This window comes from Kogia breviceps, chromosome X, assembly GCF_026419965.1.
Source record: "Kogia breviceps isolate mKogBre1 chromosome X, mKogBre1 haplotype 1, whole genome shotgun sequence".
Lineage (NCBI taxonomy): Eukaryota > Metazoa > Chordata > Mammalia > Artiodactyla > Physeteridae > Kogia > Kogia breviceps.
Window position 1 is genome coordinate 53,963,533 of NC_081330.1, and position 144,179 is coordinate 54,107,711.

The following is a 144,179-nucleotide window of genomic DNA, read 5'->3' on the forward strand; positions in this document are numbered from 1 at the left end:
GATCACTTCATTATTAAGTAGTGTATTGTTTAGCCTCCATGTGTTTGTATTTTTTACAGATCTTTTCCTGTAATTGATATCTAGTCTCATAGCGTTGTGGTCAGAAAAGATACTTGATATGATTTCAATTTTCTTAAATTTGCCAAGGCTAGATTTGTGACCCAATATATGATCAATCCTGGAGAATGTTCCATGAGCACTTGAGAAAAATGTGTATTCTGTTGTTTTTGGATGGAATGTCCGATAAATATCAATTAAGTCCATCTTGTGTAATGTATCATTTAAATCTTGTGTTTCCTTATTTATTTTCATTTTGGATGATCTGTCCATTGGTGAAAGTGGGGTGTTAAAGTCCCCTACTATAATTGTGTTACTGTCGATTTCCCCTTTTAAGGTTGTTTGTATTTGCCTTATGTATTGAGGTGCTCCTATGTTGGGTGCATAAATATTTTCAATTGTTATATCTTCTTCACGGATCGATCCCTTGATCATTATATAGTGTCCTTTGTTTCTTGTAATATTTTTTATTTTAAAGTCTACTTTGTCTGATATGAGAATTGCCATCCAGCTTTCTTCTGATTTCCATTTGCATGGAATATCTTTTTCCATCCCCTTACTTTCAGTCTGTATGTGTCCCTAGGTTTGAAGTGGGTCTCTTGTAGACAGCATATATATGGTTCTTGTTTTTGTATCCATTCAGCCAGTCTGTGTCTTTTGGTGGGAGCGTTTAATCCATTTACATTTAAGGTAATTATCAATATGTATGTTCCTATTACCATTTACTTAATTGTTTTGGGTTGTTTTTGTCGGTCTTTTCCTTCTCTTCTGTTTCTTGCCTAGAGAAGTTCCTTTAGCATTTGTTGTAAAGCTGGTTTGGTGGTGCTGAACTCTCTCAGCTTTTGCTTGTCTGTAAAGGTTTTAATTTCTCCATCAAATCTGAATGAGATCCTTGCTGGGTAGAGTAATCTTGGTTGTAGTTTTTTTTTCCTTCATCACTTTAAATATGTCCTGCCACTCCCTTCTGGCTTGTATAGTTTCTGCTGAAAGATCAGATGATTACCTTATGGGGATTCCCCTGTGTGTTATTTGTTGATTTTCCCTTGCTGCTTTTAATATGTTTTCTTTGTATTTAAATTTTGACAGTTTGATTATTATGTGTCTTGGCGTGTTTCTCTTTGGGTTTATTCTTTATGGGACTGTATGTGCTTCCTGGACTTGATTGACTATTTCCTTTCCTATATTAGGGACGTTTTCAACTATAATCTCTTCAAATATTTTCTCAGTCCCTTTCTTTTTCTCTTCTTCTTCTGGGACCCCTATAATTTGAATGTTGGTGCATTTAATGTTGTTCCAGAAGTCTCTGAGACTGTCCTCAGTTCTTTTCATTCTTTTTTCTTTCTTCTGCTCTGCAGTAGTTATTTCCACTATTTTATCTTCCAGGTCACTTATCCGTCCTTCTGCCTCAGTTATTCTGCTATTGATCCCATCTAGAGTATTTTTCATTTCATTTATTGTGTTGCTTATCATTGCTTGCTTCCTCTTTATTTAATCTAGGTTCCTGTTAAATGTTAGTTTCATTTTGTTTTTTCTATTTCCAAGATTTTGGATCATCTTTACTATCATTATTCTGAATTCTTTTTCAGGTAGACTGCCTATTTCCTCTTGATTTGTTAGGTCTGGTGTGTTTTTATCTTGCTACTTCATCTGCTGTGTGTTTTTCTGTCTTCTCATTTCACTTATCTTACTGTGTTTGGGGTCTCCTTTTTATAGGCTGCAGGTTCGTAGTTCCCATTGTTTTTGGTGGTTGTCCCCAGTGGCTAAGGTTGATTCAGTGGGTTGAGTAGATTCCCTGGTTCGGGGGACTAGTGCCTCTGTTCTGGTGGATGAGGCTGGATCTTGTCTTTCTCGTGGGCAGGTCCACATCTGGTGGTGTGTTTGGGGATGTTGGTAGCCTTATTGTGATTTTAGGCAACCTCTCTGCTAATGGATGAGGCTGTAGACCTGTCTTGCTCTTTGTTGGGGATAGGGTTTCCAGCAATGTTTGTTGTTGGTCCTTGAGTGAAGCTGGGTCTTGGTGTTGAGATGGAGTTCTCTGCGAGATTTTCGCCATTTGATATTGTGTGGAGCTGGGAGGTCTCTTGTGGACTAGTGTCTTGAGGTTGGTTCTCCCCCCTCAGAGACACAGCCCTGGTGCCGGGCTGGGGTGCCAAGAGTCTTTAATCCACATGGCTCAAAATAAAAGGGAGAAAAAATAGAAAGGAAAGAAAAGGAAGGAAGTAAGGAAGGAAGGACAGAGGGAGGAAAGGAAGGAAGGAAGAAATGAAGGAAGGAAGAAAGCAAGAAAGGAAGGAAGGAAGGTGGAGAGGAAGAAAGGGAGGAAGGAAGATAGGAAGGGAGGAAGGAAGGCAGGACAGAAGGGGGAAGGAAGGAAGAAAGGAGGGAAGGAGGGAAGAAAGGAAGGACGAAAGGAAGAAAGAAAGCGAGAAGACAGAATAAAGTAGGATAAAGTATAGTTATTAAAATAAAAAATAATTATTAAGAAGAAAAATTTCTATTAAAAAAAAAAACAGAAAAATGGGTCGGTCTAACCCTAAGACAAATAGTGAAAGCAAAGCTATACAGACAAAATCTCACACAGCAGCACACACACACACACTCACAAAAAGAAAAAAAAAGGGGAAAATAATAGTATATCTTGCTCCCAAAGTCCACCTCCTCAACTTTGGATGGTTCGTTATCTATTCAGGTTTTCCACAGATGCAGGGCACTTTAAATTGATTGTGGAGCTTTAATCTGCTGCTTCTGAGGCTGCTGGGAGAGACCTCCCCCTCTCCTCTTTGTTCTCACAGCTCCTGGGGTTCAGCTTTGGACTTGGCCCTGCCTCTGCCTGTAGGTCATCCGAGGGCGTCTGCCCTTTGCTCAGACAGGACGGGGTTAAAGGAGCAGTTGATTTGGGGGCTCCGGCTCACTCAGGCTGCGGGGAGGGAGTGGCATGGGTGCCTGGCGAGTCCGCTGCGGCAGAGGCCAACGTGACGCTGCACAGGCCCAAGGTGCGCCGTGCTTTCTCCCGGGGAAGCTCTCCCTGAATCCCGGGACCCCGGCAGCGGCGGGCTGCACAGGCTCCCGGGAGGGGCCGTGTGGAGAGTGACCTGTGCTGACACACAGGCCTCTTGGTGGCGGCAGCAGCAACCCTAGCGTCCCACACCCGTCTCTACTGTCTGTGCCAACAGCTGCGGCTGGCGCCCGTTTCTGGAGCTCCTTTAAGTGGCACGCTTAATCCCCTCTCCTCGCGCCCAGGAAGCAAAGAGGGAAGAAAAGGTCTCTTGCCTCTTCCACAGCTCCAGACTTCAACCGGACTCCCCCCGGGCTAGCCATGATGCACTAACACCTTCAGGCTGTTTTCACTCTGCCAACTCCAGACCTTTCCCTGGGATCCGACTGAAGCTCGAGCCTCAGCTCCCGGCCCCCACCCACTCCGGCTGGGGAGCAGACAAGCTGCTCGGGCTTGTGAGTGCCGGTCGGCACCAATCCTCTGCGGGAATCTCTCTGCTTTTCCCTCCACACCCTGTGGCTGGGCTGTCCTCCGCAGCTCCAGAGCTTCCGCCTCCACCACCCACAGTCTCCGCCCGCGAAGGGGCTTCTAGTGTGTGGGAATCTTTCCTCCTTCATGGCTCCCTCCCACTGGTGTAGGTTCCATCCCTATTCTTTGTCTCTGTTTATTCTTTTTTCTTTTGCCCTACCCAGGTATGTGGGGAGTTTCTTGCCTTTTGGGAGGTCTGAGGTCTTCTGCCAGCGTTTGGTGGGTGTTCTATAGGAGAAGTTCCACATGTAGATGTATTTCTGATGTCTCTGTGAGGAGGAAGGAGATCTCCGCGTCTTACTCTTCCGTCATCTTTAAGCTGTCTCCGGAATTTCTTTATTAATATTGGTTTACGTGAATTCTGAAGAGGTTTAGATCATTTCTAAAAGATTCTGTTTTTCTTCGTCTTTCACTTTCTTGACTTATTCTTTGAATTGGATCTTGATTAATCTGTCTGCTCTTCCTACTTACCCACAGTTCATATATGAATGATTCTTTTTTAACATATATTAAAAACAAATACTATAAAACGTATACATCAGACACAGTTAGAAGCAATTTACATATATTAGCTCATGCAAAATGCAGTCCTCAAAATTATTTTATCATGTGGGTACCATTACTATTATCCCCTTTGTACAAATAAGAAAATTGAAGCCTTAAGAGGTTGAGTAACTTGCCCAAGGTCACACAGCTAATAAATGGCAGAGGTAGGATTTGAACGCAAGCAGGCAACAGAGTAGAGTCTCTTAATTTAAATACTTTACTTTTAAAATATGCTTTAATCTGTTATATATGGCTAAGTAAATATAACCTAAAAAAGTTGTAAGCAGAGCAAAAAAAAATTGGTAAACAAATCTACTAACTAATTATGTATTTACCACTAACTTTTACTTTACTTCAATTTGATAATAATTAGTTGAATACTTGATACATACAATACACTCTACTCATCTTAGTAGAGGGATTCATAGATGGATAAGTAATGACTCCTATATGAAAGTATCTCACACTATTATATAAAAATAATATAAATGGAGAAGCTGAGGAGGTCTAAGGATGTTCTGTTTAGGAAGAAAAGAGATGGAAAGTTAAAAGCAGTTGCATGGTATTTTAAGCTGTTGGTAAGTGGCAGTATCTAAATTAAACCAAATGCATTTTAGACACGATTTTTTATTAAATAGGTGAATTTATTTTTCTTATTATTTTATAAGGTTCCATGCTAATTTTGTGGTTATTTATATTTTGTCTCAATTTTTTATTTATCATCAAATACAATGACAAAAATTCTTTATTTAGAAATAAAGCTTTACATTTGTCTGAGCAAATGTGTGAGCATATATACACAATGACATACATTGGCTAATAAATCACTATGTAAAATAATAACATCACTCTAATATCTGTGATATACTCATTATTAGCTTTATATTTAATGTGAACTGATAATCAAATGAGAAATATCTTTCTCCTGAGAAAATTAAGCAATGTTGAATAGAGATATGTTTGATTTTTCCAGTTTTTCTATTGATTAAAGATAAAACTATCCTAGCCAGTTGAAGTGCTGAGAAGAAAAACAGTCATCATAAGTCATTTATATTCAAAATACTCTTTTATATTTTCCAAATCTTGAGTAGAGAAAATAATTTACACTGTGTCTGGCTTAGCATTCAACACTTGAGTTGGGCAATATGAATAACTCTCTACTGAATAAGAAACACAAAACTCTATTGAAAATCATGGTGACTTAAAATATTTAAAATAATACCTCTTGTGTTAACTGAATTATGTACTTAGCATTCTTCTATTTAATTTAACCAAAGTCTCATAAGAATTTGTTTGCATCCTTTATTTTTTAATTACAGGAGCAACAAATGCTTATTGCAAAAGGAAAGTTAAAAAAATATGGGAGAGTACAGTGCAAAAAATGAAAAACTTCTCATGACCCTGCCTCATCCCAACCTTCAGAAAGAATCACATTGAAGAGTTGGTATATGTTCTTCAAGATTTCTTTTCTATCTATATACAGGAAGTATTTTTTAAATGGCATCTTATAGCATGATACATATAGTTCTACAATTTTTTTCACTTAATATATTGTGAACACTTTTAAGCATATTTATACATAGCCATTTTTATAAATGTTGATAGAATTCTACTGCATGTATGTACCAACTTTTCTTTTACTAACACTCCACTGATTGACATCAAGGTTGCCTCCAATTCCCCATTTTTGCCAGCAATGCTGTAATAAATTTTCTGCATCTGTATGCATAGTTACACATTTTATCCCATAACATAGGTTATCAGAAGTGTAAATGCTGATCCAAGGCACTTGCATTTTACATTTTAATAGATACTGTCATATTCCCTCCAGAAAAGGGGTCATGATATAGCTTTACAGAGAATGGATAAGACCATTTCTTTTTACACTCTTGCCAACACTGGATATAATGAATATTTTTAACCTTTGCTAATCTGACACATAAAAATTGTTTTTGATTTACATTTCTGAATTTTTATTTATTCAACACATATTTAATGACAGCTTATATATCTTATATTCTAAGAAGTCTTGTAGGCACTGGATAAATCAGTGAAAAAACAGAACAATATCCTTGTCCTCATGAAGCTTACAATCTAATGTGGTACCTACAATGTTTATTTTTCCATTAATTCATTATCTAAAATAAAAATTTGAAATTACATGTGACATATGTAAGGTCACATGGTATATCTATACAATGGAATATTATGGAGTCATTAAAAACAAGATTTCAATGTACATTTAATGACATGAAAATATATTCATAATATATTTTAAGTTAAAAAAACAAATGTTGGAGAATTTTTTTAAAACACAATATCATGATTCTTAGGCAAATATAAAATGAAAATGTGTCAAAGATTTTATATAACATCAATGAATTTGAGTTAGCAGTAAGTAATTGTAACTAGTTCAAAGGAGAATTTGAAAAATACTTATATCTATATAGGCCTTAAGTAATATTGAAATTGATTTACAAATGTATTTAAAAAGTTGGTCCATATCTACAGTGCAATAATCAATAGCAAATCTGGTGGATCAGAAGGATCAGAGTTCTCCAGAGAAGCAGAAACAATATGATAAATACAGACAAAGGTACAGATATATAGATATAAAGTACAATAACCTGCTGTCTGTAAGCTGGAGACCCAGAAAAGCTAGTAGTGTAGATTTTAGTCAGAGTCCAAGGGCCTGAGAACAAGGAGCACTGACAAAAACACCTTCACAGACATAAACAGAAATAACTTTTAACCAAATTTCTGGGCACTTTCTGGCGTCATCAAGTTTACATAGAAAGTTAGCCATCGCAAATGTCCCATTTTCTACTTGGCTCCCATATACATCCTTTTTTTAAATCATCTTTATTGGAGTATAATTGTTTTACAATGGTGTGTTAGTTTCTGCTTTATAACAAAGTGAATCAGTTATACATATAGATATGTTCCCATATCTCTTCCTTCTTGCATCTCCCTCCCTCCCACCCTCCATATCCCAACCCTCTAGGTGGTCACAAACCACCTAGCTGATCTCCCTGTGCCATGTGGCTGTTTCCCACTAGCTATGCACCCTAGGTTTGGTACTGTATATATGTCCATGCCACTCTCTCACTTTGTCACAGCTTACCTTTCCCCCTCCCCATATCCTCAAGTCCATGCTCTAGTAGGTCTAAGTCTTTACTCCCATCCTACCCCTAGGCTCTTCATGACATTTTTTTTTCTAAGATTCCATATATATGTGTTAGCATACGGTATTTGTTTTTCTCCTTCTGACTAACTTCACTCTGTATGACAGACTCCAGGTCAATCCACCTCACCACAAATAACTCAATTTCGTTTCTTTTTATGGCTGAGGAATATTCTATTCCATTGTATATATGTGCCACATCTTCTTTATCCATTCATCCGTTGATGGACACTTAGGTTGCTTACATGTCCTGGCTATTGTAAATAGAGCTGCAATGAACATTTTGGTACATGACTCTTTTTGAATTATAGTCTTCTCATGGTATATGCCCAGGAGTGGGATTCTGGGGTCATATGGTAGTTCTATTTGTACATTTTTAAGGAACCTCCATACTGTTCTCCACAGTGGCTGTATCAATTTACATTCCCACCAGCACTGCAAGAGTGTTCCTTTTTCTCCACACCTCCAGCATTTATTGTTTGTAGAATTTTTGATGATGGCCATTCTGACTGATGTGAGATGATATCTCATTGTAGTTATGATTTGAATTTCTCTAATGATTAATGATGTTGAACATTCTTTCATGTGCTTGTTGGCAATCTATGCATCCTCTTTGAAGAAATGTCTATTTAGGTCTTCAGCCCATTTTTGGACTGGGTTGTTTGCTTTTTGTTATTGAGCTGCATGAGCTGCTTGTAAACTTTGCAGATTACGCCTTTGTCACCTGCTTAATTTGCATGTATTTTCTCCAATTCTGTGGGTTGAATTTTAGTCTTGTTTATGTTTTTTCCTTTGCTGTACAAAAGCTTTTAAGTTTCATTAGGTCCATTTGTTTATTTTTGTTTTTATTTCCATTTCTCTAGGAGGTGGGTCAAAAAGGGTCTTGCTGTGATTTATGTCATAGAGTGTTCTGCCTATGTTTTCTTCTAAGAGTTTGATAGTGTCTGGCCTTACATTTAGGTCTTTAATCCATTTTGAATTTATTTTTGTGTATGGTGCTAGGGAGTGTTCTAATTTCATACTTTTAAATGTACCTGTCCAGTTTTCCCAGCAACACTTAATGAAGAGGCTGTCATTTCACCACTGTATATTCTTGCCTCCTTTATCAAAGATAAGGTGACCCTATGTGTGTGGGTTTATCTCTGGGATTTCTTTCCTGTTCCATTGATCTATATTTCTGTTTTTGTGCCAGTACCATACAGTCTTGATTACTGAAGCTTTGTAGTATTGTCTGAATTTGGGGAACCTGATTCCTCCAGCTCCATTTTTTGTTCTCAAGCTTGCTTTGGCTATTCGGGGTCTTTTGTATTTCCATACAAATTGTGAAATGTTTTGTTTTACTTCTGTAAAAATGCCCATGGTAATTTGATAGGAATTGCATTGAATCTGTAGATTGCTTTGGATAGTAGAGTCATTTTCATTTTCACAACATTGATTCTTCCAATCTAAGAACATGGTATATCTCTCCATCTATTTGTATCATCTTTAATTTCTGCATACAGGTCTTTTGTCTCCTTCAGTAGGTTTATTCTCGGATATTTTATTATTTATGTTGCAATAGTAATTGGGAGAGTTTTCTTAATTTCACTTTCAGTTTTTTCATCATTAGTGTATAGGAATGCAAGAGATTTCTGTGCATTAATTTTGTAATGTGCTACTTTACCAAATTCATTGATTAGCTCTACTAGTTTTCTGTTAGCATCTTTAGAATTCTCTATGTATAGTATCATGTCATCTGCAAACAGTGACACCTTTACTTCTTCTTTTCCTATTTGGATTCCTATTATTTCTTTTCTTCTCGCATCACTGTGGCTAGAACTTCCAAAACTATGTTGAATAAGATAAGAGTCATGAGAGTGGGCAAACTTGTCTTGTTCCTGATCTTAGTGGAAATGGTTTCAGTTTTTCACTATTGAGGACGATATTGGCTGTGGGTTTATCATATATGGCCTTTATTATGTTGAGGAAATTTCCCTCTAGACCTACATTCTGCAGGGATTTTATCATAAATGGGTGTTGAACTTTGTCAAAAGCTTTCTCTGCCTCAATTGAGAAGATCATATGGTTTTTCTCCTTCAATTTGTTAATATGGTGTATCACGTTGACTGATTTGTGTATATTGAAGAATTCTTGCATTCCTGGAATAAACCCCATTTGTCGTGGTTTATGAGCCTTTAATGTGCCGTCAGATTCTGTTTGCTAGTATTTTGTTGAGGATTTTTGCATCTATGTTAATCAGGGATATTGACCTGTACTTTTCTTTCTTTGTGATATCTTTCTCTGGTTTTGGTAACAGGGTGATGTTGGCCTCATAAAATGAGTTTGGGAGTGTTCCTCCCTCTGCTATATTTTGGAAGAGTTTGAGAACGATAGGTGTTAGCTCTTCTCTAAGTGTTTGATTGAATTCACCTGTGAATCCTCTGGTCCTGGACTTTGGTTTCTTGGAAGATTTTTAATCACAGTTTCAATATCTGTGCTTGTGATTGGTTTGTACGTATTTTCTATTTTTTCCTGGTTTAGTCTCGGCAGGTTGTGCATTTCTAAAAATTTGTCCATTTCTTCCAGTTGTCCATTTTATTGGCATAGAGTTGATTGTAGTTATCTTTCATGATCTTTCATATTTCTGCAGTGTCAGTTGTTGCTTCTCCTATTTTGTTTCTAATTTTATTGTTTTGAGTCTTCTCCTTTTTTTTCTTGAAGAGTTTGACTAATGGTTTATCAATTTTGTTTATCATATCAACAACCAGCTTTTAGTTTTATTGATCTGTGCTATCGTTTCTGTCATTTTTTTTCATTTATTTCTGATCTGATATTTATGATTTCTCTCCTTCTGCTAAATTAATTTGAGAAGACTCAAATAAATAGAATAAGAAATGAAAAAGGAGAAGTAACAACTGTCACTGCAGAAATACAAAGGATCATGAGATTACTACAAGTAACTCTATTCCTATAAAATGGACAATGTGGAAGAAATGGACAAATTCTTAGAAATGCACAACCTGCCAAGAATGAACCAGGGAGAACTAGAAAATATGAAGAAAACAATCACAAGCACTGAAATTGAAGCTGTGATTAAACAAATTACAACAAACAAAGGCCCAGGAGCAGACGACTTCACAAGGGAATTCTATCAAACATTTAGAGAAGAGGTAACACCTATCCTCCTCAAATTATTCCAAAATATACCAGAGGGAGGAACACTCCCAAACTCATTCTATGAGGTCAGCATCACTCTGATACCAAAACCAGACAAAGATGTCACAAAGAAATTGAACTGCAGGCCAATATCACTGTTGAACATAGATGCAAAATCCTCACCAAAATACTAGCAAGCAAAATCCAACAGCATATTTAAAGGATCATACACCATGATCAAGGGGAGTTTTTTCCTGAAATGCAAGGAATCTTCAATATATGCAAATCAATCAATGTGATACACCATATTAACAAATTAAAGAGATAAACCATATAATCATCTCAATAGATCCAGAGAAAGCTTTGACAAAATTCAAAACCCATTTATGGTAAAACCCTTGCAGAATGTAGGCATAGAGGGAACTTTCCTCAACAAAATAAAGGCCATATATGACAAACCCACAGCCAAAATTATCCTCAATGGTGAAAAACTGAAATCATTTCCCATAAGATCAGGAACAAGACAAGGTTACCCACTCTCACCACTATTATTCTACATAGTTTTGGAAGTTTTATCCACAGAAATCAGAGAGAAAAAGAAATAAAAGGAATCCAGATCAGAAAAGGAGAATTAAAGCTGTCACTGTTTGCAGATGACATGATGCTATACATAGAAAATCCTAAAGATGCAACCAGAAAACTACTAGGACTAATCAATGAATTTGGTAAAATAGCAGGATACAAAATTAATGCACAGAAATCTCGGGCCTTGCTATACACTAATGATGAAAAATCTGAAAGTGAAATTAAGAAGAGACTCCCATTTGCCATTGCTACAAAAAGAATAAAATATCTAGGAATAAACCTACAGAGTAGACAAAAGAACTCTATGAAGAAATTTATGAGACTGATGAAAGAAATTAAAGATGATACTAATAGTTGGGAGGATATACCATGTTCTTGGATTGGAAGAATCAACACTGTGAAAATGACTCTACTATCCAAAACAATCTACAGATTGAATGCAATCCCTATCAAACTACCACTGGCATTTTTCACAGAACTAGAACAAAAAATTTCACAATTTGTATGGAAACAGAAAAGTCCCCAAATAGCCAAAGCAATCTTGAGAATGAAAAACTGAGCCAGAGGAATCAGGCTCCCTGACTTCAGACTATACTATAAAACTACAGTAATCAAGACACTATGGTACTGGCACAAAAACAAAAATATAAATCAATGGAAAAGGATAGAAAGCCCAGAGATTACCCATGCCCATATGGTCACCTTATTATTGATAAAGGAGGCAAGAAAATACAGCGGAGAAAAGACAGTCTTTTCAATATGTGGTTCTGGGAAAACTGGACAAGTACATGTAAAAGTGTGAAACTACAACACTCCCTAACACCATACACAAAAATAAAGTCAAAATGGATTAAAGACCTAAATGTAAGGCCAGACACTATCAAACTCTTAGAGGAAAACATAGGCAGAACACTATATGACATAAATCACAGCAAGATCCTTTTTGACCCATCTCCTAGAGAAATGGAAATTAAAATAAACAAATGGAACCTAATGAAACTTAAAAGCTTTTGCACAACAAAGGAAAAGGTAAACACGACCAAAAGACAATACTCAGAATGGGAGAAAATATTTGCAAATGAAGCAACTGACAAAGGATTAATCTCCAAGATTTACAAGCAGCTCCTGCAGCTCAATAACAGAAAAACAAACAACCAAATTCAAAAATGGGCCAACAAACTAAATAGAAATTCCTCCAAAGAAGATATTCAGATTGCCAACAAACACATGAAAGAATGCTCAACATGATTAATCATTAGAGAAATGCAAATCAAAACTACAATGAGATATCATCTCACACCAGTCAGAATGGCCATCATCAAAAAATTTAGAAAAAATAAATGCTGGAAAGGGTGTGGAGAAAAGGGAATAATCTTGCACTGTTGGTGGGAATGTAAATTGATACAGCCACTATGGAGAACAGCATGGAGATTCCTTAAAATCTAAAAATAGAACTACCATACAAACCAGCAATCCCACTACTGGGCATATACCGTGAGAAAACCATAATTCAGAAAGAGTCATGTACCAAAATGCTCATTTCAACTATATTTACAATAGCCAGGAGATGGAAGCAACCTAAGTGTCCATCATCAGATGAATGAATGAAGAAGATGTGGCCCATATATACAATTGGATATTACTCAGTCATTAAAAGAAACAAAATTGAGGTATTTGTAGTGAGTTGAATGGACCTATAATCTGTCATACAGAGTGAAGTAAGTCAGAAAGGGAAAAACAAATACCTTATGCTAACACATATATATATGGAATCTAAGAAAAAAAAAGTTCATGAAGAACCTAGGCTAAGATGGGAATAAAGGCACAGAACTAGGAGAGAATGGACTTGAGGATATGGGGAGGGGGAAGGGTAAGCTGGGATAAAGTGAGAGAGTGTGCTTTGTGACCACCTAGAGTGTTCACTTAGGGAGGGTGGGAGGGAGGGAGACAGAAGAGGGAAGAGATATTGGAGCAGATGTATATGTATAACTGATTCACTTTGTTATAAAGCAGAAACTAACACACCATTGTAAAGTCATTATAGTCCAATAAAATATTTTTTTAAAGAAGAGTGAATTTGGCAAATAGAAATGAGTACCAATTTTGATGCTAGCATCCTTCAAGGAATTGATAACTAATGAACAAATCCATACTTATATGGACAGAAGAAGCTAAACAAAACAAAAACAAAAAGACAGACAAAATATCCTCTACTAGTGATAGATGCTGGTAACAGCCTGAAACTACTAAGTTTCTACTAAGTTACTAAACTTCTTGTTTGTTTAGAAGATGCTTTTAGATTTGACCCAATTCCTTGGCTTTCCCTACTCTGTACAAAGCTAATTTTGGGCAAGCTATGATTCCTGAGAAGGCACTCATATTGTAACCATGAATAACCACATTCAACCCAAAGAAGTGTTTACAATAATTGAGCCAATGTTGGGAGATCAGGAGATATGAAGGAGACTTTTAACAGAAATGCCTTAAGCAGTGGTGGTGGATGGATATCCTGAAAAAGAATGTGGATAGATGGAGTGATGAATAACTATTTTAAGTTTATTTTATTTAACAGTGAATATAAAATCAATGTAGACCTATACAATATAAGATTGGACGGGTTAAGTTACAATAAGATGTTAAGCAAGAGAGTTTGACACATGATTTATCATTTAAAATATAATAGCTCTTTAACTAAAAGTTGAATTTCTATAAATTTCTCTATGATAAGTTCTTAATCAACTTTAAATAATTACTGTATCTCTTATTTTAAAATATTTTTTCTGTGTAGTGATCCTGACAAAATTTTTAAAATTACAAATTACATGACCATATTACAATATTTCTTATTTCTCTTACAACCTCAAATATAACTTTAGTTATGGAATGATTGTGACCTAAGTGTAGGAAAATCTTGCAAATTCTTAAAGTCTTAAATATGCTTGATATATTTAATATCTAGCAAAAATATTTGAATAATTTTTAATTCTAGATCTAGGCAAAAAAATTCAGACAGAAAAGACTCAACTGGCTTCTTTATAGGAGAAACTAGTGAGAATTAATTTAGAGCAGTGTTTCTAAAGTTTGGCCCACCTGCCATCTGTACCAGAACTACTTATTAAATATTCAGAGTGCTTATTAAATATTCAGATTCCTGGACTTCTTCTCAGAATTACTAAACCAGAGCCTCTGGAGTATGCCAAGGGGATCTGAGTTGTTTAAAAATTCTACAGGTGATTTATTTGAAAAATTTTTTAATGTGAGGACAACTGCCCTAACTAATGATCTTTGGCTCTGGCCCAAACTATCTCCAAGTCAAACCTCTATTGATGTCTTTGCTACAGGAGTTTACAAAAGTTAGAGAAAAAGGTGGTCATGGTTGTATGAATAGAGAAAATAGTGAGAATAGTCTGCCTTGAAAATATGTTAACAGGTTGGACTCTGCTTTAATAAATATAAATATTTCATAGCTAATTAGCATGCATTTCATAGTTTGATCATCACAAACTTGAACAGATTTTATTAATGAAAAGTAAGCCCATATTTATGTTATACTTTACAAAATAATCTATCTATCTGGAATCTATAGATTTTTTTTTATATTTTTTGAGTTTAAGCACACATGAGATTGGGGATGAGTTTGAAGGATATTAAATTATTATTATATCTGTTAGCAATATTTGTAAAAGACACATATCAGAAGATAGTCACTAAATTTTGACTCTTTATGGTTTATATCTTTTGTGTGTGTGTGTGTGTGTGGTAAGTGGGCCTCTCACTGTTGTGGCCTCTCCAGTTGCGGAGCACAGGCTCTGAAGTGCAGGCTCAGTGGCCATGGCTCACTGGCCCAGCTGCTCCACGGCATGTGGGATCTTCCCGGACCAGGGCACGAACTCGTGTCCCCTGCATCGGCAGGCAGATTCTCAACCACTGTGCCACCAGGGAAGCCCTGGTTTATTTATGATAAATAGAATTTGGAGTAATTATCTCTCTCTTTTTAAAATTTATTTATTTATTTTTTGCAATTGCTTGAGTTCCTCTTAATAAGCACTTTTTTGGAAAAAATAATTTTTTTTTCATTTTACATGAGAAAAGAAGTGCAAGTAGTGAGAGGAAAATAAGCATTCTCATCAGTATGCTCTAGTTTGGCATTATTTCTGTTTTTAAGTGATTTTCTGAAAATAGATTGATTTCAAAAATCAAAAAGTTTGATTTCATTATAAAAAATAAACAAAAATGTCTTTTGTGTTGTAATAAATTGCATTATATATTACATAAAAACACAGGATATGGAATATTTATTATTGCATTCTATATTAATTATTCCTTATCAATCTGTGTAACAAACAAGAATTTTATGCATGTTAAATCCAATATTGTTAGTGTGTTTTTAAAATGAACTCCATCATTCCATCTTCAAAGGTCATTTTTCAAGAATTACTTTACATGTCTTCTTATTAAAAAAAGATTGGGATGATGCTTTTTTACCTTGTATCTTCCTTTAAGCAGCTTAAAACTTAGACTTTTTATGTATTTAAATTCCATATTATCTTCTGCAAAGTAGGAGGCATATAGTATGTTTTCCTTTTGTACACTTCCTGAATAAAGACACAGCATGCTTCATAAAGAAATTCAGTAGGAAAGTAGAATAATGAAGTCTGGGTCTCCTAAGTCCCAGTTTTATTGCTCTGTATGATACATGAGATTTTCACTGCATACTGATTTTACTAATCATTTTTACATTTAAAGAGATATTTTCCCAAATGAGAAAAATATCATGCATTAAATAAGGGAATCAGACCTGAGTGAAATGGTAGCTAATTCCTAGACTCCATCTTCCATTCACTGATATCTGTGACAGATGCTGTTGTTTGCCTACCATACAGATGTTTTCTTCACCTTCATATTTTCTTCACTTCTTTGCTTGGGATTTTGATCTTGATTTAATGCCCACTCTATCATTCACCTAGGGAAGGTGACTCTTTCCCTTTATTTTGGGGTAAATGTGGAAAATTCTAAAACAATCATGGCATTTCCATTTCCTCGATTACTTATTGGTAGGGGCAGTGGCATGTGACAGAATCCTGACCAAAGAGACAGAAGGGCAAGATGTCTCAGAGATTTTATATAACTGCAGTAGCCATCTTATAACCATGAGAAGCTGACAAAAAGCCCTAGCATATTTGAGGCTAGACGAACTAAGCCTGAAAATGTACAACCTACAGATCTCTTCTTCTCTGAGACAATACTTGTTCTCATCTTTTGAATCATCATAATTAGTTATTTTATTTTCTGCATTCAATAACACTCAGACAGGTAAAATACCTAAAGACTGCTTAGCCCATTCTATATTGACTTCATCATCAATACTAATCCAATTTTTCCAATGCCTATACCAAAGCCTTTCTTCAGACTTATGTTTAACTGACTGCTGGAACTTTTAAAAATAAGATTCCAAACTCATATTAGCACTGCCATGCAAACCATTCCACATAGTACAGACACCAGTTTTATCAAAGTATTTGATTTTTCTTCAAATACCTATGATATCCTGAATACCTAACAGAGAAAACATAAAATAATGTTTGTTAATTTGTAAGTGCTCTATCATATTACCCTTTGTTTACTTAATTGCATTTATATTTATATGTACAACATTAATTAGGCAGTTTGACTAGTTATAACTCAGAATGATTTCATAATCATGCTTTTCCTTTTCAGATATTTATTTTTAAATAATCATGACGTTTTGGAGGTACAATTTTTTAAATGTTTAAACTCAGCCTGAGAAATTAAAAAAAAACTTGCTCAAAGTTGCACTATTTGTAATTGCCTTCAACTTTTCTATGTTCGTATTATTGGATTATTTTTTAAGAAAAAATGGAATCATATTCTATATACTGTATTTATACTGCAATTATACTGCAATTTACTTTTATGATTGTCAATATATCTTTGTGTCCTTTTGTAATCTAGTCCTCCCTTTAACTCACCATTAGGCAACAACTGATTTGCTCTCTGTCACTGGATTAGTTTAGATACTGTATATATATATTTTTTAACTTAGGAAAAGAATATACTATGGTCTCTTTTTTTGCCTGGCTCCTTTTTTTTTTTTTTTTTTTTTTTTTTTTTTTTTTTTTTTTTTTTTTTTGCCTGGCTCCTTTTAATCAGCATAAAAATTTTGAGATTCATTAACATTATTCTATGCATAAAGAGTTTATTCCTTTTTATTGCTGAGTGGTGTTTCATTGCATGATTTTGCCACCATTTGTCCATTCACCTGTTGATGGACATTTGGGATATTTTCAGCTTTTTCCTGCTATAAATAAAGCTGCTATGAATATTTGTGTAAAAGTCTTTGTGTGGACATGTTTTGTATTCTCTTGGTTAAATACCTAACAGTAGAATGGTTGGAGTAGATGTAGGTGTAAATGTTTAAGAAACTATCAAAACTGTTTTCCAAAGTGGTTGTGCCATTTTATATTCCCAACAGCAGTGAAACAGAGTCCCAACTATTCTTTGTTTTCACCAACAGTTAATAAGGTTAGGGGTGTTTTTGTTTTTTGTTTTAATTTTAGTCTTCCTAATGGGTTTATAGTGTATATTATTATAGTTTTAATTTGAATATCCTAGATGCCTAATGATTTAGAGCATATTTTCAAATGTTTATTGACAGTCAACATGTTTTCATTCATGAAGTGCTTGTTTAAATCTCTACATATTTTCTTAATGTGTTGTTTGTCATCTATTATTGATTTGTAAAAATTTATCACATATTCTTGATAGAAGACCTTTGATATATGTGTTGCATATATTTATCACAGTTTGTGACTGGTCTTTTGGGCTTCTTAATGAGATATTTTGAAGAGCAAAACCTTTCAATTTTGATGAAGTATGATTTATCATTTTTCCCCCTAATTCTTTTAAATGGCTTTGTAGTGTACTGCTGTGTGGACTGCAGCTTGTTTTAAATGTTGATTTTGTTTGCTTTAACCACCCCTTATTAATGGGGATTTGGATGGCTTCCAGATGTTCACTAATGCAAATAATGGGGTAATTAATATTTTGCTGACTTGCATAAACTTGAAGTAGTGGGAAATGCTGAGTTCAAGGGTGTGCACATTTACAATAGTCATAGATATGTCCAATTGTGTATAAATCTATTGGAAATTTCTCATCTCCTCACATCCTCACCAACAATCACAAGAATGATTGTTTTATATTTTTGCCAATATGAGAAGTAAAAATTCTTGATTTTAAATTGCATTTTCTTTACTTTTAGTGATGTTATTGAGAGAGGCTGGGACCTGGGACCCTTTGCTGCAGAGCTGCAGTGCTTGCACCTTGACAAACCTCTCCTCGAGCAACAAAATACAAAGAAACTATATGGGACTAAAAATAACTGTGTTCATGCACAGTTTGAGCAAATTCTGGACAAATTGATCCAAAAGACTTTAAAAAAACCCAACTACCACTTCTGAAGAGCCTGGAGCAAAAACAGGATGTCAGGAGCAAAACCAGGATACTACTCATGCCCCTGCATGCAACATTACCTAAGGGGTGGGCAAACCACCAAAGCCATCCCTCCAGCCCAACTCCTGGACACACCCCTACCCTCACCCAATATAAGGAACCAGCTCGCTCCCCGTCAGCGAGGGAGAGAGCAAGGGAACATGTTACTTGTTCTCACTCCTTACTGCTGCAGCAGGTTCCCCAATAAAGCCTTACCTGAATTTCTTGTCTGGCTTCTAGTAAATTTCTATTGATTGGGGAAGACCAAGAGCCCTGGCCAGTTTCATTATGACTATATGTGAATAGACCATTTGTACTTCTTTATCTTGTTGTTTGTATATGAATTATCTATTCATTTCACATTCTCATTGTTTTTTTTCTTTTTGCTTCTTTATTTTATTCAGTTTTTTTATAGAGGGAATGGGGATGGGGTGTGGGTGGCTAACAGTGAGACTCTAAGCCTCTCCACCAGCTCCAGGAAAGGCTGTTTATTTTATTCTTTACAATTACTTTCCTATTTTCCTGCATATTAATTATAAACCCATAGAAATATTAAATACTGTGAATATGTGCTATATAGAAAAAAACCAAACAGTTTTTAACATAAACTATAGTCTTTTCAATAAATGGCATTCTGCACATTTTGGATGAAACATTCATTGCAACAGTTCTTTGTAAACCTCATAAGTGACGAGTAATTATTTCATTATTAATACCATATTGTCTTGGATATATACATGAAACTATTCTAGACTAAAACACTTCACATAATAGACATGCAGACAGCTAATAGGCATTTTAAATTTGAATTTAATGGAAGAGTACTAGTACATAGGAATGATGAAGATTAAATGATGATCAATCATAATGATGCCTTCGGGGATTGGTAAATTACTGCCTGAGTGCCATCCACCTGTTTTTGTAAATAAAGTTTTATTGGAATACAGGTGTCCCATTAATTTTTGTATTATCTATTGCTGCTTTCATAATACGAAGAGTTGAGAAGTTGCAACAGAGCCTATATGGCCTGCAAAATTAAAAATATTACTATCTGGACAGTTAAGAAAAAATAATTTGCTGACCAATGCCTTACATTTCAAAACATTTAACAGATTTTCAGAGTTTTCAAATATATTAAGCATCTCATCAAAAACTAATACCATTTATATGTGCAGTACCATATTTTATTGCCTAAAACTAGAATGTCTCAAGGAACAAACTGGTAAGTTAATTAATTAATAGACAAACTTTTCAGGCTGAGGTCTTCAACAAAATAATGCTTACATATAGAGACAAATGAACCACTCTTTCCTCTCTTTCATTTATCTTTCTCTCCATCTATCTATCTGTGTTACTTTAATTTTCCAGATTACTTTAGAGTTGTATCCTAAGGCAGAATTTAGCCTGCAGCATTTTACCTTACTGTATGGAGATTAACTCCTCTTAGTAGATTACTGCAGGTATAGAAAAACAGTGTGACTTTCTGTGATAATGCAAAAAAGCAGTAAGATAAAAGCCAGCTTTTTAGCATGTACAATGGAATACAGTACTTTTCATTTGGAAGACTCATAAAAATTTTTAAAATACAATGTAAAATTTGTTGGATTAATGAAAAAGGGAAAGAAAGGCTATAGGCTGGAATAAAGCACTTGTTTCAGAACACAAACCTTGAAATGCTGGATTTATTAATAGAAAATAAATATCCAAGAAAAAATAATAGGGATGATAATTGACCATAAAAGTAAAAACTAGAGGTTGTGCAATGAATATAGGTTAGTGTATATTATACTTCTAAATAACCCTTCGTATGTCAATATTAATTCTGTCTAAAATTGATGATAGTTTTTCTATTTTTGTAAGCTTTAGATTTTGATCAGTACTAGACATACTTTAGTCTATTTTACCTTTTAGCATTTCTTGTAAGATATTCTGAAAGTTCTAAATATAGAGACATAGACTTCATCATAAGAATGAACACAATCACTGGGCTGCTGTGTGAGAGCTGTATGTGGTAACTAAACACATATAAATAATTCTTGAGTCATAGCACGTGCAGTAGAATAATCAGAGAATGGGGGCATAACTGATACCAATTATCTTTAGGAATACTTGCATAATTTCCTTATGCAATACATTAGCTCAACATGGCACCTATGCTTACTTTGCTAATGTTCACATCACTTACAATGTGTCACAGAGTTGCAGTCAGTGGTTTGTCTATACTCTAGGCTATGCTCTTTTTTCATCTAGTAATGAAAGAAACACTTTTCTAGAAATGACCTACTTGTATTTTAGTGTATACCATTATTTGAACTTAGAGCTTACATAATGGTTAACTTAATTTCTGCAAGCATAACTAATTAAATGATAAAAAAAGATAATTAAAAAGCAAAAATCCTAAAATTATGGAAATGCAATTTAAAATTAGATATTGAAATTTTCCTAAGATTTTCCAGTAAACAGTACATTTGGTAGGATAAAAAAGAACTGCTACTTAGAGATATCACAAAGTGAGATCTTCATAGTTATTGTGAAAGTGCTTATTGGGACCCATTCTTGTCTCTTCAAAGGCATTGATCAATTAATTACGTTATTTTACTCTTCCATCTTTTTTTTTAACATCTTTATTGGAGTGTAATACCTTTACAATGGTGTGTTAGTTTCTCCTTTATAACAAAGTGAATCAGATATACAAATACATATGTCCCCATATCTCTTCCCTCTTGCATCTCTCTCCCTCCAACCCTCCCAATCCCACCACTCTAGGTGGTCAGAAAGCACTGAGCTGATCTCCCTGTGCTATGCTGCTGCTTCCCACTAGCTATTTTACGTTGCATAATGTATATATGTCCACGCCACTCTCGCACTTTGTCCCAGCTTACACTTACCCTTCCCCGTAACCTCAAGTCCATTCTCTAATAGATCTGCATCCTTATTCCCGTCTTGCCCTTAGGTTGTTCTGACCATATTTTTCTTTATTTTTTTAGATTCCATATATATGTGTTAGCATATGACATTTGTTTTTCTCTTTCTGACTTACTTCACTCTATATGACAGTCTCTAGGTGCATCCACCTCACTACAAATAACTCAGTTTCATTCCTTTTAATGGCTGATTAATATTCCATTGTACATATGTGCCACATCTTCTTTATCCATTCACCTGTTGATGGACACTTTGGCTGCTTCCGTGTCTTTGCTATTGTAAATAAAGCTGGGATGAATATTGTGGGACATGACTCTTTTTGAATTATGGTATTCTCAGGATATATGCCCAGTAGTGGGATTGCTGGGTCGTATGGTATTTCCATTTTTACTTTTTTAAGGAAGGTCCATATTGTTCTCCATAGTGGCTGTATCAATTTACATTCCCACAAACAGTGCAAGAGTGTACCCTTTTCTCAACACCCTCTCCAGCATTTATTGCTTGTAGATATTTTGATGATGGCCATTCTGACCAGTGTGAGGTGATACCTCATTGTAGTTTTGATTTGCATTTCTCTAATGATTAAGGATGTTGAGCATAGTTTCATGTGTTTCTGGCCAATCAGTATATCGTCTTTGGAGAAATGTCTATTTAGGTCTCCTGCTCACTTATGGATTGGATTGTTTGTTTTTCTGATATTGAGCTGCATGAGCTGCTTGAAAATTCTGGTGATAAATCCTATGTCGGTTGCTTCATTTGCAAACATATTCTCCCATTCTGAGGGTCATCTTTTCATCTTGTTTATGGGTTTCTTGGCTGTGCAAAAGCTTTAAAGTTTCATTAGGTCCCATTTGTTTATTTTTGTTTTTGTTTTCCATTGCTCTAGGAGGTGATTCAAAAAGGATCTTGCTGTGATTTATGTCATACAGTGTTCTGCCTATGTTTTCCTCTAACAGTTGGATGGTGTCTGGCCTTACATGTAGGTTTTTAATCCATTTTGAGTTTATTTTTGTGTATGGTGTTAGGGAGTGTTCTAAGTTCATTCCTTTACATGGAGCTGTCCACTTTTCCCAGCACCACTTATTAAAGAGGCTGTCTTCTCCACTGTATATTCTTGCCTCCTTTATCAAAGATAAGGTGACCATATGTGCGTGGGCAATCTCTGGGATTTCTATCCTGTTCCATTGATCTATATTTCTGTTTTTGTGCCAGTACCATACTGTCTTGATTACTTTAGCTTTGTAGTATAGTCTGAAGTCAGGGAGCTTGATTCCTCCAGCTACGTTTTTCTTTCTCAAGATTGCTTTGGCTATTTGGGGACTTTTGTGTTTCCATACAAATTGTGAAGTTTTTTGTTCCAGTTCTGTGAAAAATGCCAGTGGTAGTTTGATAGGGATTGCATTGAATCTGTAGATTGCTTTGGATAGTAGAGTCATTTTCACAATGTTGATTCTTCCAATCCAAGAATATGATATATCTCTCCATCTATCTGTATCATATATAATTTCTTTCATCAGTGTTTTATAATTTTCTTCATACAGGTCTTCTGTCTCCTTAGGTAGGTTTATTCCTAGGTATTTTATTGTTTCTGCTGCAATGGTAAATGGGAGTGTTTTTTTAAATTCACTTTCAGATTTTTCATCATTAGTGTATAAGAATGCAAGATATTTCTGTGCAATAATTTTGTACCCAGATACTTTACCAAATTCATTGATTAGTCCTAGTAGTTTTGTGGTAGCATCTTTAGGATTCTCTATGTATAGTATCACGTCATCTGCAAACAGATTTACTTCGTCTTTTCCAATTTGGAATCCTTTTATTTCTTTTTCTTCTCTGATTGCTGTGGCTAAAACTTCCAAAACTATGTTGAATAAAAGTGGAGGGAGTAGGCAACATTGACTTTTTCCTGATCTTAATGGAAATGTTTTCAGTTTTTCACCATTGAGGAAGATGTTGGCTGTGGGTTTGTCATATATTGCTTTTTTCATGTTGTGGTAAGTTCCCTCTATGCCTACTTTCTGCAGGGTTTTTTTTTTTTTTTATCATAAATAGGTGTTGAATTGTGTCAAAAGCTTTCTCTGAATCTATTGAAATGATCATATGGTTTTTATTCTTCAGTTTGTTAACAAGGTGAATCTCATTGATTTATTTACATATATGGAAGAATCCTTACATTCCTGGGCTAAACCCCACTTGATCGTGGTGTATGATTCTTTTAATGTGCTGTGGGATTCTGTTTGCTAGTATTTTGTTGAGGATTTTTGCATCTATTTTCATTAGTGGTATTGGCCTGTAGTTTTCTTTCCCTGTGACATCTTTGTTGGGTTTTGGTATCAGGGTGACAAGCAGCTCATGCAGCTCAATATTAAAAAAAACAAACAACCCAATCCAAAAATGGGCAGGAGACCTAAACAGACATTTCCCCAAAGAAGATATACAGATTGGCCACAAACATGTAAAAGAATGCTCAACATCATTAATCATTAGAGAAATGCAAATCAAAACTGCAATGAGCTATCATCTCACAACAGTCAGAATGGCCATCATCAAAAAATCTAGAAACAATAAATCCTGGAGAGGGTGTGGAGAAAAGGGAACCCTCTTGCACTGTTGGTGGGAATGTAAATTGATACAGCAACTATGGAGAACAGTATGGAGGTTCCTTAAAAACTAAAAATAGAACTACCATATGACCCATCAATCCCACTACTGGGCATATACCCTGAGAAAACCATAACTAAAAAAAAAAAAAATCATGTACCACTGTGTTCATTGCAGCAGTAATTACAATAGACAGGGCATGGAAGCAACCTAAGTGTCCATCCACAGATGAATGCATAGGGAAGATATGGCCAATATACACAATGGAATAATACTCAGCCATAAAAAGAAATGAAATTGAGTTATTTGTAGTGAGGTGGATGGACCTAGAGTCTGTCATACAGAGTGAAGTAAGTCAGAAAGAGAAAAACAAATACTGTATGCTAACAGATATATATGGAATCTAAAAAAAAGGTTCTGAAGAAGCTAGTGTCAGGACAGGAATAAAGACTCAGACATAGAGAATGTACTTAGGGACATGGGTAAAGAGAAGGATAAATTGGGATGAAGCGAGAGAGTGGCATTGACATATATACACTGCCAAATGTAAAATAGATAGCTTTTGGGAAGCAGCTACATAACATAGGGAGAGCAGCTTGGTGCTTTGTGACCACCTAGAGGGGTGGGATAGTGAATGTAGGAGGGAAATGCAAAAGGGACGGGTATGGGGATATATGTATACATATAGCTGATTCACTTTGTTATACATCAGAAACTAGCAAAAATGTAAAGCAATTATACTCCAATAAAGAAGCTAAAAAAATTAAATATTTGCCCATGCCACTCTCTCACTTTGTCACAGCTTACCCTTCCCCCTCCCCATATCCACAAGTCCATTCTCTAGTAGGTCTGTGTCTTTATTCCTGTCTTACCCCTAGGTTCCTCATGACTTTATTTTTCTTAGATTCCATAGATATGTGTTAGCATACGGTATTTGTTTTACTCTTTCTGACTTACTTCACTGTGTATGACAGATTCAAGGTACATCCACCAGACTACAAATAACTCAATTTCATTTCTTTATATGGCTGAGTAATATTCCATTGTATATATGTGCTACATATTCTTTATCCATTCATCCAATGATGGACACTTAGGTTGCTTCTATCTCCTGGCTATTGTAAATAGAGATGCAATGAACAGTTTGCTACATGACACGTTTTGAATTATAGTATTGTCAGGATATATGCCCAGTAGTGGAATTGCTGGGTCGTATGGTAGTTCTATTTTTAGTTTTTTAAGGAATCTCCATACTGTTCTCCATAGTTTTTGTATCAATTTACATTCCCACCAACAGTGCAAAAGGGTTCCCTTTTCTCCACACCCTCTCCAGGATTTATTGTTTCTAGATTTTTTGATGATGGCCATTCTGACTGGTGTGAGATGATATCTCATTGTAGTTTTGATTTGCATTTCTCTAATGATTAATGATGTTGAGCATTCTTTCATGTGTTTGTGGGTAATCTGTATATCTTCTTTGGAGGAAAGTCTATTTATGTCTTCTGCCCATTATTGGATTGAGTTGTTTGATTTTTGATATTGAGCGGCATGAGCTGCTTGTAAATTTTGGAGATTAATCCTTTGTCAGTTGCTTCATTTGCAAATATTTTCTCCCATTCTGAGGGTTGTCTTTTGGTCTGGTTTATGGTTTCCTTTGTTGTGCAAAAGATTTTAAGTTTCCTTAGGTCCCATTTGTTTATTTTTGTTTTTATTTCCATTTCTTTAGGTGGTGGGTCAAAAATAATTTTGCTTTGATTTATGTCATAGAGTGTTCTGCCTATGTTTTCGTCTAAGTGTCAGATACTTTTTGGCATTACACTTAGGTCTTTAATCCATTTTGAGCTTATTTTTGTGTATGATGTTAGGGAGTGTTCTAATCTCATACTTTTACATGTACCTGTCCAATTTTCTCATCACCACTTATTGAAGAGATTGTCTTTTTCCACTGTATATTCTTGCTTACTTTATCAAAGATAAGGTGACCATATGTGCGTGGGTAATCTCTAGGCTTTCTATCCTGTTCCATTGATCTATATTTCTGTTTTTGTGCCAATACTGTACTGTCTTGATTACTGTAGCTTTGTACTGTAGTCTGAAGTCAGGGAGCCTGTTTCCTGCAGCTCCATTTTTCCTTCTCAAGATGGCTTTGGCTATTTGGGGTCTTCTGTGTTCCCATACAAATTGTAAAGTTTTTTGTTCTAGTTCTGTGAAAAATGCCAGTGGTAGTTTGATAGGGATTGCACTGAATCTCTAGATTGCTTTGGATAGTAGAGTCATTTTCACAATGTTGATTTTCCCAATCCAAGAACATGGTATATCTCTCCATATATTTGTATCATATTTAATTTATTGTAACAGTGTTTATAATATTCCACATACAGATCTTTGCCTCATTAGGTAAGTTTATTCCTAGATATTTTATTATTTTTGTTGCATTGGTAAGTTGGAGTGTTTTCTTAACTTCACTTTCAGATTTTTCATCATTAGTGTATACAAATGCCAGAGATTTCTGTGCATTAGTTTTGTATCCTGCTGTTTTACCAAATTTATTGATTAGCTCTAGTAGTTTTCTGGTAGCATCTTTAGGATTATCTATGTTTAGCATCATGTCATCTGCAAACAGTGACAGTTTTACTTCTTTTCCAGTTTGGATTCCTTTATTTCTTTTTCTTCTCTGAATGCTTTGGCTAAAACTTCCAAATCTATGTTGAATAATAGTGCTGAGAGTGCACAACCTTGTCTTGTTCCTGATCTTAGAGAAAACGGTTTCACTTTTTCAATGTTGAGGATGATATTGGCTGTAGATTTGTCATATATGCCCTTTATTATGTTGAAGAAAGTTCCCTCTATGCCTACTTTCTGCAGGGATTTTATCATAAATGGGTGTTGAATATTGTTGAAGCTTTCTCTGCATCTTTTGAGATGATCATACGGTTTTTCTCCTTCAATTTGTTAATATGGGGTATCATGTTGATTGATTTGCATATATTGAAGTATCCTTGTACCCTGGAATAACCCCACTTGATCATGGTGTATGATCATTGTAATGTGCTGTTGGATTCTGTTTGCTAGTATTTTGTTGAGGATTTTGACATCTATGTTTATCAGTGTTGTTGGCCTGTCATTTTCTTTCTTTGTGACATCTTTCTCTGGTTTTGGTAACAGGGTGGGGTTGGCCTCATAGAATGAGTTTGGGAGTGTTCCTCCCTCTAGTGTATTTTGGAAGTGTTTGAGAAGGATAGGTGTTAGCTCTTCTCTGAACGTTTGATAGATTTCACCTGTTAAGCCATCTGTTCCTGGGTTTTTGTGTGTTAGTAGCTTTTTAATCACAGTCTTAATTTCAGTGATCATCATTGGTTTGTTCATATTCTCTATTTCTTCCTGGTTCAGTCTTGGGAGGTTTTGCATTTGTAATAATTTGTCCATTTCTTCCAGGTTCTCCATTTTATTGGCATAGTGTTGCTTGTAGTAATTTCTCATGCTCTTTTGTATTTCTTCATTGTAAGTTGTTACTTCTCCTTTTTCATTTCTAATTCTATTGATGTGAGTATTACCTCTTTATTTTCTTGATGAGTCTGGCTAATGGTTTAAATTTTTTTTTTTTATCTTCTCAAAGAACCAGCTTTTAGTTTTAGTGATCTTTGCTACTGTATCCTTCATTTTGTTTTCATTTATTTCTGATCTGATATTTATGATTTCTTTCCTTCTCCCAACATTGGTTTTTTTTTTTTTCTCTTCTTTGTCTAATTGCTTTAGGTGCAGTGTTAGGTTGTTTATTTGAGATGTTTCCTGTTTCTTAAGGTAGGATTGTATTGCTACAAACTTCTATTTTAGAACTGCTTTTGGTGCCTCCCATATGTTTTGTGTCATTGATTCTCCACTGTCATTTGTTTCTAGGTATTTTTTGATTTCCTCTTTGATTTCTTCAGTGATCACATCATTATTAAGTACTGTATTGTTTACCCTCCATGTGTTTTTAATCTTTACAGATCTTTTCCTGTAATTGATAACTAGTCTCATAGTGTAGTGGTCAGAAAAGTTACTTGATACAATTTAAATTTTCCTATATTTACCAAGGCTAGATTTGTGACCCAAGATATGATCTATCCTGGAGAATGTTCCATGAGCACTTGAGAAAAATGTGTTTTTTGTTGTTTTTGGATGGAATGTCCTATAAATATCAATTAAGTCCATCTTGTTAAATGTATCATTTAAAGATTGTGTTTTCTTATTTATTTTCATTTTGGGTGATCTGTCCATTGGTGAAAGAGGGGTGTTAAAGTCCCCTACTATGAATGTGTTACTGTTGATTTCCCCTTTTATGACTGTTAATATTTGCCTTATGTATTGAGGTGTTTCTATGTTTGGTCCATAAATATTTACAATTGTTACATCTTTATCTTGCATCGATCCCTTGTTCATTATGTAGTGTCCTTCTTTTTCTCTTGTAAGAGTCTTTATTTTTAAGTCTATTTTGACTTATTTGAGAATTGCTACTCCAGCTTTCTTTCGATTTCCATTTTCATGGAATATCTTTTTCCATCCCCTCACTATCAGTCTGTATGTGTCGCTAGGTCTGAAGTGGGTCTCTGTAGACAGCATATATATGGGTCTTGTTTTTGTATCCATTCAGCCAGTCTGTGTCTTTTGGTGGGAGCATTTAATCCCTTTACATTTAAGGGAATTATTGATATGTATGTTCCTAGTACCATTTTCTCAGTTGTTTTGTGTTTGTTATTGTAGGTCTTTTTCTTCTCTTTTATTTCTTGCTTAGAGAAGTTCCTTTAGCATTTGTTGTAAAGCTGGTTTGATGGTGCTGAACTCTCTCAGATTTTCTTGTCTCTAAAGGTTTTCATTTCTCTGTCATATCTGAATGAGATCCTTGCTGGGTAGAGTAATCTTGGTTGTAGGTTGTTCTCCTTCATCTCCTTCATCTCCTTTAATCATGTCCTGCCACTCCCTTCTGGCTTGCAGAGTTTCTGCTGAAAGTTCAGCTCTTAACCTTATGGGGATTCCCTTGTGTGTTATTTGTTGTTTTTCCCCTGTTGCTTTTAATATTTTTCTTTGTATTTAATTTTTGGTAGTTTTATTAATATGTGTCTTGGCATGTTTCTCCTTGGATTTATCCTGTATGGGACTCTCTGTGCTTCCTGGACTTGATTAGCTATTTCCTTTCCCATATTAGGGAAGTTTTCAACTATAATCTCTTCAAATATTTTCTCACTCCCTTTCTTTTTCTCTTCTTCTTCTGGGACTCCTATAATTCGAATGTTTGTGCATTTAATGTTGTACCAGAAGTCTCTGAGACTGCGATCAGTTCTTTTCATTCTTTTTTCTTTATTCTGCTCTGCAATATTTATTTCCACTCTTATCTTCCAGGTTACTTATCCGTTCTTCTGCCTCAGTTATTCTGTTATTGATCCCTTCTAGAGTATTTTTAATTTCATTTATTGTGCTGTTCATCATTGCTTGTTTCCTCTTTAGTTCTTCTAGGTCCATGTTAAGTGTTTCTTGCATTTTCTCTATTCTATTTCCAAGATTTTGGATCATCTTTACTATTATTATTTTGAACTCTTTTTCAGGTAGACTGCCTATTTCCTCTTCATTTTTTAGGTCTGGTTGGTTTTTACCTTGCTCCTTCATCTGCTGTGTGTTTTTCTGTCTTCTCATTTTGCTTAGCTTACTGTGTTTTGATGGTTGCAGGGTCATAGTTCCCATTGTTTGTGATGTCTGTCCCCAGTGGCTAAAGTTGGTTCAGTGGGTGTGTAGGCTTTCTGGTGGAGGGGACCACTGCCTGAGTTCTGGTGGATTAGGCTGTATCTTGTCTTTCTGGTGGGCAGATCCACATCTGGTGGTGTGCTTTGGGGTGTCTGTGTCCTTATTATGATTTTAGGCAGCCTCTCTGTTAATGGGTGGGGTTGTATTCCTGTCTTGCTAGTTGTTTGACATACCGTGTCCAGCACTATAGCTTGCTGGTCGTTGAGTGAAGCTGGGTCTTGATGTTGAGATGGAGATCTCTGAGATTTTCACCATTTGATATTACGTGGTGCTGTGAGGTCTCTTGTGGACCAGTGTCCTGAACTTGGCTCTCCCACATCAGAGGCACAGCACTGGCTCCTGGCTGGAGCACCAAGGGCCTTTCATCCACACCACTCAGAATAAAAGTGAGAAAAATTAGAAAGGAAGAAAGAAAAAGGATAAAATAAAATAAAGCAAGATAAAATAATTTTAGTAATGTAAAAATAATTATTAAGAAAAAAATTAATTAAATAAAAACGGACTGACAGAACCCTAGGACAAATGGTGAAAGCAAAGCTATAAAGACAAAATTTCACACAGAAGCATACACATACACACTCACAAAAAGAGGAAAAGGGGAAAAATAATATATCTTGTTCTCAAAGTCCACCTCCTCAATATGGGACGATTCATTGTGTATTCAGGTATTCCACAGGTGCAGGGTACATCAAATTGATTGTGGATCCTTAATCCATTGCTCCTGAGACTGCTGGGAGAGATTTCCGTTTATCTTCTTTGTTGGCACAGCTCCCGGGGTCAGCTTTGGATTTGGCCCCGCCTCTGCATGTAGGTCACCTGAGGGCATCTGTTCTTCGCTCAGACAGGAGGGCATCAAAGGAGCAGCTGACTTGGGGGCTCTGGCTCACTCAGACCGGGCAGAGGGAGGGGTATGGGGTGAGCCTGCAGCAGCAGAAGCCAGCGTGATGTTGCACCAGCCTGAGGTGCACCGTTCATTCTCCTAGGGACGTTTTCCCTGGATCACGGGACCCTGGCAGTGGTGGGGTGCACAGGCTCCCGGGAGGGGAGTTGTGGATAGTGATCTGTGCTCGCACACAGGGCTCTTGGTGGTTGCAGAAGCAACCTTAGCATCTGATGCCCGTCTCTGGGGTCTGCGCTGATAGCCACGGCTTGCACCCTTCTCTGGAGCTCCTTTAAGCAGTGCTCTTAATCCCCTCTCCTCGTGCACCAGGAAACAAAGAGGGAAGAAAAAGTCTCTTGCTTGTTTGGCAGGTCCAGACTTTTTCCCGGACTCCCTCCCAGCTAGTCGTGGTGCACTAACCCCTTCAGGCTGTATTCACGCCACCAGTACTCTCCCTGTGATCCTACTGAAGCCCAAGCCTCAACTCCCAGCCCCAGCCCCTTGTGGTGGGTGAGCAGGGAATCCTTTTGGGCTGGTGAGTGCTGGTCGGCACTGGTCCTCTGTGCGGGAATCTCTCTGCTTTGCCCTCCGTACCCCTGATGCTGTGCTATCCTCCTAGGCTCTGAAACTTCCCCCCTCTGCCACCCGCAGTCTCCACCCATGAAGGGGCTTCCTAGTGTTGTGGAAACCTTTCCTCCTTCACAGCTCCCTCCCACTGTTGCATGTCCCATCCCTATTCTTTTGTCTCTGTTTTTCCTTTTTCCTTTTACCTTACCCAGGTACGTGGGTAGTTTCTTGCCTTTTGGGAGTTCTGAGGTCTTATGCCAGCATTCAGTTGGTGTTCTGTAGGAGTTCTTCCACGTGTACGTGTATATCTGATGTATCTGTGGGGAGGAAGGTGATCTCAGCGTGTTGCTCTTCTGACATCTTCCTAGAGGAGCTTTGTCCCAGAAACTTTTGATGTCCTTTAAGGTGTGATATGAGATGGACAGGTAACTTATTTTATTGATTCTAAGATATTTTTCAATACTTTTATCATCTCTAAATTTAAAATGTATGTACTTATAATCAGTTACATATGAGTTTAATTGGCAATATTTTCTTGTTCTTAGGGTTACATAAAATTACAGTTGATGTTGTCTTAGAGATAATGAAATATAGTAATTCACCCCGTGTATGTCATGAGTTTTACACACACACACACACACACACACACACACACACACACACACATCTGACAGTTTGTGACTTGGGAGATAAAAAGTTTAAGTTGCTTTGAGAGTACCAGAATGTTCCTAGTGGAGCATTTTATTTGTACTTTGCCACAACTGAGATCTTTAAAAACAGCATTTAATTTAGATATTTATATTTTTGTCTTATTCACCTCATCTGTAAAACGTGTCAGCTAAAAATAAATTGCATAAATTATGTTCTGTTTCTCTATGATACACTATTTATGGTTTTTCCAAAGACAGTTAAAATGAAATATTTAAGTGTAACTGAAATATATAAAAGCATTTCTAAACAACAACAATATATTTGTCTTTCACTGGCACCGTTGGTCTGTACATGGTTGTTGCCTTAAGAACATATTACTTAAAAAACTGTGGCTCCATCTTGTTCCCTAAATGCAGACTCCATAAAATTGATAGCTTCTTCTTCAAAGGGTATAATCTCATTATTATATTATTATATTATATTATATTTGTACCATTTGTTATGACGTTTGAGATGCAATTAGAATCATATGAATTTTTTCATATACTGAATTTTCTTTCTACTCTCTTTGCTCTATTATAAAATATTTTTATCCCAGTCAATAATTTATAGTCCTTGAATTTAGTGCACAGAAATACTAGATATCTTAGATTTTGTCTCTGCTCTCCAGAAAATTAAAACCCAGATTGGAGATCCAACACTAATATAAAGTCAATTAATAAATTACATATGAAGGTATACAACCAAATGCTAATGCATGTGGCAAACATTTAAATATGGTCTATGAGTTCACAGAAGCCTGACACAGTGAGGGAGAGCTACATTAGGCATGAAAAGTGATAATTTGAAAAATGGGAAGGCTTTAAGCAGACAGAGAACAAAAGAGAAGACATTTCAGGCAATGGTAATAAGAACAAAAATGACAGTATAGCAATAACACACAAAAAGGACAGTAGCATAAAAAAACAAAAAAATATTTAATAAAATAGATAATACTTTGAACATGATTAATGTTTTCCTTCTTATCTTTCTAAATATGAAATTTTAGCTAAAGCCTGAGGCATCCATCTAGAAGGGCATAGGGTGAAATCAGACTTGATCATGGACAAAATGCAAAGATAAATTCTTAGGTAATATCTAGTGAACTTGTAACCCCATACATTAATATTCATAGAGTATAAACTATGTTCTAGGCACTCTGCTACATTCTTTACATATTTTCATTTGATCCTTGCAGCAATCCTATGGGATTATTGTCATAATTTTTCATTTTTTAAAGAGTAGGGTTATTAAATTAATTGCCCCAAGACACATAGCTTATAAGTCTTTGTGGAGTCATTGAATGTGCCTACTTGGCTAGGTTCAACTACAATTCTCAGAAATTGCTTTTATGTATGTTGCTTGATAGGATACACCACAGAGAGATTCTTGGGAAATTTAGAGAGCAGATGTGAAGTAGCAGCTATTTTGTACTTTTCACACACTGCTGCTGATCTTCTAACTCAGCTTGTTGACATGAGGTATCAGTTGGCCTGTAAGAGCTCCACTTTCTCATGGAGCAGTCTTTGGCTGTTCCAAATCCTGAGCTAGATGGTATATTTATCTCCATAACAAACAGAAATGGCTTCTATATGACATCCATATTATCAAGATCAGAGAAAACAAGAACTGACATGGGTTTCTGTCTGTCCTCATGTGATCCCTGCTGGATTCATGAGTTCCAATTTACTCTTGGTCTCCCCCATTTTACATCCATCTTCCCTTCCCAAATGCTAGCCCTATGGATTCAAGCTCCAGCATCAGCTGCAAAAACAATAGCCTGTTAACATAATTATATGTATATATATATATAATTATATTCCATATTATATATAATTTATTAAATTCCATAATAAATCTACCATTATTTATGTCTTTATATCTATTGATTCATTGATTAATCAATCTACCATCATCATCATTTATCTTTCTATCTATCCTAGTAGTTATGTTTCTCTGATAGAACCCTGACACAAAAAATCATGGATCCTGGATGTGAACACAAAAGGTCTGTTCAAGAGTTTATATTCTCCACTGCTCTTCTACCTGTGAACATAAATGTAGATATGCCTAGAAAAATAGCCTTGTATCTATCTCAAAAATATTCTTATAATTTACAATTACCTGGTTATATTCATCTACTGTATTTATGTCCTTGAGCAGGGAATTTCTCTTATTGGGCTCAGTATCCTCAGCTATGAAATGAAAATGTTAAACTAGAAAGTGTTTTAAATTGGATATGCATAGATATAGGGATGGCACTTGAACTTCCATTTTGTGTGCATGCACATATGCATGTTTGTTTTTTCTGTGGAAAGCATATATATATTTCACATATTTTTTAAAAATCTGTGATCTTAAAATGATTACTAACATGATCTAGGTATACTTTATGGTCCTTTCCTGCTCCATTATTTTGGTTTTTATATACTGTAAGATATCAGGGTGAAAGAACAAACCAGTATAAGTATTAAAATAGAGATGTTGCATTTTGACTAGGGTTTAGTCCTGGACACACATGACTAGATAATAATGAAGAGTTATTATTTCTCTTGGAAACCTTATTCATATCTAAGACTTTAGAGTAATGCGAATGACTTCCAATTTTATATCACAAGATGAATTTTTTTCTGAAATTCACTTACACATGTCCAAATATTTACTTGGCATCTCTACCTTGACATCTCAAAGACACCAAAAAGTCACCATTTCTAGAACTGAAACTGTGATCTTTTCCTTATCACCCCACTCTCTCCAAATGTTTTTAAAAAACTAATATTTGTGATTTAGTGAGAGAAATCATTTTGACTATCTTGAATAAGCCATAAATTTCAAAATCTTTCTTGATACTCTCCTCTTCATTACTCATCAGAATTTTGATAGACAATTCTCCATGGGGATTTCATTTTTTCTGTGTGACTAATGAACAATTTCACTTACAGCCTTTATTCTGGACTGTTTTTTTCAAGTATGTTTATATAGCTATCTATCTTGATGATAAAGATAACATCCTCCAGAGTGAAAAGCAAATTTGTTTATTGTCCAGTGTATTAAAGACAATGCTTCCCTCTAGGACAAAGTTTAGGCAGGCTTACTGCCCATTGTAAAGTTTTGGGTTCCCTAAAATCAGGGTTCCTCTCTTGTAATACAACTTACATTGTGTGTGGGTCTGCTTCACATTTCTGTAGGATGTGGAGGTCAGAGAAGTGGTTATTGCTACTGTCCTGATATTAAAATCCTTTGCCATAATAAAGTCATTTTTTCCTAACCCAGGAGACATGTTCTCTGCCAGCATCCATGAAACTGTGTCAGGCCATCTTGCAAAAATCATAAAATCACAGGCCGTTTACAATTTCATATTAAGTTGATGTTAAATATTAGGTACTCTTTCACCCCTCTTTATTATTGCTTTTTTACAGTAAATTTTTCTGTAAATTATCATTACGTCTAGTATGCATTATTTTAAAAGTCTTGTGATAGAATTTTCTGAACTACTTAGTAGTTTCTCCTTGCACTTGGGACAAATACACAATAATTAATGTGAAATCAAAGTTCTTGTGTAATCTGGCCCACACGTATTTTATGAGTCTCAAATCACACTTGGGATAGAAATTTAGTCTAAATGGGTCAGTAACTGTGCCCTCTGCTGTTTGAATATGACGAATATCATCCTGGTCATATTACCCTTACAAATGCTCTTGTAGTCCAACCATGATTTTTTTTTTTTTTTTTTTTTTTTTTTTTTGTACACGGGCCTCTCACTGCTGTGGCCTCTCGCATTGCAGAGCACAGGCTCCGGACGTGCAGGCTCAGCAGCCATGACTCACAGACCCAGCTGCTCCATGGCATGTGGGATCTTCCTGGACCGGGGCACGAACCCATGTCCCCTGCATCGGCAGGCGGATTCTCAACCGCTGAGCCACGAGGGAAGCCCCAACCATGATTTTTCTGTTGTTGTTGTTCAGGGAAATTTTAGCCTACCTTAACTTCAGAGTTTTTGAGTATGCAATTTAATATTCCTAACATGTTCTTTTCTCTTCATACCACTTTGCTAAATTAACATTTATTTCTCCTCAGTTCCAATTTAAAGGTCAGATCCTCAGGGATGTCTATGACCAATTCCACCCTATATATGTGTAATACATGATTTATATTTTCATAATGTCCTATACGTTTGTATTCATGGCAATTCTAATATTTTGTAATTTTGTATTTGTGTGATCTTATGTGTGGTATCTATCTCCAATTCTAAATTATAAGCTCCATGCAGACACAGACTGGGTCATTATTTTCCCCTCTTTAACATTCCGCAATTTCTGGCATGATGCCAAATATAGAGAATGCACTAAGTATGTATTTGTTGAATGGATAAATAAATGAATGAATTATGAAATAACTAATTATTCAATATATCTAATTGGGATGATTTCATTTACCATTTTTTTTAGAGATGAAGAAAACTTTTATTTATTACATGCTTACTCTAGAATGGGTAGGCTATCGTAAATGCCTGTACATATCATATATATTCAAAATATTGTTTTAAACGAAATTTCACATGACATGGGAAATTATTACCAAAATTTAATGTTTTAGTTAAACAATTCATTAAATTCCCAAAATACTGATCACTGAGAATCAAGAATGTCATACCTTTAATATTATCTAATTCAGACCACTCATTTGACACATGAAGAAATTAAAACCCAAATGATAGAGACATTGAAAATATAATGTTAAGATTAATTTTCCCTTGCAGGTTGCCAGATCTCAATGAACCATAGTGAATATTCGTATTTACTTGTTTTCATTTGGTGTGGTAAGCCTTCCAGATTAGGACTTAAGAGTCAGCCTGGCCATGCCTCAGAGTCTCACATACATAGACACAGTTAAGAATCATCCATTCTCGGATAAGGAAGATGTGGCACATATATACAATGGAATATTACTCAGCCATAAAAAGAAATGAAACTGAGTTATTTGTAATGAGGTGGATAGACCTGGAATCTGTCATACAGAGTGAAGTAAGTCAGAAGGACAAAAACAAATACCGTATGCTAACACATATATATGGAATCTAAAAAAAAAAAAAATGTCATGAAGAGATTAGTGGTAGGAGGGAATAAAACACAGACCTACTAGAGCATGGACTTGAGGATATGGGGAGGGGGAAGGGTAAGCTGTGACGATGTGAGAGAGTGGCAGGGACATATACACACTACCAAATGTAAATTAGATAGCTAGTGGGAAGCTACAGCATAGCACAGGGAGTTCACCTCTGTACTTAGTGACCACCTAGAGGGGTGGGATAGGGAGGGTGACAAAAGAGGGAAGAGTTATGGGAACATATGTATATGTATAACTGATTCACTTTGTTGTAAAAGAGAAACTAACACACTATTGTAAAACAGTTATACTCAAATAAAGATGTTAAAAAAAATAAAAAAATAAAAAAAAAAAAAAGAATCATCCATTCTCATGCATCCATGTGCTAATACTTAGAATCCATAAGAAAAAGTCTAAATTGATCTCTTAGAAACAAGACATTAATGGAGGACTATGTAGCTAGATATTCACAAACTGCTCCTCAATATTTGATGTTCACAGTTGTATTAATTTTAGCCATTTGAGTAGGTGTATAGAGGTATCTCACTTTAGTATTTATTTAATTAATAAATTAAATAAATTTAATTTTTAAAGTGTGTGTGTGTGTGTGTGTGTGTGTCACATATTCTTTTTTTTTTTAACATCTTTATTTGAGTATAACTGTTTTACAATAGTGTGTTAGTTTCTCCTTTACAACAAAGTGAATCAGTTATACATATACATATGTTCCCATAACTCTTCCCTCTTTTGTCACCCTCCCTCCCACCCTCCCTATCCCACCCCTCTAGGTGGTCACAAAGCACAGAGGTGAACTCCCTGTGCTATGCTGCAGCTGTGACGATGTGAGAGAGTGGCAGGGACATATACACACTACCAAATGTAAATTAGATAGCTAGTGGGAAGCTGCAACATATTCTTTATTCATCCATCAATGGACATTTATGTTGTTTCCATATCTTGGCTATTGTAAATAATGTTTCAATGAACATGGGGGTGCATATATATTTTCAAATTAGTGGGGTTTTTTTGTTTGTCTTTTGTTTTTATTCTTCAGATAAATACCCAGAAGTGAAATAACTGGATCTTTTGGTAGTTCTATTTTTAACCTTTTGAAAATCTCCATACTGGCTGCACCAATTTACAATCCTACCAACAGTGTATGAGGGTTTCCTTTTCTCCACATCCTCTCCAACACAAGCTATTTCTTTTCTTTTTGATAATAACCAGTTTAACAGGTGTCAGGTGATATCTCATTGTAATTTTGATTTGCATATCTCTAATAATTAGTGATGTTGAACAGATTTTTATGTGCCTGTTGGCCATACAAAGTACCATTTCTTACAGAAATTATTTTTTCTCAAAAAGATTGGGCAGTCTTAATATTTCTTCTTTGACTAGGTCACAAATATTTCTCATTATACTTCATAAATTATATTTGAAGCAATGTGAGTATTTAATCCTGAAAATATTAAATTGAGTGTCCTGAGTCATATAAAGTTATTCGCTATTTTCACTTAGTTTCAGCACTGGGACTCACTAGTAGGATGAATATTTGGGGGTCAGGAACACCCATGAGTCAAGGGATTAAAAATGATTTAAAATAGAAATTAAGCTGTGCTTAATTTGATCATTTTATATCAGATCATACCCTGTGAATGGGAGAAGTATATAAATTTAAATTGCAATTTTGTAAGTATTACTTCTTAACACCTTCACAGCAGGTGTATTTGGTTAATAATTCATTCGGGTCTATTCATTGTCTCCATTGGGGGTGGCAAAAATGGTCACATATTGTGGCTTCAACTAATACTTCTATGCTGATATCCTCATATATTTATTTGTGGCTGCAACCTCTCCAATTTTAGCTGTACTTTCATATCTCTAAATTTTGGCAATAGTATCACTTCAAAGTCTAGTTGCTACTGCACTCAATATACTGAAAATACGATTCATCATGCCCCTTCCTCTCCTAAAAATGTTGACACCTGTCTTAATTTCATGAGTTCAACCAATAGCAGTAACACTTTCTCAAATCAAGGTTACATCTCTGAAACAAACTTTTATCCTCCAGTCCTAATGATGCTCTCTTCAAAATCAGTACCCATTCATTTCTTTACTTTCCACCTACACCACCACTCCTTCACTGAAAGCAAAGACTAGAATCTGCACTATAGTTCATATTTGCTAACTGAAATATAGACAAATCTCTTTGGCACTTCCAAGTTCCTTTCTTGGGTAGTATTAATATCTACAGTTTCTTATTTTCTCTGATTCTTTTTAGCATATCCACATGTGTTTTCTTGCCATATTAATGAGGAATCTTCAAAAGAGAATGGATATGGGGAGAAAATTTATAAAAAGGTCCACATAGTGATCTTTCTTTGTATCATTTCAACTTTAGGCCACTTCTCCAAATATGGGTGGTTTGTTCTCATTTATAACTACCATTTTTACTTCCTGTAAGGATCACACATATTATTATAAAGCCTAAAACTTCTTTGACATCATGGAGTGATACAATATAATACAAGTATCAATGACAATACTATTTTGTATTTCTGAAAACAAAGCAAATGTTTGTTTTTCCATCTAAATATCTACAAAATTATTGGTTGAGGGAAACTATTTTCTCTGAAGTATCTAACTCTCTCTCTTATTGGCTTATGTTTTTACTTTCATAAATGTAAGTTTATGATGTCCTAGAATGTCTACCCAGTAGAGAAAAAGAACAAAAAAACTAGTAGAGAATTATCTATAGTCATGCATAGGGCATATGGAGCATACACAAAAATTACCAATGTAATAAATTTTCTTATTCAAAGTTTTTTCTATCTTCTCTTTTGCTTCCCTTGTTCTAGGAATAAATTTTTATTCTTAAAGTACAAACTATTTTTATGGTAGTTTATTCTGCGCAAAACACTGCTAATATTTGACTAGCTGGAAGTCCATTTAACAATGCCATGGCTAATATTTTTATTTTTCTTTTCAAAGAATAATTATTTCCTTAAAATTGTATGCTAAAAATAATTTTGTTGTAAGAAGGTACCTCTCCAATCTTTGAAAAAAAATAAACATTTTTTAGGGTATGATCTTGTGCAAGGGCAGAGAAATCAAATCATAAATTGTGAGGTCCATTTAAATTAAGAATCATTCTTTGACTTTCAAATATTGTTTGAGCTCTTCGGGTGCTTTGTTTAATAGTAAATATATTTTTCTAAGCATCTTTCAATTCTCCATACAGTAACAATCTGCCAGTATTGACTATGACCAAATAAAACACAATTTTAATTGTTTACTAAAATCTGTGTTATAGCTGCACGTTTATTTCCTATGCAGTCACCAAAACTCTAAATGGATTTATGTTTCTCTCATGCATTCTTCATTTTTCTCTATTCCACCCTTGGAATTGTACAATCTATTTGTTAATACAGTTCCATTTGTGGAGTTTACATTATTATTCTTATACTACATACTATGAAAGATGAGGATCTCCTCCTGGAAACACAACCTACACTATTAACATTTTCCATGTACTCTTTTTCCTCAAGAAAACGATATTGATCTTCTGGAACCTCAGGAAGTAAACTTATAACACACATCAATCAGATGTGTAATGCTTTAAATATAATAATATTCTTTTAATTTGCTGCATTCCACTAGAAACTTTCTGGCTGGTTTATCCAATTTTCTAAACTTTCAGAAGTTAGTATGTTGATACACCACATATCTTGCTTTTAATACTGCAACATTAAATTTAAAAAGCTTGTGATTTAATCTCCAATTTCTTTTGGTTAACAAAATCTTTTACATTTTTCATTTAATTGTAAATTAATTACTGTGTTATTATGAATGTCTAATTATTTTTCTTCTGAAATGAAGGAAAAGTCACATGTTCACCTAAAATGTTAACTTTAAGCTACTCTAGACCTGGTAATTGAACTAATAAATCCATAGTATTCTCCATGAGAGCAACATAAACCAAAGGTCCAGAAATATCAGGGCCATCTTTAGCAACATATTTATGCAAAATTGTCACTGAAGTAGCCAAATTTGATTTCCTCCTAATCATGTGTCAGATATCTGACTGCTTCAGTTATGTACTTTTTATTTCTGATAGAAATTGTTCAGTAGAATATTGAAGGTTTATTACTGCTGAAGTAATGACATTTGATCTCTGAAAGTTAAAAAACCCTATTACAAAATCAATAGTTTGAAACCAGTTAAATTTATATGGGCTTTTCTTTCTCCTCTATTTCCATTTTAAATACATATCTGGATGATGGATATACTTTCCAAACTATCTGCTGCTACAATGCCTCATAAAGTTGTTCATGTACGACTAGTGACTTGAGTCATCAGCATTTCTCAGATTTAAAAAAAAACTGTTATTGCAAACTTTCTTGTTTTTTATAGAGAGTTTATAGATTTTGATTTCCCCTTTTTTATCACACTCTGTTGAAATAAGCAATACAATATTTACAAATGGTTATAGAGTAATTACTATGTGCAAGACACTTGCTCAATGTTTTATTTGCATTACCTCTATGCCACAAAGCAAACAGGTTTCAAGACAATATAGTGTATTAGTAAGATCATGGACTCTTTTGGTTGCCATTTGCATGAAGTATGTTTTCCCATTCTTTCACTTTCAGCTTATGTGCTTCCTTAAATCTACAGTGAGTCTTTGCAGACACCATATAGTTGAATTTTGTTTTTTTATCTTCAGCCACTCTGTTTTTTTTATTGGGGAGTTTCATTCATTTAACTTGAAGTAATTATTGTTAGGAAAGGGCTTACTATTAATTGGTTTCTTTTTATCTTATACCTCTTTTCATACCACTTTTTCTCTCTGTTTCCTTTAGTGTTTTGTTGATTTTTTTGTAATGACATGCTTTGATTACTTTCTCATTTTCTTTAGTTTATCTCCTAGGTATTTTATTTGTGGTTAACATGAGGCTCACATTTTATAGTTATAACTTCAATTGCATACAAAACTCTATACTTTTATTTCACCTCTCCCTACACTTTATGTTACTGATGTCACAGATTTTATTCGTTACTCAGAGTGATGGTTATTTTAAAGAAACTAGTTGTATTAATGTTAAATAACAGAAAGAGAGGCTGTTTTGTGTTAAGAGTAAGGTTGTTTGATGTTTAAATATTCCTAAAACATAGACTTCATTTGATTGGTTGTCTCCCTGTTCACACAGCTTCTATTGGTTTCTATTGCCTACTGATTGAATACCAATATTCTTGGTTTGATTATCACAGTTATTTACTTATAATTTCAGTCTATAATTAATTTCTGTATTCCCTTCATACACTATGTGCTCTAGCCAAAGTCAACTACCCATTTTTTCCTTTGCTTGGCATGCCTATAATCCGTCACATTTGAATGACTGTATTGTGCCTTCCCCAAGCACCAACAAGCAAGAAAGAATTTCTGCTTCTGACTTCTTTCTAATTCTTTTATCTGTTGCATGCTAGACATGTTGCCAGAGTTCTGTACTGATCAATCTTTCAAAAAGTATTTGTTAAACCAATTATTTGTTCCCACACTAAGGTGTCCTTAACTATTGCTCTTTTCATCTTCTTATAATGGCCTGCTGTCTGTTCTTTAGATATCTCAGTTTCCTCTCTTTATGTCTGTGTCCTTGTGGCTTTATTTTATACACAGTAGTCTTGGTAAAAGCCTAGTTTTGATACTATTTTAGTCTTGTAGGTAGAGAAGACATTGGGGTCGAATATTGCCTCCTTTGGCTAGGTTCATAGCAGTTTTACAAACTCTTGAAATTTTTGAAAATCTGATAACTACGTAAATTAATTAATATTGTATTTTTTGTAAAAAATGCAGTCCTTTGAAGTGGATGAGTGAAGGATTGTATGATCTCTTAAAAGATCTCTTGCAGTTATAAGCTTTTTATGACTTATAAGCAGATTGCTGATATTTCTCCCCCAAAATAGAATGTAGAATCCAGCTTGTATTGATAAGATAAATAATGAAGTCTCTTTCCTTTTGGACATTTTTATTGTTAATGTATACACACACACGCACACACAAAAAATAAGAGGTGAAATGCTATTATGTGATATAATGAACAAGAATTCAGAAACCAGAATCATTAAGCTCAACCTGCAGGCACTTATAGTTGTATATCATTGAATTTGGTTTCTAATTCATCACATTTATGGAAGAATCAGTGTTTTTGTGCTATATATAGCATGGTGTTTGCAAGTCAATGGACAAAGCAAGCCAAGATTTAAGTGTAGCTTATCGAGTTGTTTTCCAGAGACTTGAAATATGCTTGCTATTTGTAGCTAATATGTGTATAGGATAGCATTCTGACATTTAGACTTAAATCAAAATTTAGATCTGCTTGCTCTTTCTTCAATGGACTCCGAAATTAATTAAGACAGGGCACATTCTGGTTTGTGTCCGGGGAAAGATTTTAGATTATAGAGGCCAAGAAAGGTCCATAGGCATGATTATTGTACAGGTAAGCTTCATTCATTTAGTTAACATTTATTGCTAAATGTGCTAAAATAAATGTGCATTTATTTTGTGCTATGTATTATTGGCTATTCAGTGCACTGAGAACCTAGCATAAGTCTAATCAATGATCTATGCTTTTCAATACTTATGAAATTCTGTAGGGCATATTCTGTATGTTTCTACATCTCTCAATACCTAAATGTTTGCTTTTCTTCTTCATTGCCTGTTCCCTGATGCTCTCCAGTCTTCACATAGACACTGATAGATGAAAATCTGAGATCTAGAGCTTACAAATGTTTCTGTCTTTTGAAATGCATAGATTTTTTTCCCATTCTTTAATAACAGTAAGGGGGAGGGACAACATTGTGATTTACAACAGTTGTCACACAGAATTTTGTATTTCTCTTACTCAACAAGATGACAGATTGGGTCATTGTCAGTACAATTGCTATCATAGTAAAACATAACCCAATTTGTCCTGTTTATAATTTGTATATCATCTCTTTTGAAATAACTGTAAAGGTGAATTATATGCTATGAGCACCTTATTTCAATTTTGATCCAATCACTGTCATTATCAGCGTTGTTGTCAACTTGAGTTAATAATCAGAGATAGTAAGATGATAGTTTAGGGTATTTATCAGCTTGCAATCTACCCCCACATTTCCTACAAGAGCAAAGACAAAAATGCAAAGATCATAATTCCTGACCATTCTGCAAATGATTCAAAGAAAGTGAAAGAATAAAAATATTAATTTGAAAAAGTAATTCTATTGTAGATGGAATAGTTGAAGATGACTTATTTACTATAAAATTCAATCTCTGTGTAAATGATCGGGCACAAATTTTCCTAATCCCAGATTAAAATATACACATACAATCATCCCTCAGTATCCACAAGGGATTGCTTCCAGGACACTCCCCAACTACAAAAATCTGTGAATGCACAAGTCCCTTATGTAAAATCCCATAGTACAGTAGGCCCTCCATATCCATGGGTTCAACATCCTCGGATTTAACCAACAAATGATCTGGTTCAAACAATTCACAGATGCAGAACCCTCCAATATGGGGTGACTTTATAGAAAATTTGACTTCCAAAGCACTAGAATGGTAGTCATTCATCAAAATAGGATTATTGAGAGCCTTTAATATAATGGTTTCTGTAGAAAATAAGGTATTTTTATGTCTGAACATATTTGGGTAGAGATAAATCTTTAACAATAGGGATGAAACTAAATCCTTAAAAGGAATATCATCTTACACCAAAGCCACTTCCTTAATTATAAGTTATGTTTTTTTTCTCATATGCATGGTTATTACCAATCTTCATGGGGAAAAGATTATTATTTTTTAAAGTTTAATGTGTGCCTTGATAAAGGGGGAAATATTTTGTATTAAATATACTCATCATACAATAAATTGCTTAAGATTTTGCAGATGAAGGACAAATATTTAGGGGATTAATTGGCTATGGAAACATGATAGGTCAGTGATCTAGTCACTTTCAAAACTTGAAACTCCAGGTTCCTATTTTTATGAGTGTAAAGACAATGGGTTAGACAATATGAGCTTTTTCAAAGCATATTGGTTTTTTTGTTATGTTTCAAAAATATATTTTACTACTCTGTTTTCTGAATTTATAACTAGAAAAAATTTTCTGAAGTTTAACTATTTTGAGTTCTCCTTGATGATTTAGTATATATATATATATATATATATATATATATATATATATATGAAATTTAGAATCTGAAGCAGTAATATTTATGATCAGTCTTAACAGTAAAACATCAGATAACTTTGTGAAGCTCTGTATATTTGGTAACAAAAAGAAATGGATATAAAGCATATTATTTTATTCAAGTTCTTGGCAGCATTCTTTTTCATTTTTATATAGAGATCATTCTTGTGGTTACATGGTTTGGAGTAGATATCTGTTTGGTTTTCTGATTACCGATAATACAAGACACTAGCCATGAGTGTTAGATTTATAAGATCTGAAAATTCTCATTTTTTAACATCTTTATTGGAGTATAATTGCTTTATAATGGTGTGTTAGTTTCTGCTTTATAACAAAGTGAATCGGTTATACGTATATATGTGTCCCCATATCTCTACTCTCTTGCGTTTCCCTCCCTCCCACTCTCCCTGTCCCACCCCTATAGGTGGTCACAAAGCACCGAGCTGATCTCCCTGTGCTATGCAGCTGTTTCCCAATAGCTATCTATTTTACATTTGGTAGTGTATATATGTCCATGCCTCTCTCTCACTTTGTCACAGCTTAACCTTCCCCCTCCCCGTATCCTCAAGTCCATTCTCTAGTAGGTCTGTGTCTTTATTTCCATCTTGCCCCTAGGTTCTTCAGGACCATTTTTTTTTTTTTAGATTATGTATATTTGTGGTAGCGTACGCTATTTGTTTTTCTCTTTCTGAATTACTTCACTCTGTATGACAGTCTCTAGGTCCATCCACCTCACTACAAATAATTCAATTTCATGAAAATTCTCATTTTATAATTTGCTATCAGACAAAGGAACTACCCATATCATATTGACTAGGCCAGAGTCAACTCTTGTAGCAGCACAGTCCTGGTGGCAGGCAGATATAGAATGATTTTCCTACTTCTATGACTACTTTGTAAGCATCTTGGATCAAAATCTCTTGACTCTTTCTTACCTTTTCTTGATCTCAGTATTCAGGAAAGGACAGAGATGACAAACAACTTGGAATGTGAGATGTGACTGTAGAATGAATCTTACCTTCTGATGGCTTAATGGGTGACCATTGTAGATTCCCAGCTTGAGTTTACCAGCTCTTCCTGCATTGAACACACCCAATTCCTTTGTCATGTAGCTCATCCCTTCCCATTACCACACACACGCAAACATACACACACACACTGATGACTGAACAAAAGAACTCTGCAATTCTGCAATTCTGATATGAGTCTGCCATTCTACCAGAAGTGAATTAACTGTAAAGCTTATGAAGCTTAACATCAGAATCACTCACTTCACTGGCCACTTCTAAGGACCTGGAAAGGGCTTACAGATGTGTTCCCATAGGTCTTGTGTTTTGGTAAATATTTTAACAGTAAAATATTTTAACCATAATTACTTAAGACTGCTGTATCTTTCCACTCTATGTTCCTCTCTGTTACACTTCCTCTCATACCAGGTGATGTTAGAAAGACCACAGATAGTTTTGGATTTAGAGAAATAAGATTTGGGGGTACATTTAGACATATTTATATGGATGGTGGTCATTTATTTATATATTTAAATTATTGCTAGTCAATGCACAATATGATCAGCTTTCAAAAATATATCTCTTTCCTACTGTGCCAATTCACTGTGGCCATGACCTGAAGTTGCAGTGTCAGAGGTCATATCGCAATATGATTCTGTCTCAAGATACTCAGTAGTGGAAGTACCTGAGTAGTGAAGGAGAAGCAAGGTTCAAATTGTGTTTACCCAGAATTTAAGCTCTGGAAACTTATTCCAAATCTTACCTTTTATGTAGGAAAGAGACTTGATAGCCGTTTTTAGAAGTTTGACTACAATCCCATAGTCTGACATTACCAACTATGAGTTGTAAAGCTGAAATAATTTTTTCTAAACTATGCTAGGGGAAAGACTGAATTGTCAGTCTCTTCTCTCTATAGAAAATGATGTCACAAAATATTTATCCTATGAAGAGATGATCAAAGAGTATGTAGCAAAAATGATATAAAAGTGATACATTAGACATTTAATTTAAAAAATATTCTGTTCTTTTTCTGGATGTTATGATGCTTGTGATACTTGTCAGCTTTTATAAATTTGCAATTTCATGTTATTTATTTTTCTCATTCTAAAGACACATTCACTTCTATATCTAATTTTTCATTCTTTTAATTAAAGAGACTTCCCACAAATTGTATAAGTTCCAAACTCTACAGCATCTGGAACTACCACTGCATCTATCTATGAGACCATGTTGCTTGCTTCTCTTGTATTTATTTTGTGTGTAGCAGATATTTCTTTTTTCACTGCTCTTTAGATCGTAATTATGCACAGCTCTGTAAGATCCTTTTATTGCTGCAGATCTGGATGGCACGATTTCCATAGGATTTTGAATCTTACACCTGGATAACACAGCACAGCGTGGCAAATTTGCACAAGCTTTTAGCATTGTTGACTCCATCAAAATGTTTAAATTATTCCCAAATGATTGGATCTGTTTCAATTATTCTGGAATATGTTTTCAATGCATGGAGTGAATAGCTAAAGCTGAAATTTTATGGTGGCATTTTTTTTTTTCTTGGCAGTTTAGAAAGTATTTGAATTTTCAACATGAGAAATCTGCTTAGCAAAATTAAAATAAAAAGAAAGAAGGAAATAAAGAAAGAAAAGGATAAATAAATGTGTTATACTAGTCTCTGTATGCTTGGTTTTGTCATTCTGTCTCAAACAATGATGGTTACTTTTTAGCAGGTAAATGATTGCCTTTGTATTATGAGAAATGTTAGATTATGACAGCTAGATAGGTACTCTATACACAGGGCACAAGCAAAGCAAGGAGATCATAAAAATGATCAAAACTCGAAATAACTTGTTAATTTGTTATATGAGTCATTTCTGTGGCAAGACTTTTCTTTTACATAGGTGCACTTTTATTTGTAAATTTCATTTACAGATTAGTGAACATAGTCTAAGGTCCACTGAGTGTTGTTAGAAAAGACTGAACTTTCAGTAACTACGTCCAATTATTACATCAATTCTATATTAAAGATTTCATGCATGGGCATGTTTCATATTTTCCCAATAAAAATTTATGTATTTAGCAGTTTCCATTGTTGGAAAATGTATACTTGAATCTAGCCTAAATTCTTCTCAGTGCAATGCCTTTTACTTTCCTACTGAGCTGTGGTTGGTGAAAAATAGTGGGCTAACAATGTTATTTTAAAATTTGAAACCATTCAGAAGAGTAATTCCTAAATATGTACAATTCTATAATATAAGTATTATAATTGGCCTCATTTGAAATGTGGACAATTTAGAAGAAGATTCACTTAGAAAAAAGTATGGTAAAGTATGAAATAACATTTCAAAAGCATGAATTAGTATGGCCAGAATTTAAAGATAAGGAATATGGTTTCCAGTTAGGGGTAATAGAGCAAAATGTTAGACTTTATGAAGGTGTGCCTCATGATTGACTGGGAAAGTTTATATTGTTGTAGAGCTTTAAAGAACAATAACAACCACGACAATACCAAGAAAAGAAACACTAACTAACTAACTAAAGAAACATCCCTTTCAGAGAATAATATAAAAAGAAAGGAAGAAACCTTTCCATAAAGTGCTTAAGAAAGCTGTCCTTTCTAACTTGCTATATTTATAAATGTCATCATCATCACTCAGTAAACCATATTTGAAACCTCAGAGTCATCGATGATTTCTCTCTGTGCTTCTTGCCCATCATCTAGTCACCAAAACACTAACTGAGCTATCATACATCTCTCACAATTGTCACATTAGAAATGAGTGTGGAGGTCATTCCAAGTTCTAATCATAGTGCTGGTTAGTTACAAGCAATGTAGCCTGATCAGTTAGTTTATAGTAATCTCTACTTTCCTTATTTGTATATATGGGGATAATATTTGTGTGTTCCTCATTTGTGTGCTAGATATTATGGGACATATATAAAGCACATGGCAGATAACATATTAAGACTTCACTAAAAATTAGTAATTTCTATTATTCCCATTACTACCCTTTAGTTCTGACCTTTATTACTTATGCTTAGTTATTCTAATAGTCTTCATATTCAACTTTTGACATTATTTCTCCACAATAATCTACTCTGCAAACTTCTGTTAGATCAATTTTCTTAAATAATATTTATTGTCATGTTTCTTCCCTTCTCACAATCCTTCAGTATATTTCAAATGTCCAAATAATGGAGTTTTCATTCATTTTGACTGCCATTAAAGCCCTTAAATACCTGACCCCATTTTATCATCCCAACTTAGCTTAAATGGAAATCTTTTATTCTGACCAGGTGGATCTATTTAGCTGTGGTCAAAAGAAATTTGCTCATTTCTAACTTCTAAAACTTTGTGTATGTTAAGGCCCCCATAACTTGCCCTCTTCCTCTCTCCCTCCCCTGATACTTTTTTTTCCCCCTTTAAGGGTTTGTTGAAATTTCATTAATGAAATCTCACCCTATTTTCATAACCCTATCTATTTCCTAAGATTATTCGTGGATACATAACTGACCTTTTTAATTAACTACTGTGCCTAGCATATTGCTATATACATAGAAGCTGTATGCAGGTGATGCTGTATGCAGGTGATTTTTTAATCAATGGGATTATTAGGGAACTACCCGTGAATAGTTGCTCTTATTTCTACTCCCTAATAAAGTCAATTTATCTCAATTTTTAAATCAGTTACTAATAAAATCTCTCCTGCCCTATCATGGGTCATATAAGAAGTTCCTGAATGCAGAAAAAGTTGGACTAAACATCACAGACTATCTTGCTTTTACTGCATAATAATTGTTACTTAGGCTTTTTGTGCTAGTTTATAAAAACGCTGAACATAAAAGTGAGGGATTTTAACTACCTTTATTAGAAAAATAAATGTCATTCACTTTTTAAAGATGTGAGGAATGGTGTGATGAAATGGTGTTTCAAGAAGATTAACATGACATCTGGAACAGGGAAAGACAGTAAATAAGACCAGCTATGAGTCTACTGCAAGACTTCAATCAGAAAGTTGTGTAGAACTGGACTAAACTAATGGTCTTAGAAAGAATAAAGATTAAAATATGGTGACAGGGCTTCCCTGGTGGCGCAGTGGTTGAGAATCCGCCTGCCGATGCAGGAGACACGGGTTCGTGCCCTGGTCCGGGAAGATCCCACATGCCGCGGAGCAACTAAGCCCGTGAGCCATGGCCGCTGAGCCTGTGCGTCCGGAGCCTGTGCTCCGCAACGGGAGAGGCCACAACAGTGAGAGGCCCGCATACCGCAAAAAAAAAAAAAAAAAAAAAAAAAAAAAAAAAAAAAAAAAAAAAAAAAATATGGTGACAGTTTAAAGGTGCATCTAGACTACTAATGACTGAATAGCTATGGGGGAGCAAAGTGAGTAAGGGAAACAAATGTTATACTTATGCTGTAAAGCGTATAGTGGAACCTATAAGAATATAAAGGATCTTCGAGGGAGAGAGCTTCAATGGAAAATAGGATAGATTTAAAGAATAAGGCACTCAATATATGTATACAATATTCTACTATTTAAAAAAAATTTCAGTCTATGCCTGTATAGCATATACACTATACATAAGAAAGGGAAATTTTCAGACAGTCACTTGTTTAGTATGAATGCTGCTTTTAACTGGAGAGAAAAAGTTGATTTTGCTCACTGCATTGCTGGATTATTTTACTGAACTAGTGTTCTACATTTTTTGGTATAATTTAGGCATGTTCTTGGTTGCATAAGCCATATTCAATACTCTTTTGAAAATGTAAACAATCCATGTTTTCTTTCCTCCATAAATTTCTCACATACATCCATCATTAAACATTTAATACCATGAAGGACTGAGGCTAGTTTTCAAAGAATCCTCTAGCTCATATAGTCAAATGATCCAAATGGAAGTTTGGAGACAAATTATTAATATGAACCTTAATAGTTTTAATGGAGTTTTTCATAAATCAGAGCTTCCACTGTAGTTACCTTGGCTAGTTCTTGGTTATTCTATCAATCAACAATTCATTAACTAAACTACTATATGCAAGCCACTGCTCCGGGTGTTATGCTAGAATAGAAATGAAAAAGACAGAGCTTTCCCCCCCTCAATTAGCTATCAGAGTAGAAGAGACAAAAAAAAGTGTCATAAATAACCACAAACAAGATAGAATTTAATAAATATCATTAGAGGAGTAAATATCAGAAAAGATCTGAATTTAGATGAGAAGGAAAGCATTTCCAGCAGGAGGAGAAGACAAGGGGTTGAAGAATGCAGAGACTGAAGAATGTGAAGCAGGGAGAAGAAATTCAGGTAGGGTAAGCAACAGCACAGTGTAAGGAAGAGCATGGAGCATGTACCTTTGCAGGGTCTATAAAATATCCAGTTGGGAATTACAAATAGGAATGATATCAAGAAGAGAAGTAGAGATATTCTTAAGAAAAGCAGAGAAGATACACTTTGAGGACTGCAGAATAGAATAAGGATGACAAAATGCTTTACTTGAAATAAAAATAGGACATGGTAAAGAAACCCTATTTGTCTTCTAAAAATGTTCTCAATAAAATATGAAGCAAGGCAATTCATTTACAGAGTATGGAGGGAGATGGTGGTAACAAGGTGCAAAAAATATTAGGCATAGGTCCTGCGAGGAATATTATACTTAAAGATAAATTAAAGTTTTGCTGAAAGCATTAAGAGCTGATCTGAGATGTAATAAAATGAATGTATGATGAGACAAATCAGCCTGCCCCAAACTGCTTGTTCGTCTCTCATACTTCTCTTTTTCAATCAATGGCATCAATCAGTTGCTCAAACCAGAAACTTGGGAGTTTTACTTGACAGGTCCCTCTTTTTCACTCCCTCACAACAGAGCCAAGTTGTTTTATTTACCCCAAATATTTTGAATCTCTTCCCTTCTGTTAATTCTCACAGTTATGACCCTAAACCAGAACATTAATAATGTTTGCCTAGTTTCAGGTTTAGCATCACTTTCCATGGGATACTTTCTTTGACCAACCTGCCTGTGTCCCTTCATAAACATTCCCTTAACACACTCCACTTGTTCTGGAAACATTGTTTCTACAGCAGTTTCAATATCATTGTTTAAGAGGTGCCAATGACTGCCCACGGAGGTTTGCGTGCTTTAAGTGGCATGCTTCCCATCATTTTGTTGGTCTGAAAATTACCATCTACACACATGCAAGGGGAATCCACAGAGCCCCTCGTCTTTCTGGTGACACCAATCTTCTGATGACCTCCATACACAAAAGTGAAGAAGAAACGCCAGAGCAAATATGTCTACCTGGAAAGAATCCTCATACATCCCTCTCCCCTAGAGACTCACAGCCTTACCACTATAGTAGGCCTCAGAAACCATCAGGATTAACCCCACCATGTCTTCCTGCCTATTTATATCAATCACTCCAAGAAGTTCAAGAATTTCAGATCTCTTCTGTCCACCCAAATCCTTATCTTCACATTTCTCTGACTTCCCCTAATCTGTCCCAAACCACTCAATGCCCAAACCCACTCACTGTGTTCTGTAGAATAATTAATTAGGATCGGTTAGTAAAATTTCTATATCCTCAATCTCTGTTGTCAATGTTTCATTCATTTATTTACTCTGAAGTCTCTCTGCTGATTATATTGATTTACTTACAAGCCTTTCAAGTTGTACTATTTTTTTCCTTTGTTTTATTCTCCCATATTCCTGAGAAGTTTTGGCCTAAAGTTGATGCTGTTGTCCTCCTTTTTCCTTATTACCAAATTCCATACCATTGTTCTTCTCTTCATAATCTCTCTGCTAACGTCAGGCCAGCAGCCTATGCAACAATTAACACCTCCTTATTTCAAATGCCCACTGCATTAATTTCCTAGGGTTACTGTAACAACATGCCATAAACTAAATGGCCTAAAATAACATAAATGTATTGTATCACAGCTCTGGAATCAAGAAGTCTAAAATCCAGGTTACACCCCACTACTGGGCATATACCCAGAGAAATCCATAATTCAAAAAGAGTCACGTACCACAATGTTCATTGCAGCTCTATTTACAATAGCCAGGACATGGAAGCAACCTAAGTGTCCATTGACAGGTGAATGGACAAAGAAGCTGTGGCACATATATACAATGGAATATTACTCAGCCATAAGAAGAAACGAAATTGATTTATTTGTAGTGAGGTGGATGGACCTAAAGTCTGTCATACAGAGTGAAGAAAGTCAAAAAGAGAAAAACAAATACCATATGTAACACATATATATGGAATCTAGAAAAAAAGGAACAGTTCTGAAGAACCTAGGGTCAGGACAGGAATAAAGACACAGACGTAGAGAATGGACTTGAGGACACAGGGAGAAGGAAGGGTAAGCTGGGGTGAAGTGAGAGAGTGGCATGGACTTATATATACACTACCAAATGTACAATAGATAGCTAGTGGAAAGCAGCCACATAGCACAGGGAGATGAGCTCAGTGATTTGTGACCACCTAGAGTGGTGGGATAGGGAGGGTGAGAGGGAGACGCAAGAGGGAAGAGATATGGAGATATATGCATATGTATAGCTGATTCGCTTTGTTATAAAACAGAAATGAACATACCATTGTAAAGCAATCATACTCCAATAAGATGTTAAAATAATGAATAAAATAAAGGTTTCAGAATGGCTTTAATAGGGGAGAATCCTTCTTCTCCTCTTCTAGTTTCTGGTGTGTTCCAGCAATACTAGATATTGCATTGTTTGTAGAAGTGTCACTCTAATCTCTGTCTTCAAATGGTTATCTTCTCCCCCATGTGTCTCTCTCCTCTTTTTATAAGGACCCTGAGCATATTGCACTAGGGGCCCACCTTACTTCACTATGACCTCACCTTTACTTAACTGATTAATCTGTAACAACCTTATTTTCAAATAAGATCACATTTTACAGTACTGTAGGTTAGGACTTACATATTTTTCAACACATAACACACTTCCCTCATCCCTTGAAATAATTTATTCTTTGTCTCTCCAGCACTACTGCTGATCCTTAATAATTTCAATATCCTTGTGGATTATCCTTTCAATGCTGTCTTAGTTCTTGACCTCCTCTTTTCCAATAAATTTTTACTTCACCTCATCTTAGTCTCTTACTCTCATTGTCAAATCAAAGACCTTGTCATTATCAATAACAATAACCCCTCCATAATCTTGACTTTATACACCCTAGGCTCTAATTACTTGATCCTGTTCTATCTCATTCTAATATTCTAGTTCTAATAATTATACAACTGTACCAGGATTTATAATCTGTTGCTATAACCAACTCTTCACTCTCATGTCTCTTCTTCCTAGGAAAAATTCATTGTCAATTACTATAATCACTTTTGAGTATATTCAGCTCCTTTCCCCCTCTCTCATTTTGTTTTACTCACGTCACAAAACAACAATCCTGGTTGAATCTATCTGCCCAAATCCATGAATTCAAAACTCAGCTGGTGGAAAACAAACAAAAACACAGGTAGAACTATTTTAAATTCCCTCATCAGTATTACCTAATGTCCCTGGTTCATAATACATTATGAAAACAGAAAAAATTCAGAGGAAAATAGTCACAAGCTCCAAATATACTATCATGCTAACTGCATGTGTACCCATCCACTCTACCTTTCTACTTTTACTGTGGATGAACTGTGTATGTATCTAGCAAATGCAATCACTTCTTGCTTGTTTACCTAATCCCAACAATCTTTTTTCTTAAATTAGTAATGATTTTTCAAATTTATTTATTTATTTATTTACATCTTTAATGGAGTATAATTAATTTACAATGCTGTGTTAGTTTCTACTGTACAGCAAAGTGAATCAGCTATATGTATACATATATCCCCATATACTCTCCCAACTCTTTCTTATTGAAGGACATCATTCCCATAATTTCTCCCTCTCCCTCCTTCATCTCATACATTTTGATTTTCTATTCATATCAACACTTAAACTATGCTATATTTATAACTGTAAAAAAAGATCTAATTTAATGTCACACTCTACCAGATAATAAGCTTTACTCTCTGTTAAAGCAAAATTCCTTAACAGATAAGTGTATACAGACTGCTGCCTCTTCCTCTCCTCCAATCCTCTGTGGTATACATACACACACACACACACACACACACACACACACACACACATACACACACACACACACAATGGAATATTGCTCATCCATGAGGAAGGAGGACATTTTGCCATTTGTGACAACATGGATGGATCTTGAGCACATTATACCAAGTGAGATAAGTAACACAGAGGAACCCATGTACTGTATAAAATCACATACATGTGGAATTTTTAAAAGCCAAACTTGTAAAAACAGAGAATGGAAAAGTGGTTACCAGGGGATATGGAATGGCAGAAAGGTCAGATGTTGTTTAAGGGTACACATTTACAACAAGTAGTAAACAAGCCCAAGAGATCTAATACACAGTATAGTAAATATAGACAACAATATTGTATCATAACCATCCAACTTGCAGAGACTACAACATAATTATTCCAACTACTAAAAAGATAGGAAAATTATGTAATATGATGGAAGAGCTAATTATAGCTACAATGGCAATTATATTACAGTAAATAAATGTATCAAATTAATATCCTGGACACTACACATTTACACAATGTTATATATCAAATATGTTTTAATAAAAAATAAAATACTAATTGAATTGATAAACATCTAGTGAGACTAATCAAGAAAAAGACAGAATAAATTCACACATAACTACAAATAGGAAGGAAAGGGGACAATCATTACTCATTCAGACATTCCAAATTTAATGAGGACATTATACAGTTGCCAAAAGATACAGGTTGCAGTTAAATCTAAATTTCACATAAACAGCAGATAATTTTTTTGTACAGTTGACTTATTTTTTTGAATTTTTATTTAATTTTCTTTTTTTAACATCTTTATTGGAGTATAATTGCTTTACAATGGTGTGTTAGTTTCTGCTTTATAACAAAGTGAATCAGTTATACATACACATATGTTCCAATACCTCTTCCCTCTTGTGTCTCCCTCCCTCCCACCCTCCCTATCCCATCCCTCTATGTGGTCACAAACTACTGAGCTGATCTCCCTGTGCTATGTGGCTGCTTCCCATTAGCTATCTATTTTACGTTTGGTAGTGTTAAGTCAGAAAGAGTAAAACAAATACCGTATGCTAACACATTTCTATGGAATCTAAGAAAAAGAAAGTCATGAGGAACCTAGGGGTAAGACAGGAATAAAGACACAGACCTACTAGAGAATGGACTTGTGGATATGGGGACGGGGAAGGGTAAGCTGTGACAAAGTGAGAGAGTGGCATGGGCAAATATTTAATTTTTTTAGCTTCTTTATTGGAGTATAATTGCTTTACATTTTTGCTAGTTTCTGATGTATAACAAAGTGAATCAGCTATATGTATACATATATCCCCATACCCGTCCCTTTTGCATATCCCTCCCACATTCACTATACCACCCCTCTAGGTGGTCACAAAGCACCAAGCTGCTCTCCCTATGCTATGTAGCTGCTTCCCAAAAGCTATCTATTTTACATTTGGTAGTGTACATATGTCAATGCCACTCTCTCGCTTCATCCCAATTTACCCTTCCCCTTACCCATGTCCCTAAGTACATTCTCTACGTCTGAGTCTTTATTCCTGTCCTGACACTAGTTTCTTCAGAACCTTTTTTTTAGATTCCATATATATCTGTTAGCATACAGTATTTGTTTTTCTCTTTCTGACTTACTTCACTCTGTATGACAGACTCTAGGTCCATCCACCTCACTACAAATAACTCAATTTCATTTCTTTTTATGGCTGAGTATTATTCCATTGTGTATATTGGCCATATCTTCTCTATGCATTCATCTGTGGATGGACACTTAGGTTGCTTCCATGTGCTGTCTATTGTAATTACTGCTGCAATGAACACTGTGGTACATGATTTTTTTTTAGTTATGGTTTTCTCAGGGTATATGCCCAGTAGTGGGATTGCTGGGTCATATGGTAGTTTTATTTTTATTTTTTAAGGAACCTCCATACTGTTCTCCATAGTGGCTGTATCAATTTACATTCCCACCAGCAGTGTAGGAGGGTTCCCATTTCTCCACAGCCTCTCCAGAAATTAAGGTGAGACTTTTTGATGATGGCTATGCTGACCAGTGTGAGGTGATACCTCATTGTAGTTATTTGCATTTCTCTAATAATTAGTGATGTTGAACTTCCTTTCATGTGTTTGTTGGCAATCTGAATATCCTTTTCAGAGAAATGTTTATTTAGGTCTTCTGCTCATTTTTGGTTTAGGTTGTTTGTTTTGTTGATATTGAGCTGCATGAGCTGCTTGTTAATTTTGGAGATTAATCCTATGTCTGTTGCTTCATTTGCAAATATTTTCTCCCATTTTGAGAGTTGTCTTTTTGTCTTGTTTATGGTTTCCCTTGCTGTGCAAAAGCTTTTACGTTTCATTAGGTCCCATTTGTTTATTTTTGTTTTTATTTCTATTTTTCTCAGAGGTGTGTCAAAAAGGATATTGCTGTATTTTATGCCATAGAGTTTTCTGCCTATGTTTTCATCTAAGAGTTTTATAATGTCTTTCCTTACATTTATGTCTTTAATCCATTGTGAGTTTATTTTTGCATATGGTGTTAGGGTGTGTTCTAATTTTTTTCTTTACATACAGTTGTCCAGTTTTCCCAGCATTACTAATTGAAGAGGCTGTTTGTTCTCCATTTTATATTCTTGCCTCCTCTATCAAACATAACGTGACCATATGTATGTGGGTTTATCTCTGGGCTTTCTATCATGTTCCATTGATCTATATTTTTGCTTTTGTGCCAGTCCCATACTGTCTTTATCACTGTAGCTTTGTAGTATAGTCTGAAGTCAGGGAGCCTGATTCCTCCACCTCCATTTTTCGTTCTCAAGATTGCTTTGACTATTCAAGATCTTTTGTTTTTCCATACATCTTGTGAAATCTTTTGTTCTATTTCTGTGATAAATGTCATTGGTCGTTTGATAGGGATTGAATTGAATGTGTAAATTGCTTGGGTAGTATTGCAATCTTCACAATGTTGATTCTTTCAATCCAGGAACATGGTATATCTCTCTATCTTTTTGTATCATCTTTAATTTCTTTCATCAGTGTCTTATAGTTTTCTGCATACAGGTTTTTGTCTCCTTAGGTATGTTTAATTCTAGGTATTTTATTCTTTTTGTTGCAGTGGTAAATGGGAGTGTTGTCTTAATTTCACTCTCAGATGTTTCATCATTAGTGTATAAGAATGCCAGAGATTTCTCTGCATTAATTTTGTATCCTGCTTCTTTGCTAAATTCATTGATTAATCCTAGTAGTTTTCTGGTAGCATCTGTAGGATTATCTATGTATATTATCATGACATCTGCAAACAGTGACACTTTTAATTCTTCTTTTCTGATTTGGATTTCTTTTATTTCTTTTTCTTCTCTGATTGCTGTGGCTGAAACTTCCAAAACTATGTTGAGTAAAAGTGGTGAGAATGGGTACCCTTGTCTTTTTCCTGATCTTAGTGAAAACGGTTCAGGTTTTCACCATTGAGAACAATGTTGGCTGTTGGTTTGTCATATATTGCCTTTGTTATGTTGAGGTACGTTCCCTCTACTCCTACTTTCTAGCGGGTTTTTATCATAAATTTGTATTGAATTTTGTTGAAAGCTTTTGCTGCATCTATTGAGATGATCATATGATTTTTCTCCTTCAGTTTGTTAATATGATGTATCATATTGATTGATTTGCATATATTGAAGAATCCTTGCATTCCTGGGATAAACCCCACTTGATCATGGTGTATGATCCTGTTAATGTACTTTTGGATTCTGTTTGCTAGTATTTTGTTAAGGATTTTTGCATATATGTTCACAAGTGTTATTGGCCTGTAGTTTTCATTTTTTGTGACATCTTTGGTTTTGGTATCAGTGTGATGGTGGCCTCATAGAATGAGTTTGGGAGAGTTCTTCCTAGTAAAGTTGACTCTTGAACAATAAAGTTTGAAATGCACAGATCCACTTATATGTGGATATTATCAATAACTATAATAAAATATACATATAGAACATTGTGTGCAAGACTTGTATTGAACTGGATTACCTATGATTATATAGTTGTTAAGTGAATGATATTTAATATAAAATTAATAACTTCTTAGTTTCTAAAGTTTTATAACTTTACTTTCAAGAAGTCCATTACCAAACAGTATGCCTCTGTCTTTCATAATTGGAGAAACAGCCTATCAGCCTACCATCACAGGTAAGTGTTATTTTTATAAACATAACAATGTTTCCAATAGTATAGTATGAGTATGACTTTAATAATGTAGTCCATAAAATTTTTAATCATTCATATATCAGTGCATATAGGCAATTGTATCAATTACACTAGGCTACTATAGAGCAATTATATTGCTAATTTTCCATTATAAATACCTGAATTGTTATACCTGTAAATAAATATGAATTTCTTTTCCATGTTATATTTAATTTAATTAAATTAATTAATTATTTTTTTGTGGTACACAGGCCTCTCACTGTTGTGGCCTCTCCCTTTGAGGAGCACAGGCTCCGGATGCGCAGGCTCAGCGACCATGGTTCATGGGCCCAGCCACTCCACGGCATGTGGGATCTTCCCAGACCAGGGCACGAACCCGTGTTCCCTGCATCGGCAGGCAGACTCTCAACCACTGCGCCACCAGGGAAGCCCTCCATGTTATACTTTAATTCTTGATGTTTAGTATTGGTAGTATGTATAACATCTGTAGTGTTTTGTATCATACAAAATAATATTGATATAGATACTGACAGATGATTCATCTTGTAATAGAATATGTAAACTTACAGTTACAATAAATACAGTACAGTACTGCAACTGTATTTTCTCTTCCTTATGATTTTCATGATATTATTTTTTCTCTTACTTTGTTGTAAGAATACAGTATATCATTCATATATCATACAAAATATGTGTTAATTGATTATGTTATTGATAATGGTTCCAGTCAACAGTAGATTATTAAGATTTGGGGGAGTCAGAGGTCATACACGGATTTTCAACTGTGTGGGGAATTTGTGTCCTAACCCCTGCATTGTTCAAGGGTCAACTGTATATGTATACCACAAATATTGTTTATCTTACAATGATCAGAAAAATTTTATATCTATTAAATACTGAAACCATAATTAAAACTCTTTCCACACTAACCCCAAAAGACTCTAGGTCTAAATGGAATCATTGAGAATTACATCAAACATTTAAGCAAGAAATTAGAGCAATCTTACAGAAAAATCATACAGAGAACAGGAAAATATGCAAAGACTTCCCAATTATTTTATGCAACCAACATAAACTTGATAAAAGACCAGACAAAACTTTACAATTATATATATATGTATATATAGTCATTTCACTCATTAAAATTTTACAAAATCAAGTGTTCTATAAAAATTGTACAACACAACAAAGTTATGTTTACTTTAGGAATGGAAGTTTACTTTAACATTCTGATAATCAATGTTATTTACAGTAATAGAAAAAGGGAAAAATGTTATATGTACCAAAGAGCATTTGATAAAATTCATGTTTACACAAGGACATCTTGCCCATACCTTGTTCTGACAAGAGTGCAGGCAGTTGGTAACTAGTGTGTGTAAAGTGATCAGAAATATAGTTAATAATTGAATTAGCAATTTCAAGTTTATTCCTGGGAAAATAATTTCAAGTAAATAAAAATACAAAATTGGAAAAAAAATGTCTGAGTAAAAGCTAAAGTCCTGACAATGTCCTATCAATCTGTACATGATGTGAAATTTATACCATCTCCCTGACTCATCTTTCTACTTTGGCCCTTTCTCAATTGCTCCAGCCACACTGTAATGCTTGCTATAACTCTAGCAGGACAAGTAGATTCATAACTCAGGGTCTTTGCATTTATGCTCTTCCATCACCCTGGAATCTTCCTCTACCAGATACCCACATGATTCACTAACCCACTTCTTTCAGGTTTTTCTCAATGAGGCCTTCATTTACTACCCATTAAAATTATACTCATGCCCCTACTCTAGTTTTCTGCATTTTTCCCTTTCAAACGTTATATATTTTAATGATTTATTTACCTTTTGTTTCACCAAATATAAGCTCTATAGAGATAGTGGCTTCTTTTTCAATTTAGTTCATTATTCAATCCCAGCTTCTAAAACAATGACTGTTGTATAGTAGTTGCTCAAAAAATATTTGTTGAATGAATGGATAAATGGATTTCTGTTTGAACCTGAATTTCGTGAGGTGATAGGTTTTTGTCAATGACCTCTTTGTTTTTGTGGCTGTTGATTTAGAGATTGGAGCCAACTCATAATCAGCAATGATAGCTGAGCGAAAGAGTAGTGTTGATAATTGAAACACAGATGTTTAATACCATTTGCAATAAGTGCTAACATTTATTGATTTCATTTTTCTTCCCCTTGCATAGTGAACGAAACACAATGTAGAGAATATTTTGGAGGAGGGAAAAGAAAGGAAAAGGATAATATATAATTGAAATAGTAAGCTGCCACCTAATTGAGAGTTGGCAATAATTGAATCTAGCTGAGGGAAATAAACTTGTTTTGTTAGGAATCAGCATTTGAAACCAGGTATTTTAATGATTAAATGATTTTGTTTTCAAAACAAACCCCTTAAATGTTAGTTCACTTGTGAGATATTACCATAATCTTATACCCCTAACACAATTATATAGGATTTAAATTCTATTATGCATGAATATTAGCTGTCTATCGTCTTTACTTCCCAATCTACTCTTTACTAACAGAATAATTTGTGGTTTCTTTGAAGTTACCCTTGAATCTTTGACAACAAAGAAGTAGTTATTTTTAAAGACCAAGATATATATTTAGTGGGACAATTTTATTAGTAACTATTCTGACTTAACCTCTTTCCACTGGCAATACTTTATCATTACTCATTAATGTAATTCTCTAATACCTACGTCTTCTATGATGGAATTTGACAGACAAAGGCATAACAAAGAAACTCATTTTGTTTATACCAGGCAAGGGAGTCTTTTATTCAGTGATGAAGGAAGTTGGTGATTTCCTAAAGAGACACTAGTACTATTTATTGTGGTTAAAGAGAAAAATGGAGTGGTTTGCTGTAGTACCTGTATGGCAGGTTATTTTTTTTTTTTTTTTTTTTTTTTTTTTTTTTTTTTTTGCGGTATGTGGGCCTCTTACTGTTGTGGCCTTTCCCATTGCGGAGCACAGGCTCCGGACGCGCAGGCCTAGCGGCCATGGCTCACGGGCTTAGTTGCTCCACGGCATGTGGGATCTTCCCGGACCAGGGCACGAACCCGTGTCTCCTGCATCTGCAGGCGGATTCTCAACCGCTGCGCCACCAGGGAAGCCCTGGCAGGTTATTCTTAATGGAAAGCCAGAGGCTACCTGCTCGGCTCTGGATGAAAATAATTTCAGATAACAATGATGAAATATATAGGAAATCTGCAACGTCATTTAAAAACTGTTTTCACATCTTTAAGTCCATGCAAAATTGAGGTTCAGAAAAGAATTTTTTAACATCTTGACTATAATACAATTTTTCAGCCTTTATATTAGCATGACTATTTTCATTCAAATGAAGGGATCATAGTTGAGATAGTGTACAAGGAAAATACTTTGTTGGGACTAAACAGCAATGCTACTAAAAGCTATATCACAAGGAGGCAATAATGAATCTGCTGGGCATCTTGGTTCCAAAAGTCCCGTACACACTGCTCAGCTTTTTATTCAGCAAACATAATATGATGCCAATGAGTTTATTGTAGCTTTTTAAGATACAGAGGCCTAAGGGTCATTCACATTGATCACTTTTGTTTTAACATAACAACAACATAATTGTTCTTATGTCATCTGTAATCATAATTTAATTTAGAATTTCTATAGTCAAAATGGTTATTAAAGACACTTTTAACAGTACTTTGTCTGACCCATTTTAGAGAGCTACCTTAATGCCATCAAGAGTAGTGATTAAAACAGATTTTCACATAAAAAAAGCTATTTAAAATTTTTCCAGCATTTATATCAGAGAATTTCAAAATATATATTTAGAGAAGTAACAAAATAGCATATATTGTTCTTTCTATATCAGTATCCAAACATCAGTGGTGATTTAAAAAGAATCCTGGAATATAAAATGGAATGCCTTTTTCAATATAGTAATAATATGTGTGCAAGTGTACTGCTTACAGCTCTGGAAAGGAGATAACAATAGTCACTCGAGAAGTGATTTGAAGATTAATGGTGTGTGTGTGTGTATAATACTTAACTCTGAGCTTGACATAGAGTAGGCACTTATCAAATATTAGCTATTATTATTATTAGTGGTTAAATAGGGATTATCAGAGCTTGTATAGTAAAAGAAAAATAGTAGCTATATACATATACCAAAACATCTAGTAGCTATATACATGATACCAAATCATTTGGATGAAAAATATTTTAAATTTTTTACTCACTTTTATTTTTTTCCTTTTTATCATGCTTCAAATGGTGATTCATTGACAGCATTTGCAAAGCAATTAGTTGAATAAAATTTGTATCATTTGCTGAAAACTCCTGTGAGTTTTCAGAAAAAAAAAGAGGAGAAAAGCAGATGCAGTGAATCCAATTTATGCCCCTCCTCAAATTCACTTGGCCCCAGTTACCTTATGTGGCATCAGTCATTTGCTTAACAGAAAACTACAGCTGTCACCTTCCTCCCCTCTTCTAACTCTTCCAACTGTTTCAGCTTTTCTTTGGATTCCATCAGACCTGTTGTGGCCAATTGCCAGGGTAAATCTGCACTTGGAAAAGAGGAATATCCAGACATTTTTAGGGCTATTTTATCTGGGATCTGTGTTCACACAGATAAAACAAAACTTCAAATGCCATCATGGTTCTTGAGTTAGATTTAGTGATAAATTTTGTCCATTGGTTTCACAGATCCTTGCTTGCCATATATAGATAGATAGGTAGGTAGATGATAGATAGATAGATAGATAGATAGATAGATAGATATAGATATAGATATAGGTATCTAGCTATCTGTGGCTGCTTGCAGAAAGGTTCTGGAGTAAAGACTCTTACAGCAGGAAGGGTTCAAGTGATAGGCCCTGAAACAGTTCTGCTCCAAGCACACACACCAAAACAATAAATTAGAAACAATACCAAATGGTTGGAGAAATTGTGAAGGATAACGTTCCATCATATACTTTTAAGATATAGGGATAGTGTGTTCCCCTATTATTCCCTTTCAATTCAATGGTCTGTCCCATGAAATATCCAGATGAATCATGACAAATGATGGTAGACTGCCATAAAAAGTGGTAGCTTCAGTTAAAGATTCTGTGCCACATATGATATGCTCACTGGAGTACATCAACATAGACACCACCACTGGGACCATAATAAGCATCTAACAATATCTATGGTGGATAAGAATACCGTGTTGAGTCTTTGGCAAGCCCCAATAAGACAATTATAGAACAGGCCTCTAGTGTTCTAGAATGAGACTATGCTTTCTGTAGCAGAGGCTTACTCTCTATTTGAAAAACATCTCATTGTGTACTATTGGATCATAACAGAGATTGAGTACCGAACCATGGGACAATAACTGTTAGTTATAAACAGATTCATCATATCTTAAGATTAGGTAAGCTCAGCAGTAATCCATTGAATGATGGAAATGACATTCAGGACCAGACTAGAGTATGGCAAGAAGGCATGAGTAAATTACATGAAACTGATGTTCCAGAATTGTATGTTATCTATCTCTATTATACCGAATTATCATTCAGCCCAAATTAATGGCCTCACAATAGTTTTCCTATAAATTACTAACAGAAGCAGAAATGACTCAAGCCTTATTCTCAAAAGGGGCAACATGATAGAATGGACTTAGTCAGAAATGGACAACTGCCATTCTGCAGTCACGCTCAGTGATGATCCTGAAGGACAGTCAGAAAGGGGAATGTTCCCAGAGCATAGAACTGTGAGTAGTACCCGTTTACTCTAAGTTTCCCACTTAATATGGAGAGGGTAATCCAAGTTATGAATATAACACTGACTATGGGACCATGACAAATGAATTGGCTGATTGATGAGGGACATATAAGACTGGAAGATTGTGGACAAGATGATATAGGGAAGAGGTAGCTCCCATTAATTCCCACCAGAATCTTGCAACACAGAGGAGCTTCTAAAAAAAACAGGCACCTAGGATGACCTGTCCTGGATGTTAACCAGCCTCTTTCCACAGAATCCCTAATGCTTGCACAGTTGACCCTTCAGGAGAGTGGCCATGGTAGCAAGAATGGAGGCTATTTGGGCACCAAAAAATATAGAATACTCTTTACTAAGGATGACCTAACTACTGCTACTGAATACTTAACCTTTTAGCAGCAGAAGCTAATACTGCACCAAGATTTCTATGTGACAACACTCCTTAGTGGGAACAGGCAACCACTAATGGCAAGTTGACTAATGAGACCCCTTCCTCCTTGGAGAGGAAAGAAATTCATCCTTACTGGAACATTTTCTGCTCTATGTGTCTTTGCCAGCACCACGCTGTGAGAGTTTACAGAATGCCTAATACGTTGTCATGGTATCCTACATAACATGGTCAAAGGGGTTGTATAAGGAATGGTCTTATAATTCTGGTATATACTGGTCTCAGAATGTATTCCATTTCCTAGAAGCATCCAGCCTGGTAAAATGGTGGAATGAACTGTTAAAAGATCAGTAAAAGTGACAGTTCAGGAAAAACGTCTTGCAGGGTTAGGGCACTATTCTAAAGGATGTATTATATGCACTGAACCAGAGGCTAATGTATGGCATTTTGTATGTATGGCACTACTAGAGTTCATAGGACCAGGAAAAAAAGAGGTGAAAGTAGAATATTCCTTTTCATCATTACTCCAGTGTCCTACTTATGGAATTTCTGATTCCTCTCCCCATAAACTATGTTCTGCCAGATACAATGCCCTAGTTCCTGAGGAATGGGAGGAATACTTCTGCCAGGGTATATAGTAAAGATTTCACTGAACTGAATCTCCAGTTATCACCTAGTCATTTTCTTTTCTCATCCCAACAGTCCAGCAGGCAAAAATTGGAGATACTCTGCTGTCTAGGGTAATTGACTTTGACTACCATGAGGAGTGATAATGTGAATGATAATGTGAATAGGCAAATATAACATCATAGCCCAACAAGACTCCAGACACTGTTGTTGTCATCTCACCTCCTAATACCTTCGGCTGTCTTGGAATTGGCTAATGTGAGGACTAAACTCTAACAAGGCTTCATCTTGCTTATTGCATCATCTTAGTCTATAGGCCTGATCTGATCTAAACCTGGGAATCACACTGGCTTCTTTCAGCATTTCTGGGCTTAGATGAAGCTATGAACTGCAAAGCTGAATATGGAATATGGCTTCCCTAGTGACTGGAAGAACAGTTTGCCAAAACTGAGAGAAGTGAGAAATTTAACCCTCCAATGGTTGAACTTTGGGTCAAAGTGACCAGATCAATAGCTCTGCTTATCTCTTTTTATAATTTTAATTTTCTTTATTGAAGAATAGTTGAGTTACAATATCATATTAGTTTCAACTGTATAACATTCAGTATTTTTATAGATTGTATTCCAATTAAAATAATTACAAAATAACATCTATAATTCCCTGTGTTGTAAAATCTATCCCTGTTGCTTATTTATACATAGTAGTTTGTATCTCTTAATCTCATATCCCTATCTGGACCCTACTCCTTTCTCTCTCCCCACTGATATCCACTAGTTTGTTTTTTATATCTGCAAGTCTGTTTCTGTTTTTCTCTATATATTTGTTTGTTATATTTTTAGATTTCACATATAAGTGATAAGATACAGTATTTTATATTTCATTTATCCACCCATCTATTGATGAACACTGGGTTGCTTCCATATCTTGGCTATTGTAAATAGTGCTGCTATGAACATTGGGGGTGCATGTACCTTTTCAAATTAGTCTTTTTGTTATTATAGATATATGCTCAGGAGTGAAATTTCTGGAACATACAGTAGTTCTATTTTCAGTTTTGAGGCACCTTCATATTGTTTACTCAGTGGCTAGACCAATTTACATTCCCACCAAAAGTGTACAGTAGTTCCCTTTGCTCCACATCCTCTCCAGCAAGTGTTCTTTTTACACTTTTGATGATAGCCATTCCGATAGGTGTGAAGTGATACCCCATTGTTCTGATTTACATCTCTCTAATTATCAGTGATGTTGAACATCTTTTTATGTGCCTGGTAGCCATCTGTATGTCTTCTTTGGAAAAATGTCTATTCAGGTCTACTGCACATTTTTAATTGGGTTGTTTGTTTTTTTGATAATGAGTTGTATAAGCTGCTTATATACTTTGGATATTAACCCTCTGTCAGTCATATTATTTGCAAATATTTTCTCCCATTCTATAAGTTGTATTTTCATTTTGTCAATCATTTCCTTTGCTATGCAAAAGCTTTTAAGTTTAATTAGGTCCCATTTGTTTATTTTGGCTTTTATTTGTTTCTTCTTAGGATACAGATCAAGAAACTATTGCTATGATTGATATCAAAGAGTATTCTGTCTATGTTTTCTTCTAGGCATTTTATGGGTTCCAGTATTACATTTATGTCTTTAACCCTTTTTGAGTTTATTTTGTACATGTGTTCTAATCACATTCTTTCACATGTAACTGCCCAGTTTTCCCAGCACCACTTACTGAAGAGACTGTCTTTTCTCCATTGTATATTCTTGCCAAATTTTTCTTAGATAAATTGACCATGGGTGCATGGATTTATTTCTGGGTTCTGTATTCTGTTCCATAGATATATGCATCTGTTTTTGTGTAAGTACCATGCTGTTTTTATTACTGTAGCTTTGTAGTATAGTCCAAAGTGAGGAAGCATGATATCTCCAGCTCTGTTCTTTTTTCTCAAGATTGCTTTGACAACCCATGGTCTTTTGTGGTTCCATATATATTTTAGGATTATTTGTTCTAGTTCTATGAAGTATGTCATGAGTATTTTGATAGGGATTGCATTAAATCTGTAGATTGCTTGTGGATAGTATGGACATTTTCACATTAATTCTTCCAACCCAAGAACATGGGGTATTTTTCCATTTCTTTGAATAGTCTTCAATTTCCTTCATCAATGTTTTATAATTTTCAGAGTGTAGGTCTTTCACCTCCTTGGTTAATTTTATTCTTAGGTATTTATTCTTTTTGATGCGATCTTAAACAAGACTTTGTTGCATTCTCTTTCTGATAGTTCATTATTAGTATATAGACCTGTAGATATCTCTTAAGTCCTTCTGGTCTGCTGTGTCATTTATGTCCACTGTTGCCTTATTGATACTCTTGATGGCCTGTCCATTGATGTAAGTGGGGTATTAAAGTCTCCTATTATTATTTATTACAGTCAATTTCTCTCTTTATATCTGTTAGTATTCACTTGATATATTTAGGTGCTCATCTATAGGATTCATATATATTAATGAGTGTAATATCTTCTTTTATTAATCCCTTTATCATCATATAATGCCCTTCTTTGTCTTTTGCTATAGTCTTTGTTTTAAAGTCTATTTTTCTGATATGAATATTCCTACCCCCTGCCTTCTTGTCATTTTCATTTGCATGAAATATTTTTTCCCCTCAGTTTCTGTCTGTGTATGTCTTTAGCTCTGACATGAGTCTTTTTTTAGGCAGAATATAAAAGGGTCTTTTTTTTTTTTTATCCAATCAGCCACCCTATGTGTTTTGATTGGAACATTAATCCATTGACATTTAAAATAATTATTAATAGGTATGTACTTATTGTCATTTTATTGTTTGATTTCTGGTTGTTTTTGTAGTTCTCTGTTCATTTCATTTTCTTTTTTTAATTCTCTTTGGGTTGTTGCTTTTATTTAGTAGTATGCTTCTGCTAATTTCTGTCCAGTTTTTGTGTAGCTATTGTAGGCTTTTGATTTGTGGTTACCATTGGATTCATATATGTTGACTCATAATTGTATCTACTTATTTTAAACTGGTAGCCATTTAAGTTCAAACACATTCTAGGAGATCTATATTCTTTACTCTCCTCTCCATCATATTGTGTTTTTGATGTCATATTTTACATCTTCATGTTTATCTCATTACTGTTTATTGCAATTATAGTTGTTTTTACAATTTTTTGTCTTTTAATTTTTGTACTGGCTTATTTAAGTGTTTGAATCTGAGCCCTTGCTATATTGGCTTTTTCTAGTGGGATTTTCCCTTTCCTATAGATTTTTACCTCTCTTCCACTTAGTGAAGCCCTTTATTCATTTCCTTTAGGATCAATTTAGTGTTGACTAACTCTTTTAGATTTTTCTTGTCTAAGAATTGATTTATCTCTCCTTTGATTCTAAATGATAATCTTGCTGGGTAGAGTATCCTAGGTTCCAGGGTTTTCCCTTCAGGATTCTGAATGCCACTACCTTCTGGCCTGCAAAATTTCTGAAATCAGCTGATAGTCTTCTGAGTGTTCCCTTGTAAATGACTTTCTGTTTTCACTTGCTGCCTTTAGAATTCTCTATTTTTAACTTTTGCCATTTTAATTGATATGTCTAAGTGTGGGTCTGTTTGGGATCATCATGTTTGAGACCCTCTGTGTTTTCAGTATCTGGGTATCTGTTTCCTACTTCAGATTTGGGAAATTTTCAGCCATAATTTCATTAAACATATTTTTGATCCCTCTCTCCTCTTCTCCTTCTAGCATTCTTATAATGAGAATGTTGGTATGCTTGATGTTATCCCAAATATTTCTTTAATTGTTTTCATTGTTTTTAAATTTTATTTTTCTTTTAACTTCTATGATTGGGTGATTTCCATTATTGTATATTCCAGATCACTTATGCATTCTCTTGTATCAGTTTAGTCTGTTATTCATTCATTTTAAGTGCTTTTTTTTATTTCAGTTATCAAATTATTCATTTCTGATTGGGTCTTTTTAATATTTTCTAATTTCTTGTTAAAATTATCTCTGTGTTCATCTATTCTTTTCCTTTATTCAGTTAGCATTCTTATTACTAATATTTGGAATTTTTATCTGTAAAATTATTCTTATTTCATTGTTTATTTTTCAAGGATTTTTATCTTGTTATTTCAATTGAGAGCAGTTCCTCTGCCTTTTCATTTTGCTTAACTTTCTCTGCCATTATGAATTTAGGTGAAAGAGTTACCTTTTAAGTCTTGAAGGGGTGTTCTTATGTGGGAGCATCCTGATACAGACTGCATGTGGCCAATGCCTTTGGTTGGAGAGCTGAATGTGACATGGATGTAAGTCACCTCTTTCCTCAGGTTGTGCTGGTAGCTATCACCTTGGTAGGGGTTGGGTTAGAGTTGGAGGGGTTAGAGCTGTATCTGGGTGTGAAGTGGGACTTCCCCTCTGCTCATTGGCTGTCACTACTCTATTGAAGGCAGAATCTGACCTTAAGTTGCTGGAGCAGAATCCCTGAGGTCCAGGCTGCCTCTGTTCACTTTAAGTGTGTATTTATTTTCCCCTCTCCAAGGACAGGACCCTTGCCCCTTAGGGAGGGAAAGCTGGAGCAAAGGGGTCCGATATGGGTTTTCTGTTCATGTCAGCCACAGACAGAAGTTGAAGTTGCCTCCAATGCACTGTCTGTGCAGGTGCCAGCAATTGTTTCCCTCACACTGCTAAGATGCAGCCTCAGGTGTAGGTACCCTGTGTTCCTCACAGCTGATCATTGGCCCCATCGTCTGCTGTCCCTGCCTTGTTGTAGGGCCACACCATAGAACAGGTGGTGCCCAAGAATATTCTCAGTGTATATCAAGGCCAGAGCTGTGGTGTAATGGCTGCCGTCAGAGTTCTGAAATGATTTTGATTCACTGCTTCAGTAAGCAACAACAAAGGCCACCACTGCCCTACCCATGCTCTGCCCAAGGACACAGTATCCTCTGCATCCCAAGGTTAAGTTTCCTCCCTGGTCTTGGCAGCCTTAGATCCTGTGCCATGCTGTGATGTGAAGTAAGTATGGCTGGAGAATTTGCTCAGCTTAGGCTGTGGCATGTTCCTGGGAGGTCATGGGAATCCATGCCACAACTGGAGCAGTCTTCAGTCTGCCCTCTCCACTCTGCCTCGGGGGTAATCCAGGACATGTGTGTTCTTCATGAGAGGAGTCCAGTCTTCCTACAACACTTCTTTTCGTCTCAGTTGCCCTCTAACTAGACAATAAGATTCATCTTCCTTATTTAGGACCCCAAGGCCAGGGTACCCAATAAGTGGCTCAAACTGCTCACTCCCTGGGATGAATCTCTGCCCATGCAGTCTGCCTTTTCCTCTGAGTCCTGTCCCAGGAGCACAGGATCACTTCTCTTCCCTTCCTATCCAATTCTATGTAAATCTTTCTTAGCGCCTTCTTTGTACAGCAGTCTTTCTGCCAGTTTCTAATTAGGTTTAATTGAGAATTGTTCCACATGTAGGTGTATTTTTGAAGTGTTCGTGGAGGGAGGTGAGATCCATGTCCTCCTCTTCACCATCTTGATCAATCTCTCTCTCTGCTAATCTCTTGAAGATTAAATTTTAAGGCATGATGATTCATCATGGCTTTTTCAGAGACATCTGAAAAATTGTGTTCAAGCAAGCATCTGAATTTTCTCATTAAGTCATAGCTAACTTAATCAGGTTCATTTTTTTCAGCATTGTTTGCCTTTTCCTAAACTCTCACTGTCCTGAAATTTACCACGAACTTCACCATGGTTCCCCTCTCTCCCAGTAGAGCATTAGTACAAAGGTTTGCTTTTTTTGTATGACTCTCAAAAGTATATTTTATTTTATTTCATTTTTTATTGAGGGAACATTGGTTTCTAACATTATATGTTTTATGTGTAAAACATTATATTTCTACTTCTGTATACACTACAGTGAGCTCACTACCAAAAAGTTAGTTTACATCTGTCACCATATAGTTGATCCACTTTACCCTTTTTACCTTCCCCCCACTTACCCTCTGGTAACCACTACCTTGATCTCTGTATCTAATTGTTTGTATTTGTTTTGTTTTTTTAAAATTTTTGTTTGTTTCATTTAAGTATTCCACTTAGCATAATACTTTCAAGGTCTATCCATGCTGTCACAAATCACATGATTTCATCTTTTATATGGCTGGATAGTATTCCTTTGTGTGTCTGTGTATGTGTACCACATTATCTATATCCATTCATTCATTGATGGGAACTTAGGGTGTTTCAATATCTTGGCTATGCTGTGTTGAACATAGTGCTGCATATATCGTTTAAATCAGTGATTTTATTTTCTTTGGATAAATATGCAGAAACAGAATAGCTGGATTATGTGCAAAAGCTTTTAAGTTTAATTAGGTCCCATTTGTTTATTTTTGCTTTTTCTTCTTTTGCCCTTGGAGACTGATTTATGAAAATATTGCTACAATTTATGTCAGATAATATTTTGTTTATGTTTTCTTCTAGGAGTTTTATGGTGTCATGTCTCATATTTAAGTCTTTAAATCATTCTGAATTTACTTTTGTATATAGTGTGAGGGTGTGTTTTAATTTTATTGATTTGCATGTAGCTGTCCAGCTTTCCCAACACCACTTGTTTAAGAGACTGTCTTTTTTCCATCGTATATTCTTGCCTCCATTGTAAAAGATTAATTTGTCTTTCTATATGCTGTTCTGATTCAGTGAATTGCATTATTCTATCTTCCAGATCACTTATGCATTCTTTGGTGTCATTTAATCTCTCATTCAGTCTCAGCAATTGAATTTTCTATTTTTGAATGGTTCATCTTTATAGTTTCTAGTTCATCATTACAATGAACTGCATTTCTGTTGATAATCTTTCTTAGTTTCTTCAGCATTTTTTTTTTTTTTTGTGGTATGTGGGCCTCTCACTGTTGTGGCCTCTCCCATTGTGGAGCACAGGCTCCGGACGCACAAGCTCAGTGGCCATGGCTCACGGGCCCAGCCACTCCGTGGCATGTGGGAACTTCCTGGACCGGGACACGAACCTGTGTCCCCTGCATTGGCAGGCGGATTCTCAATCATTGCGCCACCAGGGAAGCCCATCTTCAGCATTTTTATTACTCTCTTTTTAAACTTGAGGTTTAGTAGACTGGTAAGGTATCTTTCATTGTTTTTTCAGGGGATTTCTCTTGTTCTTTTAATTAGGAGTAGTTCCTCTGTCTTTTCATTTTACTTAACTTTCCCTGTCTCTATGAATTTAGGAGAAACCATTCTCTACTCTGGTCTTGAAGGGGTGGTTTTATGTGGGAGCATCCCTTTGTAGACTATGTTTGTCCAATATTTTTGTGCAAAGTCTGGTTTTGGTATGGATGCCAGCCACATCTTTCCTCTTTGGCAGGGAGTGAGTTGGTGTTGTAGTGTCTAGAGCTTGTACTGGATATGAAGTAGGGCTTCCTCTCTGCTCTATGGCTGTCAGTGTGTGCCCTATCCCCAAAGAGGTGAATTGCTGAAGTAATTCAGTCCCATGCAGTCACAGCAAACCTAAGCATCACCTGTGTAGACATCTGCTATTTCACTCAGAAACAGCCCAAAGTCACATCCTTTACTCTGTTCCGTTTGTCCCAAATCTAGTGAAAAGCTTTAATGTGGAGTAAGCTGGAGCTGGGGGGATCAGGATTGGCTGCAGGACTGAGGTGACTGTGCTTCTGCCTGAGATCTGGGCTGCCTCTGTTGATGAGTTCTCTCTCCCAGGACCTGTCTGCCTCAGATCTATCACTAAGCTGTGGTGTGGAGTGGGCGGAGCTGGGGCAGTCTTGCTGGGAAACAAACCACTGCATATTCCTGCCCATGGAGAGTCTGCCAGAGATTCAGTCCTTAGTCACTGCATGTTCTTGTGACACCACCCAGTGGTGGTGGATCTTAATTCTTCTTATTTCAAATCTAGTGTCATTTACACTGTATAACAGATGCTTAATATAGAATAATACAACAAAATTAATAAAAAGAAATTATGTTCCTACTGACTTTCTCTTTTTAAAAAATTCAACCTACCAAGAAACCAACAAACAGATCAAAATTATTATTATTTGTGAAGCAGAAATATAGTTAAGTATCAGAAAAGATTAAAAGTGGACTCAACTAAATACACGCTGCTTATATATTTCAAATATAAAGGTACCAATTGGTGATAGTAAAAAATGGAAAAATATATACCATAAGAAAACAAATGTAAGAAAGTATGTGAGGCTATATTAATATCAGAGGCTATATTAATATCAGAAATAAGGTTTAGTAAAAAGCTCATGTGCACTATTAATTTATAAGATATCTCCATATGGAAATATTTAAACTACTCTCAAAATTCACTGAATATTTGTATAATTAATTTTGCTTTTTTGGGAAGACAGTTTTGATATTCATGCTGAAGTGAGTTTTTGACACTTGTAATATTGATGCTTTAACTTTAGGTTTTGAAACACTAATATTTTTAGGACATATATGCACTACCATAGATGGCCACATACTTCAGGATTTCTTGGCTATGCATTCACAAGTTCACTTCCCAATTGAAAGAATTAATTTGCTCATGAGTAATTTGGTAACATTTACATACAAAATAATTAAAGTGTTTAAGTGGATCAATCACTGGACACACTTTATTCTACCATTTTTGAAGTTAGGGAAATTTCATAATACAGAGTTTCTGAAAGCATTTACAAGTCTCAGAACCCTTAATCACCTATCCCCTTCTATGTTTTTCTTATCTTCTGCAGCATATAAATGCAAACGCACTGTATGACAGAGAACACTCAATAGGGGAATATTCATTATGATGGATAAACTTCAGAATTAACTGAAGAAGAAAATTCGATTTTCTTTCTGTCTCCCTCCCCATATGTGGAGAAGTATGTGTGATGATTCTTATTACTTTAATTAAAAATATTAAGTTGTTTCAAGGGTGTAATAATTCCTATTTATGGAAAGATTTATTGATAGAATTTTATTGCCAGCTTGTTATGTGTATTGAATGTGGTGTGTGTGTATGAGTGTAAGAGGCTGAAACAGTTCCCTAATAAGTCTTTGGCTATAACTTATTAGGAACCATATAGCAATAATTGCTGCCAAAAAATCAAACAGTAATGTCATTTGTGTTGATACATGCTAAAGAATATGACGCTACCACAAAGTGCTTTAACACTCCACAGCTTATTCTTGCATCTCTATATATGGGCCATTAAATATCTGCATCAAATTTAAAGATTCAAATTGGGTATATGAGAGGAAATTCCATTTCAATCTTACATATATTGTTATCATAATTCATGTGAGTATTAAATTCACTCTACTTCTTTCAAGATGGTATATCTCCTAAAATTTATAAAATCCCTTTCTTTGGTTATTCTCCTAGCTTACTTTCTTTCTTGCTTTTCTTACTAACCTGATCTATCCAGAATTTCTGTAAAATCTTAGCTTGTAGGGTAGGTAGATCTGTATAGTTATTCTGACCTCAACTTTAGGCCCTTGGCCATTAGAACCTATAGAAAATTTTGTTCCATAATTTATGGGGTCCAGCACAAAAAGGAAAATGTGGAGCCTATTTTTCAAAAATTATTATTACTTTCAAGATGATGACAACAGAACATTAAACCAAGTTTGGGACCTTTTGGCAACTTGAGTTTCAGATTAGTCCATGATTAAACAAAGATTACTTAGTGCCATTCAGTTACATTTTCATGTAATTGATACAGAGGCTACATGCTAACAATCTTATTTTCACTCTATGTGTATATGTAGTTTAAATTCCACAGAATAATGATAATCTTCAAGAAACATATTATCACTTTCAGACCAGTAAGGCACTACATTTTGTTTCTGTTGTATTAAAACTTCTTTCACTTATTAAAACACCTTCAGTACCATGATATTTTCCATCAGGGAAAAGAAAGTAGGCAGTGAAAAAGAAGGGCAGACTTCAATATGATAAAGAAAAAAAATTCAAGATACAAAAAAACAAAACATATTTATCATGACAGCTAGTATTTTTTATTTTAATTTTTTGGACAAATTGATGACCTAATGAAGTTACTTAAGTGTAAAATCTATTTCAAAGTCAGTAAAGATTAATAAACAATGAATGTTTAATTTGCTTTAGCTAAAAAGGTAAAATAAGTACTACAAATAATGTTTATTTATATATAATTTAAGAGTTTCCTTGAGATTATGATATTAAGTTTTTTTTTTCTGTTTTATTAAGGTAGAAAACAGGGCTTCCCTGGTGGTGCAGAGGTTGAAAATCTGCCTGCCAATGCAGGGGACACAGTTCAAACCCTGGTCTGGGAAGATCCCACATGCCGTGGAGCAACTGGGCCCGTGAGCCATGACTACTGAGCCTGAGCGTCTGGAGCCTGTGTTCCGCAACAAGAGAGGCCACAATAGTGAGAGGACCGCACACTGCTATGAAGAGTGGAACCTGCTAGCTGCAACTAGAGAAAGCCCTCGCACAGAAATGAAGACCCAACACAGCCAATAAATAAATAAATAAATAAATAAATAAATAAATAAATAAATAAATAAATAAATAAATTTTTAAAAAAAGATAGAAAACAAATATAGATGACTTCAACCAAGCTTGACAAAGGATAATTTTATATTTGGCTTTTTTTGGAAAAATTATATCATACATTCACTATATTTGCCTGTAGTTTTATAAATGGCATTCTGGTTTGAAAGTTTACATATACTTCTACTGGAAAAATTGTTACATTTTGGAGAACAATCTAGACAAAGTAATGTTTTAACAGCTAAATTTGGCACCAAAATATGGACTGAGGCTTGAGTAGCTTATCTTTATATGAAACAATTTTGAGGAGAAATATTACCTAAACATAAGGACTCATATGGAGGTTAATGAAAGCAAAAACTAAAAAAAAAAGCTCAATATAAGCTGTATCTATTCACTTCTTTCATGTCCTGTCATATGTCTTGAACTATAGATTCTGGAATTCATCACTGATTCACAAATAGTAAAGTATTAAAAATCAAAGTTAAACTTGAGTCAACATAGAAAATAGTAAATACAGAGAAGCAGTAAGTCTGTGCCTTGAAAATATAAGACAACTTGTTTTCCAGCTTTATAGAGATATAACTGAAATGTAATGTTGTGTAAATTTAAGATGTTCAAAGCTCTGATGCACTTCTATATTGTGAATGATTACCACAGTAATATTTTAACACCACCATCATCACTTAATTATCATTTCTTTTTTGTGGTGAGAACATTTAAGATCTATTCTCTAACTTTCAAATATGTAATTTACTACTGTTAACTATAATCATCTTGGTGTACATTTGATCCCCAGAGCTTACATCTTATAAATGGAAGTTTGCACACTTTGACAAACATCTCCCCATTTCTCCCATCCTCTAGCCCCTGCCAACCACAATTCTATTCTCTGTTAATGTGTGTATTTTTAGATTCCATATATAAGTAATAACATACAGGGTTTGTCATTTTCTGTCTGACTAATTTCACTTAGCATAATGCCCTCAAGGTCCATTCATGTTGTTGCAAATAACAGGATTTCCTTATTTCTCGTGGCTTAATAATGTCTTTATATATATATATATATATATATATATATATATATCCATTCATTCTTAGACAGACTCAGGTTGTTTTCATACTTGGTTATTGTGAATAATGCTGAGATGAACATGGGAATGAAGATATATCTTTGAGATCATAATTTAATTTACTTTGGATGTATAACCAAAAGTGGAATTGCTGGATCATAAGGTACTTCTATTTATAATTTTTTGAGGAACCTCCATACTATCTTCCATAGTGGCTGTAACAATGTACATTCCCACCAACAGTACACAAGTCTTCCCTTTCTTTACATAATCCTCAACACTTGTTATTTCTTGTTTTTTTGATGATAGCCATTCTAACATGTGTGCAACAGATGTTGTGGTTTAGATTTTCATCTCCCTGATGATTAGTGATGTAGGGCAACTTTTCATGTACCTGTTGTCATTGTACTTTGGAAAAATGTCTATTCAATTCCTCTAAACATTTTTAAATGTTTTTTTTTGGCTATTCAGTTATATGAGTTTCTCATATATTTTGGATATTAATCCTGTATCATATATATGATTCACTATTATTTCCTCCTATTCTGTAGGTTGCATTTTCATTTTGTTGATTTTTATTTTATTTTATTGCTATAATAATACATTTATTTTGATGTAGTCCCACTTGTTTTATTTTTGCTTTTGTTGTTTGTGCTGTCATAGCCAAACAATCATGCTCAAGGAGCTTCTTCCATATGTTTTCTTCTAGAGGTTTTACAGTTTCAGTTCTTTAATTATTTAATCAATTACAAGTTAATTTTGTGAGTGGTATAAGACAGTATTCTGACTTCATTCTCCTGCATGTGATTATCCAGTTTTCCCAGCACCATTTATTGAAGAGATGATTTTTCCCCATTGAGTATTCTTGAATCCTTTGTCAGGTATTAGTTGACTGTATATGCAAGGCTTTATATCTAGGCTTTTATTTCTACTCCATCGGTCTATATGACTTTCTGTACACCAGTACATGTTACTTTGATTACTATACATTTGTAGCAAAAACGTAAAGGAGGAACATAAAAAAAGAAATTCAGACACTTCACTAACTAATTTATATGGTATATCCTCTCTAATATGATATAAGATAAATTACATCAATATATGTTATATCCATATAAATATGAAATTATAAGCAGTAAAATTACATTTGAAATTAAAACAATTTCAAAAATACAAACATGAATTTTTTTTGCAACTTTCCTGTAACTCTATTTTTAAAATTATTTATACAATTCTTTTTTAACAATTTTATTGGGGTATAATTGCTTTACAATGGTGTGTTAGTTTCTGCTTTATAACAAAGTGAATCAGTTATACATATACATATGTTTCCATATCTCTTCCCTCTTACATCTCCCACCCTCCCACCTTTCCTATCCAACCCCTCTAGGTGGTCACAAATCACCTAGCTGATCTCCCTGTGCTATGCGGATGCTTCCCACTAGCTATATATTTTAGTTTGGTAGTGTATATATGTTCATGCCAATCTCTCATTTTGTCACAGCTTACCCTTCTCCATCCCTATATCCTCAAGTCCATGCTCTGGTAGGTCCGTGTCTTTATTCCCATCTTAATCCTAGGTACTTCATGACATTTTTTTGTTTTTGTTTTTTTCTTAGATTCCATGTATATGTGTTAGCATACGGTACTTGTTTTACTCTTTCTGACTTACTTCACTCTATATGACAGACTATAGGTCCATTTGCATCATTACAAATAACTCAATTTTGTATCTTTTTTTTTTTTTTTTTTTTTTTTTCGGTACGCGGGCCTCTCACTGTTGTGGCCTCTCCCGTTGCGGAGCACAGGCTCCAGACGCCCAGGCTCAGCGGCCATGGCTCACAGGCCCAGCTGCTCCGCGGCATGTGGGATCTTCCCGGACCGGGGCACGAACACGTGTCCCCTGCATCAGCAGGCGGACTCTCAACCACAGCGCCACCAGGGAAGCCCAATTTTGTATCTTTTTGTGGCTGAGAAATATTCCATTGTATATATGTGCCACATCTTCTTTATCCATTCATTTGTTAATGTACATTTAGGTTGCTTCCATGTTCTGGTTATTGTAAATAGAGCTTCAATGAATATTTTGGTACATGACTCTTTTTAAATTATGTTTTTCTCATGGTATATGCCCAGTAGTGGGATTGCTGGGTTGTATGGTAGTTCTGTTTGTAGTTTTTTTAGGAACCTCCATACTGTTCTCCATAGTGGCTGAATCAATTTACATTCCCACCAACAGTGCAAGAGGGTTCCCTTTTCTTCACACCCTCTCCAGCATTTATTGTTTCTAGATTTTTTGATGATGGCCATTCTGACCTGTGTGAGATGATAGCTCATTGTAGTTTTGATTTGCATTTCTCTAATGATTAATGATGTTGAGCTTCTTTCATGTGTTTGTTGGCAATCTGTATATCTTCTTTGGAGAAATGTCTATTTAGGGCTTCTGCCCATTTTGGATTAGGTTGTTTGCTTTTTTGATATTGAGCTGCATGAGCTGCTTGTAAATTTTGGAGATTAATCCTTTGTCAGTTGTTTCATTTGCAAATATTTTCTCCCATTCTGAAGGTTGTTGTTTGGTCTTATTTATATTTTCCATTGCTGTGCAAAAGCTTTTAAGTTTCATTAGGTCCCATTTGTTTCTTTTTGGTTTTATTTACATTTCTCTAGGAGTGGGGTCAAAAAAGATCTTGCTGCAATGTATGTCATAGAGTGTTCTGCCTATGTTTTCCTCTAAGATTTTGATAGTGTCTGGCTTTACATTTAGGTCTCTAACCCATTTTGAGTTTATTTTTGTGTATGGTGTTAGGGAGTGTTCTAATTTTATACTTTTATATGTACCTGTCCAATTTCCCAGCACCACATATTGAAGAGACTGTCTTTTCTCCACTGTATATTATTGCCTACTTTATCAAAGATAAGGTGACCAAATGTGTGTGGGTTTATCTCTGAGCATTTTATCCTGTTCTATTTATCTATATTTGTTTTTGGGCCAGTACCATACTGTCTTGATTACTGTAGCTTTGTAGTATAGTCTGAAGTCATGGGGCCTGCTTCCTCCAGCTCCACATTTCATTCTCAAGATTGCTTTGGCTATTCAGGGTCTTTTGTGTTTCCATACAAATTGTGAAATTTTTTGTTCTATTTTTGTGAAAAATGCCAGTGGTAGTTTGATAGGGATTGCATTGAATATGTAGATTGTTTTGGGTAGTAGAATCATTTTCACAACGTTGATTCTTCCCATCCTAGAACATGGTATATCTCTCCATCTATTTGTATCACCTTTTATTACTTTCATCATTCTCTTGTAAATTTCTGCTTACAGGTCTTTTGTACGGTTTAGGTAGGTTTATTCCTAGATATTTTCTTCTTTTTGTTGCAATGGGAAATGGCACTGTTTACTTAATTTCACTTTAAGATTTTTCATCATTCGTGTATAAAAATGCCAAAGATTTCTGTGCATTAATTTTTTATCCTGATACTTTACCAAATTCATTGATTAGCTCTAGTAGTTTTCTGGTAGCATCTTTACAATTCTCTATGTGTAGTATCAGGTCATCAGCAAACTGTAGACAGCTTTACTTCTTTTCCAATTTGTATTCCTTTTATTTCTTTTTCTTCTCTGATTGCTGTGGCTAGAACTTCCAAAACTATGCTGAATAAGAGTGGTGAGACTGGGCAACCTTGTCTTTTACCTGATTTGAGGAGAAATGGTTTCATTATTTCACCATGGAGGACGACGATGGCTGTGGGTTTGCCTTTATTATGTTGAGGAAAGTTCCCTCTATGCATACTTTTTGCATTGTTTTTATCATAAATGGGTGTTGAGTTTTGTCAAAAGCTTTCTCTGCATATATTCAGATGATCACATGGTTTTTCTCCTTCAATTTGCTAATTGGTATATCACGTTGACTGATTTGTGTATATTGAAGAATCCTTGCTTTCCTGGAATAAACCCCACTTGTTCATGGTGTATGATCCTTTGAATGTGCTGTTGCTTTCTGTTTGCTAGTAATTTGTTGACGATTTTTGCATCTATGTTCATCAGTTGTATTGTCCTCTAGTTTTCTTTGTTTGTGACATCTTTGTCTCGTTTTGGTATCAGGGTGATGGTTGCTTCATAGAATGAGTTTGGAGTGTTCCTCACTCTGCTATATTTTGGAAGAATTTGAGATGGATAGGTGTTAGCTCTTCTCTAAATGTTTGATAAAATTTGCGTATGAAGCCATCTGGTCCTGGGCATTTGTTTGTTGCAAGATTTTTAATCACAGTCTCAATTTCAATGCGTGTGTTTGGTCTTTTCATATTTTCTATTTCTTCCTTGTTCAGTCTCAGCAGGTTGTGAATTTTTAAGAAGTTTTCCAATTCTTCCAGGTTGTCCATTTCTTTGGCATACAGTTGCTTGTAGTAATCTCTAATAATTTTTTGTATTTCTGCAGTGTCCGTTGTTACTTCTCCTTTTTCATTTCTATTTGTATTGATTTACATCTTCTCCCTTTTTTTCTTGATGAGTCAGGCTAATTGTTTATCAATTTTGTTTATCTTCTCAAAGAACAAGCTTTTAGTTTTATTCATCTTTGCTATCGTTTACTTCACTTCTTTTTCATTTCTTTCTTTCTTTTTTTTTTTTTTGTTTTGTGGGTCTTTCACTTTTGTGGCCTCTCCCATTGCAGAGCACAGGCTCCAGACGTGCAGGTTCAGCGGCCATGGCTCACGGTCCCAGACACTCCACAGCATGTCAGATCTTCATGGACTGGGGCAGGAACCTGTGTGCCCTGCATTGGCAGGCGGGCTCTCAACGACTGTGCCACCAGGGAAGCCCTCTTTTTCATTTATTTCTTATCTGATCTTTATGATTATTTCCTTCTGCTTACTTTGGGTTTTTTTTTAATTCTTCTTTCTCTAATTGCTTTAGGTGCAAGGTTAGGTTGTTTATCTGAGATGTTTACTGTTTCTTAGGGTAGGATTTTATTGCTGTAAAATTCCCTCTTGAACTACTTTTGCTGCATCCCTTAGGTTTTGGGTCATTGTGTCTCCATTGTCATTTTTTCTAGGTATTTTTTTGATTCCTCTTTGATTTCTTCAGTGATCACTTGGTTATTAAGTTGTGTATTGTTTAGCATCCATGTGTTTGTATTCTTTACAGATTTTTTTCCTGTAATTGATGTCTAGTCTCATAGCTTTCTGGTTGGAAAAGTTACCTGATATGATTTCAATTTTCTTAAAATTACCAAGGGTTGATTTGTGACCCACGATATGATCTATCCTGGAGAATATTCCATGAGCACTTGAAAAAAATGTGTTTTCTCTTGTTTTTGGATGAAATGTCCTATAAATATCAATTAAGTTCATCTTGTTTAAAGTATCATTTAAAGCTTGTGTTTCCTTCTTTATTTTCATTTTTGATGATCTGTCCATTGGTGAAAGTGGACTGTTAAGTCTCCTACTGTGATTGTGTTACTGTCGATTTCCCCTTTTATGGCTGTTAGTATTTGCCTTATGTATTGAGGTGCTCTTATGTTTAGTGCATAAATATTTACAATTGTTAAATATTCTTCATGGATCAATCCCTTGATCATTATGTAGTGTCCTTCTTTGTCTCTTGTAATAGCTTTTATTTTAAAGTCTATTTTGTCTGATATGAGAATTGCTATTCCAGCTTTCTTCTGATTTCCATTTGCATGGAATATCTTTTTCCATCCCATCACTTTCAGTCTGTATGTGTCCCTAGGTCTGAAGTGGGTATCTTGTAGACAGCATGTATATGGGTCTTGTTTTGGTATCTATTCAGCCAGTCTGTGTCTTTTGGTGGGAGCATTTACTCCTTTTACATTTAAGGTAATTATAGATAAGTATGTTCTTATTCCCATTTTCTTAATTGTTTCTGGTTTGTTATTGTAGGTCTTTTCCTTCTCTTCTGTTTCTTGCCTAGAGAAATTCCTTTAGCATTTGTTGTAAAGCTGGTTGGGTGGTGCTGAATTCTCTCAGCTTTGGATTGACTGTAAAATTTTATTTTCTTCATCAAATTTGAATGAGATCCTTGCTGGGTAGAGTAATCTTGGTTGTATGTTTTTATCCTTTGTCACTCTAAATATGTCCTGCCACTGCCTTCTGGTTTGCAGAGTTTCTGCTGAAAGATCAGTTGTTAACCTTATGGGGATTCCCTTGTGTGTCATTTGTTGTTTTTCCTTTGCTGCTTTTAATATGTTTTCTTGTATTTAATTTTGATAGTTTGATTAATATGTGTCTTGGTGTGTTTCTCCTTGATTTACCCTGTATGGGAGTCTCTGTGCTTCCTGGACTTGATTAACTATTTCCTTTCACATATTAGGGAAGTTTTCAACTATAATCTCTCCAAATATTTTCTCAGTCCCTTTCTTTTAATCTTCTTCTTCTATGACCCCTTTAATTCAAATGTTGCAATTAATGTTGTCCCAGAAGTCTCTGAGATTGTCCTTAGTTCTTTTCATTCTTTTTTCTTTATTTTGCTCTGCAGTAGTTTTTTCAACTATTTTATCTTCCAGGTTACCTATACGTTCTTCTGCCTCAATTATTCTGCTATTGATCCCTTCTAGAATATTTTTAATTACATTTATTGTGTTGTTCATCATTGCTTGTTTCCTCTTTAGTTCTTCTCGGTCTTTGTTAAATGTTTCTTGCATTTTCTCTATTCTATTTCCAAGATTTTGGATCATCTTTACTATCATTATTCTGAATTCTTTTTCAGGTAGACTGCCTATTTCCTCTTCATTTGTTAGGTCTGGTGGGTTTTTACCTTGTTCCTTCATCTTCTGTGTGTTTTTCTGTCTTCTCATTTTGCTTATCTTACTGTTTTGGGAGTGTCCTTTTTACAGGCTGCTGGTTCGTACTTCCCATTGTTTTTGGTGTCTGTCCCCAGTGGCTAAAGCTGGTTCAGTGGGTCATGTAGGCTTACTGGTGGAGGGGAGTAGTGCCTGTGTTCTGGTGGATGAGGCTGGATCTTGTCTTTCTGGTGGGCAGGTCCAGGTCTGGTGGTGTGTTTTGGCATGTCTGTAGCCTTATTATGATTTTAGGCAGCCTCTCTGATAATGGGTGGGTTTGTGTTCCTCTCTTGCTAGTTGTTTGGCATAGGTTGTACAGTACTGTAGCTTGCTGGTCGTTGAGTGGAGCTGGGTCTTGGCTTTTAGATGGAGATCTCTGGGAGATTTTCACCATTTGATATTATGTGCAGCTGGGAGGTCTCTGTGGACCGGTGTCCTGAAGTTGGCTCTCTCACCTGAGATGCACAGCACTGACACCTGGCTGGAGCACCAAGAGCCTTTCTACCACACAGCTCAGAATAAAAGGGATAAAAGGTAGAAAGAAGGAAAGAAAGAAAGAAAGAGGAAAAAGTAAAATAAAATAAAGTAAGATACAATAAAATAAAGTTATTAAAATAAAAGTATTATTGAGAAAAAAATTGTTTTTTATGTAAAAAAATTACAATGGAAAGACAGAACCCTAGGACAAATGGAGAATGCAAAGCTTAACAGATAAAATCTCACACAGAAGCATACACATACATACTCACAGAAAGGGGAAAAGGGGAAAAAATAATATATCTTGCTCTCAAAGTCCACCTCCTCAATTTGAGATGATTAATTTTCTATTCAGGTATTCCACAGATGCAGGGTACATCAAGTTGAGTTTGGAGATTTAATCCACTGCTCCTGAGGCTGCCAGGAGAAATTTCCCTTTCTCTCCTTTGTTAGCATAGCTCCTGTGGTTCAGCTTTGATTTGGCCCCACCTCTGTGTGTAAGTCACCTGAGGGCATCTGTTCTTTGCTCAGACAGGAGAGGGTTAAAGGAACAGCTGATTCAGGGGCTCTGGCTCACTCAGGCCGGGGGAGAGAGGGTTATGGATTCAGGGCCAGCCTGCAGCATCAGAGGTCAACATGATGTTGCACCAGCCCGAGGTGCACCATGCATTCTCCCGGGGAAGTTGTCCCTGGATCATGGGACCCTGGCAGTGGTGGGCTGCACAGGCTTCCAGGACGGGAGGTGTGGATAGTGACCTGTGCTCACACACAGGCTTCTTGGTGGCAGCAGCAGCAACATTAGCGTCTCATGCCCGTCTCTGAGGTCTGCTTTATTAGCTGCAGCTCACTCCCTTCTCTGGAGCTCCTTTAAGCAGCACTCTTAACCCCTCTCCTCGCGCACCAGGAAACAAAGAGGCAAGAAAAATTCTCTTGCTTCTTCGGCAGGTCCAAACTTTTTCCGGAACTCCCTCTTGGCTAGCCATGGTCGGCACCACTCTGCTCTGCGTGAATCTCTCAGCTTTGCCCTCCACACACCTGTTGCTGAGCTCTCCTCTTTGGCACCAAAGCTTATCCTCTCCACCACCCACAGTCTCCTCTCGTGAAGGGGCTTCCTGGTGTGTAGAAACCTTTCCTCTTTCACAGCTCCATCTCACTGGTGCAGGTCCCATCCCTATTCTTTTGTCTCTGTTGTTTCTTTATTCTTTTGCCCTACCCAGGTCCATGGGAAGTTTCTTGCCTTTTGGGAGGTCTGAGGTTTTCTGCCAGCGTTCAGTGGGTGTTCTATAGGAGCAGTTCCATGTGTAGATATATTTCTGATGTAACTGTGGGGAGGAAGGTGATCTCCACATCTTACTCTTTTGCCATCTTTCTTCTACCCTACAAATATGAATTTTGAACATTATGGTATCTGAGAATAGGTTTTTTGGAGGATGATATTTAATCATTTCATAATCAAGGAATGCATTGGACTATGGCTAATTAATAAAAGTACTCACTTTTGAAATCAACTATATATTTGAAATTGTCAGAAAAGCTTTTTAATATTATCAAGTTATTTTAAATGATATGATAATTAATGAAACAATCAATTGTCAAACAATTGATTGAACAGTTGTAAAATAAAAGTCAATTATTTTTTAAAATTAATCATAATCAAATTCTGTGTTCCATTTTCTACTTTTAACAATATGGACACAAATGCATTATTTTATTTATCTGAATCTTCTTCCTCTTTATTTCACAATACAATAAACAACCAGGATCCATTTTCTTGCACATATTTGACTACTATGATTGTACTTCAACTGGTCAATGGACTGTATTAAAACCACATTTGAACTCAATCTAAGGATTCATCATGGATTTGTCGCCATGCTCCACCATGGTAAACAACATGATAAATTGGCTATATTGTATTAAGTTAACAGCTTGCTTAGAAAAGTTCATATTTTTCAGAATTTGTGTTAACCCAATATACTTAGTTCTCCCTTTTCCCCTGTCAACACAGCTTCATCTTTCCAATAATTTGTATTCTCTATGTTAAATTGCAAAGAGTTTTTAAATTCAAAGAAAGTGGTAAATAATACACTTTTCACATTTTGTTGGGACATATTTACTTACCAAATGATCAGTGTGTTTCTTAATATGGTCTCCTGTGCTATAGGAAAGGGAAAAAGAGAATTAGAATGTAAATTTAACTTGGTTTCTTTATGATAAAGAGAGTATAGTTTCACCTCTACATACTTCTAAGACACTGCTTATAGACCAAAAACCAAACCAAACAAAACAAACAAGCAAAAACACTTTCAGCAGTAGCAAGTTCACTTGTAAGTCATTCTAACTGTACAATTTTATGTAATTAAATATTTCAATTATAAGCATATTTTTAAATTTATGCTTTTAGTTTTAAGTTCCTGATCTAATCTTTTTGTTTAGTGAAACATGCAGGCTCACCTATTTTCCCTCAAGGATGCTATCACACTAATAATTGTTTTTGTAATTCAATTTTTTGTGGATAAAAATTATTTGATTCCTTAATATTAACAGCAAATTAAGTTTTCACCTATAAAAAATTAATTGGCACACAGAAATAAATAATTTTAAGCTCTTACAACTCTTGAAGTAGTTTATTTATTACTGTTCCTCATTTGTTTAAAATTAGAACATTTTGACTATATGTGTATTCACTTAAATTATTCCTTAAACAGGTTATAATTTATGTCTAATGAGTTGAAATCTGCCAAAGTTGTCCCGTCCATTAAGGTGCCTTGGTGTCTTACCTAAGCAACAAAATATTTTACTAAATCTAAATGATGATCATTGGAGGGACTTGGAGGAGGAAAATACAACTGTGCACCCATCTTTCAAAATATGATCTGGACAAGTAGAAGTCAAAGAATAATGCCCATAATACTGCACAATTATTTAAGTTTTTATAAACACAAGTATTTGTTTACAGGGCCATAATTATTTCTTATTTTTAAAACATAATAATTATCCATCCACACATTTATCTATTACAAAAACAGAAAGGACAATATTTCCTCAAAATTCTAACCCAGGGGAAAAACAATGTTATTTTCTTTTAGAGCTAATAGCAAAGGTTTATTATCCAAGGAAATTTTCTACCACATGTTTCTACAATCATGAGCAAACTGCAATTTATAAATTGCACTGTTGTCTACTCAAATAGCTTAAGCAAATTCAGGGTAATCATTGTCTTTAAAAAGCTAAATGTTTGTTACACAGAGCATGCTTATTTTTATTATACACGGTTAATGAGCACTGGTACTTTTAAAATTCATACTTATATGAATGTGTATTTTTCTTCGGATTCTACAATCATTTAAAATAATGTAACCATGGAAATACGTTCAATCTCACAATGTGTAATGTTAGTTATTCCAAACAAATTATTTTGAATCAGCCAGCTGATTGCAAGAGTTTGGGAACTTTACATATCAACAAATACTAGAGAAGGAAGGACTCTCAGTTTCTTCAAATAGGTTTATAACTAAATGGCAGAAGTGTTGATGTTGTCCAGTGTGGTTGTTTGCTTCAACCAAATGGAAAATGTTAGAAATGATACAGTATTGGAATACTAGTAGAAAATAGTGCTTAATGTTACTAAGACCAGAGAGTTGGGACATTTTTAATAATCCACTCTGCCAATCTCTTTTTTTAATTAAGTTTTTATTTTATGATAATTGTAGATTCACATACAATTGGAAGAATTAATACAGAGGGGTTTTGTCTACCATCTACTCAGGTCCTTCCAATAGTAACATCTTACAAAATGAGTGCAATATCAAAATCAGAATATTAATATTGATTAAGATACAGAACATTTTTATCACCACAAGGATTCTTCTAATTTTCCTTTTATAATCACACCCACTTCCTTCCTACCTCCTAGCTCACTCTTAACCTCTGTAAACCAGTAATTCATTCTCCATAATTTTGTCATTTCAAGAATGTCATATAAATGGAATTATACTGTATATAGCCTTTGTAAACTTTTAGGCTTAGATTTATTAATTCATCTGAATTCTCTGGAGATTCATCCAGGTTGTTGCATGGTAGTTCATTCATTTGTATTACTTTGTGTGGTATAATTATAATTTACCTAATCATTCATCTATTAAAGGACATTTAGGTTGATTCTTGGTTTTGCCTGTTATGAATAAAACCATCATACATATTCACATACAGGAATTTGTTCTAATATAAGAGTTTAATTACCTGGAATAAATGCCCAGGAATGCAATTGCTGGGTCATATGGTAGTTGCATATTTCAGTTTATAAGAAACTGCCAAACTATTTTCAAGAGTGACTATGCCATTTTCCATTCCCACCAGCCATATATGAGTAATTAAGTTTCTCTGAATACTCATCAATATTATGTTACAATTTTTTTATTATAGCCATTCTAATAGGTGGCATCTAATTGTGGTTTTAATTTGCATTTCCTTAATGGTTAGTAATATTGAGCAACTTTTCATGTGCATAAGTAACCTCTTAGAAATCCCTTAAACCCCTTAGCAGCCCCATTCCTCAACACTTCTGTACTATGAGCCTCTGACATATCTATTACATGAGCTCACTATAGCCTTATAGAAGGAAATCACAAACACATACTTCAAGCCCTTTTCATTACAATTACTCTCAGTGTTTATTTTACACTACTACAAGCATCAGAGTACTACAAAGGCCCTTTTACAATCTCAGAAGGAATCTATGGGTCAACTTTCTTCGTAGCCACAGGTTTCCATGGGCTACATGTAATTATTGGATCCACCTTTCTTATTGTTTTCTTCCTATGCCAATTAAAATTCCACTTCACATCTAACCACCACTTTGACTTCGAAGCTGCTGCTTGATACTGACATTTTGTAGATATCGTATGACTATTTCTTTACCTATCTATTTATTGGTGAGGCTCATAGTCCTTTTAGTATTAACAAGTACAACTGACTTCCAATCAGTTTTGGTACACCCTAAAAAAGAGCAATAAACCTCATACTGACCCTACTTTTTTTTTTTTTAAATTTTTAACATCTTTATTGGAGTATAATTGTTTTACAATAGTGTTAGTTTTTCCTTTACAACAAACTGAATCAGTTATACATATACATATGTTCCCATATCTCTTCCCTCTTGCATCACCCTCTCTCCCACCCTCCCTATCCCACCCCTCTAGGTGGTCACAAAGCACAGAGGTGATCTCCCTGTGCTATGCAGCAGCTTCCCACTAGCTATCTAATTTACATTTGATAGTGTGTATATGTCCCTGCCACTCTCTCACTTCGTCTCAGCCCACCCTTCCCCCTCCCCATATCCTCAAGTCCATGCTCTAGTAAGTCTGTGTTTTATTCCCGTCCAACCACTAATCTCTTCATGACATTTTTTTCCCTTAGAGTCCATATATATGTGTTAGCATACCCTATTAACAAACACAATACTAACCTCGCTACTCGTACTTATTGCCTTCTGACTTCCTCAATGAAACGTCTATGCAGAAAAACGAAGCCCCTAAGAATGCGAGTTTGATCCCATAATGTTCACCCACCTACCCTTTTCTATAAAATTCTTCTTAGTGGCAATCACCTTCCTTCTCTTTGATCTAGAAATTGCCCTCCTACTACGCCTCCCCTGAAAACCCCAAACAAACAACCTAGAAACAATATTTGTCATAGCCCTATTTCTAATTTCACTACTAGCAACCAGCCTGGCCTACAAATGTACTCAAGAGAGCTTAGAGTGGACTGAATATGGTATTTAGTTTAAAATAAAACAAGTGATTTTTGACTCATTAGACTGTGATTAAACTCATAATTACCAAGTGTCTCTAGTACATATACACATTATGATAGCCTTCACCATATCTCTTATAGGTTTATTAATATATCCATCCCATCTAATATCCTCACTACTCTGCTTGGAAGGTATAATATTATCACTGTTTGTCCTAGCAGCCTTAACATTCTTGAGCTCACGCTTCACCTTAGCCAGCATAATACCAATCATCCGACTAGTATTCACAGCCTGCAAAGAAGCTCTCAGATTAGCCTTATTAGTAAGAGTGTCAAATACATATGGTACTGACTATGTACAAAACCACAATCTTCTCCAATGCTAAAATTCATCGTCCCCGCAATCATACTAATGCCTCTGACCTGACAATCAAAAAACAACATGATTTGAATCAACTCCACAACCCACAACCTATTAATTAGCTTTACAAGTCTACTCCTTAATCAACTCAATGACAAAAGCCTCAATTACTCCTTAACATTCTTTTCTGACCCCCTTTCTGCACCACTTCTAATCCTAACATTATGGCTCCTCTCCCTAATATTAATAGCAAGTCAATTCCACCTTCTCAAAGAGCCACTAATCCAAAAAAAACTTTATATTACAATACTAATCATATTACAAACACTCCTAATCACAACATTTACTGCCACATAACTAATCCTATTTTACATTATATTTGAAGCCACACTAATCCCCACCCTTATTATCATTACCCATTGAGGCAACCAAACAGAACGACTTAATGCAGGGCTCCTTTTCCTATTCTATACACTAATTGGGTCCCTCCCATTACCTGTGGCATTAACATACTTAGAAAACACTACAGGATCCTTAAATTTCCTGTTGCTCCAGTACTGAGCTCAACCACTACCCATCTCCTGGTCCAACACCCTTATATGACTAGTTTGTATAAGAGCCTTTATATTAAAAATGCCCCTCTAAGGCCTGCACATTTGACTACCCAAATCACACATAGAGGCCCCTGTCACAGGCTCCATAGTCCTTGCAGCCTTACTACTAAAGCACGGAGGCTATGGCATGCTGTGAATCACATCAATACTTAACCCCCTTACAGGACATATAGAATATCCTTTCCTTATACTTTCCCTATGGGGAATAATCATAACTAACTCTATCTGCCTATGTGAAACAGACCTAAAACCACTCATCACCTATTCCTCAGTCAGCCACATGGCACTCTTTATCACAGTTTTCCTTATTCAAACCCCTTGAAGTAATATAGGGGCTACGGCCCTAATAATTGCTCATGGCCCTATGTCCTCTATATTATTAATATTATTTTTTAACATCTAGGTGGTCAAAAACCACCTAGCTGATATCCCTGTGCCATGCGGCTGCTTCCCACTACCTATCCACCCTATGTTTGGTAGTGTATATATGTCCGTGCCACTCTCTCACTTCGTCACAGCTTACACTTCCCACTCCCCATATCCCATATCCTCAAGTCCATGCTCTAACAGGTCTGTGTTTTATTCCCAACCTACCCCTAGTCTCTTCATGACATTTTTTTTTCTTATATTCCATATGTATGTGTTAGCATACAGTAGTTGTTTTTTTCCTTTTGACTTACTTCACTCTGTATGACAGATTCCAGGTCTATCCACCTCACTACAAATAACTCAGTTTAATTTATTTTATGGCTGAGTAATATTCCATTGTATATATGTGCCATATCTTCTTTATCCATTCATCTTTTGATGGACACTTAGGTTGTTTCCATGTCCTGGCTATTGTAAATAGAGCTGCAATGAACACTTTGGTACATGACTCTTTTTGAATTATGGTTTTCTCAGGGTATATGCCCAGTAGTGGGATTGCTGGTTTGTATGGTAGTTCTATTTGTAGTTCCTTAAGGAACCTCCGTACTGTTCTACAGAGTGACTCTATCAATTTACATTCCCACCAGCAGTTCAAGAGTGTTCCCTTTTCTCCACACCCTCTCCAGCATTTATTGTTTCTAGAGTTTTTGATGATGGCCATTCTGACTGGTCTGAGATGATATCTCATTCTAGTTTTGATTTGCATTTCTCTAATTATTAAAGATGTTGAGCATTCTTTCATGTATTTGTTGGCAATCTCTATATCTTCTTTGGAAAAGTGTCTACTTAGGTATTCTGCCCATTTTTGGATTGGGTTGTTTGTTTTTTTTGTTGTTGTTGTTGTTATTGAGCTGCATGAGTTGCTTATAAATTTTGGAGAGTAATCCTTTGTCAGTTGCTTCATTTGAAACTATTTTCTCCCATTCTGAAGGTTGCCTTTTGGTCGTGTTTATCTTTTCCTTTGTTGTGCAAAAGGTTTTAAGTTTCATTAGGTCCCATTTGTTTATTTTTGTTTTTATTTCCATTTTTCTACAGGTGGGTCAAAAAGGATCTTGCTGTGATTTATATCATACAGTGTTCTCCCTATGTTTTCTTCTAAGAGTTTGATAGTGTCTGAACTTAGATTTAGGGCGTTAACCCATTTTTAGTTTATTTTTGTGTATGGGGTTAGGAAGTGTTCTAATTTCATACTTTTACATGTACCTGTCCAGTTTTCCCAGCACCACTATTGAAGAGGCTGTCTTTTCCCACTATATATTCTTGCCTCCTTTATCAAAAATAAGGTGACCATATGAGTGTGGGTTTATCTCTAGGCTTTCCATCCTGTGCAATTGATCTATATTTCTGTTTGTGTTCCAGTAACATACTGCCTTGATTACTGTAGCTTTGTAGTATAGTATGAGGTCAGGGAGCCTGATTCCTCCAGCTCCATTTTTCGTTCTCAAGATTGCTTTTGCTATTTGGGGTGTTTGTGTTTCCATTCAAAATGAGTAATTTTTTGTTCTAGTTCTGTAGGAAATGCTGGTGGTAGTTTCATAGGGATTGCATTGAATCTGTAGATTTCTTTGGGTAGTAGAGTAATTTTCACAATGTTGATTCTTCTAATCCAAGAACAGGGTATATCTCTCCATCTATTTGTATCATCATTAATTTCTTTCATCAGTGTCTTGTAATTTTCTGCATACAGGTTTTTTGTCTCTTAGGGTAGGTTTATTCCTAGATATTTTATTCTATTTGTTGCAATGGTAAATGGGAGTGTTTTCTTAATTTCACTCTCAGATGTTTCATCATTAGTGTATAAAAATGTCAGAGATTTCTGTGCATTAATTTTGTATACTGCTACTTTACCAAATTCATTGTTTAGCTCTCGGAGTTTTCTGGTAGCATCCTTAGGATTCTCTATGTATAGTATCATGTCATCTGCAAACAGTGACAGATTTACTTCTTTTCTGATTTGTATTACATTTATTTCTTTTTCTTCTCTGATGGCTGTGGTTAGAATTTCCATAACTATGTTGAATAAGAGTTGTGAGAGTGAGCAACCTTGTCTTATTTCTTAGTGGAAATGGTTTCAGTTTTTCACCATTGAGAATGATGCTGGCTGTGTGTTTGTCATATACGGCTATTATTATGTTCAGGAAAATTCCCTCTATGCCTACTTTCTGCTGGGTTTTTATCATAAATGGGTGTTGAATTTTGTCAAAAGCTCTCTCTGCATCTATTGAGATGATCATATGTTTTTTCCCCCTTCAGTTTTTTGATATGGTGCATCACATTGATTGATTGACATATATTAAAAATCCTTGCATTCCTGGAATAAACCCCACTTAATCATGGTGTATGATCCTTTTACTGTGCTGTTGGATTCTGTGTGCTAGTATTTTGTTGAGGATTTTTGTATCTATGTTAATCAGTATTATTGCCCTGTAGTTTTCTTTCTTTGTGACGTCTTTGTCTGGTTTTGGTTTCTGGGTTATGGTGGCTTCATAGAATGAGTTTGGGAGTGTTCCTCCCTCTGCTATCTTTTGTAAGAGTTTGAGAAGGATAGGTGTTAGCTCTTCTCTAAATGTTTGATGGAATTTGGTTGTGAAGCCATCTGGTCCTGGGCTTTTGTTTGTTGGAAGATTTTTAATCACAGTTTCAATTTCAGTGCTTGTGATTGGTCTGTTCATATTTTCTATTTCTTCCTCGTTCAATCTCGGCAGTTGTGCATTTCTAAGAATTTGTCCATTTCTTCCAGGTTGTCCATTTTTTGGTATCCAGTTGCTTGTAATAATCTCTAATAATCTTTTGTATTTCTGCATTGTCAGTTGTTACGTCTCCTTTTTCATTTCTAATTCTATTGATTTGAGTCTTCTCCCTTTTTTTCTTGATGAGTCTGGCTAATGGTTTATCAATTTTGTTTATCTTCTCAAATAACTAGCTTTTAGGTTTAATGATCTTTGCTATCATTTCCTCATTTCTTATTCATTTATTTCTAATCTGATCTATATTATTTCTTTCCTTCTGCTAAATTTGGGTTTTTTGTGTTATTATTTCTCTAATTTCTTTAGGTGCAGTGTTAGGTTGTTTATTCAAGATGTTTCTTGTTTCTTAAGTTACAATTGTATTGCTATAATCTTCCCTCTTAGAACTGCTTTTGCTGCATCCCATAGGTATTGGGTCATCACATCTCCATTTTCATTTGTTTTTAATATTTTTTGATTTCCTCTTTGATTTCTTCAGTGATACCTTTGTTATTAAAAAGTGTATTGTTTACCCTCCATGTGTTGGTATATTATACAGATGTTTTCCTGCAGTTGATATCTAGTCTCATAGCTTTGTGGTCAGAAAAGATACTTGATACGAGTTCAATTTTCTTAATTTTACCAAGGCTAGATTTGTGACCCAAGATATGATCTATCCTGGAGAATGTTCCATGAGCACTTGAGAAAAATGTGTATTCTGTTGTTTTTGGATGGAATGTCCTTTAAAGATCAATTAAGTCCATCTTGTTTAATGTATCATTTAAAACTTGTGTTTCCTTATTTATTTTCATTTTGGATGATATGTCTATTGGTGAAAGTGATGTGTTAAAGTCCCCTATTATGATTGTGTTACTGTCAATTTCCCCTTTTGTGGCTCTTTGTATTTGCCTTATGTATTGAGGTGCTCCTTTGTTGGTTGCATAAATATTTGCAATTGTTATATCTTCTTAATGGATCGATCCCTTGATCATTATGTATTGTCCTTCTTTGTCTCTTGTAATAATTTTTATTTTAAAGCCTATTTTGTCTGATATGAGATTGCTACTCCATCTTTCTTCTGATTTCCATTTGCACGGAGTATCTTTTTCCATCCACTCACTTTCACTTTGTATGTGCCCCTAGGTCTGAAGTGGGTCTCTTGTAGACAGCTAATATGGGTCTTGTTTTTGTATCCATTCAGCCAGTCTGTGTCTTTTGGTGGGAGCATTTATTCCATTTACATTTAAGGTAATTATCAATATGTATGTTCCTATTACCATTTACTTAATTGTTTCAAGTTTGCTCTTGTAGGTCTTTTCATTCTTTTTGTTTTTTGCCTTGAGAAAGTCCTTTAGCATTTGTTTTAAAGCTTCTTTGGTGGTGCTGAACTCTCTTAGCTTTTGCTTGTCTGTAAAGGTTTTAATTTCTCCATCAAATCTGAATGAAAACCTTGCTGGGTAGAGTAATCTTGGTTGTAGGTTTTTCTTCTTCATCACTTTAAATATGTCCTGCCACTCCCTTCTGGCTTGTAGAGTTTCTGCTGAAAGATCATCTGTTAACCTTATGGGGATTCCCTTGTGTGTTATTTTTCCCTTGCTGCTTTTAATATGTTTTCTTTGTATTTAATTTTTGATAGTTTGATTAATATGTGTCTTGGCATGTGTCTCCTTGCATTTATCCTGTATGGGACTCTCTGTGCTTCCTGGGCTTGATTGACTATTTCCTTTCCCATATTAGGGAAGTTTTCAACTATAATCTCTTCAAATATTTTCTCAGTCTCTTTCTTTTTCTCTTCTTCTGGGACCCTTATAATTCGAATGTTGGTGTGATTCATGTTGTCCCAGAGGTCTCTGAGTCTGGCTTCAGTTGTTTTCATTCTTTTTTCTTTCTTCTGCTCTTCAGTAGTTATTTCCACTATTTTATCTTCTAGTTCACTTATCCGTTCTTCTGCCTCAGTCATACTGCTATTGATCCCCTCTAGAGTATTTTTAATTTCATTTATTGTGCTGCTCATCATTGCCTGCTTCCTCTTTATTTCTTCTAGGTCCTGGTAAAATGTTTTTTTTTTTTTTTTTTTTTTTTTTTTTTTTTTGCATTTTGTCTATTCTATTTCCAAGATTTTGGATCATCTTTACTATCATTATTCTGAATTCTTTTTCAGGAAGACTGCCTATTTCCTCTTCATTTGTTAGGTCTGGTGGGTTTTTGCCTTGCTCTTTCATATGCTGTGTGTTTTTCTGTCTTTTCATTTTGCTTAATGTGTTTGTGTCTCCTTTTTGCAGGTTGTATGTTCGTATATCCCATTGTTTTTGGTGTCTGTCACCAGTGGCTAAGGTTGGTTCAGGGGGTTGAGTAGGTTTCCTGGTTGGGGGAACTAGTGCCTGTGTTCTGGTGGATGAGGCTGCATCTTGTCTTTCTGGTGGGCAGGTCCACGTCTGGTGGTGTGTTTTGGGGTGTCAGTAGCCTTATTATGATTTTAGGCAGCTTCTCTTCTAATGGTTGGGGCTGTATTCCTGTCTTGCTAGTTGTTGGGCATAGGGTGTCCACCCCTGTAGCTTGCTTCTTTTTGAGTGAAGCTGCGTCTTGGTGTTGAGAGGGAGATCTATTGGAGATTTTCACCATTTGATATTACGTGGAGCTGGGAGGTCTCTTGTGGACCAGTGTCCTGAAGTTGGTTCTCCAACCTCAGAGACCTAGCCCTGGCACCTGGCTGGAGCACCAAGATCCTTTAATCCACACGGCTCAGAATAAAAGGGAGAAAATATAGAAAGGACAGAAAGGAAGAAAGGAAGAAAGGAAGGTAGGGAGGGTTGAAGAAAGGGAGGAAGAAAGTTAGGGAGGACCTAAGGGAGGAAGAAAGGAAGGAAGACTGGAAGAAGGAAAGGAAGGAAGGAAGGAAGGATGGAAGAAAGGAAGGAAGAAAAGAGGGAAGAAAAGAAGGAAAAACAAGGAAGAGAGGAAGAAAGAAAGAAAGAAGGTAAAATAAATTGGGATAAAATTAAGTTATTAAAATAAAAAATAATTATTAAGAAGAAAAATTTTTTAAAAAATGGTTCGGTCAGAACTCTAGGAGAACTGGTAAAAGCAAAGCTATACAGACAAAATCTCACACAGCAACACACATACACAAAAAGAGAAAAAGGGGAAATAATCATATATCTTTCTCCCAAAGTCCACCTCCTCAACTTGGGGTGATTCGCTGTCTATTCAGGTAATCCACAGATGCAGGGCACTTCAAGTTGATTGTGGAGATTTAATCCGCTGCTTCTGAGGCTGCTGGGAGAGACCACCCCCTCTCCTCTTTGTTTGCACAGCTCCTGGGGTTCAGCTTTGGACTTGGCCCCACCTCTGCGTGTAGGTCATCCGAGGGTGTCTGCTCTTCGCTCAGACAGGACAGGGTTAAAGGAGCAGCTGATTCGGGGGCTCTGGCTCAGGCCGGGGGGAGGGAGGGGCAAGGATGTGTGGCAAGCCTACAGCAGCAGAGGCCAGCATAACCTTGCACCAGCCTGAGGCGTGCCGTGCCTTCTCCCGGGGAAGTTGTCCCTGGATCCCAGGACCCTGGCAGTAGCGGTCTTCCCAGGCTCCACAGAGGGGAGGTGCAGAGAGTGACCTGTGCTTGCACACAGGCTTCTTGGTGGTGGCAGCAGCAGCCCTAGAGTCCCACGCCAGTCTCAGTTATCCGCGCTGACAGCCATGGCTCACACCCGTTTCTGAAGCTCCTGTACGTGGCGCACTTAATCCCCTCTCCTCTTGCACCAGGAAACAAAGAGGCAAGAAAAAGTCTCTTGTCTCTTGGGCAGCTCCATGCCCTTTTCTGGAGCTCCTTTAAGAGGCATGCTTAAACCCCTCTCCTCACACACCAGGAAGCAAAGAGGCAAGAAAAATTCTCTTGTCTCTTTGGCAGCTCCGCATCCATCTCTGGAGCTCCTTTAAATGGAGTGCTTAATTCCCTCTCCTTGCACCCCAGGAAGCAAAAAGGGAAGAAAAGGTCTCTTGCCTCTTTGGCAGATCCAGACTTCTCCTGGACTTCCTCCCGGCTAGCCATGGTGCACTAACCCCTTCAGGCTGTGTTCACGTAGCCAAGCCCTGTCCTCTCCCTGAGATCCGACCTCAGAAGCCCAAGCCTCAGCTCCCAGCCCCCACCCATCCTGGCGGGTGAGCAGACAAGCCTCTGGGTCTGGTGAGTGTTGGTCGGCACCGATCCTCTGCAGGAATCTCTCTGCTTTGCCCTCTGCACCCTGTTACTGTGCTCTCCTCCGTGGCTCTGAGGTTTCCCCCTCTGCCACCTTCAGTCTCTGCCCGCAAAGGGGCTTCGTGGTGTGTGGAAACCTTTCCTCCTTCACAGCTCCCTCCCACTGGTGCAGGTCCCATCCCTATTGTTTTGTCTCTGTTGTTTCTTTCTTCTTTTGCCCGACCCAGTTATGTGGGGTGTTCCTTGCCTTTTGGAAGGTTTGAGGTCTTCTGCCAGTGTTCAGTGGGTGTTCTGTAGGAGCAGTTGCACATGTAGATCTATTTCTGATGTATCTGTGGGGAGGAAGGTGATCTTTGCGTCTTAGTCTTCTGCCATCTTCTCTCTGATCTCCCTCTATATTATTTTGTCTAGCAAACTCAAATTATGAGCAAGTTCATAGTTGAACCATAATCTTGGCCCAAGGCCTACAAATTCTTCTCCCACTAATAGCCACTTGGTGACAAGTAGCAAGTCTAACAAACCTCGCCCTACCCCCTACCATCAGTCTAATCAGAGAGCTGTTCATAGTCATATCAACTTTCTCATGATCAAGCCTCATTATCATCCTATTAGGAACCAATATTGGAATTACAGCCCTCTACTCCTTATATATACTAATCACAACACAATGTGGCAAACATACACACTATATCAATAACATTATACCTTCCTTCACATGAGAACATGCTCTGATAGCCCTACATATTATTCCACTCCTACTCCTATCACTAAACCCCAAAATCATCTTAGGCCCTCTGTACTGTAGACATAGTTTAAAAAGAACACTAGATTGTGAATCTAGTAACAGAAGACCAAGACTTCTTATTTACCAAAAAATATTAAACCTCATTTACAACCTCATTGTTAAAACACTATTACTGACAACATCTTTCCTATGAATTAGACTATCCTACCCTCGATTCTGATATGATCAACTAATGCACTTACTCCGAAAAAACTTCCTACCTATAACATTAGCCTTGTGTATATGACATGTCTCACTACCCATCATAACAGCATGTATCCCCCCACAAACATAAGAAATATGTCTGATAAAAGAGCTACTTTGTTAGAGTAAATGATAGAAGTTTAAGCCCTCTTATTTCTAGAATCATAGGAATTGAACCTACCCCTAAAAATTCAAAGTTCTTTGTGCTATCACATTACACTACAATCTACAGTAAGGTCAGCTAAACAAGCTATCAGGCCCATACCCCAAAAATGTTGATTTATATCTTTCCCATACTAATAAATCCCACTATCTTTATTATTATCTTAACAACCGTTATTTTAGTATTCACCTCTTTCATGAAATTTTTCCTCATGTTTTTGCTCATTTTCTAACTGGATTGTATGCATTATTGCTGATGAGTTTTGTGTTCTTTACATATTTTAGATGCTAGTTCTTTGTCAACTAAGTGGTTTGAAACTATTTTCTACCACTCTTAGGTGACTCTTTTAACTCCCTTAACAGGGTCTTTTGCAGAGCAAAATATTTTAATTTTTATGAGGTTCAGTTTACCAATTTTTACTTTTATGGATCATTTTCTGATGTCACATTTAATAATTATTTACCATGCCCTAGATCTTGAATATTTTCTATTTTCATGGTTTTATATTTTTCATTTACCTCCCTGTACTAATTTAAGTTTATTTTTGTCTAAGGTATCAGATTTAGATTGAAGTTATTTTTTGTACCTGCACATATACAATTACAATGGCACCATTTGTTGAAAAGGTTATCATTCCTCTACTGAATCATTTTTACATCTTTATAAAATGCAGGCATTTGTGTAATTATATTTCAAATTCTCAATTCTGTTTCACTGATCTATTAGTCTATCCCTTAGCCAATACCACACCATCTTGATTATTGTGGTTACATAGTAAGTCTTGAATTTGGAGAGATGAGTCCATCTATTTTCTTCTTTTTTCAAAATTATTTTACCAATTCTAGTTTTTTGCCTCCATGGTTTCCAATGAGAAATCTGGTATAGGTAAGGTGTCATTTTATTATGGTTATTCAGGAATATTTTTCTTTTTCCAAAGTTTTAAAATTCAATTATGATGTGACTTAGTGTGAAGTTCTTTAGCTTTATGATGCTTGGTATTCCCTAAGCTTCTTGAATATTTAGTTTTATATATTTTGACAAATTTGTAAAGTTTGAATCCATTATTTATTCAAATACTTTTCTATCCATTCTGTACTTCTTCCCTCCTAACAGGACTACAATAACAGAAATAGTAAAAATTTTGTTGTAGTCTCACATGTCCCTGAGGTGCTGTCCATTTTCTTTAAAATCAGTTTAATTTTTCTCTGTTGTTATAATTGAGATATATATCCTATTTTTTATCTTTGAATTCACTGGATTTTTCTTCTGTCACCATGGTTCTGCTCTTGAGTTTATCTACTGAGCTTTTTATTTTGGTTATTATACTTTTTAATTCTAAAATTTCCACTTCTGCATTCTTCTGTATATCTTCTTTTTGCATTTTATTGCAGTTTTATTGAGATATAATTGACATGCAGCACTGTATAAGTTCAAGGTATACAGCATATTGATTTGACTTACATACATCATGAAATGATTACCATAATAAGTTTAGTGAACATCCATCATCTCATATAGATAGAAAAATAAAGAAATAGAAAAAAATATTTTTCCTTGTGATGAGAACTCTTAAGATTTACCTTCTCTAAAACTACAATGAAGTATCACCTCACATGGTTAGAATGGGCCTCATCAGAAAATCTACAAAAAATAAATGCTGGAGCAGGTGTGGAGAAAAGGGAACCCTCTTCCACTGTTGGTAAGAATGTAAGTTGATACAGCCCACTATGGAGAACATTATGGAGGTTCCTTAAAAACCTATAAATAGAACTACTGTATGACCTAGCAATCCCACTACTGGGCATATACCCAGAGAAAACCATAATCCAAAAAGACACATGCACCCCAATGTTCATTGAAGCACTATTTACAATAGCCAGGTCATGGAAGCAACCTAAACATCCATCAACAGATGAATGGATAAAGAAGCTGTGGCACATATATACAATGAAATATTACTTATTCATGAAAAGGTATGAAGTTTGGTTTTTTGTAGAGACGTGGATGGACCTAGAGATTGTCGCACAGAGTGAAGTAAGTCAAAAAGAGAAAAACAAATACTGTATAATAGCTCAAATGGTACAGATGAATTTATCTGCAAAGCAAAAATAGAGTCACAGATGTAGAAAACAAACTTATGGTTACCAACGGGAGAGCAGGGAGGGAGGATGAACTGGGAGATTGGGATTGACATATACACACTATTATGTATAAAATAGATAACTAATGAGAACCTGCTGTATAGCACCAGAAACTCTACTAAATGATCTGTGGTGACCTAAATGGGAAAGAAATCCAAAAAGAGGGGATATATGTGGAATCTAGAAAAATGGTACAGATGAACCAGTTTGTAAGTCAGAAATAGAGACAGATGTAGAGAACAAACATATCGACACCAAAGTGTGAAAGTGGGGATGGTGGTAGGATGAATTGGGAGATTGGGATTGACATATATATACTAATATGTATAAAATAGATAACTAATAAGAACCTGCTGTATAGCACGGGGAACTCCACTTCGCTGTACAGTAGAAACTAACACAATGTTGTAAAATAACTATACCCCATTAAAAAAATTAAAAATAAAAAAAGATTTACTCTCTTAACAACTTTCATATATAGCATACAGCAGTGTTAATTACATTTATCATGTTGTATATTACATTCTTAGTACTTATTTATATTATAACTGGAAGTTTGTTCCTTTTGACTACCTTCATCCCATTCACCCCTCTCCATACTTCCAGCCTTCTGAAACCACAAATCTGATTTCTTTTCTTGTGAGTTTATTTGTATGCTTGTTTTTGAAGTATAATTGACCTACAACACTATATTACTTCCTGGTACACAACATAGTTGTTGGATATTTCTACACACTTAAAAATGATCACTATGATAAGTCTAATTATCATGTTACCATATAAAGATATGACATAATTATTGACCATATTCCCCACACCATACATTTTATACACATGACTCATTTATTTTATAACTAAAAGATTTTACCTCTTCATCTCCCATACCTATTTATCTCCTCCCCCCCACTCCTTCCCTCTGGCAACCACCTGTTTATTCTATGTATCTATGACTCTGTTTCTGTTCAGTTATGCTTGTTTATTTGTTTTGTTTTTTAGACTGCACATAAAAGTGAAATCATACAGTACTTGTCTTTCTCTGTCTGATTATTTCACTTAACATAATACCCACTAGGTCCATCCATGTTGTCACTCAAAGGACGATTGAATTCTTCTTAATGGCTGAATAATATTTCAGCATGTGTTTGTGTGTGTGTGTGTGTGTGTATGTGTGTATCACATTTTCTTTATCTATTCACCTATTGATAGGTGAATGGATAAATAATCCTGTAATGAGCATAGGGGTGCATATATCTTTTCAAATTAGTGTTTTCAATTTCTTCACATAAATACCAAGGAGTGGTATTGCTGGATCATATGGTGATTCTATTTTTAATTTTTTGAGAAATTTTCATACTGCTTTCCATAGTGTGTGCACCAATTTTCATCCCCACCAATAATGCATGAGAATTACTTTTTCTCCACATTTTCACCAACATTTTTTATATGCGATCTTTTCGATAATAGCCATTCTGACAGGTGTGAGATTATATCTCATTGTGGTTTTGATTTGCATTTCCGTAATATTCAGTGATGTTGAACATCTTTTCATGTGCCTGTTGGCCTTCTGGATGTTTCCTTTGGAAGCATATCTATTTAGGTCCTCTGCCCATTTATTAATCAGGTCGTTTGTTTTGTTTTTTGATGTTGAGTTATATGAGTTCTTTGTATACTTTGGATATTAACCCATTGTCATATATATTGTTTACAAATATCTTTCTTATTTGGTAGGTGGCCTTTTCATTTTGTTGTTAGCTTCCTTTGCTGTGGAAAAGCTCTTTAGTTTGATGTAATACCATTAGTTTATTTTTGCTTTTCTTTCCCTTTCCTGAGGAGACATATCAAAAGATTTCTATAGATAATTACACACCAAATAAATGGACAATTAAGGAGAAATGGAAAAATTACTAGAAATGTACAATCTCCCAAGACCAAGTCAGGAAGAAATAGAAAATATGAAGAAACAAATTAGTAATGAAATTAAATCAGTAATTTTAAAAAACACTCCCAAGTAACATAAGTCCATGTCCAGATGGCTTTATAGGTGAATTCTACCAAATTCTTAAGTAAAGGTTAACACATATCCTACTCAAAGAATTCTGAAAACTTAAAGAGGAAGGACTACTTCTGAACTCATTCTGTAAGGCCAGTATCACCCTGATGCTAAAACCAGACGAGAATATTGCAAAAAATTACAAATCAATATCACTGATGAACATACATGCAAGAAACGTCAGCAAAGATTGTCAAACTGAATTCAAGAATACATTAAAAGAATCATATACCATAATCAACTGGGACTTATCCCAGGGGTACAAGGATGGTTTAATATCTACAAATCATTCAATGTGACACACCACATTAACAAATTGAAGAATAAATACTATGTAATCCTCTCAATATATGCAGAACAATGTTCTGTCAAAATTCAACATCCATTTGTGATAAAAACTCTCAATAAACTGGGTATAGAGGGACCATGTCTGAAAATAATAAAGGTCACATATGACATGTGCACAGCTAACATCATATTCAACTGTAAAAAGTTGAAAACATTTCCTCTAAGATAAGGAACAAGACAAGGATGCCTACTTGCACTACCTTTAAAATTTTTTAACATCTTTATTGGAGTACAGTTACTTTACAATGGTGTGTTAGTTTCTGCTTTATAACAAAGTGAATCAGTTATACATATACATATGTCTCCATATCTCTTCCCTCTTGCATCTCTCTCCCTCCCACCATCCCTATCCCACCAGTCTAGGTTGTCACAAAGCACTGAGCTCATCTCCCTCTGCTATGCGGCTGCTTCCCACTAGCTACCTATTTTACATTTGGTAGTGTATATATGTCCATGCCACTCTCTCACTTTGTCCCAGATTACCTTTCCCCCTCCCCATATCCTCAAGTCCATTCTCTAGTAAATCTGTGTCTTTATTCCTGTCTTGCCCCTATGTTCTTCATGACCATTTTTTAATTTTTTTCAGATTCCATGTATATATATTAGCATACAGTATTTGTTTTTCTCTTTCTGACTTCACTCTGTATGACAGACTCTAGGTCCATACACCTCATTACAAATAAGTCAATTTTGCTTCTTTGTATGGTTGAGTAATATTCCATTGTATATATGTGCCACATCTTCTTTATCTATTTATCTGTTGATGGACACTTAGGTTGCTTCCATGTCCTGGCTATTGTCAATAGAGATGCAATAAACATTTTGGTATATGACTCTTTTTGAATTATGGTTTTCTCAGGGTATATGCCCAGTAGTGGGATTTCTGGGTTGTATGGTTGTTCTATTTTTAGTTTTTTAAGGAAGCTCCATACTGTTCTCCATAGTGGCTGTGTCAATTTACATTTCCACCAACAGTTGCACCACTTTTATTCAACATAGTATTGACACTCATAGACACATCAGTAAGACAAGAAATAGTAATAAAAGGAATCCAACTTGGAAAGGCAGAAGTAAAAATCACTGTTTAGAGGAGACATGATACTCTACCAGAAAATCCAGACATTACCCAAAAAATGACTAAAATTCATCAATGAATTCAGTAAACTTACAGGAAACAAAATTAATATACAAAAATCTGTATGTATCTTCTTCAATAAATGGTGTTGGGAAAACTGCACAGCTAAATGCAAAAGAATCAAACTGGATTACTTTCTCACACTGTATACAAAAATAAACACAAAATGGATTAAAGATTTAAGTGTAAGGCCTGACACCATAAAATTTCTGGAAGAAGATATAGGCATTATGCTCTTCTCTATGTCTTTTGATTCTTTAAAAGAGATTCCATTTCTTTGTTGAGGTTTTGTAAGTGTTCACATGTTTCAAGTGTGTTAGTTATTGAATATTGAAGCATTTTTGTCATGACTGCTTTAAAATCTTTGTCAGATATTTATGTCTCTCATCTCTATCAACTGCAGTAGATATTTGCATCTATTGATTTTTTTATTCAGTTAATATATTCCTGGTTCTTGGTATGAAGACTAACTTTTGATTGAAACCAGGATATTTTTATATTATATTATTACTCTCTGGATCTCAATTAAACCTTCATTTTAGTAGGCTCTCCTTTACACTCCTCTGGTAAGAGAAGAGGAGCAATGCATAATTACTGCTAGGTGAAAGTAAAAGTTCAAATTTTCCACTCAAACTTCATTGACACTCAAGTATTGAGGGTCCTTATTATTACTCTTGGGCAGGAGTGGGAGATCTGGCTCCCCAGTTGGTTTTTGCTACCATGGTGGGGATGGTCTTTTTATATGTGGGCAATAGTAAAATTCCCGACATTCACTAGACCTCCTCTGACCCTACCCCAGTATATCCCTTAACTCTACCTTAGAGAATATGTTAAGTGTATAGCTCTTATTTTTTTTTGTCAGATTTATAAGGATTATACTGAGATCGAGGCATTATAATCTTATATTAATAGTGTGTTTCTGTCTGTGTATCTAATGCATATTTTGCTTCATAAATTAGATTGTTGTAGGTTTTTTAATAATAAATAATCAAATATAATTTTAATTTATGTTAATGTCCTTTTTTCTCCCTTGCTAGGCTGCAAATTCCATAAGATATGGAAATACCATTCTTGCTCATTGCTGTATCTCTGTGTTTTGCAGAGTGCCTAGTATAGAGTAGATGTTCAATAAACATTTCTGAGTGAGTACATAGATACTACGCTGTACTTTTTTTATTTGTTTAATTAGTTAATTTATTTTATTATTGGAGTAAAATTGCTTTACAACGTTGTGTTAGTTTCTGCTGTACAATGAAGTGAGTCATCTATATATATACCTGTATAACTCTCCCTTGGACCTCCCTCCCACCCACCCAGCCCACCCATCTAGGTTATCACTGACCACTGAGCGGAGCTCCCTGTGCTTTGCGGCTGCTTCCCACTAGCTATCTATTTTACACATGGTAGTGTATTTATGTAAAACCTAATCTCCCAATCTGTCCTACATTCTCTTCCCCACTGTGTCCACATGTTCATTCTCTATGTCTACGTCTCTATCCTGCCCTACAAATAGGTTCATCTCTACCATTTTTCTAGTCTCCACATATATGTGTTAATACATAATATTTGTTTTTCTCCTTCTGGCTTACTTCTCTCTGTATGACAGACCCTAAGTCCATCTACATCTCTACAAATGACACAATTTTGTTCCTTTTTATGGCTCAGTAATATCCCACTGTATATATATAACACATCTTCTTTATCTATTTATGTATCATTGGACATTTAGGTTGTTTCAACGTCCTGCCTATTGTAAATAGTGTTGCAATGAACATTGGGGTACATGTGTCCTTTAGAATTATGGTTTTCTCAGGGTGTATGTCCAGTAGTGGGATTTGCTGGGTCATATGGTAGCTTTATTTTTAATTTTATAAGGAACCTCCATACTGTTCTCCATAGTGGTTGTATCAATTTACATTCCCACCAACAATGCAAAAGTGTTCCCTTTTCTCCACAGCCTCTACAGCTTTTATTGTTTGTAGATTTTTTGATGATGGCCATTCTAACTGGTGTGAGGTGATACCTCATTGTAGTTTTGACTTGCATTTCTCTAATAATTGATGATGTTGAGCATCTTTTCATGTACCTTTTGGCTATCTGTATGTCTTCTTTGGTGAAATGTCTATTTAGGTATTTTACCCATTTTTTAATTGGGTTGCTTGTTCTTTTTATACTGAGCTGCATGAGCTGTTTGTATATTTTGGAGATTAATCCTTTGTCCATTGGTTAACTTGCAAATATTTTCACCCATTCAGAGGGTTGTCTTTACGTCTTGTTTATGGCTTCCTTTTCTGTGCGAAACTTTTAAGTTTAATTAGGTCCCATTTGTTTACTTTTGTTTTTATTTTTATTACTCTAGGAGGTGGGTCAAAAGATAATTTGCTGTGGTTTATGTCAAAGAGTGTTTTTCCTGTTTTCCTCTAAGAGTTTTATACTGTCTGGTCTTACTTTTAGTTTTTTAATCAATTTGGAGTTTATTTTTGCATATGGTGTTAGGGACTGCTCTAATTTCATTATTTTACATGTAGCTGTCCAGTTTTCCCAGCACCAATTATTGACTAGGCTGTGTTTTCTCCTCTGTATATTCTAGCCTCCTTTGTCATAGATTAACTAATCATAAGTGGATAATTTTATTTCTGGGTTTTCTATCCTGTTCCATTGATCTATATATCTGTCTTTGGGACAGTACCATACTGCCTTGATTATGGTAGCTTTATAGTATAGTCTAAAGTCAGGGAGCCTGAATCCTGCAGCTCTACTTTCCTTTCTCATGATTGTTTTGGCTATTCAGGGTCTTTTGTGTTTCCATACAAATTGTAAAATTATTTGTTCTAATTCTGTGAAGAATGCTACAGGTATTGTAATAAGGATTTCATTGAATCTGCAGATTTCTTTGGGTAGTGTAGTCATTTTCACAGTATTGATTACTGCAATCCATGAACATGGTGTATCTCTCCAGCTGTTTATGTCAACTTTTATTTATTTCATTAATATTTTGTAGTTTTCTGAGTACAAGTCTTTTGCCTCCTTAGGTAGGTTTATTCCTAGGTATTTTATTCTTTTTGTTGAAATGTTAATGGAAGTTTCCTTACTTTCTCTTTCTGATTTTTCCATGTTATTTTATAGGAATGCAAGAGATTTCTCTGCATTAATTTTGTATCCTACAACCTTACCAGATTCATTGATTAGTTATAATAGTTTTCTAGTGGCATCTTTAGGATTTTCTATGTATAGAAACATGTCATCTGCTAACTGTGACAGTTTTACTTCTTCTTTTCCAATTTGTATTCTTTTTATTTCTTTTTCTTCTCTGATTGTTATGGCTAGGACTTCCAAAGCTATGTTGAGTGAGAGTGGCGAGAGTGGACATCCTTGTCTGTTCCTGATCTTAGTGGAAATGCTTTCTATTTTTCACCAATGAGAATGATGTTTGCTGTGGGTTTGTCATATAAGACCTTTATTATGTTGAGGTAGTTCCCTCTATGCCCATTATCCTGAGAGTTTTTATCATAAAGTGATGTTGAATTATGTCAAAAGCTTTTTCTGCATCTACTGAGATGGTCACATGTTTTTTAATCCTTAATTTGTTAATATGGTGTATCATATTGATTGAATTGGGTATATTGAAGAATCCTTGCATTCCTGGCATAAATCCCACTTGATCATGCTGTATTATCCTTTTAATGTGCTGTTGGATTCTGTTTGCTAGTGGTTTGTTCAGTATTTTTGCATCTATGTTCATCAGTGATATTGGTCTGTAATTTTCTTTTTTTGTGATATCTTTGTCTGGTTTTGGTATCAAGGTGTTGGTGGCCTTGTAGAATGAATTTGGGAGTATTCCTCCCTCTGCAATGTTTTGGAAGTTTGAGAAGGATTGCTTTTAGCTCTTCTCTAAATGTTTGATAGAATTCGCCTATTAAGCCACCTGGTTTTGGAGTTTTGTTTTTGGAAGATTTTTAATTACAGTGTCAATTTCATTACTTGTATTAGGTCTGTTTATATTTTCTAATTCTTCCTGGTTCAGTCATGGAAAATTGTACTTTTCCAAGAATTTGTCCATTTCTTCATGGTTGTCCATTTTAATGGCATATAGTTTTTTGTAGTAGTCACTTCTAATCCTTTGTATTTCTGTGGTGTCAGTTGTGACGTCTCCTTTGTCATTTCTAATTTTATTGATTTGTGTCCTCTCTTTTTTTCTTAATGAGTTGGGCTAAAGGTTTATCAATTTTGTTTATCTTCTCAAAGAATCAACATTTAGTTTTATTGATCTTTGCTATTGTTTTCTTCGTTTCTATTTCTTTTATTTCTCCTCTGTTATTTATGGCATATTTCCTTCTACAGACTTTGGGTTTTCTTTGCTCTTCTTTCTCTAGTTGTTTTCATTGTAAGGTTAGATTTTTATTTGAGATTTTTCTTATTTCTTGAGGTGAGATTGAATTGCTATAAACTTCCTACTTAGAACTGCTCTTTTTGTGTCCCATAGGTTTGGGTCTTTGTGTTTTCATTGTCATTTGTTTCTATGTATTTTTTTATTTCTTCTTTGATTTTTTTTAATTGATCTCATGGTTATTTAGTAGTGCACTGTTTAGCTTAATGCATTTCTGTTTTCTACAGATTTTTTTCCTGTAATTTATTTCCAGTCTCATAATGTTGTGGTCAGAAAAGATGCTAGTTACAATTTCAATTTTCTTAAATTTTTCGAGGCTTGATTTGTGACCCAAGATGTAATCTATCTTGGAGAATGTTCCATGTGCACTTGAGAAGAATGTGTATTCTGCTGCTTTCAGATGGAATGTCCTATAAATATCAATTAAGTCTTTCTGGTCTATTGTGTCATTTAAAGCTTGTGTTTCCTTATTTATTTTCTGTTTGGACAACCATTCCATTGGTATAATTGGGGTGTTAAGGTCCCCTACAATTATTGTGTTATTGTCAATTTCCCCTTTTCTGGTTGTTAGCATTTGCCTTATTTATTGAGGTGCTCCTATGTTGGGTGCATAAATATTTACAATTGTTATATCTTCTTCATAGATTGATCCTTTGATCATTATATAGTGTACCTCCTTGTCTTTTGTAATAGTCTTTATTTTGAAGTCTATTTTATTCTATATGAGTATTGCTGCTCCACCTTTCTTTTGATTTCCATTTGCATAGAATATCTTTTTCCACCCCTTCATTTTCAGTCTGTATGTGTCCTTAGAGACTGAATAGGGTGGGTCTCTTGTAGACAGCATATATATGGGTCTTGTTTTTGTATCCATTCAGCCAGTCTGTGTCTTTTGGTTGGAGCATTTAATTCATTTACATTCAAGGTTATTATCAATATGTATGTTCCTATTACCATTTTCTTAATTTTGGGGGGTTTGTTTTTGTGGGTCTTTTTTTACTCTTGTGTTTCCCACCTAGAGAAGTTCCTTTAGCATTTGTTGTAAAACTGGTTTGGTGGTGCTGAATTCTCTTTTGCTTGTCTGTAAAGCTTTGTTTTCTCCATCAAATCTGAATGAGATCCTTGCTGGGTAGGGAAATCTTGGTTTTAGGTTTTTTTCTCTTTCATCACTTTCTGTATATCCTTCAAATGCCTTCTGGTCTTCAGGGTTTCTGCTGAAAAATCAAGTGATTACCTTACAGGGATTCCTCTGTATATTATTTTTTGCTTTTCCCTTACTGCTTTTAATATTTTTTTCTTTGAATTGAATTTTTGTTAGTTTGATTAATAGGTGTCTTGGTGTGTTTCTCCTAGGATTTATTCTGTATTGGACTCTCTGTTCTTTCTGAACTTGGGTGACTATTTCCTTTCCCATGTTTGGGAAGTTTTCCACTATAATCTCTTTGAATATTTTCTCAGACTCTTTCTTTTTCTCTTCTTCTTCTGGAACCCTTATAATTCAAATGTTAGTGTGTTTAGTGTTTTCCCAGAGGTCTCTGAGATTGTCTTTAGTCTTTTCATTCTTTTTTCTTTGTTCTGCTCCTCGGCAGCTATTTCCACCATTCTGTCTTCCAACTCACTTATTTGTTCTTCAGCCTCATTTATTCTGTTATTCATTCCTTCTAGTTTATTTTTCATTTCAGTTATTGTGTTGTCCATCTCTGTTTGTTCTTTAGTTCTTCTAGATGTCTGTTAAACATTTATTGTATTTTTTCAATCCATGCATCCATTTTATTTCCAAGATTCTGGATCATCTTTTCTCTCATTACTCTGAATTTTTTAAGGTAAGTTACCTATTTCCTATTCATTTATTTTGTTTTGTTGCTTTCTACCTTGCTCCTTCATCTGTTACATATTTTATTTTTTTGCTGTCTCATTTTTTTGTTGTTGTTTTTTTGATGGGTGAGATTGTTTTCCTGTCTTACTGGTTGTTTGTCCTGAAAATTCCAGCACTGGAGATTGTAGGCTTTTGGGTAGAGCTTTGTCTTAGTGCCAAGATGAGGACCTCCAGAAGACCTCACTCTAGTGAATATTCCCTGTGGTCTGCAGTTCTCTGTTAGTCCAGTGATTTAGACTTAGAGCTCCCACCACAGGAGCTCAGGCCCAACCCCAGGCTCAAGAACCAAGATCCTGCAAATGTCACAAGGCAGCAAAAAAAAAAAAAAAAAAGAAAAAAAGAAAAAAGGAAAAGGAAAGAAAAAAGTGAAAAAAGAGCAGAACTATAACAAGGAGTAAAACAGAAAATAAGATTAGAGAACTAACAGATATGTTAGAAAGAATAAAATATATATATACAGATGAAACAACAACCAGAAGGTAAAACAGAACTACAATAGTAAAAAAAGAGGAGGAAAAAAAAAGCCAGAAAAGGCCTTGGCTGTGGGATGCAATGCTTAGTCAGGGCGGGGTGGGGTTTAGTGCCTATGCTTGAGACCCACAGGGCTGGAAAAAGCAATGGCGGGTGGGAGGTGGGGCTTAGTCTCAACATAGCAAGAGGTGCCCAGGAGTGCCTCTGACCTTGGAGGGTGGAGGACAAGGTCCAGGACCTTAGCAGGCTCACTGTGCCCGAGTGGGCAGGGGAAATACTAGGCACATTCACCCTGATCCCTCCAATCCTGGAAGGCCCCTCCCTGTTGGCCCCTTTCTTCTTTTTCCCCTCCTATGCCCCTAGGACCCATGCAGCCTGAGGGTCCTCTGGAAGTCTGTGGACTAGACCCAGTAGCCCAAGAGGCTTCCTAGGGCTGAGTGGGTGGGTAAAACACAGGTGGTGCTTCCCCTGATCCCCTGGTCCCAGAGGGTCTGCCCTGTCTGACTCTCCTCCTTTTCTCCCCTCCTCCTTCCCTCCTATGCCTTTAGGACCCCTGAAGCCAGAGGGGACCTCAGAGGCTGGAGGACCAGGCCCAGGAGCCCATCAGGCTTTCTGGGGCTGAGTGAGTGGGGAAATATCCCACTGTGCCTCCCCTGATCTTCTGATCCCAGAGGACCCCTCCCCATTTGCCTCCTACTTCATTTAATTTTCTCTTGTACTAATAATCTCCTATATCCATTCCTAGGTTATAATTTTCTAGAGGGAAGAATCTGTGATATTCTTCTTTATATCACTCACAGAGTTCATAAATGTGTGTTAAATATATTAATAAATCTTCTGACTTTATGATTTCTTTCCTGCTACTAACTTTGGATTTGCTTTTTTCTTCTTCTCTAGTTGCTTTAAGTGTAAGATTAGGTTGTTTATTTGTGATTTTTCTTGTATCCTGAGGTAAGATTGTATTGCTGTAAACTTATCTTTTAAAACTGTTTTTCTGTGTCCCATAGGTTTTGGATTATCATGGTTTCATTTTCATTGGTGTCTAGGTATTTTTGGATTTCCTCTTTGATTTCTTCAGTGATTCATTTGTTATTTAGTAGCATATTGTTTAGTCTCCACGTGTTTGTGTTTTTATAATTTTTTTTCATGTAGTTGATTTCTCATCTCATAGTGCTGTGGTTAGAAAAGATGCTTGATATGATTTCAATTTTCTTGAATTTATTGAAGCTTGCTTTGTGGCCCAGCTTGTTTTCAGTCCCAGAGAATGTTCCATGTGCACTTGAGAAGAACATGTATTCTACTGCTTTTGGATGGAATGCTCTACAAATATCAATTAAGTCAATCTGCTCTAATGTGTCATTTAAGGCCTGTGTTTCCTTATTGATTTTCTGTCTGGATGATATGCCCATTAATGAAAATGGGGTGTTAAAGTCTCCCAGTATTATTCTGTTACTGTCAATTTTTCCTTTTATGGCTGTTAGTATTTCCTTATATATTGGGGTGCTCCTATGTTGGGTGCATATATATTTACAATTGTTACATCTTCTTGGATTGATCCCTTGATCATTATGTACTGTCCTTTGTCTCTTATAACAGTCTTTATTTTAAAGTCTATTTTGTCTGATATGAGTATTGCTACTCCAGATTTCTTCTGAGTTCTATTTGCATGGAATACTTTTACCATACCCTCACTTTCAGTCTCTATGTGTCCCTAGATCTGAAGTGGATCTCTTGTAGACAGCATATATACAGGTCTTGTTTTTGTGTCCAATCAGCCACTCTATGACTTTTGTCTGGAGCATTTAATCCACTTACCTTTAAGGTAGTTATCAATATGTATGTTCCCATTGCCATTTTATTAATTGTTTTGCATTTGTTTTTGTAGGTTTTTTTAAATTGCCTCTTTTGTTCTCTTCTCTTGTATTTTGATGACTAAATTTAATGTTTTGTTTGATTCCTTTTTTCTTTTCTGGATGTGTCTATTGTAGCTTTTCAGTTAGCAGTTACCATAAGGATTTGATATACCTGTCTATATATAAACAGCATTGTTTTAAGTTGCTCATCTTTTAGTTTCATATACATGTCCAATATTCTGCATTTGGGCTCTTCTCAAAATTGCAGGTTTTGATATCATATTTGTGTGCAGATGATTTCCTACATTTACTTTTTGTTTGCTTTTACCAGTGAACTTTTCCATTCATAATTTTCTTGTTTCATTTAGTGAGCTTTTGTTTTCTGTTTAGAGAAATTCCTTTAGCATTTGTTGGAAAGCTCATCTTGTGGTACTGAATTCTCTTAGCTTTTGCTTTTCTATAAAGTTTTTTTATTTCTCTGTCAAATCTGAATGAGAGCCTTGCTGGGTAGATAAATCTTGGTTGTAGGCTTTTCCCTTTCATCACTTTAAATATATCTTACCACTTCCTTCTGCCCTGCCGTGTTTCTGCTGAGAAATCAGTTTATAACCTTATGGGAGTTCCCTTGTCCATTATTTGTTGCTTTGCCCTTGTTGCATTTAATATTTTTTCTTTGTTTTAAATTTTTGGCAATTTGATAACTATGTGTTTCAGCAGGTTCCTCCTTGGGTTTATCTTGCCTGGGACCCTCTGTGCTTCATGGACTTGGGTGACTGTTTTCTTTACCATGTTAGGGAAGTTTTCAGCTATTATCTCTTCAAATATTTTCTCAGGGCCTTTCTCTCTTTCTTCTCCTTCTGAGTCACCTAAAATGCAAATATTGCTGGATTTAATATTATGCCAGAGATCTCTTAGACAATCTTCATTTCTTTTCAATTTTTTTTTATCCTGTTCCATGACAGTGATTTCCACCATTCTGTCTTACAGGTAACTTATCTATTCTGTGTCAGCTACTCTGTTATTGATTCTTTCTAGTGTATTTTTCTTTTCAGTTGTTGTGTTGTTTGTCTCTGTTTATTTATTCTTTAGTTCTTCTAGGTCTTTGTTAAATATTTATTACATCCTCTCAATCTGTGCCTCCATTCTTTTTCCAAGATCTTGGATTATCTTTACTGTCATTACTCTGCATTATTTTTTTCTGAGAGATTGACTATCTCCAGTTAACTTAGTTGTTCTTCTGGGGTTTTATCTTTTTCCTTCTTCTGGTACATATTCCTCAGCAGTCTCATCTTGTCTAACTTTCTGTGATTGTGGTTTCCATTCTGCAGGGTTGTAGTTCTTTCTTCTGCTGTCTGCTTTCTGGTGGATGAGGCTGTCTAAGAGGCTTGTGCAGGCTTCCTCGTGGCAGGGTCTGGTTTCTGGCTGCTGGTGGTTGGACCTGGTTCTTGTCCCTCTGGTGGGTGTGACCATGCTCAGAAAGACATTAAGCATCTTGTCTGTGGATGGTGGGACTCTGACCCCATCCTGTTTGTTGTTTGGTGTGAGGCATCCCAGCACTGGAGACTACAGGCTGTGGGATGGTTCTAGGTACTGCAGGGGAAATGGTAGCATCCAGGAGGGTCACACCAATGAGCACTCACTAGAAATGCAGCTGTCAGTGTCTTTGTCCCCACAGTGAGCCACAGCCACCCCCCGCCTTCACAGGAGAACCTGCAATACTAGCAGATAAGTCTGGCCCTGTTTCTTATGGGGTCACTGCTTTTTATTGCTGGGATCTGGTGCACATGAGACCTTGATCATGCTCTCCACGAATGTAGTTTCTGTTTCCCTCAGTCCTGTATTCAATCCTCACTGGCCTTCAAAGTCAGATACTCTTGGGTTTCCTCCTCCCATTGCTAAACCCCCCGGCTGCAGAGCCTAAAGTGGGACTCAGGACTTTCACTCCTGATGGAGAAGTTCTGTGGCATAATTATTTTCCAGTTTGTGGATCACCCACCAAGTAGGTATGAGATTTTATTTTATCATGATTGCACTCCTCCTACCATCTTGTGGTGTGAACTCTTCTTTGTCTTTGGGTGTCGTGTATCAGTTTTGGTATGTTCCAGGATTTATTACTTTTGTTGTTGTTGTTGATGGCTGTTCAGCAGTTAGCTGTGATTTTGGTGTTTTTGTAAGAAGGGGTGTGATCACGTCATTCTACTCCATAATCTTGGCAGCAAGTCCTCAACTGAATTGCTGTGTTTTTTTGATGCATAAATATAAATGACTTGTAAATTTACTGTAAATTGTATATTTTAGTATAAAAATATCTTTCTCTGTCATATTTCAGGCTTTGGGGCTTCATTTCTACCTTGTCCAATATCAAAATTTTTATCCTTGCTCTTTTCATTTTCCTGGTAGACCTTTTTATATATTTTAGTTTCTGACCTTTCTGAGTTACCTTGTTTTTGATGTTTCTTTTTTATAGATCTTAGTTAGATATTGTTTTATGAGCCAAATGCAAAATTTTTTTCTTTTAATAGGTAAAATTAAGCCTTTTCATTTTTATTAATGTGATTGATATGTTTGGTTTGAACTTTGTCATAATATTTTTAATTAGGTATTTTTGTTGCATTTGCTGTATTTTCCTCTAAAAATATGCATTTATTTCTCTTTAATTAGAAAAATACAGTATTTAAGATTTAAAAAAAATGTTTTAGTGGCTGCTTCTTAATTATCCCTGGTACCTTATTTTTTATGCTACATTTTTCTATACACTTATCAGTTTTATTGGTATCATTTAATTTTTTATATTGCTTAAATAACAGATGATGAGCTTATGGTATTTTTCTCTTTCCTTCTTCCTTCACCTTACTTTTAAAATTGTATTATTTCCCTTTTTCAGAAAAAAATTAAAAAATAAAGCACATTTGTACATTATTTTTCCTCTTGTCTCCATCTTTGTTTCAGTAGTAGATGCAAATTTGCATATTTTAAAATACTCAACATCAATTCTATTGCTGACAATTTTCCAGTTACCTCTTAGCTGAATAAACCTTACCCTCTAGTAGATCCCTGAAGAATTCTCATCAGTGCAGAATTGCATAAATTCCTCAAATTCTTGTACATTAAAACTTTAGTTTCTATTGCCTTGATATTTGAAGGATAGTTTGGTTTAGGCATGAAATAATTGGTTCACTACTATTTTGTTACATGTTACTCTATTATTCCTTGTTTTATATATTAATTTTAGGAAGTCTGATACCAGTCTAAATTTTGGCTTTTAAATTATTTTGTCTTTTTGCATATAAACCTCAAGGATTTTATCTTTAATTTTGAAATGTAATACCTTTATTAACATATGTCTTGACATTATTATTCTGATTAATTTTTGAATTTTCACTGACTTCTTTCAATATACAGATTCATTATTTTTCGATTTTGGAAAGAAGTTCAGATATTGTTAATGATATTTTAAATTTACATCTCCTTCTATTTCCACTACTTTTTCTCTGACCCTTTTTACTTTTATTCTCAACTCATTCATACACTTTTATTTGTTTTCCTGTCTTTCTTCAATGCCCTTTATTCAATTTCCATTTCTATCCATCTTCCCTTGGACATCATATAACTTATTCTTTGTATCTGAGACAATTTTGTACTTTATTTCTTTCATGATTTAATCAAGTCTTTTTTTTCATTTCTTTCAGGGTTTTTTGTCTATTTTTTTCTTAGTTTTGTTTTTAGTTTCTAATTCAAAATAAGTTTTAATACTTTTCAAATACTTATTTAGTGTATTTAATTCATTTATCTTATAGCTTTTTTCTGCTTCATGTTGCCTACTTGGAGGGAATGTTCATCAGATCATATATGTTGAATTTGGTTTTCTGTTTTTTGTTTTTTTTTCAATAGCTCCATATGGATTTGTTTTTCTCCCTCTTGTTCTTTTTTTTTCCGTTTGGTTTTGTTTTTTTTTTCATAATCCCAACATGTGAGTGGATTTTTTTTTAATTATGTATTTTGGTGTGGGAAGGAAGGTGTTTTGGGACTTCCAGTTTAGTAGTTCTCTTCTGTTTCGGAGCACTCTGTATTTTCTCCTTTGGTTACATTTCTCATTTACCATTTAATTCCTAAATTACCATTTAATTGGATTGTCCTTTCATCCCCTCTGTTTCTCCCCTAGAAGCTACACATCAAGAAAACTGTCTCTTCAAACAAATGCAATTTTAAATGCAGTTTCTGTAATCTGTGCTTTAAAATAGCTGATTATTAAAAAACAATCTTTTTTGATGTAAGGGACAGCTTAGACTTTCTAGTGAAGTTTTGTTATCAGCTTTGGGCCTCCTTCACTAGTTTCCTCTCTTCTCTGCAGTTTTTCTCAGTCTTCCTTTGCTTTTCAGAAAGACCTGTTGTAGGATGGGGTTGAGGTGGGAGGATGAAAGATTGTACATGGGAGTTGATGATTTTTCTCTTTTTACTTGTAGTTATTTTTAATTTGGGGTATTCTCTGTCTTCAGGTAATATGGGAGGCATGATTCCTGTGTAGATTTGTTTTTCCCATTTTTGTTCTCTATTATTTTTCAGGAACTATTGGAAGATGATTAGATAAGTGGCCACCATTTTCTTCAGCTACCCAGAAGTGTTTTGTATTTGTTTAAGGTTATTTTACTAAAGAGATTTTTGCATAAATAAATTTGTGAGTATATAACTTTTTGGCCTTTGGGTCTTATGACCAGCCTTGAAAGGTTTTTAACATTTGTAAGTTTGATGGCAATAATATTTCCCTAAATTTTACTTTATTTGTTAATTTTTATTCTTTAAAAAATTATGCTACATAAAACTCTATTACATGGTGGTAAGTAGAATTCTAAAATTTATGTTTTCAAAGTATTGCCAACAGTTTCAAAGCAATTACTGCAAATAATCATTTTCACATGGTAAGTATTTTGAGAAAAAAAAGAATTTAAAAAATTGAGAAGAATTTGGGTGAAAAAAATGGGAGTTTAAGTGTCTTACATTAGTTTTGCCATGGTTAGATATGTACAACTCTTCACCACTTCAGCCATTCTTTCTAAAGTTTTTCATATGCAATTGTTTGCCAAGGTCATTCCTAGGATATATTCATAAAATAGAGAGTAAGCCATTTTACCCAAAACTAGTTAAGGCTCGCTCTCTCTCTCTCTCTCTCTCACACACACACACACACACATACACACACACACACACACACACACACAAATATTGAGGAAGGGAGAGAAGGATGGTAATAGAGAGATAAATGAATAGAAAAGTTTGGCTTGAATATCTACTTTTGTACTTCTTTGGATTAAGGCAATTAAGTTTCAGAATCATGTATAAAGCACACAATTTGAAAATATAAAGCTCATGTAGTTTACACACATTCCTGACTTTTCCAATCATCTCTATCATAATTTAATCACCTATCAGAATCATAAAACTAACCATTTAAAAATATTTTTCAGTTCAATGTTGAACTGGACTCTCTAACATTTAATAAATAGTACCCTAGAGAACAGATCCATAAATTTTTAATACTTGTAGTAACTAAAATTAGAATCTCAGGTTAACAAGGAATGAACTAGTAATGTACTAGGGAATTTGTAATGATATGTAGAGAGAAATAAGACATTATTGGATGAAAAATATAACAACATGTACTATAATTTGTAAAATGGCATCCTTAAACTATAAAAAGAATAACATTTACTTTGTGGATGAAAATTGGGAGATGGGATTGACATATATACACTACAATGTATAAAATAGATAACTAACAAGAATCTACTGTATAGCACAGGGAACTCTACTCAGTGCTCTGCGGGGACCTAAACGGGAAGGAAATCCAAAAAGGAGGGAATATATATATACATATAGTTGATATGCTTTGCTGCACAACAGAAACTAACACAACATTATAAAGCAACTATACTCCAATTTAAAAAGAAGAGAAACAATACATTTCAACTCACTATCTTAATTGTCTTTTAGTATGATACCCACTGCATTCTAAAAGAATGGAAAGAAAGCAGTAAAGGGGTTTTTTTGAAGGAAAGAAAAGGAATAGATAGGAATAAATAAAAGAAGTCTGACATATTCATAGCTGCAAACAAGAGCAATCTAATTAAAATTTCAAATTGATTGAAAATATTAAACTATAGTACCTTTTGGCAAAGAAAATATTAGTTATGAGGTTAATACTTCTAGATACTTAAGGTGCTATACAAACTAAATTTAAGTAATATGTCTCCTCATCTGTATTCCAACATTTATTTTCTTACCCAAACAGGATAATTTTAGTCATATAAATTTTTATGTAATAACTATTTGAAAAATATAGCCTTTGTGAGCATATAACAATCTCTTATTGATAAGAGTTATATAAGAAAAATGTTGATTACCATAAATAAAATATATTATTTGAAATTATAATTTTCAGTTTACTTCAAATTTAATATGCCCACAAAATAATAATAAACTCATTTTCTTAAACTCTTGATAAGAAAAAATATTTAAGAATACAAGTAATGAAAAGTTATAATAAAAAAGTGATACACACTTAACATTACTCTCTATTCAATGTCTCTGAAGTGGAACTATTTCTGATTTAACTGTACTGTCTTATGTTTAAAAAAATAAATAAATAAAATAAAACATGACATGCAAATCAAAAAAAAAATGTACTGTCTTAAAAATGATTGCAAAAACTTTAATACACAGTCATATAGCAGAGCCTCAAGAGGCTAGAAGTGTTTGGATTAATCAGTTGCATTAATTTTTGTTTAAATATTTAAGATCCCAGTGAATTCACTAAAAAAGGCAACTGATTAATTATGTGATTAGGCCAAGAAGTTATTTCATTTTTGAAACTTAATTTTTTCACATTTAGGGAAGTCTAGGCCTTCTAACTCCATGACTTTATCATTTTTAAAAATGTTTTATATTATATAAAACACTGTTATGTTTTTAAAATTATGATTGACATTATTATAAATAATAATAAATAATAACTGTTAATTTAATAATAAATTACAGCTATTTTAATTTTAAAACATGTTAATATTTTGTAAACAAAATTAGATTTTCTGAGTTAGGTACTTTCTATTATAATAGGGTAGTCAATAATCTTCAAAGAAAGATGTACATACACAAGGATTCCACACGATTTTGGGGGGGAATGAGAGAATATTAGGGAATTGGGGAATGGGAAAATATTAGAATTTCTACTCATTTTTATTTGTTGTATAATTTTTTTCTATTTTTGTACATTTTATAATGTAAATAGATATAGTTTATAACAGCACTGTCCAATAGAACTTTCTGCAATGACTGAAATGTTCTATAAAGTAGAATGATAGCCACTAACTATATATGGCTGTTAATAACTTGAAGTGTGGACAATACAATTAACAAGTTTTTAGGTTATTTAGCTTTAATTAGTTTAAATTTAAATTTAAATAGTTATACATGGCTAGTGGTTGCTCAATTGAACAGTATAAGTCTATATCTATATAATGGTATATACATCTATATCTGTTTATCTATCTCTCTGGTAGCTTATATATTATAAAGTGATTTTCTTTCTTACTCTCTTCCTATTCCTCATATCTTCCAGTGCAGATTTATGAATATTTATTCTACCACAAACAGAAAAAATGTAATATGCACCAGTGACACTGATTCTCCACATTACCAATGGTGAACACTTCTTCAATCACATGGTGATTTTTCTTTCTGTATTTTGCAGTATGATACAATTACATGATATGCAAGAATAGCCACTGCCTGATGTTCATTGAGACACAGGGCCAATGACAAAGCTACAGGCACACACATGCTGAGATTCTCTGGGAGCTTGATGTTCTCAGTGTTCTGTCTTCTAGGTTTTATTTTCCAGCTTTCAAAGTCCCTTGGGAATCGTGATTGGAGCACTTTCTTGATGAATGTTAACATGTAAACTCAGTTGAAGTGTTGAATCAGGCAGAAAGCTCAGGAAGGTTTCATTTTCCATTGCTACTTTGTAGGGCTCTTAGCTACATCTTTTGCAACAAGAAACAAGAATTAAGAGAGAGTTACTCTTATAATTCTACTTTCCTGTGTATAAAACTTAATTGGAAACAATTTAAAATACTTATTAGAAAATTTCTTTTGTAAACTTATGAATGCATCTTTTTTTTACACTCTAGCAGACTTTGGGGGCCACAATACTGAATTTGAAAGCAGTAAATAACTTGCGGAAGACAAAGAATCACAATAAAATGCTACTGTTTTTGTTTTATATGATGAACAGAGATACCCAGATTCTCTTGAGTGATGTGCCTTGAGTGGTATGCAGCAATTATATGATATTAAAATGACAATTTAAACAACTTAATTCAAATTATCCCAAATAACATAATAAACATATTAAAAGTATGGAACTGCTCTCTTAATATTACAATGCTAGTTTCATTTGGAAAGATATTATATGACTCCATACCATGTTATATAGTGCTATATAACAATATAGTGGTCTGATAATTTAAATCAAAAATATCTAGGCAAATTAAACTTCAAGAACAAGTGGAAAATTGTTGTCTTTAAATAAATAGTAAAATATATATCAAAGAGATTGTGCTCTTTATTTCCCCAAGCATCTCTCTAGTAGTTACCAATTATGTGTGAGTGTGTGGTGTGTGGGTGTGCAAAAGGGAATCATTATATAATGAAGATTATTTTTCTCATTTGATAATTTTTTTCTGTTGTCCATTGTTTTAGTTTATTTAGAGGTATATTCATTCTTTCCTGAAATTAATATAAAACCAAACTTTGGCAGTATCAAATAAGGACATTCAATTTGATAGATGCATATTCACTAAGTAGAGTAGAGAATTTAGGAATCATGGCACTCATTTCATGTTTGTGAATTGTAAAAAGCAGCTTCTATAATGATTAAAATATACAAGGATTTCTGAAACATTTGAGTCAATGCAAACAAATTATTTCCAAATACCTTGTGCTAAATGGAAGTCTTAACAAATTCCTTTGTGACTGGACCTTGTTTCTCCATCCTTAGTAATTCTACCTCCTCAAGTTTGGTTTTCACTGTTGTCCCCAAATCTCTCACTCACATTTCCTATAATTAAATTTTAACTAATTAGTAAGATACAGGAAATTTTTGCTGTAATTGGGCTTTAAAAAATAGTTCTAAGAGGTTGTATTTGTGTCTTTTGAATTTGTTTTCCATAGGGATGTGTCTGTGGCAACCAAAGGAAACTGATTTGTGTGAATGAACTATAATACTATTTGTGATGGTGGAAAGAAATGAATTAGGCAATATATGTTCATATCCTGGCCTTTAAATATATTGTGATCTTAGATCTAATATACTGACTATGAAATAAATTTTAAAGTCCATATATAGTACAAATGTAAGAATTTGCAAACATAGAAGAATAGAAAGACATGAGCTCACTTCTTCTTATGGAAGCACCAACATCACAACTAACTGCTGAACAACCATTGACAAAAAAAAGCACTAGAACTTACCAAAAAAGTTACCCTATGTCCAAAACAAAGAAGAAGCCACAAGATAATAGGAGGGGTTCAATCGTGATAGAATCAAATCCCATACCCACCAAGTGGGCAACACACAAACTGGAAAATAATTATACCACAGAAGTTCTCCCACAAAAGTGAAAGTTCTGAGTCTTATGTCAGGCTCCCCACCCTGGAGGTCTGGTGTCTCCTAGAGAATCTGGCTTTGAAGGTCAGCAGGATTTGATTGCAGGAATTCCACAGGACTGAGAGAAACAGAAACTCCATTGTTAGAGAGTACACATAGGTGCTTGTACACACCAGACCCCAGGGAATAAAGTGGTGGCCTCATAAGAGACAGGGCCAGAACTACCTGCTAGTACTGGAGGCTCTCCTGAGGAGGCAGGGGTGGTTGTGGCTCACTGCAGGGACAAAGACTCTCTTGGCAGTATTTCTTGGGAGTACTCATTGGTGTGAGTCCTCTTGGAGGTTGCCATTTTCCCACCAAGTCCTGGCCCCACCCAACCACCTGTAGGCTCCAGTGCTGGGATGCATCAGGCCAAATAACAAACAAGGTGGGAAACACAGCTCCACCCATCAGCAGACAAGACGCTTAAAGTATTCCTGAGCCTGATAAACACACTTCCTGACATGGGCCTGCCTACCAGAGCAACAAGCACAAGCTCGACATACCAGTGGACACGACCCAGTCTCTCCCACCAGGAAGACTGCAAATGCCTCTTAGACAGCTTCATCCACAAAGGGACAGACAGCAGAAGCAAGAACTACAACCCTGCAACCTGCAGAATGGAAACCACAATCACAGAAAGTTAAACAAAATGAGACAGCAAAAGAATATGTCCCAGATGAAGGAAAAATATAAAACCCCAGAAGAACAACTAAGTGAAGTGGAAATAGGCAACCTGAAAAAGAATTCAAAGTAATGATAGTAAAGATGATCTAAGATCTCAGAAAAAGAATAGAGGCACAGATTGAGAAGATACAAGAAATGTATAACAAAGACCTAGAAGAACTAAAGAACAAACAAACAGAGATGAACACAAAAAATTTAAATGAAAAATAAACTAGAAGGAATCGATACCAGAATAACTGAGGCAGAAGAGATAGTCTCCCAAGACTGATAAAAATAGGAACAGTCCAATTACAAGTACTGAAATTGAAAATGTGATTTTTAAATTCCAACAAGCAGGGCTTCCCTGGTGGTGCAGTGGTTGGGAGTCTGCCTGCTGATGCAGGGGATGCAGGTTTGTGACCCGGTCTGGGAGGATCCTGTGTGCCACGGAGCGGCTGGGCCCATGGGCCATGGCCGCTGGGCCTGTGCGTCTGGAGCCTGTGCTCGGCAGCGGGGGAGACCACGGCAGTGAGAGGCCCGTGTACCACAAAAAAGAAAAAAAAAAAATCCCAACAAGCAAAAGTCCAGTAACAACTGGCTTCACAGGTGAATTCTATCAAACATTTAGAGAAGAGTTAAACCTATCTTTGTGAAACTATTCCAAGAAATTGCAGAGGAAGGAACACTTCTGAACTCATTCTATGAGGGCACCACCACCCGGATACCAAAACCATACAAAGATACCACAAAAAAAGGAAAATTACAGGCCAATATCACAGATGAACATAGATGCAAACATCCTCAACAAAATGCTAGCAAACTGAATCCAACACTACATTAAAAGGATCATACACCACAATCAAGTGGGATTTATCCCAGGGATGCAAGTATATTTCAATATCCACAAATCAATCAATGTGATACACCACATCAACAAATTGAAGAATAAAAACTATTTGATCATCTCAATGAATGCAGAATTTGTTAAATTTCTGCAATTTAACAAATTCTTTTAACATGCATAAAATTTTAAATTTTTCAAAATTTAACACACATTTGTGATAAAAACTCTCCAGAAAGTGGTCATTGAGGGAATATACCTCAAAATAATAAAAGGCATATATGACAAACATCATTCTAAGTGGTGAAAAGCTGAAAGCATTTCCTCTAGGATCAGGAACAAGACAAGGATACCCACTCACTCCACTTTTATTCAACATAGTTTTAGAAGTCCTAGCTACAGTAATCAGAGAAAGAGAAATAAAGGGAACCCAGCTTGGAAAATAAAAATTAAAACTGTCACTGTTTTCAGATGACATGATACTATACATAGAAAACTCTAAAGATGCTACTAGAAAACTATTAGAACTCATAAATGAATTTGGTAAAGTTGCAGAATACAAAGTAAATACCCAGAAATCTGTTGCATTTCTATACACTAACAATGAAAGATCAGAAAGAGAAAGTAAGGAAACAATCCCATTTACCATTGCATCAAAAGAATAAAATACCTAGGAATAAACCTACGTAAGGAGGCCAAAGATCTGTACTCTGAAAAGTATAGGACGCTGATGAGAGAAATCAAAGATGACACAGATATAAAGATACACAATATTCTTGAGTTAGAAGAATCAATATTGTTGAAATGACCACACTCCCCAAGGCAATCTACAGATTCAATGCAATCCCTGTCAAATTACCAATGGCATTTTTCACAGAACTATAACAAAAAGTTTGCAATTTGTATGGAGACACAAAAGACCCCAAATAGCAGAAGCAATGTTGAGAAAGAGAAAGGGAGCTGGAGGAATCAGGTTCCTTGACTTCAGACAATACTACAAATCTACAGTTATGTAGACTTGTGCCAGTATGCTATTTGTAGTTTGTGCCAGTATGCTACTGGCACAAAAACAGAAATATAGATCAATGCAACAGGATAGAAAGCCCAGAAACAACCTCTTGCATCTATGCTCTATTAATCTATGACAAAGGATGTAAGACTATACAATGGAGAAAAGGCAGTCTCCTCAATAAATGGTGCTGGGCAAACTGGACAGCGACATGTAAAAAAGTGAAATAAGAACACTTTTTAACACCACACACAAAAGTATACTCAAAATGGATTAAAGACCTAAATGTAGGACTGGATAGTATAAAACTCTTAGAGGAAAATATATGTAGAACATTCTTTGATATAAATTGCAGCAATATCTTTTTCAATCCATCTCTTAGAGTAATGGAAAAATAAAAACAAACAATAAACAAATGGGACTTAATTAAACTCAAAATCTTTTTCACATCAAAAGAAACCATAAATGAAATGAAAAGACAACCCAAAGTGTGGGAGAAAATATTTGCAATGATACTACTGGTGAGGGATTAATCTTCAAAATTTGCAAACACCTCATGCGGCTCAATAACAAAAATACAAACAATCCAATCAAAAAATGAGCAAAAGACATAAATAGACATTTCTCTAAGGAAGACATACAGATGGCTAAGAGGCACATGAAAAGATACTCAACATTGCTAATTATTAGAGAAATGAAAATCACCTCACACCAGACAGAATGGCTATCATCAAAAATCTACAAAAAATAAATGCTGGAGAGGGTGTAGAGACAAGAGAACCCTACTAAACTATTGGTGGGAATGTAAATTGGTACAGTCACTATGAAGAACAGTATGGAGTTTCATTAGAAAACTAAAAGTAGAGCTATCATATGATCCAGCAATTCCACTCCTGGGCATATATCTGGAGAAAAACATGGTTTGAAAGGATACATGCAACACAATATTCGTTGCAACACTGTTTACAATGGACAAGACATGGGAGTAACCTAAATCTTCATCGACAGAGGAAAAAAGATGATGTTATACATATATACAATGGAATATTATTCAGCCATTTAAAATAATGTAATAGTGCCATTTGCAGCAACATGAATGGACCTGGAGATTATCATACTAAATGAAGTATGTCAGACAGAGAATGATAAATATCATATGATATTGCTTATATGTGGAATCTAAAAAATATATACAAATAAACTTATTTACAGAACAGAAACAGACTAGCAGACTTAGAGAACGAATTTATGGTTATCAGTGGGTAAATGTGACCTGGGAGGTATATATTGGGAGTTTGGATTGACATTTACACACTGCTATATTTAAAATAGATAACCTACAAGGTCCTACTGTATAGTACAAGGAACTCTGCTCAATATTTTGTAATAATCTAAATCGGAAAAGTATTTGAAAAGGAATAGATACATGCATATGTATAACTGAATCACTTTGCTGTACACCTGAAACTAACATGACATTGTTAATCAACTATACTCCAATATAAAATAAAAATTTTCAAAAAAGGAATCTACAGTTGTTCTTGCCCCTATTCCCTCACTAGCCATAATTCACATGGTGAGTAATTTTTATGTATATCTCTCTAAGAAAGTCATATGCACACACCCCACACTGAAATGCAGCACCTTCCATCTAACCCCATTGCCAAAGTCTTCCACAAGCTTTACAAAAGTTTTACATCCTGGATTACTCCAAAACAGTGCTTAGAATGAATATAACTATCTGTAGCTTTATAATTATTGTCTCTGAGGCCTTTTTTGTTGTGGTGGTAAGAACATTTAGCACAAAATCTACTCTCTTAACAAAGTTGTAAGTTCACAACACAGTATTGTTAACCATAGGCACATAGTTGTGCAGCAAATCTTTAGAAATTATTCATATTGCAAAATTTAAACTATATACCTATTGAACAGGAACTCCTCATTCCCCACTACTCCCAAATCTTGGCTATCACCATTGTAAACTATGATTCTATGAATTTGCTTATTTTAGATTTTTCATATTAGCAGAATCATGCAGTATCTGTCCTTCTGTGGCTGGTTTATTTCACTAAGCATAATGTCCTACAGGTTCACTCATGTTTTTGTATATGACAATATTTTCTTCCTTTTAATGCTTAATAATATTCCATTGTTTGTATATATCATACTTTATCCATTTATCTGTTAACAGACAATAAGTTATTTCTCTATCTTGGCTATTGTGAATGATGCTGCAATGAACATAGGAGTGAAAATCTCTTCAAGATCCTGATTTCAATTATTTTGGATATATACCCAGAAGTGAGAATTCTATTTTCAATTGTTGGAATAACCTCAATGCTGTTTTTCCATAGCTATTGCACAATTTTACAATCCCACCAACACTGTTCAAATTTCCCAATTTCCCCACACCCTTGCCAACACTTGTGATCTTCTTTTTCTTTTTTGGATAATCATAATTCTGAGAGGTGTGAGAAGATATCTCATTACATTTTTTACTTGCATTTCCCTGATAATTAGTGATGCTGTACACGTTTCTATTCACCTGTTGACCTTTTGTATGTCTTGTTTGGAGAAATGTCTATTCCATACCTTTCTATAGTATCCAGTTGGGTAATTTGATTTCTGCCTTTTTTTGCTTTGCTATTGAGTTGTAGGAGTTCTTTATATATTTTGGATATTAACTTCTTATCAGATGTATGGCTTGCAAATATTTTTTCCCATTGTGTATGTTGCTTTTTCATTCTACTGATTGTTTCTTTTACTGTGCAAAATATTTTTTTAGAGTTTTTAATTTCATAACAAAATTGAGAGAAAAATGCAGTAATTTTCCATATAACCCCTGTCCCAACACATGCATAACCTCCCCCATTATCAACATGACTCATCAGAATGGTAATTTTGTTAACAAGTATAGACATACAATGACACATAATCACTCAAAGTCTGTAGTTCATTATGGTTCATTCTTGGTTTTGTATATTCTATGGATCTTAACAAATGTATAAAAATATATGGATTTGAACAAATGTATAATAGCATATATGAAATTATTATAATCTCATACAGAGTATTTTACTACCCTAAAAATCTTCTGTGTATATCTATTTATCTGCCCCACCCTTGAAAGCCCCTGATTTTAAAAATTGTATTCACAGTTTTGCCTTTTCCAGAATGTCTTATGTTGGAATGATACAGTATGTAGCTTTCTCAGTTTGGCTTCATTCACTTAGTAATACACATTTAAGTTTCCTCCATGTCCTGTCATGTCTTCATAACTCATTTCATTGTCCTGATGAATACTATTCCATTTTACATATGTACCACAATTTATTGATTCACTTACCGAAGTACTTGATTGCTTTCAAGTTTTAGCAATTATGAATAAATCTTCTATAAACTTCTGTGTGCAGGTTTTTCTCTGGACATAAGTTTTTTACTTCTTTTGGTAAATACCAAGGAGTGTAATTGTTGGATTGTATGGTAAGAGTAGGTTTAATTTTGTAAGAAACTGTCAAACTGTCTTCCAAAATGGCTGTACAATTTTTCATTCCCACCAGCAATGAATAAGAGTTCCTGTTTCTCCATATCTGTAAGTATTTGATATAGTCAGTGTTTTGGATTTTGGCCATTCTAGTAGCTGTGTAGTTGTATCTTGTTACTTTAATTTTCTTTCCCATGATGACATATTATGTGGAGCATCTTTTCATATGTTTATCTGCCATCTATGTATCTTTGGTGAGGCACCCTAAGGTATTTGGCTAAATTTTTAATCAGGTTGTTTGTTTTCTTACTGTTGTTTTAAGAGTTCTGTTTATATTTTGGATGCATTTCTTGCAAATATTTTCTCCAAACCTGTGCTTGTATTCTAATTTTCTTGATATTGTCTTTCATAGAGCAGAAATTCTTAATTTTAATTAAATCTAGTGTATTAATTTTTTCTTTCATTGATCAGGTCTTTGGTGTTGTATCTAAAAAGACATCACTATACCCAAAGTCATCCAGGTTTTTTCTTATGTTATCTTCTAGGAATTTTACAGTTATGTATTTTTAATGTATGTCTATGATAAACTTTGAGTTATTTGTGTGAAGGATGTAACGTCTGTGTTGTAGAAGTTTTTCAGTGTGATACAGTTCAATTTACCTATTTTTTCTTTTGTTGCTTGCATTTTTTATGTCACATACAAGAAAACCTTGCCAAAGATAACACCATGAAGTTTTCCTCTATGTTTTCTTCTAGGAGTGATAATTTCTCATCTTACTGTTAAGCTATTAATCTATTTTGAGTTGATATTTGTATATGGTATATAATAAACCTTCAATGTTATTCTTTTGCAAATGGAAAATCTGAACAGACCTATGAGTAAAGAGATTGAATCAGTAATCGAAAGTATCTCAACAAAGAACAGCCCAGGACACGATGGCTTCATTGGTGAATTCTATCAAATATTTAAAGAGGAATTAACACCAATCTTCCTCAAACTATTCCCCAAAATTAAAGAATAGGGAACACTTCCCAATTCATTCTCTAAAACTAACATTACTATTAAACAAAAGCCATACAAAGGCACAAGAGAAAAAAAGAAAAAAAAAAAAAAAAAACTACAGGAAAATATCCTTGATGAATGTACATGCAAAAATCTTAACAAAATACTAGTAAACCAAATGCAACAGCACATTAAGATCATACACCATGACCAAATGAGATTTATCTGTGGAATGCAAGGATCGTTAAACATATAAAAACTAATTAATGTGATACAACACTTTAGCAGAATTAAGAATAAAAATCACATGATCACCTTAGTGGAGGCAGAAAGTATATTTTTAAAATTCAATATGTTTTCATTAAAAAAACTCTCAACAAACTAGAAGTACCTCAACCTAATAAAAGCTATATATGTAAAGCCAACAAATAACATCATACTCAATGGTGGAAAAACTGAAAGATTTTCCTGGAAAATGACAAACAATACAAGGATGCCCACTCTCACCATTTCTATCCAATACAGAATTTGAAGTCCTAGCCAGAATAATTCAGCAGGAAAAATAAATAAAATGCATCCAAATTAGAAAGGAAGAAGTAAAATTATTTCTGTCTGAAGATGACATGTTCTTATGTGTAGAAAATCCTAAAGATTCTATTAAAACACTGTTAGAACTAAGAAACAAATTAATTAAAGTTGTAGGATACAAAGTCAATATAAATATAATAATGCAACATAGTTATAATTACATATTATAAATTCAGGCATGTAAACTGGTATATCTTCATGATTCTATGATGTTATAACAAGGAATTCATGTAAATAGGAGATGTTAAAGTATTTTGTAAATATTTGTGATAAAATTTTTGTGGGCCTATTTTTATTCTTGATTTCTTTATTAAGTGTGAACTTTATGCATAAAAATCTGTGAAAATAATTAGAAAAAACACTGTTGGATTAGTACAGTTGCAATGAACTACATTATGATTTGTATATACTAGAATTTACCTGGAAAGAGAGGGGGAAAGAAATTTAGTATTTTAAAAGAAAAAACTGTAAAATGTCTTGAAAATAAAAAATATATATATACACTATCACAATATTTTCTACTGATTTGCTTTTATAAAGGGAATTAGAAGTCAAAAGATTTCATACCACCAAAGATAGTCTCTTTAAGCCTCTTATACTTTTTGTCTTGTTCAAATGTAATGGGTGGTGGGTTAGTGACCTTCCAAAATCCCTTCTAGGACTCTCCTTCAATAAACATCTCAAAAAGAAGAAAAGGGGGAATAAGACACTTTGATCTTTATTTATACATAAAATGTGTTTCTCAAAAGGTATGAATAATTACATACAAAATCATAAATTCTCAGTTATAATTTTACATCTGTGTTTTCCCACAGGAAATATTTGGCTCTAATGCCTGATAAGTACCACACTTAAGAATTATAACATTTACTTTAAGTAGCTGTATATCTTTATTGGTGTGTAGTGTGTATTTTTTAAAATTTATGATGTTAAGGCATTTAGTTTAAAATGTAAGCAATTCAGAACAAATGTACTCAGTCATTGAAAGCACACATTCAATCAATAATCTATTTTAAAATTGGAGAGCTCATTAAGTCCTAGGTTTTGCTGGACATCATTGTTTCAAGGATGAATAAGACTCAGTCACTGCCAAGAGAGTGATGTCAGCAAGTGGAGTATGAAGATCTGAACCCTCCTTCACAGCACAAACACATCAATTCAGCAGTAACTCAAGGATAAATTCCCTTGGGGAAAAATCCAGAAACTAATTGAAAGGCTCCTGCACCCTTGGTGAATATGAAATCAGAACCACTGCAGCCAACAGGGAGGTTTAGGACAACATCTTGTGCGTGTTTGTGTGGCTGTGTTGGGTCTTTGTTGCTGCATGTGGGCTTTCTCTAGTTGTGGCAAGTGGGGGCTACTCTTTGTTTTGCTGCATGGGCTTCTCATTTTGGTGGCTTCTCGTTGTGGACACAGGCTCTAGGCACACAGTCTTCAGTAGCTGTGACATGTGGGCTCAGTAGCTGTGGCTCACGGGTTTAGTTGCTCTGTGGTATGCGGGATCTTCCTAGACCAGGGCTTGGAACTATGTCCCCTGCATTGGCTGGCAGATTATTAAACACTGTGCCACCAAGGAAGCCCTAGGACAATACCTTGACAGAATCCCTACCTATGAGACAGTGATGTATGATCAAGAAAAGAGCGAAGAAATCTTAACAGAACTAGAAGCCACAATCAAAAGTTCATATTATGGGAGTATACATTATGGGAGTCCCAGAAGGAGAAAAGAGAAAGAATCAGAAAGCATACTCAAATAACAGTGGCTGAAAACTTCGCAAATCTGGGGAAGAAAATGGACTTCCAGGTCCAAGAGGACCAAAGGAGACAAAACAAGATGAACTCATTGAAATCCACTCTGAGACATATTATAATCAAATTATTAACAGTCAAAGATTGCAGAAAAATTGTAAAAGTAGCAAAAGAAAATGACTCATCCCATTGAACAGAATCACAATAAATTTATCATAGAATTTTCAGCAGAAATTTCTCAGGCCAGAGGAACTGGGATAATATATTCAAAGTTATGAAAGGAAAAATATTTCAAATAAGAATGCTATAATTGAAAAAACTCTCCTTCAAAAATGAAGGTGAGATAGATTTTTCCAGACAAACAAAAGTTGTGAGAGTCCATCACTACTAGACATGTCAAGAAATGCTAAAGTTAATTCTTCTTTCTTGTTGAAAGCAAAGAAGCTAAACAGCAAAATGATAGTATGAGGAGGTATGAAACTCATTGGCAAAGATAAATATATAGACAAATGCATAATTCTGTATTACCATAGTGGTGGTGAGTAAATTCTAATTCTACTATAAAAGTTAAAAGACAAATGTATTAAAAATAACTATAACTAAAAAGTATGCTAAATGATAACTAGTAAGTAGAGATCTAAATTATGAAAACAATAAGTGCATGTTGGAAAAGTAGTAAGCAGTTACTATATACAAATGCCTTTAAGTTGACATCAGCTTAAAATAGATAGTGATAACTTTAAGATATTTTATGTAAAACCTAGAGTAACTACACAAAAGTACATATAAAAGTTATACAAAAGAAAAAGGGAAAGGACTCAAACCATATCAATACAAAAATATCAAAAATACATAAAATAAGACAGTAAGGGAGGGGGGACCTTCAAAATGATAGAGGAGTAAGATGTGGAGTTCACCTTCCCCCCACAAATACATAAAAAATACATCTACGTGTGGAACAACTTATACAGAACACCTACTGATTGCTGGCAGAAGACCTCACACTTCCCAAAAGGCAAGAAAATCCCAACATACCTGGGTAGGGCAAAAGAAAAAAAAAAAAAAAAACAGAGACAAGAAATAGGGATGGGACCTGCACATCTGGGAGGGAGCTGTGAAGGAGGAAAAGTTTCCACACACTAGGAAGACCCTTCACTGGTAGAGATGGGGGGTGGATGGGGGGGAAACTTTGGAGCCACGGAGGAGAGAGCAGCAGCAAAAGTGCAGAAAGCAAAACAGAGAGATTCCCAAACAGAGGACTGGTGCTGACTAGCACTCACCAAGCTGAGAAGACTGCTCACCCACTAGTGTGGGCGGGTCCTGGGAGCTGAGGATCAGGCTTCGGAGGTCAGATCCCAGGGAGAGGAATGGGGTAGGCTGCCTGAACATAGCTTGAAGGGGGCTAGTGTTCCACAGCTAGATGGGAGAGAGTCAGGGAAAAGGTCTGGGCTTGCCTAAGAGGCAAGACATCATTGTTTCGGGGTGCGTGAGGAGAGGGGATTCCTTCCCTGTCTGCCCATAGAAGGAAAAGCACGACCTAAATGAGCTCCAGAGACGGGCATAAGCCATGGCTATCAGTGCGGACACCAGAGATGGGCATGAAATACTAACGTGGATGCTGCAGCCACCAAGAAGCTTGTGTACAAGCACAGGTCACTATCCACGTCTCTCCTCCTGGGAGCCTGTGAACCCACCACTGAAAGGGTCCTGTGATCCAGGAACAAGTTCCCCAGGAGAACACACAGTGTGCTTCAGGGTGTTTCAATGTCATGCCAGCCTCTGCCACCATAGGCTCACTCCACATTTCAATTAGAACTACTGTACCCCTCTCTCCCCATGGCCTGAATGAGCAAGGACCCCTTAATCAACCTCTGCTTTAATCTTGTCCTGTATGGGTGGGAACAGGTTCCTGAGGGTGCCCTATATAAAGAGGTGAGGCCAAAACCAAAGCTGAAAATCAGGAGCTGTGCAAACAAAGAAGAGAAAGGGAAATCTCTCACAGGAGCAGCAGATTAAATCCCCACAGTCAACTTGGTGAATGCTGCATCTGTATAATACCTGAATAGATAATGAATCATCCTAAAATTGAGGTGGTGGACTTTGGGAGGGAATGTAGATTGGGGATTTGCTGTCTGTGGCTGATTTGGTTTTGATTTTTATGTTTATTTAGTATAGTTTTTAGCGCTTGTTATTGTTGGTGGATTTGTTTATTGGTTTGGTTGCTCTCCTATTTTTAATTATTTTTTATTTTTATAATTTTAATAATTATTTTTCTTCTTTTCTTTTCTTTTTATTTCTATTTTTTTCTCTTTTTTTGTGCAGCTAACAGGGTCTTGGTGTTCCAGCCTGGTGTCAGGTCTGAGCCTCTGAGGTGGGAGAGCCAAGTTCAGGATATTGGACCACCAGAGACCTCTGGCCCCACATAATATCAGTCAGCGAGAGCTCCCCCAGAGATCTCCATTTCAATGCTGAGACCCAGCTCCACCCAACAGCCAGCAAATGCCAGCACAGGACGCCCCAGGCCAAACAATTAACAAGACAGGAACAGAACCCCACCCATTAGCAGATATGCTACCTAAAATAATATTAAGTTCACAGACACCCCAAACACACAACCAGATGTAGCCATCCCTACCAGAAATACAATATCCCGCCCCATCTATCAAAATACGGGCACCAGTTCTATCTACAAGGAAACCTACACAACCCACTGAACCAGCCTCACCCACTGGGGGCAGACACCAAAAACAATGGGAACTAGGAACCTGCAGCCTGCAAAAAGGAGAACCCAAACACAGTAAGTTAAACAAAATGAGATGACAGAAAATTATTCAGCAGATGAAGGAGCAAGGTAAAAAAACACCAGATCAAACAAATGAAGAGGAAATAGGCAGTCTACTTGAAAAATAATTCAGAGGAATGATAGTAAAGATGATCAAAATCTTGGAAACAAAATGGAGAAAACACAGGAAACATTTAACAAGAACCTAGAAGAACTAAAGAGCAAACAAACAATGAAGAACAACATAATAAATGAAATTAAAAATTCTCTAGAAGGAATCAATAGCAGAATAACTGAGGCAGAAGAACGGATAAATTACCTGGAAGATAATTAGGGTAAATAAATATCAGAGAGCTGAATAAAGAAAAAAAAAGAATGAAAAGAATTGAGGGCAGTCTCAGAGACTTCTGGGACAAGATTACACACACCAATATTCAAATTACAGGGGACCCAGAAGAATAAGAGGAAAAGAAAGGGTATGAGACATTATTTGCAGAGAGTATAGTTGAAAACGTCCCTAACAGCAGAAGAGAAATAGTCAGCCATTTCCAGGAAGTGCAGAGCATCCCAAACAGGATATATGCAAGGAGAAACACTCCAAGACACATATTAATCAAACAATCAAAAATTAAATATAAAGAAGAAATATTAAAAGCAGCAAGGGAAAAACAAAAAATGACATACAAGGGAATCCCCATAAGGTTAAGAGCTGAAGTTCCAGCAGAAACTCTGCAAGTCAGAACAGAATGGCAGAACATATTAAAAGTAATGCAAGGGGAAAACCCACGACCAAGATTATTCTACCCAGCAAGTAACTCATTCAGATTCGATGGAGAAATTAAAATATTTACAGACAAGCAAATCTAAGAGAATTCAGCACCATCAAACCAGCTCTACAACAAAACTAAAGGAACTTCTATAGGAAGGAAAAACAAAAAAAGGAAGTGATCTACAAAAACAAACCCAAAACAATAAAGAAGATGGTAATAGGGACATACATATCAATAATTACCTTAAATGTAAACAGATTAAATGCTCCAATCAAAAGACATAGACTGGCTGAATGAATACAAAAACAAGACCCATATATATGCTGTCTGCAAGAGACCCACTTCAGACCTAGGGACACACACAGACTGAAAGCGAAGGGATGGAGAAAGACATTCCAGGCTAATGGAAATCAAAAGAAAGTTGGAGTCACAAATCTCATATCAGATAAAATAGACTTTACAATAAAGACTATTACAAGAGACAGGGACACTACCTAATGATCAAGGGATCAATCCAAAAAGAAGGTATAACAATTGTAAATATTTATCCACCCAACATAGGAGCACCTCAATACATAAGGCACATGCTAACAGCCATAAAAGGGGAAACTGATAGTAACACAATAAGAGTAGTGGACTTTAACATCCCACTTTCACCAATGGACAGATCATCCAAAATGAAAATTAAAAATGAAACACAAGCTTTAAATGACACATTCAATAAGATGGACTTAATTGATATTTATAGGACATTCCATCCCCAAACAACAAAATATACTTTCTTCTCATGTGCATGCAGAACATTTTCTAGGATAGATCATATCTTGGGTTACAAATCAAGCCTCAGTAAATTTAAGAAAATTGAAATCATATCAGGTATCTATTCTGACCACAACACTACGAGACTAGATAACAATTACAAGGAAAAAAATGCAAAAAATACAAGCACATGGAGGCTAAACAATACACTATTAATAAGCAAGAGATAACTGAAGAAATCAAAGAGGAAATAAAAAAATACGAAACAAATGACAATGAAAACATGATGACCCAAAACATATGGGATGCAGCAAAAGCAGTTCTAAGAGGGAAGTTTATTACAATACAATCCTAACTCACAGTAAAAGAAACACCACAAATAAGCAACCTAACCTTACACCTAAAGCAATTAGAGAAAGAAGAACAAAAAAAACCCCAAAGTTAGCAGAAGGATAGAAATTATAAAGATCAGATCAAAAATAAATGAAAAATAAATGAAGAAAACAATAGCAAAGATCAAAGAAACTAAAAGCTGGTTCTCTGAGAAGATAAACATAATTGAAAAATCATTACGAGACTCATCAGGATAAAAATGGAGAAGACTCAAATCAAAAGAATTAGAAATGGAAAAGGTGAAATAACAACTGACACTACAGAAATACCAAGGATCATGAGAGATTACTACAAGCAACTATATCCCAATAAAATGGACAAACTGGAAGAAATGGACAAATTCTTAGAAAAGCACAAACTTCCAAGACTGAACCAGGAAGAAATAGAAAATATAAACAGAGGAATAACAAGCACTGAAATTGAAACTATGACTAAAAATCTTCCAAAAAACAAAAGCCCAGGACCAGATGGCTTCACAGGCGATTTCTATGAAACATTTAGAGAAGAGCTAACACCTATCCATCTCAAATTCTTCCAAAAGATAGCAGAGGGAGGAACACTCCCAAACTCATTCTACAAGGCCACCATCACCTTGATGTCAAAGCCAGACAAAGATGTCACAAAAAAAGAAAACTACAGACCAATATCACTGATGAAAATAGATGCAAAATTCCTCAACAGAACACTAGCAAACAGATTCCAAAAGCACATTAAACGGATCATACAACATGATCAAGTGGGTTTTATCCCAGGAATGCCTGAATTCTTCAATATATTCGAATCACTCATGATACACCATATTAACAAATTGAATGGTAAAAACCTTGTGATAATCTCAATAGATGCAGAAAAAGCTTTTGACAATATTCAACACCAATTTAGATAAAAACTGTCCATAAAGTAGGCATAGAGGGAACCTACCTGAACATAATAAAGCCCATATATGAAAAACCCACAGCCAACAACATTATCAATAGTGGAAAACAGAAAACATTTCCTCTAATATAAGGAATAAGACAAGTGTGCCCACTCTCACTGCTAATATTCAACATAGTTTTGGAAGTTCTAGCCACAGCAATCAGAGAAGAAAAAGAAATAAAAGGAATCCAAATCAGAAAAGGAGAAGTAAAACTGTCACTTTTTGCAGATAACATGATAATATACATAGAGAATCCAAAAGATGGACCAGAAAACTACTAGAGCTAATCAATGAATTTGGTAAAGTAGCAGGATACAAAATTAATGCATAGAAATCTCATGCATTTTTATACACTAATGATGAAATATCTGAAAGAGAAATAAGGAAACACTCCCATTTACCACTGCAAAAAAAAAGAATAAAATACTGATGAATAAACTTACTTAAGGAGACAAAAATCTGTATGCAGAAAACTATAAGACACTGATGAAAGAAATTAAAGAAGATAAAACAGATGGAGAGTAATAGCATGTTTTTGGATTAGAATAATTAATAGTGTCAAAATGATGATACTACACAAGCAATCTATAGATCCAAAGCAATCCCTATCAAACTACCAATGGCATTTTTCAAATAAAAAGAAGAAAACATTTCACAATTCATGGAAACAGAAAAGACCCCAAATAGCCAAAGCAATCTTGAGAAAGAAAAATGGATCTGGAGGAATCAGACTCCCTGAATTCAGACAATACTACAAAGCTACAATCATCAAGACACTATGGTACTGGCACTGAAACAGAAATATAGATCAATGAACCAGGAGAGAAAGCCCAGAGATAAAACCATGCACATATGGTCACCTTACCTTTGATAAAGGAGGCAAGAATATACAATGGAAAAAAGGAAACCTCTTCAATAAGGGGTGCTGGGAAAACTGGACAGCTACATGTAAGTGAATAAAATTAGAACACTCCCTAATACTGTACAAAAAAATAAAATCAAAATGGATTAAAGACCTAAATGTAAAGCCAGACACTATAAAACTCTTAAAGGAAAACTTAGGCAGAACACTCTTCAACATAAATCATAGCATGATCCTCTTTAACCCAACTCTTAGAGAAATGGAAATAAAAACAAAAATAAACAAATGGGACCTAATTAATCTTAAAATCTTTTGCACAACAAAGGAAACCATAAACAAGACCAAAAGACAACCCTCAGAATGGGAGAAAATATTTGCAAATGAAGCAACTGACAAAGGATTAATCTCCAAAATTTACAAGCAGCTCAGGCAGCTCAATAACAAAAAAACAAACAACCCAATCCAAAAATGGGCAGAAGAACTAAATAGACATTTCTCCCAAGAAGATATACAGATTGCCAAGAAACACATGAAAGAATGCTCAACATCATTAATCATTAGAGAAATGCAAATCAAAACTACAATGAGATATCAACTCACACCCGTCAGAATGGCCATCATCAAAAAATCTACAAACAATAAATACTGGAGAGGGTGTAGAGAAAAGGGAACCTTCTTGCACTGTTGGTGGCAATGTAAACTGATACAGCCACTATGGAGAGCAGTATGGAGTTTCCTTAATAAACTAAAAATAGAACTACCATATGACTCAGCAATCCTACTACTGAGCATATACCCTGAGAAAACCATAATTCAAAAAGTTTTGTGTACCACAATGTTCATTGCAGCACTGTTTACAATAGCCTGGACATGCAAGTGGCCTATGTGTCCATCAACAGATGAATGGATATAGACGATATTGCACATACATAAAATGGAATATTACTCAGCCATAAGTAGAAATGAAATTGAGATATTTATAATGAGGTGGGTTGACCCAAGTCTGTCATATAGAGTGAAGTAACTCAGAAAGAGAAAAACAAATACCATAGGCTAATACATATATATGGAATCTAAAAAAATAAATGGTTCTGACGAACCTAGGGGCAGGACAGGAATAAAGATGCAGATGTAGACAATGGACTTGAGGACACAGGGAGGGGGAAGGGGAAGCTGGACAATATGAGAGAGTAACATTGACATATATACACTACCAAATGTAAAATACATAGCTATTGGGAAACAACTGTATACCACAGGGCAATCAGCTTGGTGCTGTATGAGCACCTAGTTGGGTGGAATAGAGAGAGTGGGAGGGAGATCCAAAAAGGAGTGGATATGGTGACATATGTATACATATAGCTGATTCACTTGTTGTACAGTAGAAACTAACAGAATATTGTAAAGAAATTATACTGAAATAAAGATGTTAAAAAAAATAAAGTGAAATTAAAACAGGAGAAAAAGGCAGTAATGGAGAAAAATACTTACTGGAGAAGAAAAAGATGAACAGAAAACAATTATAAAGTGGCAATATTAATTTTTTACCATTAAAAGTTACCTTCAATGTATAAATAGATGAAACTCCTCAATAAAATGTTATAGAGTGGCCAAATGGATTAAAAAAATAAAACCCAAATATATGCTATCTATAAGAAACTCACCTCAGATTTAAGGTCATACATATGTTGAAAATTAAAGCATGGGAAAAGATATTATATGAAAATGGTAACCAAAAGAGAGCAGGAATGGCTATATTTATATCAGACAAAATAGAGTTCAAGTCAAAAACTGTTACAAGAGACAAAGCACATTATATAATGGTAAAAGGGTCAACAAAAAGAAGGATGTAACCATTATAAGTATATGCACCCAATTTCAGAACACCTAAATATATATGAAGCAAATACTGACGGAAATGTATGGAGAAATAGACACACCAATAAAACAGCAGTAGGGGAACATTGTGCATAGTGCTTACCAAGAGAAGCTACGGTGTCTGCATAGCCATTTCACACAAAGTACTCTGATGTGAAGTACTGAGTGCAAGGCCTTTGTCTGTGGCACCCTAAGAGACAAGAGTTTCAAAAACTGCATGTGAAATACCATTACCTGGAATCCACTTTGTTGATTCTGATCAAATAAGTTAAAGGATATAGAAAACTGAAAAGAGTTTATCTCCCAACTGAACAACAATAAAAATCAGACAGACAGAATGTAAATTTATAATTCATCTTTAAACTATCAGAAAGTTAAGGTTGTGGTGTAAACAACTAGCCTGAAATTCAAGGAAATAAAGCTATCACCACAGATGACCTTTAATATGGCTTAGGAGTAAGATGTGGAGATCACCTTCCTCCCCACAAATACATCAAAAAATCCATCCACATGTGAAACAACTCCTACACAACACCTACCGAATGCTTACAGAAGACCTCAGACTTCCCAAAAGACAAGAAACTCCCCAGGTATCTGGGTAGGGCTACAGAAAAAAGAGAGACAAAAGAATATGGATGGGCCCAGCACCTTGGAAAGGGAGCTGTGAAGGAGAAAAAGTCTCGACACACTAGGAAGCCCCTTCACTGAGGAGACAGGCTGTGGGCAGTGTGGTGGAGAGGGAAGCTTCAGAGCCACAGAGGAGAGTGCAGCAACAGGGGTGCAAAAGGAAAAGTAGAGAGATGCCCACACAGAGGATCAGTGCTGACCAGCACTCACCACTCTAAGAGGCTTGTCTGCTAACCCTCAGGGTCGGGTGGGGGCTGGAAGCTGAGGCTTAGGCTTTGAGGTCAGATCCCAGGGAGAGGACTGGGGTTGGCTGTATGAATACAGCCTGAAGGGGGCTACTGTGCCACAGCTAGCTGGGAAGGAGTCTGGAAAAAAGTCTAGACCTGCCTACAAGACAAGAGACGATTGTTTTGGGGTGCATGAGGAGAGGGGATTCAGAACACCACCTAAATGAGCTTTAGAGAGAGGCATGAGCGGTGGCTATCAGCACAGACACAGGAGACAGACATGAAATGCTAATGCGCCTGCTGCAGCCACCAAGAATCCTGTGTGCAAGCACATGTCATTATACACACCTCCCCTCCTGGGAACCTGTGCAACCTGCCACTGTCAGGGTCTCATGATCCAGGGATGACTTCCCCAGGAGATCACGCAGAACGTGCCTCAGGCTGTTGAAACGTCATGCCAGCCTCTGCCACTGCAGGCTCATCCCACATTCGGTACCCCTCCCTCCCCTGGGATGGAGTGAGCCAGAGCCCCCAATCAGCTGCTCCTTTAACCACCTGCTGTGAGGCTGAAGAACAGATGCCAGAGGGTGACCTACAGGCAGAGGCAGGCAAAATCCAAAGCTGAACCCCGGGAGCTGTGCAAGTAAAGAACAGAAATGGAAATTTCGCCATGCAGCCTCAGGAGAAGTAGATTAAATATCCACAATCAACTTGATGTACCTTGCATCAGTGGAATACCTGAATAGACAGCGAATCATCCCAAAATTGAGGTGGTGGACTTTGGGAGCAACTGTAGACTTGGAGTTTGCCGTATGCAACTGATTAGTTACTGATTTATATGTTTATCTTAGTGTACATTTTAGCGCTTGTTATCGTTGGTGGATTTGTTTATTGGTTTGGTTGCTCTCTTTCTTTTTTATTACTTTCATTTTTAAAATTTTTTATTTTAATAACATTTTTAATCCTTTATTTTAATAACTTTACTTTATTCTATTTTATTCTTTATTTTGTTCTTTTCTTTTCAACTTTTCTTCTGAGCCGTGTGCCCGACAGCATCTTGGTACTCCAGCTGGGTGTCAGGCCTGAACCTCTGAGGTGGAAGAACTGAGTTCAGGACATTGGACTACTGGAGACCT